The sequence below is a fragment of the Somniosus microcephalus genome, unplaced genomic scaffold, assembly GCF_052327205.1.
Source record: "Somniosus microcephalus isolate GS21.2 unplaced genomic scaffold, FLI_Smic_1.0 unresolved_chr4, whole genome shotgun sequence".
Taxonomy (NCBI): Eukaryota; Metazoa; Chordata; class Chondrichthyes; order Squaliformes; family Somniosidae; genus Somniosus; species Somniosus microcephalus.
Window position 1 is genome coordinate 44127843 of NW_028225182.1, and position 144179 is coordinate 44272021.

Consider the following 144179-nt stretch of genomic DNA (forward strand, 5'->3'; position numbering starts at 1 on the left):
TTACTTGGAAAACAGTGTCAGTCTGAATGACAACCAAAAACTCCCATTCCTACTGGGGGAGGAGAGAAGCTGTGTAACACTGGCGGCGCACTATGTTACAGCTTGCCATGAACAGAGGGACAACCAGTAAACTAAGAAAAGAGTATATATAAACAAGGCGAATGTATATTTATACACTCAGGGATATACCTGTTTATACACTGCATGAATAGAACTGCGTTTATGTGTTCAACCATAAATGTATTTTGATGCTTTGGCAACATAAGATGTACCTTATCATGCCAATAAAGCGATTTGAATTTGAATTTGTCAGCCGTGACTCAGTGGGTAGCACACTTGCCTCTGAGTCAGAAGGTTGTGGGTTCAAGTCCCACTCCAGGGACTTGAGCACATAAAGCTAGGCTGACACTCCAGTGCAGTGCTGAGGGAGTGCCACACTGTCAGAGGTGCCGTCTTTCGGGGGAGATGTTAAACCGAGGCCCCGTCTGCTCTCTCAGGTGGGCGTAAAAGGCACTATTTCGAAGAAGAGCAGGGGAGCTATCCTCGGTGTCCTGGGGCAAATATTTATCCCTCAACCAACAGAAAACAGATTATCTGGTCATTAGCACATTGCTGTTTGTGGGACCTTGCTGTGCGCAAATTGGCTGCCGCGTTTCCCACATTACAACCGTGACTCCTTCAAAAAGTACTTCATTGGCTGTAAAGCGCTTTGAGACGTCCGGTGGTCGTGAAAGGCGCTGTATATAAATGCAAATCTTTTTTTAAGCAGAGGCAGTCAGTTCGCAAGGAGCCTTCTTGGAACTTATCCCTTACACAACTTAATAACCAGCAGGATAACACAGACCTTTGTAGAGCTTCGCAAGGCAATGCTGCGAGTAGCCAGAACTGAACGGAGTAGCCAGAGGCCAGATACTCTGCTGTGGCAATCGCTTCGAGTCAGTCGTCACAGCTCGTGGTTCGGGCGTAATCCCACGTATTCGTTGCCCTCTTGCAAATATCTTGCTTTAATACTTTGGCGACAATAATAACTGAATCAGATTGGTTCATCTGCAAAAACGTCAACATTTCACACAGTCTTGCCGAAACCACCAGGCAACTTTCGACAATTCCTGAACAGAGGTCGTGAAAAAAATCCTTCCCGGACAGTCATCTCCCCGTGCCACAGTCAGACTGCACAGCGATTTGCAATTGCTGTTGCCACAGAAACAGAGCTAGTGCTGACCGAGATCAACTCCCCCCCCCCCCACCCAAAAAATTCATTTCAATCTGCAGTCGTGTACAAAAATAAACCCCATTGCGTCACGTCTGTCTGCCGATAGTTGGAGACCTGCTGTTAGGACAATGAATGCTGCTCTGGATCGAAGGGTCTTCTCACCAGTCAACCCCGAGTGCGGTACTGAGGCAGAGAGTGCTGCGGAGTGGAAATACCTTGGGCCCCCAGCTTAATGATCCTGTACTGTGCAGGTGAAGCATGGACTGGTGAAGACGGTTTGAAAACGAATCGGTACGAGCGCTTTCACAGTAACTGTGTTTATTAATTGCGTATACAAGTCTCAAGTTCATCCGTGTTGACAATTATGCTCAGATTTTATAAAAACACATAGAAAACACAAACACACAAAAAAGGAAGTATTTTGGAGCTTTCCAAACCCTCGGTACCTGTCCACACACATCCGGGCATAGCTCAGTGGTCCGAAATAAAACCGGCCGGACAGCTGACCCTCCCTCTCACCCCCACACACAAAACGGTCATAGTTCTGAAGGAACCGCGGCCAAGTTGCTGTCGCCCCGGGTCCATGTCCAACCATGCGCTGTGCGCCGTGGGCTCCTCAATGACGTGGCTGAAAGAGCTCTTGGCCAAAGAAACTGGCGCCTTTGCCGTCTCCACGACAGGAACGTGGTCAGGCGCTGGCGCCCGGTGCTGCCGGCACCTCCTCCTCGTCTGGGGGACAGTCCACGAAGTCCGCTAACATGGCCGCTGTCTCGTCCTCTTGACCCTGAGGAGTGTGTGCGTGTGGGATGGGGAAGGAGAGAAAATGCAAGTGAATAAATGATACCGCAGGGGGAGCCTCTCGCCACAAGGCTGTGCTTCACGTCCACCGTTTGGGGCAGTGTCCGTTAAGCGGTCTATAGCCGGACTATATCCGACTGAGCAATGCGCAAAGCGGACCTCGAAAATACGGAAAAGCAGCCCTGATTTGCAGGGCCAGGCAGTGCCTCCAATACCAGCGCCAGATGAGGCCATTCGGCCCATCGTGCCGGCTGCAGATCCATACTGGAGCTGTCTTTTATAAAATGCCGCATAGGATGACACATGCCTCATCAGTCAAAATCAAATCGACAAAAGTGCCCTCTTTTTAAGAAACAATAAATGCTCAGATTATAAAAGGAAACTTATCAAATTAAAGCATAACGTTGCTCCCGGTGTTGGCCTGCCCACTTCAAGTCGCTCCGGTGCCCAGCGGCTTCGGAAAGCCTCAAGCGTTACCGGCGGACATCGCGTGCCCCCTCTCCACGGGCACCCGTGCGCAGGCATAGCCGCGGAAGAGAGGCGGGCAGTCGGACCGAACCGTCTACTCTGGTCCCAAATACAGGAAATTTTGGTTTATCCGGAGGTTGTATGTCCGGAATACTCGATCTAACGGCAAAAATCAGGAGCCGTTTTCTATAAGTTTTTGTAGTTCTCGTTCCTTTTTGCTCCCAGTCAGGCACTGCAAGGTCTGTAGCTATAGCAACAGCTTCAGCTAGAGACGCTTGCAGCTGCAGCCGACTCTTTAGTAGCTGTTGCTAAGCAACAGTGTTTGTTGTCAGATACGGAGATGAAAACCTCCGTATGCTTCAACATTAACTTTCACACAGAATCCCCACAGTGCAGATAGAGGCCATTTCGGCCCATCGAGCCTGCACCGACACATATCCCACCCTATCCCCGTAACCCCACGCATTTAATCCCCTAACACTAAGGGTCAATTTATCATAGCCAAATCAACCTAACCCGCACATCTTTGGACTGTGGGAGGAAACCGGAGCACCCGGAGAAAACCCACCCAGACACGGGGAGAATGTGCAAACTCCACACAGACAGTCGCCCGAGGCCAGATTTGAACCCGGGTCCCTGGCACGGTGAGGCAACAGTGCTAACCACTATGCCACCGTGCCCCCCTGTATGCCCGGCAGTTTTGATAGATCGGCAACACGCCGGTCCCGGATATCAGTTTCCTGTAGTTTTCTTCCAAGTGTTTCTCCAATTGCCGCCTTAAAAAAAAAAATCGACTCACTTGCGGTAAATTATTTCTTAAGTCAAATAATCGTCTGCACAAAATGGGTTCCTTCTAACCAGCGCTTACGCCCCCAACACTTCTCAATTTGTAGCCCCTCGTTACTGATTCCACCACCAGTGCAAATCATTTTGCGCTATTTTCCCACTCAAATCCTTTGAGGTTTCAACACTTAAATTGCCTTCCCAAGAGTGGTCGCCCTTCAAGAGTGCTTCACTGCTTGTGAAGTGCCTTGGGACACCTCGAGGATGTGATCAGGTGCTATACAAGAACATAAGAAATAGGAGCAGGAGTCGGCCATTCGGCCCCTCGAGCCTGCTCTGCCATTCAATGAGATCATGGCTGATCATCGACCTCATCTCCACTTTCCTGCACTATCCCCATATCCCTTGATTCCCTTAATATTCAAAAATCTATCGATCTCTATCTTGAATATACTCAACGACTGAGCCTCCACAGCCCTCTGGGGTAGAGAATTCCAAAGATTCATCACCCTCTGAGTGAAGAAATTTCTCCTCACCTCAGTCCTAAATGGCCAACCCCTTATCCTGAGACTGTGACCCCTGGTTCTAGACTCTCCAATCCTCTTGTAATAAAGGCCAACATACCATTTGCTTTCCTAATTGCTTGCTGTACCTGCATGTTAACTTTCAGTGATTTGTGTTCAAGAACACCCAGGTCCCTCTGAACACCAACATTTCCCAATCTCTCACCATTTAAAAAATACTCTGCTTTTCTATTTTTCCTACCAAAATGGATAACTTCACATTTGCCATGTTCTTGCCCACTCACTTAGCCTGTCTATATCCCCTTGAAGCCTCCTTGCATCCTCCTCACAACTTACATTCCCACCCAGCTTTGTATCATCGGCAAACTTGGATGGATATATTACATTTGGTCCCCTCATCCAAATCATTGATGTAGATTGTGAATAGCTGAGGCCCAAGCACTGATCCTTGCGGTACCCCACTAGTTACAGCCTGTCAACCCAATTTTTTTAAATTTTTTTTTTTTAAATTCACTTTTGGGATCTGGGCGTCGCTGGCAAGGCCAGCATTTATTGCCCATTCCTAGTTGCCCTTGAGAATGACCCATTTATTCCTACTCTTTTCTGTCCATTAACCAATCCTCAATCCATGCAGGTATATTACCCCCAATCCCATGAGCCCTAATTTTGTTGAATAACCTCTTGTGTGGCACTTTATCGAATGCCTTCTGAAAATCCAAATGTACCACATCCACTGGTTCCCCCTTATCTATCCTGCTAGTTACAACCTCAAAAAACTAACAGATTTGTCAAACACGATTTCCCTTTCATAAATCCGTGTTGATTCTGCCCAATCCTATTATAATTTTCTAAGTGCCCTGTTACCTCGTCCTTAAAACTGATATCAGGCTAACTGGTCTGTAGTTCCCCGTTTTCCCTCTCCCTCCTTAAATAGCACAGCACAGAAGGAGGCCATTCGGCCAGTCGAGTCTGTGCCGGCTCTTTCGAAGAGTAATCCAGTCAGTCCCACTCCCCCGCTCTTTCCCCATAGCCCTGCAATTTTTTTCTCCTTCAAGTATTTATCCAATTCCTTTTGAAGGCCACTATTGAATCTGTATCCACCACCCGATCAGGCAGGGCATTCCAAATCCTAACCACTCGTTGTGTAAAGAAGTTTTCCCTCCGGTCGCCTCTGGTTCTTTTGCCAATCACCTTAAATCGGTGCCCTCTGGTGGTTATCGACCCTTCAGCCAGTGGAAACAGTTTCTCTTTATTTACTCTATCTAAAGCCTTCATGATTTTAAACACAATCGCTCGCAAGAGTGTCATCTGTTCTTTCTGGACCCCTTTAACCCTCTCTCTTCCAGTGAATACAGCCCCGGTTTTTCCATTTAAAATCGCAACTATATCCTGGCGACCCGGGTATCGTCCTGGGGAAACTGTTGGACCCCTGGTCAATGCCAACACGGTGGCAGAGGAAGGCCATCCTAGATGACCAGGGTTAATCAGACAGAGCTCCACATTACGGTGGGCTGCGAGCGAGGCCCTTCCTTGCCCACGAGACTGGTTGCAGCCAAGGGCTGGAGAACATCTCACAATTGTCCCTTGGTGTTAGCTTCCTTCTGATGCAGTGGGATCAGTCCCAGCATACAATGAAGGGGTGGCTCTCCTAAACATACTGCTTGTAGAATACACCTTCAAACAGGACTCGAGCTTTACTGCAAGACGCAGGCGTCCTACCTTAGTCTCGTCAGGTTTCTCAGCGGTCTCCTCTTTGTCCTGTTGGTCGCTTGCGCTTTCCTCCGCCGTTGCCTCAGAAGTGTCGGCAGCTTTAGCCGCGGTTCCGTCCTCGGCTTTCTTCTCGGGCTCCTCCGCGTTCGACGCGTCCCCTTTATCCGATGCAACAGCTCCTTCGGCCCGGCCTTCTGATACTCCGACATCCGCTTTGTCTCCGTCTGATACCGCATCCGGCGCCTCCTTGCACGCCTCGTCCTGCTCAGGCTCTTCCTGTGACACCACTTCCTTCACGGGCTCCGCCAGCGGCGCAGTGGCCAGCGCCTTGGCTTCGCTGGGCTGATCCGGCGCTTCGGTCTTTTCCACCTCCACTTTCGCCCCGGTGGCTTGCTCCTCCTTGTCCACATCGGGGGGTCTGTCCTGCACCGCCTCATTCTTCTGCAGCACTTTCACCTCATCCGCATTGTCCTGCTGGGAGGCTGCATCTTTCTGTGCGCTGCACACCTGCGAGCTTGCTTCAGGTTGACCCTCACCTGTCACAGGTACAGAAAGAGAGACAATCTCGCCAATCTCTCCCACCTCGCCAATCTCTCCCACCTCGCCAATCTCTCCCACCTCGCCAATCTCTCCCACCTCCACCGTCATTTCCGCAGGAGGCTCTTCGTCCTCCGACATCACCTCTTGGTCATGCTCAAACACCTCGTCTTCCTCATCCTCCTCCAGATCTTCAATCTCTTTGTAATCCATCTCATCTTCATCCTCCTCCTCTTCCTCCTCCTCCTCGTCTTCCTCCTCCATTTCCGCTTCGTCAAAGTCCTCTTCATCGTCGTAGTCCTCCTCTTCATCGTCGTAATAATCATCCTCATCCTCCGGATATTCTTCTCCTTCCTCATCCTCGCTGCTGTTGATATTTATGACAGTCAGATCTTCGTTCGCTTCCTGGGTTTCCAGCTTCTGCTCTTCGACGGCTGGAGGTTGGGGCGAGGGTTGGACTGGAGCTGGAGTTGGAGGTGGTGCTTGAACGGGAGCCGCGGTCTGCACTTGGCTCCGAGAGGGCGAGGTGACCACTACCTTCTCGATCTCCTCTGTCTCTTCTTTCTTGGCTTCTGGGGAGCCCCGCTCGGGCAGGAGGCCCTCCGGGACGATCATGACGCTGTCGTCGGAGTCGCTCTCCAGCGAGATCTCGACATCGGACTCCTCCTCCTTGTCGTACCTCACGAAGACCGGCCGGTGCCCGCCGTTCCCGAACAGAGCGTCGTCGTCGTCTGGCTGGGTCGCCAGCAGACTGTTGGCGTCGGTCTCCGTCTCCCCCTCGGGGGCGTGGTTCTCCGCGGATCTGGCAGCGGCTGGCGCGAGCGGGGAAGAAAACCTCGCCGGCGCGGACAGGCCAGCAAACCGCCCCTGCAGGGGCAGGCCGGCCAGGTTGTCAGGCTGCGGCCGAGCCGGAGGGGTGGGCAGGTGGAATGTGGGCACTTGAGACTGCCTGCCGAGGACCTGCATCTCTGGCGCAGACGGTTTGAAAGCCGTCGTTACGAGGCTCGCGGTGTTGAGAGGCATTTGAAGAGAAGGCACCCGGGGATGGATTAAGCAGTTGCAGATCACCAGCGCTTCCGAGCAGAAAGCCGAGACCTGCAGGTACAGACGATGCTAATTTAGTACGGAAATCTTAAGGTTCCAAGCAAATCCATCTCTTTTCACAGCTTCTAATTCCATTAGTTAATTTTTTTTAGATATACAGATAAATGTGAGGTATTACATTTTGGTAGGAAGAACGGGGAGGGTGCGAGTCTGGGTGGGGTAGAGAAACAAAGGGATCTCGGAGTACAAATACACAAATCACTAAAAGTTGCGACACAGGTTAGCAAGGCAATAAAAAAAGCAAACCATGCACTGGGGTTTATTTCTAGAGGTATAGAAATGAAAAGTAGGGAAGTTATGCTAAACCTGTATCGAACCTTGGTTAGACCCGAGTACTGCGTACAGTTCTGGTCGCCATATTATAAAAAGGATATAGCGGCACCGGAGAGGGTGCAGAGAAGATTTACAAGGATGATACCAGAAATGCGAGGGTATACATATCAGGAAAGGATGAACAGGCTGGGTCTCTTTTCTCTGAGGGGTGACCTAATAGAGGTCTTTAAAATTATGAAAGGTTTTGATAGAGTGGATACAGGGAGAATGTTTCCACTTGTGGGGAAGAGCAAAACTAGAGGCCATCAATATAAGATAAAGTCACCAAGAAATCCAATAGGGAAATCAGAAGAAACTTCTTTACTCAAAGAGTGGCGAGAACGTGGAACTCGCTACCACAGGGAGTGGTTGAAGCGAATAGTATAGATGCATTTAAGGGGAGGCTAGACAAGCATGTGAGGGAGAAGGGAATAGAGGGTTATGCTGATAGAGTTAGACGAGGAAAGACGGGAGGAGGCTCGAGCGGAGCATAACAAGGATGACACCAGAACTGCGAGGTTACACCCATCAGGAAACACCGAACAGGCTGGGGTTCCTTTCTCTAGGAAAGGGAAGGCTGAGGGGTGACCTGATAGGTCTTTAAAATTATAGAAAGTTTTGATAGGGTAGACGTAGAGAAGAGGTTTCCACTTGAGGGGAGAGCAAAACTAGGGGCCATCAGTATAAGATACAGGAAACTGTGGTTTATCCGGAGGTTGTATGTCCGGAATACTCGATCTAACGGCAAAAATCAGGAGCCGTTTTCTATACGTTTTTTTAGTTCTCGTTCTTTTTTTTCCCCCCAGTCAGGCACTGCAAGGTCTGTAGCTATAGCAACAGCTTCAGCTAGAGATGCTTGCAGCTGCAGCCGACTCTTTAGAAGCTGTTGCTAAGCAAGAGTGTTTGTTGTCAGATACGGAGATGAAAACCTCCGTATGCTTCAACATTAACTTTGTATGTCTGGCAGTTTTGATAGATCGGCAACACGCCGGTCCCGTCGGTGCCGGATATCACAAAGTTTCCTGTAGTCACTAATAAATCCAAGAGGGAATCCAGGAGAAACCTCTTTACCCAGAGTGGTGGGAATGTGGAACTCACTACCACAGGGAGTGGTTGAGTCGAATCGAATAGATGCCTTTAAGATAAGCACCTGGAGTTTGCACATTCTCCCCGTGTTTGCGTGGGTTTCCTCCGGGTGCTCCGGTTTCCTCCCACAGTCCAAAGATGTGCGGGTTAGGTTAATTGGCTATAATAAAATTGACCCTTAGTGTTAGGGGGATTAAATACGTGGGGTTACGGGGATAGGGTGGGATATGTGTTGGTGTAGGGGTTACGGGGATCGGGTGGGATATGTGTCGGTGCAGGCTCGATGGGCCGAAATGGCCTCTATCTGCACTGTGGGGTTTCTGTGATGAGGGAGAAAGGAATAGAAGGTTATGCTGATAGGGTTAGCTAAAGGTGGGTGGGACGAGCCTCGTGTGGCGCATTAACACTGGCATGGACCAGTTGGGCCGAATGGCCTATTTGTGTTGTAAGTTATATGCAGCCTTCAGGTGCAAAGGGGCTAGAGGACAGGTGGCGACTGGACCAAGGTATTCAGATGTAATTAGGTACCCTTTTATGGACCACGCATTCTGTGCTTAAATCTACAAAACGCTGACAAACTTGCAGCAATTTGGGAGGCAGAGAATTAGGGTGGGTTGCAGTGTTTGTGCTCCTCTGCAGTACAGGCTGAGGAGCCAGGAGATGTGATACGGAGCTGCTAGAGCGCCACTACTGGCAGGAAGGTGTAATTGCAGCGTGACGTTTACTCAGGCAGTTCCTATTATACGTATGGACATGGATCACTACAACGGGAAAAATCTGGCACAGGAAAATGTGTGGGAATGCAAAATTGTTTAATAGGTTATAATTTTTTTTTTACCTCAGTGTTTCCATCGTTCTGCCCCTGGCTGAACGTTTTAACAGCGCAGTGCAGCGGTGGCGGCCATTTCGAGCTGGGAACCAGCAGCAGGAAGAGCAGGAGGCGGTAGAGTTCCCGCCGGCAGTCCGCACGGAGGTAGGGGCTGGCGGAGCTGGCGCCCTGCTGCAGGCGGATCAGGAGAGGCAGCACCAGCTCATGGAGTTTCTGCAGCAGAAAGAGGAAGACGTCATTACGGGGAAGACGGCTCTCGACACGGACTCGCAGCCGAAGATAATCTGGGAGCATTCACCGGGAAAAGCTGGACTGACTGCTGCAAAGCTAAAACCTCAAAGCCCTGACTTAAGTGTTTCGTACTCTTCCACTCTGGGCCAGAAGGTCGACCTCTCTGTGACGCTCCTCGAAGACGCTCCTTAAAACCTACCTCTTTAACCAAGTGTTTTGTCACCTGTCCTAATAGCTTACGTGGCTCGGTGTCAATTTTTGCCCGACAAGGCTCCTGTGAAGCATCCTGGGACGTTTTACTACGTTAAAGGCGCTATATAAATGCAAGTTGTTGGGGTTTTGCTCAAATCTCACACAAGCACCTGAGCACGTTCACTCAAGATGAACGTACGATATTGATGCAGCAATTAAGGCAATTTCAGCCGGGATTTTTTTGTTGTGAAGTTCATGAAAGGACGAGAACAAAACTGTGCAAAGCAAAGTACGTAGAGCACATTTGACAATTTGCCCCACCCGCGCACACACACACAAAGATTAAAAGAGGGTTCAAAACTAGGAATCAACACAAAAAATTGATTTTCATTTTTGTCCAGACTCAGTAAAAGTAACAAATTCAAGATTAAATTATTTCATAGAATCAGACAGCGCAGGAGGCCATTCAGCCCATCGTGCCTGTGCTGGCTTTGAAAGAATTAACCAATTACAGAAAACTTTGTGGTATCCGGCACCGACGGGACCGAGCTGTTGCCGTCCCATCAAAACTGCCGGACAAACCAGCGCTAATGTTAAAACATACGGGAGCTTTTGAGCTCCGTATCTAGCAACAAACCCCGTTGCTTAGCAACAGCTTCTAAACAGTCGGCCATAGCTTGCAAGCATCTCTGTAGCTAAGCAACAGCTTTAGCTAGACCTTGCAGAGCCTGACTGGTGGAAAAAAAAAAGCAACGAAAAGAAAAAAAACCTAACGAAACGGCTCCTGATTTTTGCCGGTGGCTCGAGCATTCCGGACAGTTAACCTCCGGATAAACCAAAGTTTCCTGTAGTCCCACTCTCCCCTGCTCCTTCCCCATCGTCCGGCTATTTTTCCTTTTCTAGTATATATCCAGTTCCCTTTTGAAAGTTACTATTGAATCTGCTTCCACCGCCCTTTCAGGCAGCGCGTTCTAGATCGTAGCAACTCGTTCGGTAAAATAAAAATTCTGCTCCTCTCCCCTCTGGTTCTATTGCCAATTACCTTAAAGCTGTGCCCTCTGGTTAGCGACCCCCCCGCCAGTAGAAACAGTTTCGCCCCATCTGCTGTATCATGTTTCTAGGATTGAACCGTGCTACAACAAAACTTGACTTGTACAGGAAACTTTCGATTAACCGGCCCCTAAATAACCGGAACGCTCTAGCCACCGGCAAAATTCAGGAGTCGGTTCAGGTAACTTTTTTTTTAACTTTTATTACTCCATTTGTTGCTGTGCAAGGGTGTAGCTGAAGCTGTTGCTAAGCTACAGAGACGCTTGCAACTTGTGGCCGATTGTTCTGAAGCAACAGGGTTTGTTGCTTTATACGGAGCTCTGAGCTCCGTATCTTTTACTATAGCGTTCGGTTATCTGGAATTACTGATGGACCGGCACCACGTCGGTCCCGTCCGTGCCGGATACCAGAAAGTTTCCTGTATCTAATTAATAACAACTGCACTAACTGTTCAGTCTGTAAATGTTACCCCGCATTGAATCATCGATACTTACAGCATAGGAGGAGGCCATACGGCCCGTCGTGCCTCTGCTGGCTCTTTGAAAGAGCAGTGATGCCGAGTCCCACCCGCGCCCCCCCCTTTTTGTCCATAATCCTGTAAATTCCTCATCCTCCTGTACCTGTCCAACTCCCCTTGAAAATTATTGATGGGATCAGCTTCCGGCGTCTTTTCAGGTCGAGCGTTCCAGATCCCGACAGCTCTGAGTGAAAACATTTCTCCTCATCTCCCCTCTAGACCCCATTCCAGTGATTTTCAATCTATGACCTCTGGTTAGTGACCCACTCGCCTGATGGAGTAAATAGGGGGAAAAAAATATTCCATCCAAACCTCTCATCATCTTGAAAACCTCTAGGAGGTCACCTCTTAACCTTCTCTGCTCCAAGGAGAACGGTCCTAACTTTTCCAACCTCTCCTCATAACTGAAGTCTCTCATCCCTGGGAACATCCTGGTAAACCTCCTTTCTAAGGCCTGTCCATCTTTCCTGAAGTGCGGTGCCCAGAATTGTCCACAATACTCCAGCTGAGGCCTAACCAGTGAAGTTCTCGCAAGGTCTCTTTGCTCTTATGGTCTAGTCCCCTATTTCTATTCCCAAGTAACCCATATGCTTTTTTAACCATCTGGAATTTTTTGAGGATGTAACTGGTAGAATAGATAAGGGAGAACCAGTGGATGTGGTATATTTGGACTTTCAGAAGGCTTTCGATAAGGTCCCGCATAAGAGACTAGCGTGCAAAGTTAAAGCACATGGGATCGGGGGTAAGGTACTGACTTGGATAGAGAACTGGTTGGCAGACAGGAAGCAAAGAGTTGGAATAAACGGGACTTTTTCCGAGTGGCAGGCAGTGACTAGTGAGGTACCGCAGGGATCGGTGCTAGGACCCCAGCTATTCACAATATATATAAATGATCTAGATGAGGGAACTAGATGTAGCATCTCCGAGTTTGCAAACGACACAAAGCTGGGTGGGCTTGTGTGCTGTGAGGAGGATGCAGAGAAACTCCAGTACGATTTGGACAGGTTGGGCGATTGGGCAGACGCAGTATAATGTGGATAAATGCGAGGTTATCCACTTTGGTGGAAAAACAGGAAGGCAGATTATTATCTGAATGGCAATAGATTGGGAAAAGGGAAAGTGCAACGAGACCTGGGTGTCCTTGTGCACCAGTCGCTGAAGGTAAGCATGCAGGTGCAGCAGGTGGTAAAGAAGGCAAATGGTATGCTGGCCTTCATAGCGAGAGGATTAGAGTACAGGAACAAGGATGTCTTGCTGCAGTTGTACAGGGTCTTGGTGAGACCGCACCTCGAGTATTGTGTGCAGTTTTGGTCGCCTTACCTGAGGAAGGATGTTCTTGCCATGGAGGGAGTGCAGCAAAGATTCACCAGACTGATACCTGGGATGGCAGGAATGACGTATGAGGAGAGATTGGGTCAATTAGGCTTATATTCGCTAGAGTTTAGAAGAATGAGAGGGGATCTCATTAAAACTTATAAAATTCTAACAGGACGAGGCAGACTAGATGCAGAAAGGATGTTTCCGATAGCGGGGGAGCCCAGAACCAGGGGTCACAGTCTAAAGATAAGGGGTAAGCCATTTAGGACAGAGATGAGGAGGAATTTCTTCACCCAGAGAGAGTGGTGAACCTGTGGAATTCTCTACCACAGAAGGCAGTGGAGGCCAATTCATTAAATATATTCAAGAAGGAGTTGGATATATTTCTTAAGGCTAAAGGGGTCAAGGGATATGGGGAGAAAGCAGGGACAGGGTACTGAGTTTGGATGATCAGCCATGATCTCATTGAATGGCGGAGCAGGCTCGAGGGGCCGAATGGCCGACTCCTGCTCCTACGTTTCATCAATTGCAGAAAGAATAAGTGACTGTTTAAATTCAGCAGCAGTGCCACTCTATTAGTCCCCGGGTTTGTGGAACTCTGAAAGGGCGGGGGGGTGGAAAAGAGATCAGATTTCAATCCGCCCCCACAACAAATTAACTGCTCGTTCATCCCAGTGCTGCGCGTGGGCTCTTGCTGTGCACCAATTTGGCTGTCACGTTGGCCCACGAGACTGTACTTTAAAGGTATTTCATTGGCTGTGAAGCGCTTTGGGACATCCTGAGGTCGTGAAAGCTGCTGTATAAATGGGGGTGCTTAGTATTTTTAAGGTTACGAGGGCCGGATTATGGGCAGATGCTGAAAGGAACCCCGATCGCGTACGACCCCTGGCTGCGCTCATTTGGGGGCGAGGCTGCAGAGAGCTTCACTCACCTTGTGCGTTTCCTCCTTTAGCAAGCTTCCACAGGACAGGATCACAGCGCTGCAAACTGCAGGCAGAGAGGGGTGGAGACACAAAGCAGAGAATTAAGAAACCGCATCACCCATTGACGAAACCAACAGACCAGAGGCGTACAGGGGGAAAGCAGGCAAAGCTCACGGAGTCGGCACCTCCTGGGCTTACCTGAACCCGTCGCCAGAGTCTGCTCAGAGACTGTGTGGAGAGTCGATAGACCTGGGCCGGGGTAGGGTAGGGGGCGCGCTCGGGGCAGGAGGGGTACGGGCAGCCCTCTTTATATACATGACTGATTCAAGAATAGCATCATCGGAAATTCATTTTTAAAATGGCAGTGACCCGGGGACTGAGACACACACACACTGTACAGGAGATGGGAGTGACCCAGGGGACTGAGAGACACACACACTGCACAGGAGATGGGAGTGACCCCGGGGACTGAGACACACACACTGTACAGGAGATGGGAGTGACCCCGGGGACTGACACACACACTGTACAGGAGATGGGAGTGACCCCGGGGACTGAGACACACACACTGTACAGGAGATGGGAGTGACCCAGGGGACTGAGACACACACACACTGTACAGGAGATGGGAGTGACCCCGGGGACTGAGACACACACACTGTACAGGAGATGGGAGTGACCCCGGGGACTGAGACACACACACTGTACAGGAGATGGGAGTGACCCCGGGGACTGAGACACACACTGAACAGGAGATGGGAGTGACCCCGGGGACTGAGACACACACACAGTGTACAGGAGATGGGAGTGACCCCGGGGACTGAGACACACACTGTACAGGAGATGGGAGTGACCCAGGGGACTGAGAGACACACACACAGTACAGGAGATGGGAGTGACCCCGGGGACTGAGACACACACACACACACTGTACAGGAGATGGGAGTGACCCCGGGGACTGAGACACACACACTGTACAGGAGATGGGAGTGACCCCGGGGACTGAGACACACACTGAACAGGAGATGGGAGTGACCCCGGGGACTGAGACACACACACAGTACAGGAGATGGGAGTGACCCCGGGGACTGAGACACACACACACTGTACAGGAGATGGGAGTGACCCCGGGGACTGAGACACACACACTGTACAGGAGATGGGAGTGACCTCGGGGACTGAGACACACACACTGTACAGGAGATGGGAGTGACCCCGGGGACTGAGACACACACACTGTACAGGAGATGGGAGTGACCCCGGGGACTGAGACACACACACTGTACAGGAGATGGGAGTGACCCCGGGGACTGAGACACACACACACAGTGTACAGGAGATGGGAGTGACCCCGGGGACTGAGACACACACACTGTACAGGAGATGGGAGTGACCCCGGGGACTGAGACACACACACACAGTGTACAGGAGATGGGAGTGACCCCGGGGACTGAGACACACACACACTGTACAGGAGATGGGAGTGACCCCGGGGACTGAGACACACACACTGTACAGGAGATGGGAGTGACCCCGGGGACTGAGACACACACACTGTACAGGAGATGGGAGTGACCCCGGGGACTGAGAGACACACACTGTACAGGAGATGGGAGTGACCCCGGGGACTGACACACACACACTGTACAGGAGATGGGAGTGACCCCGGGGACTGAGAGACACACACTGTACAGGAGATGGGAGTGACCCCGGGGACTGAGACACACACACACTGTACAGGAGATGGGAGTGACCCCGGGGACTGAGACACACACACTGTACAGGAGATGGGAGTGACCTCGGGGACTGAGACGCACACACACAGTACAGGAGATGGGAGTGACCCCGGGGACTGAGAGAGACACACACTGTACAGGAGATGGGAGTGACCCCGGGGGGACTGAGACACACACACTGTACAGGAGATGGGAGTGACCCCGGGGACTGAGACACACACACACACCGTACAGGAGATGGGAGTGACCCCGGGGACTGAGACACACACACACTGTACAGGAGATGGGAGTGACCCCGGGGACTGAGACACACACACACTGTACAGGAGATGGGAGTGACCCCGGGGACTGAGACACACACACACACTGTACAGGAGATGGGAGTGACCCCGGGGACTGAGACACACACACTGTACAGGAGATGGGAGTGACCCCGGGGACTGAAAGACACACACACACTGTACAGGAGATGGGAGTGACCCCGGGGGCTGAGACACACACACTGTACAGGAGATGGGAGTGACCCCGGGGACCGAGACACACACACACTGTACAGGAGATGGGAGTGACCCCGGGGACTGAGACACACCCTGTACAGGAGATGGGAGTGAGACAGAAACGAGCCACCGGCTCCAAGGTGACTGAGCATCTCCATTTTCCTCAGTAAGCAAAGGTTAAAACGAACAGCAGAAATACCATAAATCTCGGTGTATAAGATCCACTCCCATTTTACACCCATCTCAATAAAGACCCGGCAGGCGAGACCCTATAGCGGTGGGACTGTATATTGACCGGCGCACCGAGCAGTGACGGAAGCAGCGGGGTGGGGAGTACCGCCGCAAGTACCTTTCAGCGCCGCCAGACAGACATCGCTGTTGGCGTTCAAGTCCCGTTTCTTGTGGCTTTGCATGGCCGCAGCGTCGCTCAGGTCCATCAGCTTTTGCCTCTTGCTGCTGTGCTTGCCGTAGTTCAGTGGCTGGGCCCCGTCCCCGGCCGGCTTCCCCGCCCGCAGCTAAAAGGGTAAAAGGTCAAAGCCCGTCAAGTCAAGTCGGCGCGGGCGGTGGTCCCCAACCCTTGACCCATGACTCTGGACTGCCCCACATGTCCCCGAGCCTCCATTCTGAGTCTGGTGGGGGTGGGGGGAGCAGGAAAATGACAAATCTCCTCCCCTCGCTCCAACAGATTACGAGGTGGAGGGATTATGGCTCAGAAGCTTCAATGCCAGCGAGAGCAAGAAGCTGCGACATGACAGAGTTAACTCCATTGCGACGGGGCACCCAGAGCCCGCCAAGGTTACAACATTTTACGATGCCCTCGTCTCATTTTGTTTTGTGGGCAAAATTATTTCCCCTTCCGTTCTCTTGGCGTCCCTATGGTGACCGACTGACCTCGCGTAAGTAGCCGTTCTCCACTCGTGAGGCGAGCCGGTTCCGTTATGAACTCTCCCCATCTCCCACTGAAGCTCTCGGGAGTTTGCCCACAGAATTTTTTTATTTTCTTTGAAAGCCACCCTCCTTGCCCGCCGTTTCCTTACCTTCAAGGTGTCCACCACTGGAGTGATGTCACTGATCAAATTAGCCAACAAGACATCAGAATGGTGGAACGGCCCCTGCAGAACTCCTGCCGAAGCCCCGCAGATTTTCACCCATGTTCCCAAGACCTCGTAGGCCTTCACTCTCACCGAGCTGTAAACACAATTTTGTCATTTTAGTTATTTATTCCCCCCTCTACCATTCATTCTTGGGACGTGGATGTCGCTGGCAAGGACGGCATTTACTGCCCATGCTTTGTTGCCCTAGAGAAGGTGGTGGTGGGCCTTCTTGAACGTAGTGGCTTGATACAACAGAGTGGCTTGCTAGGCCACCTCAGAGGGGAGTTAAGTGTCAACCATGTCACAAGCAGGTCCAGGCTGAGCAAGGACGGCGGGTTTCCGTCCCTAAAAGGACAATAGTGAACGACAGGAAACTCTTTTTTATCCAGCACCGACGGGACCGGTGTGGTGCCGGTTTATCAAAAAGTCCAGATTACAGAGAGGTACAGGAAACTTTGGTTTATCCGGAGGTTGTATGTCCGGAAACCTCGATCTAACAGCAGAAATCAGCAGCCGTTTGGGTTAGGTTTTTTTTCCTTCTCCTAGCATTTTTTTTTTTTTTTTTTTATAAAAACAGACTCTGGAAAGCGTCTCTGTAGCTTAGCAACAGCTTCAGAGACGCTTCCAAGGTACGGGCCGAGTGTTTACAAGCTGTTGTTAAGCAACAGTGTTTGTTGTCAGATACGGGGATGAAAACCTCCGTATCCTTCAACATTAGCGCTGGTCTATCCGGAAGTTTTGATAGATTAGCAGCAGCTCGGTCCCGTCGGTGCCGGATATCGCGAAGTTTCCTGTATAGTTAAAAGGTACGAGAGCTCCGTACACAGCAACAAATCCAGGCTTCCCTGTTGCTTAGCAACAGGTGCAGGAACTCCGGCCGCAGACCAAGCGTCCCTGTTGCTTAGCAACACGTGCAGGAACCCCGGTTACACAGCCACAGATCCAGGAACGGCCACTAATAGGAAGTAAAACTTACCTGAACCTACTCCTGAATTTTGCCGGTTAACAGAGATTTCCGGTTATTTTAGGTGCTGGTAAATCAAGAGTTTCCTGTAGTTGGGTTTTTACAACAATGCAACGGCTTCATGGTCACTTTAACGGCGATAAATATAAACCGAATTCAAATTCACAAACCGCCATGGTGGGAGTTGATCTCATCTTTCCCTGTATCAGTAGTCCAGGACTCTGGATTACTAGCCACTAGCTGGCACTCCCAACACCTGCCATCGTACACAGCGACAACCAGCCCACCGAGACTCGATGCATCATCTCCAAGCTGGAGGAGCGCGGTCAAAGCAGCCACTCCGGCAGTAACTCCCGTACCCGATTTTGGTAGTAGAAGGGAAAAGCTGGTGCTTGAACTAAATCCGTGGCCAGAGAGACATGAACAAAAATGGTGCAGACCAGATGAAGGGGAATTCCTTCCACAAGACTAGGGCCCGGGCTACACGTACCTCAATTACTTGTAACCAAGTGCCGAGGAGTACCGCCTGCATAGGAACAGGAGGAGGCCATTCAGCCCCTTGAGCCTGCTCCGCCATTCAATGAGATCGTGGCTGATCAGTGACCTAACTCCATGTACCCACCTTTGGCCCATATCCCTTAATACCTTTGATATACAAAAATCTATCAATCGCAGATTTAAAATTAACAATTGATCCAGCACCAATTGCCCTTTGCGGAAGAGAGTTCCAAACTTCTACCACCCTTTGTGTGTAGAAGTGTTTCCTAATTTCACTCCTGAAAGGTCTGGCTCTAATTTTTAGCTATGCCCCCTAGTCCTCGACTCCCCAACTCTATTTGTTCCCCTTAATATCTTGAAAACTTCGATCAGATCACCCCTTAACCTTCTAAATTCCAGGGAATACAACCCTAGTTTGTGTAATCTCTCCTCTTTACCCCCTGGAGTCCAGGTATCATTCTGGTAAACCTTCGCTGCACTCCCTCAGAGGCCAATCTATCCTTCCTAAGGTGTGGTGGCCAGAACTGCTCACAGCACTCCAGGTGTGGTCCACCCAGGGCTTTGTACAGGTGCCCTAGTCTGATAATAGGTGGGGTGCCATTTAATTGGATTCCAACACTGGACCATAGCCCGCTGCCCTAGCAAGTAGACGCGCCTATCTCTTTAGGACAACTTCACGATTAACGTGCTCCTTTTTTCATTGCTAACCGTGTCTGCGCAGATTTAACTGGAATCCTAACCATGACAGCATGTGGATTATGGTTAGACTGCCCAAGCAAATGCTTCAATTCTGATACACGATGGTTATGCTAAACCTTTATAAATCACTGGTTTGACCTCAACTGGAGAATTCTGGGCACCACACTTTAGAAAGATGTCAAGGCATTGGAGAGGGTACAGGGGAGATTTACCAGAATTACACCAGGGGTGAGGGACTTCAGTTACGTGAAGAGATGAGAGAAGCTGGGGTTGTTCTCCTTAGAGCAGAGAAGGTTAACAGAGCATTGAATAGAGGTGTTCACAATTATGAAGGGTTTTGATAAAGTAAATAAGGAGAAACTGTTTCCACTGGCAGGAGGGTCAGTAACCAGAGGACACAGATTTAAGATAATTGGCAAAAGAACCAGGGAAACAGGAGGAGAATTTTCTTACACAGCGAGTTGTTGTGATCTGGAACGCGCTGCCTGAAAGGGCGGTGGAAGCAGATTCAATAGTAACTTTCAAAAGGGAATTGGAGAAATACTTCAAAAGGGCTATGGGGAAAGTGCCCATTCGGGTTGGTCGTCTAGCGTAAAATCTGACCTGTACGCTTTCTCCTGTCCGGGCACGGCTGTGTCCCGGGGTGTGCCCCACGCGGTCAGGACTTGGGGGAAGAGCCGGCAAATGACGTCTGCAAACCGCAGCAAATGCTTCCTGCACCTGTTAAACAAAAAACACACAGCCAGTTCACGTCCTGGGCATGACTTTCAACCGCCGCCAACAATATATGTAGAGTAGACGGGCGGACGAGCTGCAGACAGGCCGCCAACAAGTGCCGATTTGCTCAACTCCAGCTGTATTCCAACTGAAAAAGCAGTCACTAATGTTTGAAACTTTCACGGTTAGCTCAGTTTAATCCTTGATTGCGACCGGACTCAACGATTAATGCGGCAAGGGAAAGTACGACTTGAATTTCCCCTCACGACGCGCTGTGATAAATGGGCCGCTTCAGGGGATTATAAAAATGATTCAAGTGTTGGTCTTCTCGTCATAGTAAGATTGTAAAAATCACCGCTGCAAGTTGGATGAAGAAAGACGAACATCGGCAAATACTAAACAGAACTGAGAATAGCTCCTATTACACAAGGCTGCCAGCACTTTATATACAACGTGCAGCTTTATATACACACACACACACACACGCACAAACTACAGGAAACTCTCGATTTACCAGCACCTAAATAACCGGAAATCTCGGTTAACCGGCAAAATTCAGGAGTAGGTTCAGGTAAGTTTTACTTCATATTGTACTTGCCTTCCTCGATCTGTTACTGTGCAAGGGTGTGGCTGCAGCTGTTGCTAAGCTACAGAGACGCTTGGAACTTGTGGCCATTGTTCTGAAACTGTTGCTAAGCAACAGGGTTTGTTGCTTTATACAGAGCTCTCAGCTCTCCGTATCTTTTACTATAGCTTTCGGTTATCCGGAATTTTTGATGAACTGGCACCACGTCAGTCCCGGATAAAAAAAAAGTTTCCTGTACAGGAAACTCTTTTTTATCCGGCACCGACGGGACCGGCGTGGTGCCGGTTTATCAAAAAGTCCGGATTACAGAGGGTTATAGTTAAAAGGTACGAGAGCTCGTACACAGCAACAAATCCAGGCTTCCTTGTTGCTTAGCAACAGCTGCAAGAAGCCCGACCACAGACCAAGCGTCCCTGTTGCTTAGCAACAAATGCAGGCACCTCCGATTACACAGCCAAGAATCAAGAAACGGCCACTAATATGAAGAAAAACTTAACTGAACCTACTCCTGAATTTTGCCGGTTAACCGAGATTTCCGGTTGTTTGGGTGCCGGTAAATCGAGAGTTTACTGTACACATTTATAATACATACATGCAATGTATAATGCACAAATTATTATATTTAATACAAGCCCCGAACAATGTTCCCTTTAATTTTTTTTTGGGTGCGTGGCTCCTTTAACTGGCTGCGCGGCCCATTCAAGTTCCCGCACATGCGTGGTTGTTCCTGTTGTAAAGCCAGCAAGCGGCCTGCGCGAGAGCGCCAGACAGCCACGCAGCTTATAGGGAACACTGGGCCCCTAAATGTTATATTTAATACAGGCCCCTACAATTGGCCCAGTTAAACTAAATGGGGAATGTTTACATAGCAATTTACAATGGGGGATTTTGAAAGAAAAACGTGACCAAAAAAAAAACATGTCAACATGAAGTGAGGCACGTGGACAGGAAGTGCACGCCCCCCCAGCGGGACTTTTAAACATGGAACGGTGTCAGGCATTAAGATTTAATTTTTTTAAAAAATAAAAAACGTCTTTTCCAATCGAAGATCATGAAAAGGGTCAGTAACCAGAGGACACAGTTTTAAGGTGATTTGGCAAAAGAACCAGAGCGACGTGAGGAAATTTTTTATAAACACGAGTTGGTGATCTGGAATGCACTGCCTGAAAGGGCGGTGGAAGCAGATTGAATAGTGACTTGCAAAAGGAATTGAATAAATACCTGGAAGGGAAAAAAACTTCGCAGGGCGCGGGGGAGTGGGCCAAATTGGAGAGCTCTTTCAGTAGCACAGGCACAATGGGCCGAATAGCCGCCTTCTGTACGCTAAGAGTCTATGGCCTAGAAATTCACTATAGCCCCGTTTGGGGCACCAGCCTTGCCAGGACGCTAAAAGTAGCGCCCCGGAAGCAGTCGCGACCGCCCGCCGGAAATTCAGTTGGCGCACCCTAGAGGGAAGTGCGGCGCTACTGGAGGCGCCCTGCAACCCTCTTGGGGCGCTGCAACTGAATATCGCTGCGCAACGTGCCGCAGCGCCACACGCTGCAGCACGGCGCGCTGCGGTACTGCAGGCCTTCCTCCCCTTCTTAAAGGGGAGGGGCCTTGTGCAGCGCGATCGAGGATCGCGAGTGCCGGCAAAAGAGCCCGGCACCGAGAAGTGCCGGGCTCTTGGAACGCAGCCGGCACTCCGCGCGGGGGGGGGGGGGGGGGGTGGGGGGGCCCCCCTCAGGCGGCCAACAACAAAAATAGCCGCCCCGCACCTCTCCTTTAATTAGTGCCTCTACCGCCGCAGGTAGGCCCCCCTGAACCGGTCGCAAATAGCGCCTGGCGTTAAAGCAGGGGGCGCATCTAAATATCGCGATCAGGGCGTTGCGCACACCAATGGCGTCATCGGTAGTGGTGCAGCGCTAACGGCTAGCGCCGCCATTAGCGTCCCGCTGAATTTAGCGGGAGGCGTGGCCAGTGGCTTCCGACCCACTTAGCGCCCTCTTAAGGCGCTAACGGGTGGCGCAGCCCACTGAATTTCTAGGCCTATGATTCTGAAAGGCTGACCTCCACTCCGGTCCGAAGCCACCGAGTCTACGTTTGCGAGCGATCGAGTGTGCAAGACCCAGGGTAATTCCTGACACACGGAACCTCATCACTGAGCGGAGGGAGGGGGTACAGTCATTAACAGGAGAGCCAACTCTCACAAAGAACTCAAGTAGACTTACACGATAATGAGCGCCGACAGAATGTCCAGGGTGTCGCAGTGGATTGCCGGCAGTACTAACATTTTCAACGGCCCTTCGCCCATCCAGCTCTATAATGAAAGATTTTTTTGTTGTTAGGGAAAAAAAAATAAGCCTTTGAGAGGACAAGTCACGCATTGCAAACTTCAAACAGCGTCAGTGGTGGAGTGAGAAAGAAGCAGGTGAACAGCAAGCGCCAAAATAAATCCACCTACTGCAACATCACTTTGAGTCGAGTGGTCCCTGGGGTGGGGATGGGGGCCAGAGATTCTCCACCTCTGCAGGTTGAGATCTGGGTACTTTCTTCCCTGCTTCCCATCGAGGTCAGAGACTGAGGGTGTGAATGAAATGTAGACCGAGCCCTGCACGTACTGGAGGGTCGGTGAAGGTCCCACTAGTCCAAGAGCAAGGAATCGATGCGTTCCTGGTCAACTCATAGAAACATAGAAGACAGGAGCAGGAGTAGGCCATTCGGCCCCTCGAGCCTGCTCCGCCATTCAATGAGATCATGGCTGATCATCCAAACTCAGTACCCTGTCCCTGCCTTCTCCCCATATCCCTTGATCCCTTTAGCCTTAAGAAATATATCCAACTCCTTCTTGAATATATTTAATGAATTGGCCTCCACTGCCTTCTGTGGTAGAGAATTCCACAGGTTCACCACTCTCTGGGTGAAGAAATTCCTCCTCACCTCTGTCCTAAATGGCTTACCCCTTATCCTTAGACTGTGACCCCTGGGTCTGGGCTCCCCGACCATCAGGAACATCCTTCCTGCATCTAGTCTGTCCAGTCCTGTCAGAATTTTATAAGTTTCAATGAGATCCCCTCTCATTCTTCTAAACTCCAGCAAGTATAAGCCCAATCGACCCAATCTCTCCTCATACGTCATTCCTGCCATCCCAGGTATCAGCCTGGTGAATCCTCGCTGCACTCCCTCCATGGCAAGAACATCCTTCCTCAGATAAGGCGACCAAAACTGCACACAATACTCAAAGGTGTGGTCTCACCAAGGCCCTGTACAGCTGCAGCAAGACATCCTTGTTCCTGTACTCGAACCCTCACTACGAAGGCCAACTCCTTCCCTCATTGGCCGCAAATTTTTTTTTTTTTTTTTTTTAATTCATTCACGGGATGTGGGCGTCGCTGACAAGGCCAGCATTTACTGCCTGTCCCGAATTGCCCCTTGAACCGCTGCAGTCCGTGTGGTGAAGGTGCACATTTCAGAAGGCAGTCAAGAGTCAACAGTCTGGAGTCACATATCGGCCAGACCGAGTAAGGACAGCAGATTTCCTTCCCTAAAAAGGACATGAGTTCATTAGTGAACCAGATGGGTTTTTACAACAATCTGGTAGTTTCATGGTTGATACTAGCTTTTTATTCTCGATTTATTTAAATTTAAATTCTCCGGATGCTGGGATTTTGAACTCTTGCCTCCAGATCATTAGTCCAGACTTTTTTTTTTTTTTACATAGAAACATAGAAGATAGGAGCAGGAGTAGGCCATTCGGCCCTTCGAGCCTGCTCCGCCATTCAACGAGATCATGGCTGATCATCCAAACCCTAGCACCCGGTCCCTACACCGACAGCCATCCCACCCAAGCCCTATCCCCGTAACCCCACGTATTTAATCCCCCCTAACACTAAGGGTCAATTTTTATCATGGCCAATCAACCTAACCCGCACATCTTTGGACTGTGGGAGGAAACCGGAGCACCCGGAGGAAACCCACGCAAACACGGGGAGAATGTGCAAACTCCACACAGACAGTCACCCGAGGCCGGATTTGAACCCGGGTCCCTGGCGCTGTGAGGCAACAGTGCTAACCACTATGCCACCGTTCACTAATCCAGTAACATAACTATTATGCTACCGCACCCCTACATTGGGAAATGGCTGCTGCTTATCCCCATGCAACAGCTAGCACACGTCAGGAATCACTTCAGCACACAAAGGGTAGTGGAAACCTGAAACACTCGCCCCCCAAAAAGCTGCGGAGGCCAATTGAATATTTCAAAACTGAGATTGATAGATTTTTGTTAGGCAAGGGTATTAAGGGTTACGGAACCAAGGCAGGTAAAGAGATCAGGCATGATCTATCTGAACGGCAGAACAGGCTCGAAGGGGCTGACTGGCCTGCTCCTGTTCCTAGGTGATGTAATTCACTGCGTGCAGTGCTGTGCGGTGTTTGAGTTAAGGCACGACACAAGTTTTTCTCTGCTAAAACAGAGAGTTTGTGGGTCTGCTCTTTCAGATTGAACTGAAGGCCGAGGGCAGCTCAGGGGGGGGGGGGGGGGGGGCCAACAGGGCATCGGTTAGTTCGGACATCGGGGGCACGAGAGCGTCTGCTGCCACTGGCACACTGTAAACACGTGCCACAGGAGAGCGTGCGACTTCAAGCTCGTCTCGCAGATATGGTCAGGGAGATACCTCGTCAGCGGCCGCGGCATTGACAGGCAGCCCAGGTCTCACGAGCTCAAAACCTACTGTCGCAAGATGTGAATTGCAGCACAGAAACAGGCCATTGGGCCCAACAGATCTGTGCCGGTGATTATGATCCACATGAGCCGCCCCCCACCCCACTTCATCTCAGCCCATCAACATATCCTTCTATTCCTTTCTCCCTTGTGTGTTTATCCAGCTTCCCCTTGAATGCATTATACTATTCGTCTCAACCACTCCCTGTGGTAGCGAGTTCCACATTCTCCCCTCTCTCTGGGTAAAGAAGTTTCTACTGAATTCCCCATTGGATTTATTAGTGACTATTTTATTTGCTCAATGGGGAAGATTTTCAACTTGCCACCCGGGTGTGAAACTGGGGTCAAGGTTCGGCCACCTGTTCCAGAAACCGCCCGAGCAGGAGACGGTGCAACAAGTCTGCATGGTGAGGATACAGGGAGGGAGAACCAGTCTCACCTTAGGAAAAGTTTTGAGGAGCATAACTGTCAAAATAATTTGCAAGAACGAATACGGTTAAATGCAGCGGACGCGAAGCTGGGAATGGATAGGAGCGTCAGCATTGAGCACTCCCTGGTCAGGCACATCATCATGGTTAGACTGGGGCGGGAGCACCCTCACTGTCAAGAGATTGAGGGCAAGCCTGTAGCATCGGCCGCTTCCTTACCATGTTCTTGGTGGTGACGTTCAAGACTCGACAGACCAAATTTAGGACATCCTGCACCGGGATCTTCACGGGCACCGGGAAATCTGAACTGCACCACAAGGAAAAGGGTCAGTCAGATCTATCTTAGTAGAGGGGGAGGGGGGGGGCAGAAAGCTGAAAATTGTTTATTAAGAGCGAAGTACAAGATTCTCCCTGTTGGCCAATCATAAGAGAAACCGCTCGAGAACAAGAGCGATACCAGGTAGTGAGGATCAGGACCATGCACCACCTTGGGCTCCCGATTATCCACCGTCCCATCAGCCCCATGGCTCCCGATTATCCACCGTCCCATCAGCCCCATGGCTCCCGATCATCCACCGTCCCATCAGCCCCCGGGATCCCAATTATCCATCGCCCCATCACCCCCGGGCTCCCGATTATCCACCGTCCCATCACACCCAGGATCCCCATTATCCACCGCCCCATCACACCCAGGATCCCCATTATCCACCGCCCCATCACCCCCGGGCTTCCCATTACCCACCGCCCCATCACCCCCGGGCTCCCGATTATCCACCGTCCCATCAGCCCCCGGGATCCCAATTATCCATCGCCCCATCACCCCCGGGCTCCCGATTATCCACCGCCCCATCACACCCAGGATCCCGATTATCCACCGCCCCATCACACCCAGGATCCCGATTATCCACCGCCCCATCACCCCCGGGCTTCCCATTATCCACCGCCCCATCACACCCAGGATCCCGATTATCCACCGTCCCATCAGCCCCCAGGCTCCCCATTATCCACCGTCCCATCAGCCCCCGGGATCCCGATTATCCACCGTCCCACCAGCCCCCAGGCTCCCCATTATCCACCGTCCCATCACACCCGGGATCCCCATTATCCATGGGAGAGGACTGTCTGCCCGAGTGTAGAGATGTGCAGCTGGTATTCTTACCATCCCTCAACCCTTCCCTTCATCTGCGCCTACAGTCACTCTATTCCCCCTCCTCCCGTTCCATTCCTCCTTTCCCTGTTCGGTGTCCGCCTGTGCCAGTTGATAGCACTCTCTCGCCCCAGAGTCAGAAGGTTCAAGTCCCATTCCAGAGACTTGAGCACATAATCCAAGCCGACACTCCAGCGCAGTACTGAGGGAGCGCTGCACTGTTGGAGGTGCCGTCTTTCAGATGAGACGTTAAACTAAGACCCCATCTGCTCTCTCGTGGATGTAAAAGACCCCATGGCCACTATTTTGAAGATGTGCAGCAGAATTCTCCCTGGTGTCCTGGCCAATATTTATCCCCGGTGTCCAGCGGCCAATATTTATTCCTCAATCAACATCACTAAAACAGATTATCTGGTCGTCATCAGATTGCTGTTTGTGGGAGCTTAATGTTTCTTACATTACAACAGCGACTACACTTTAAAAAGTACTTCACTGGCTGTAAAGCGCTTTGGGACGTCCTGAGGTCGTGAAAGGCGCTATAGAAATGCCAGTTCTTTATGAAGTGCTCACGAGGGGGCGCTTTTGAAGCACGAGCTGTTGCTCCAACCCCAGCCCACTTAGCCGTGAAGAGGAGCGAACAGCGAGGGCCGCGTCGTACCTGAGAAGCAGCGAGAGGCACTTGCTGAGCGCGAAGAATCGCTGCCTCAGCCGCAGCACGTGGAACGGGTCGCTGTCACTCAGCGCGGGCAGGTGCAAGCCAACACCGGGTCCCTCGTAACGAACGGGGTCTGCAACAAGCAAGGGAGGGAGGGAGGGAAGAGAGGGAGAGACAAAGACATCCGGAGTCAGTATTACTCGGTAGCATTCAGGACTGGTTCTGTACCAAAATACAGAGTAATATTACAAAGACAACCACCTCGAGAGAGAGAGAGAGAGAGAGAGAGAGAGAGAGAGAGAGAGAGAGAGAGAGAAGCTCTTAAATAAATGAAACACAGAATCTTAGTCATTCAGCCCACCATGACTGTAAGGGCTCTTTGAAAGAGCTATCCAATTAGTGCCACTCCCTTGGACTTTCCCCATAGGCCTACAAATTTGTTCCTTTTCAAATATTTATCCAATTCCCTTTTGAAAGTTACTATTGAATCGGCTTGCAGCGCCCTTTCAGGCAGCGCATTCCAGATCATAACTCACTGCGCAAAGAAAATTCTCCTCATCGCCCCCTCTTTTGCCAATTATCTTAAACCTGTGTCCTTTGGTTATCGGCCCCCCCGCCAGTGGAAACAGTTTCTCCATTTCCACCATCAAAATCGCTCGTCATTTTGAACACCTCGATTAAATTTCCCCGTAGCCTTCTCTGCTCCAAGGAGAAAAACCCCAGCTTCTCAAGTCTCTCCACATCACTGAAGTTCCTCAGCCCTGGTACAATTACAAATAAATACATACAAGGTGAAGGTGTCAGCCATTTCTCACTCTTGACTAATTTCCCCCCACCCTCAGAATCTCAAAATGCAAACTCCTTGTCTCCCTCGCTTTCGCTACAATCCTTTCAAATTCAAGGGACAGATTAACAATTTGCCGCCCACCCGATTTACATTTCTGTCGATACGGCTTATTTTCAGGTTTTGCTGCTGGATAATCTTTCTGCCTTCGGCATCACTAGTGACTCCTGCAAGTGGTCCATGCGTCCCTTACAATCCGGAGCGCACCCATCACTGTCGCCTATCTAGATTGAACCCGGGGCTCTTAACAGAGAAATCTTGATGCGTATACCACTACTGAAATGCGGCACATACTGCCACGTACACCTTTTACAGAAAGCAGTCTAAAACCCACTCAAGACAAGACACAGCTTCAGCCCAATTAACTGGCTTATTTACATATAAAATACATAATATATAAAAAATACACTCCAGATACCAGAGCACAAAAATCCAGACTGACACTCCAGTCCAGTGCAGTGCTGAGGGAGCGCTGCACTGTCGGAGGTGCCGTCTTTCGGATGAGATGTTAAACCGAGGCCATGTCTGCCCTCTCAGGTGGACGCAAAAGATCCCACGGGCCACCATTTCAAAGAGGAGATGGGGAGTTCTCCCCGGTGTCCTGGAGCCAATATTTATCCCTCAATCAACATCACTAAAACCAGATTATCTGGTATCACATCACTGTTTGTGGGAACTTGCTGTGCGTAAATTGGCTGCCGCGTTTCCCACATTACAACAGTGACTACACTTCAAAAGTACTTCATTGGCTGTGAAGCGCTTTGGGACGTCCCGAGGTGGTGAAAGGCGCTATATAAACGCGTGTCGGTCTTTTTTTTTTTTTTATGAACTCTTCGCACAGCGAGAACAACCAACTCCCCCCTACACTGAAAAATAAAGGAGTAATGTGCAACCTCTAAACTCAAGCTTACCCGTCCTAATGCTCAGTGTGGCCTTATACAGGAAACTTTGTGATATCCGGCACCGAGCTGTTGCCGTCCCATCAAAACTGCCGGACACTCCAGCGCTAATGTTGAGACATACGGAGATTTTGAGCTCCGTATCTGGCAACAAACCCTGTTGCTTAGCAACAGCTTCTAAACAGTCGGCTGTACCTTGCAAGCGTCTCTGTAGCTTAGCAACAGCTTCAGCGAGACCTTGCAGAGCCTGACTGGCGAAAAAAAAAGCAACGAAAAGAAAAAAAAAAACCCTAACAAACGGCTCCTGATTTTTGCCGGTGGCTCCAGCATTCCGGACAGTTAACCTCCGGATAAACCAAAGTTTCCTGTATGCGGAATGCAACACGACTGAAATGTTATACAAGCTTAAAAAATTCAACTCGGGCAAAATCCAATTTGCCACTCCAAGCTTCGCTTCTGTAACCAGCACTTTCAATTCAAGCTTGGCCTTGCCTAGCCAGCACGTCCCAATCAATCCTCTTTTCTTTCCTATTTATTTCAACCTGCGCGGTGGGTTTCTCAATATTAATAAGAAAGGCCACCGCTGGATGATAGCGTTGCCGCGTGGCAGGGATCAGTGGCCGCTTCAATGCTGGATTCCATCGCCGGTGTCATTTCCAATTCATGGCAAACACCGCCGCACCAAAACCCAATCTGGAGCTGTGCGCCAGCCACAAAGTAGCCAGTGCGTCTTAAGCTTAGCTACATAGGATTTACAGCACAGAAACAGACCATTCGGCCCAACCAGTCCATGCCGGCGTTTATGATCCACTCGAGCCTCCTCCCAACCAACTCTACCAGCATAACCCTTCTCCCTCGTGTGCTTATCTAGCTTCTCCTTAAATGCATTAATACGATTCACCTCAGCCATTCCCTATTTGATTTCTTGGTGACTATCTTGTATTGATGGCCTCTAGTTTTGTTCTTCCCCATAAGTGGAAAACATAGAAACATAGGAGCAGGAGCAGGCCATTCGGCCCTTCGAGCCTGCTCCACCATTCAATATGATCATGGCTGATCCTCTATCTCAATGCCATATTCCCGCTCTCTCCCCATACCCCTTGATGCCTTTTGTGTCTAGAAATCTATCGATCTCCTTCTTAAATATATTCAGTGACTTGGCCTCCACAGCCTTCTGTGGTAGAGAATTCCACAGGTTCACCACCGAGTGAAGACATTTCTCCTCATCTCAGTCCTAAATGTCCCACCCCTTATCCTGAGACTGTGACCCCTCGTTCTAGACCTCCCCAGCCAGGGGAAACATCCTCCCTGCATCCAGTCTGTCTAGCCGTCAGAATTTTTACATTTCAATGAGATTCTGCTCATTCTTCTAAACTCTAGTGAATACAGGTCTAGTCGACCCAATCTCTCCTCATAAGACAGTCCTGCCATCCCAGGAATCAGTCTGGTGAACCTTCGCTGCACTCCCTCTATGGCAAGTATATCCTTTCTTAGGTAAGGAGACCAAAACTGCACACAGTACTCCAGGTGTGGCCTCACCAAGGCCCTGTATAACTGTGGTAAAACATCCTTGCTCCTGTACTCAAATCCTCTTGCAATGAAGGCCAACATACTATTTGCCTTCCTAACTGCTTGCTGCACCTGCATGTTTGCTTTCAGTGACTGGTGTACAAGGACACCCAGGTCCCTCTGTACATCAACATTTCCCGATCGATCACTGTTTAAAAAATACTCTGCCTTTCTGTTTTTCCTACTGAAGTGGATAACTTCACATTTATCCACGTTATACTCCATCTACCATGTATTTGCCCACTCACTCAACTTGTCTAAATCGCCCCGAAGCCTCTTTGCATCCTCCTCACAACTCACAATCCCACCTAGTTTCGTGTCGTCAGCAAACTTGGAAATATTACCTTTGGTTCCCTCATCCAAATCATCATTGATATATATTGTGAATAACGGGGGCCCAAGCACTGATCCCTGCGGTACCCCACTAGTCACCGCCTGCCACCCCGAAAAAGACCCATTTATTCCTACTCTCTGTTTCCTGTCTGTTAACCAATTTTCAATCCATGCCAGTCTATTACCCTCAATCCCATGTGCTTTAATTTTGCACACTAACCTCTTATGTGGGATTTTATCAAAGGCCTTCTGAAAATCCAAATACACCACATCCACTGGTTCTCCCTTATCTATTCTACCAGTTACATCCTCAAAAAACTCCAGTAGGTTTGTCAAACACGATTTCCTTTTCATAAATCCATGCTGACTTTGTCTAATCCCGTTGGTATTTTCTAAGTGTCCTGTTATCACATCCTTTATAATAGACGAGCATTTTCCCTACTACAGGAAACTCTTTTTTCATCCGGCACCGACGGGGCCGGCGTCATACCGGTTGATCAAAAAGTCCGGATTACAGAGAGGTATACTTACCAAGGTACACGGCCACAGGTGCAGGAGCCCCGGTTACACGGTCACAGATCCAGGAGTCCCTGTTGCACGGCCACAGGTGCAGCAACCCCGGTTACACGGCCACAGGTGCAGGAACCCCGGTTACACGGCCACAGATCCAGGAGTCCCGGTTACACGGCCACAGGTGCAAGAACCCCGGTTACACGGCCACAGGTGCAGGAACCCTGGTTACACCGCCACAGGTGCAGGAACCCCGGTTACACGGCCACAGGTGCAGGAACCCCGGTTACAGGCCACAGGTGCAGGAACCCCGGTTACACGGCCACAGGTGCAGGAACCCCGGTTACACCGCCACAGGTGCAGGAACCCCGGTTACACGGCCACAGGTGCAGGAACCCCGGTTACAGGCCACAGGTGCAGGAACCCCGGTTACACCGCCACAGGTGCAGGAACCCCGGTTACACCGCCACAGGTGCAGGAACCCCGGTTACACCGCCACAGGTGCAGGAACCCCGGTTACACGGCCACAGGTGCAGGAACCCCGGTTACACGGCCACAGGTGCAGGAACCCCGGTTACAGGCCACAGGTGCAGGAACCCCGGTTACACGGCCACAGGTCCAGGAGTCCCTGTTGCACGGCCACAGATCCAGGAGTCCCTGTTGCACGGCCACAGGTGCAGGAACCCCGGTTACACGGCCACAGGTGCAGGAACCCCGGTTACAGGCCACAGGTGCAGGAACCCCGGTTACACGGCCACAGGTCCAGGAGTCCCTGTTGCACGGCCACAGATCCAGGAGTCCCTGTTGCACGGCCACAGGTGCAGGAACCCCGGTTACACGGCCACAGGTGCAGGAACCCCGGTTACAGGCCACAGGTGCAGGAACCCCGGTTACACGGCCACAGGTCCAGGAGTCCCTGTTGCACGGCCACAGATCCAGGAGTCCCTGTTGCACGGCCACAGGTGCAGGAACCCCGGTTACACGGCCACAGGTGCAGGAACCCCGGTTACACAGCCACAGATGCAGGAACCCCGGTTACATGGCCACTAATATATAGTAAAACTTACCTGAACCTACTCCTGAATTTTGCCGGTTAAGAGAGATTTCTGGATATTTAGGTGCCGATAAATCGAAAGTTTCCTGTACTGATGTTAGGCTAACCGCTCTGTAGTTCCCTGTTCTCTCCCTCCTTTTTTAAATAGTGGGGTTACATTTTCCACCCTCCAATCTGCAGGAAACACTCTCTGTGTCCACTCTATCAAAGCCAGTCATCATGTTAAAGACCTCTAGCAGGTCACCCCTCAGCCTTCTCTTTTCAAGAGCAGAGACCCAGCCTGTTCATCCTTTCCTGATGGGTATAAACTGTTCTTACTGCTACACGATCGCACGGAACTGCTTTTGCCCTCACCCGTTTCCGACCCTTCGTACATCTGCCCCACCAGGCTGTGCAGTGTTGCTAGGAGGCAATGCAGCTGATGCCCCCAGGACTCGGTGTACTTCGTGCCCTGAGCAAATCCGGTGCCCAGCCCCGGCAGCAACACGTAGCATTGGCAGGCCAGCTAGGGAAGAAAAGACACAGAGGAGGACCAGTCAGTCAAATGTAGAATCAGATTATCGTACAGCACAGGAAGAGGCCATTCAACCCATTCCACCTGTGCTGGCTCTCTGAGAGCTACCCATTCAGTCCCAATCCAGCAAATTCAACATAATTATACCGAGGCTAAAAGGGTTAAATTAGGAGGGCACCTTGCATAGACTAGGCTTGTATTCTCTCAAGTACGGTGTGATCTAATTGAGGTGTTTCAAGATGGTTAAAAAGGAGTTAATATGGTAAATAGAAACGATTTCCTCTGGTGGAGGGGTGGGGGGAGCCTATAACAAGGGGGCATAACCTTAAAGTTAGAGCCAGGCCATTCAGGGATGAGATCAGGAAGCACTTCTTCACACAAAGGGTCGTGGAAATCTGGAACTCTCGCCCCCCAAAAAGCTGTTGAGAATGGGGGTCAAATGAAAACTTAAAAATAGAGATTGAAAGGTTTGTGGTAGCAAGGGTATTAAGGGTTACAAAATCAAGGGGGATAGGTTAAGATGCAGATCAGTCGTGATCTAAAAGAAAGACTTGCATTTATATGGCGCCTTACACGGCCTCAGGACATCCCAAAGCCAATGAAGTGCTTTTGGAGTGTAGTCACTGTTGTAATGTGGGAAACGCAGCAGCTAATTTACACACAGCAAGCTCCCACAAACAGCAATGTGATAATGACCAAATAATCTGTTTCAGTGATGTTGGTTGAGGGATAAATATTGGCCAGGACACTGGGGAGAACTCCCCCTGCTCTTCTTCAAAATAGTGGCCGCGGGATCTTTCACGTCCACCTGAGAGCAGACGCGGCCTCGGTTTAACGCCTAATTGAATGGCAGAACAAGTTCGAGGAGCTGAGTGGCCTGCTCCTGTTGCCCTTCCCTTTCCCCGTACCCTTTCAAATTTTGCTTTCTTATGCAACAGCGGCGATGCTAAAGCTGTGGCATCTCCATTTGTCACACCAGCTACCCTTGTAGCCCAATCGTGTAGCATTAAGAGCAACGCCCTGGTGCGGGCCAGCACCAAACTCCAACTCTTGGCACTGATGGACAGAAGGCCTCCATCTAGGTGTCGGCCGTGGCTCAGTGAGCAGCACTCTCTCGCCTCAGAGTCAGAAGGTCGTGGCTTCAAGTCCCATTCCGGAGACGTGGGCACATAATCCAGGCCGACACTCTCAGTGCCAGTACCGAGGGAGTGCCGCACTGTCAGAGGTGCTGTCTTTTGGATAAGACGTTAAATCGAGGTACCGTCTACTCTCTCGGGAGGATGTAAAAGATCCCGCGGTGCTATTTTGAAGAGCTGGGATGTTCTCCCCGATGTCCTGGGGCCAATATTTATCCCTCAATCAACATCACTAAAAACAGATTGTCTGGTCATTATCACATTGGCCCAGAAATTCGGGTCGGGGGCTTCCCGCGGGTGCAAGCCCCCGACCTGCAGGTACCTTGCGCGCCGGCAGTTGCGCTGTAGGGCCCCGTGGAATTCCGATCCTAGGCCTCCTCCAACTGCCGGCGCGCAGTGCTTGCGTGTCCCAGGGGCGTAGTTAGTGCGATGCGTCCCCTGGGATCACGTGGGCCATGGGCAGCCAATCGGAGCAGGGAATGTTTCATTCATAAGTCTTGACAGGAAGTGCTGTCAAGACTTATAAATACTACGGCCCCAAAATAGCAGTAAACCTTCAAATAAATTTTTAAAAAACATCACATTTTTTAAATAAACTATAAATTACATTAAATAACTATTTTAAACAATAATTTAAATTTTTGAAAAAAATAATTTTATATTCTAACAGGGCTAAAAATAACTTACCTTGCTTTAAATTATTTAAAAATAATAAGCCTGTGGAAAAAATGTTTTAATTTTAATTAATTGACCACTTACCTTGTAAAAAGCAGGCCTTACGCCTGCTTTTTACATTTCTAAATTCTAAAGACTTACCCTCACGGAAAAACCTGTAAAAAAACGTACGTTCGATGCGCACGCGCTGCCTCTCCCGCGCATGCGTTCAACCTCTGAACCCCTGCTTTCAGGGGAACGGAAGTGCCGGTTTCCCGCGCATGCGCAGTGCATGCAGGAAACCGGTACTTCCATCGGGCCTACGGGTGAGTACCCCGTGCGTACTCACCCGGGGGGACCCGAAGTTCTGGGCCAATGTTGTTTGTGAGAACTTGCTGTGTGTAAAATGGCTGCCACATTTCCTACATCACACCAGTGACTACACTTCAAAAAGTACTCCATTGGCTGTGAAGCGCTTTGGCACGTCCTGAAGTTGTGAAAGGCGCGATGGAAGTGCAAGTCTTTTTCTTTTCACAGCACATCTGAACTCAACCAGGCAAACAATCTCCAATACAACTTTCTAACGAAACACACCGAGATCAAACCCCACTCTGAACTGGCATTACCTCCTGAACATGCGGACTCGCAGCATCCAGTTTACAGAGGAAATAAGCAGTCAGCTTCCCCTGTCGGCACAAACAAAGCAAAGTTACAATTAAAATCGCAGAATAGAATCGGTACAGCACGTTAGAAGGCCAGTCGGCCCGCCGAGCTCGTTCCGGCTCTCTGCGCGAGCACTTCAGCTAGTTCCAATCCCCGCCCATTCCCCGTAGCCCTGCAAATTTATATCCTTCAGGTAGAATTCTTCTCCGGCTGCTACTGCTTTCTCACCTCCCAGCATCTGCTCTGCAGTAATGACTCAGCAGAGACCTCTCTGTAACCAAGACATATAAATCAGTGTTATAGTGACAGACCTGTGCCCACCAGTACTGTACCCCAGTGTTAGTGACAGACCTGTACCCACCAGTACTGTACCCGTGTTATACACTGACAGACCTGTACCCACCAGTACTGTACCCGTGTTATACACTGACAGACCTGTCCCCACCAGTACTGTAACCCAGTGTTATACAGTGACAGACCTGTACCCACCAGTACTGTACCCGTGTTATCGTGACAGACATGTCCCCACCAGTACTGTACCCCAGTGTTAGTGACAGACCTGTACCCACCAGTACTGTACCCGTGTTATCGTGACAGACATGTCCCCACCAGTACTGTACCCCAGTGTTAGTGACAGACCTGTACCCACCAGTACTGTACCCCAGTGTTAGTGACAGACCTGTACCCACCAGTACTGTACCCCAGTGTTAGTGACAGACATGTCCCCACCAGTACTGTACCCCAGTGTTAGTGACAGACATGTCCCCACCAGTACTGTACCCCAGTGTTAGTGACAGACCTGTCCCCACCAGTACTGTACCCGTGTTATAGTGACAGACCTGTACCCACCAGTACTGTACCCCAGTGTTATAGTGACAGACATGTACCCACCAGTACTGTACCCCAGTGTTATAGTGACAGACCTGTCCCCACCAGTACTGTACCCGTGTTATAGTGACAGACCTGTCCCCACCAGTACTGTACCCCAGTGTTATAGTGACAGACCTGTACCCACCAGTACTGTACCCCAGTGTTATAGTGACAGACCTGTACCCTCCAGTACTGTACCAGTGTTATACAGTGACTGACCTGTACCCACCAGTACTGTACCCGTGTTACAGGGACAGACCTGTACCCACCAGTACTGTACCCCAGTGTTAGTGACTGACCTGTACCCACCAGTACTGTACCCGTGTTATACAGTGACAGACCTGTACCCACCAATACTGTACCCCAGTGTTAGTGACAGACCTGTACCCACCAGTACTGTACCCCAGTGTTATACAGGGACAGACCTGTACCCACCAGTACTGTACCCCAGTGTTATACAGTGACAGACCTGTACCCACCAGTACTGTACCCCAGTGTTACACAGTGAGAGACCTGTACCCCAGTCTTAGTGACAGACTGTACCCACCAGTACTGTACCCGTGTTATACAGTGACAGACCTGTATCCACCAGTACTGTACCCCAGTGTTATACAGTGACAGACCTGTACCCACCAGTACTGTACCACAGTGTTATACAGTGACAGACCTGTATCCACCAGTACTGTACCCGTGTTATAGTGACAGACCTGTACCCACCAGTACTGTACCCCAGTGTTATAGTGACAGACCTATACCCTCCAGTACTGTACCAGTGTTATACAATGACAGACCTGTACCCACCAGTACTGTACCCCAGCATTATACAGCTTAAATTTCTCCCATCATCGTATTGGGAAGTGCAACTGATAAAAACTCAGATTTCACACCCCATTGCTCGTTTGAAATTTAGACAACTGCACAAGGCTGGTCCGATAGAAATGTAACTGGTGAAATAAACTTGCAAAACTGAATGGGGGCAGAATTTGAATTGTAAACATAAAGCAAGGTGACAGCCGCCTTCAAGGGAGCTGCAGTACCCATGGGACACAGTGAGAGGTTCCTTACCCGAAGAGACCCACAGGCCCGGGGGTAAAAGGCCATACAGGCCTTCATTCCGTCCATGGCTGCTATATGGCACTGAAAGAAAGACACAGCGTTAGACACATCAACATTCTGCTAGTGAAAATATTGTCAAAGTCTCTTGCTGAGGACGGCAGGGTATCAGCCCCAAGGAAGGATTCACTTTTTAAAATCAGCAATGCCCGCAGAGGGTGTTACAGCGCAGTTACTGAGGGTTAACTGGCAGCAACGCAGAGATCCATTGTTGGGAAGAGAAAGGAAGGCCAAGAACTGTTAAAAGTACTGGTGAAAGTGCAGAAACGATTTACAAGGAAGCTGCCAGAATTGAGGGTGCAATTATCAAGAAAGATTGACAAATCCCACTGCCCCGCTCTCCCCATAGCCCTGTATCAATCCCAAACTAATCCCACTGACCTGCTCTCTCCCCATAGCCCTGTATCAATCCCAAACTAATCCCACTGCCCCACTCTCTCCCCATAGCCCAGTATCAATCCCAAACTACTCCCACTGCCCCGCTCTCTCCCCATAGCTCTGTATCAATCCCAAACTAATCCCACTGCACCACTCTCCCCATAGCCCTGTATCAATCCCAAACTAATCCCACTGCCCCACTCTCCCCATAGCCCTGTATTAATCCCAAACTAATCCCAGTACCCCGCTCTCTCCATAGCCCTGTATCAATCCCAAACTAATCCCACTGCCCCGCTCTCTCCCCATAGCCCTGTATCAATCCCAAACTACTCCCACTGCCCCGCTCTCCCCATAGCCCTGTATCAATCCCAAACTACTCCCACTGCCCCGCTCTCTCCCCATAGCCCTGTATCAATCCCAAACTAATCCCACTGCCCCACTCTCCCCATAGCCCTGTGTCAATCCCAAACTAATCCCACTGCCCCACTCTCTCCCCATAGCCCTGTATCAATCCCAAACTAATCCCAGTACCCCGCTCTCTCCATAGCCCTGTATCAATCCCAAACTAATCCCACTGCCCCGCTCTCTCCCCATAGCCCTGTATCAATCCCAAACTAATCCCACTGCCCCGTTCTCTCCCCATAGCCCTGTATCAATCCCAAACTAATCCCACTGCCCCGCTCTCTCCCCATAACCCTGTATCAATCCCAAACTAATCCCACTGCCCCGCTCTATCCCCATAGCCCGGTATCAATCCCAAACTAATCCCACTGCCCCGCTCTCTCCCCATAGCCCTGTATCAATCCCAAACTAATCCACTGCCCCGCTCTCTCCCCATAACCCTGTATCAATCCCAAACTAATCCCACTGCCCCGCTCTCTCCCCATAGCCCTGTATCAATCCCAAACTAATCCCACTGCCCCGCTCTCTCCCCATAACCCTGTATCAATCCCAAACTAATCCCACTGCCCCGCTCTCTCCCCATAGCCCGGTATCAATCCCAAACTAATCCCACTGCCCCGCTCTCTCCCCATAGCCCTGTATCAATCCCAAACTAATCCCACTGCCCCGCTCTCTCCCCATAACCCTGTATCAATCCCAAACTAATCCCACTGCCCCGCTCTCTTCCCATAGCCCTGTATCAATCCCAAACTGATCCCATTGCCCCGCTCTCTCCCCGTAGCCCGGTATCAATCCCAAACTGATCCCACTGCCCCGCTCTCTCCCCGTAGCCCTGAATCATTCCCAAACTAATCCCAATGCCCCGCTTGCTCCGCTGTAATTTCTGTTACTTCAAACGTTCCTCTACTCTTCTAAGATGCGAGGGATCTGTATCTGATCAGCTCCCTGTGGCGAAGCATCCCTTGCGCAAACGTCGCTCTGCATACAGAAAGTCACTATTAGTGCGGATGTTAAATTGATAGCTCATCACCAATTCCAAGTAAAAGAAGATAGGCTATTCCTATTCACCCTACCAAAATTATAAAAATCGTTCCAGTCCAGAGTGACAAAACAACCTCGGTGGCAATTCCCCCATTGCCACCCCTTTAAAATGGCCCCTCAATTCAGAAGTTGTCTCCTTTATCAATCCCAACCTAATCCCACGGCCCAGCTCTCTCCCCGTAGCCCTGCATCGATCTCAAACTAATCCCACCGAGAGCTGTAGCTGACAGGGACCCCACACGTCGAAGTCACAAGCACCGAAAGGGACAGGACGTCAACTCTGTCCAAATATGTAAAATGTATGGAGTAGAATGGGCCTACAGTCTCTTAGAAGAATGAAAGGTGATCTCATTGAAACACACAAGACTCAGAGAGCTTGACAGGGTAGATGCGGAGAGGTTGTTCCCCCTGGCTGAAGAGTCTAGAACTAGGGGGCACAGTCTCAGGATAAGGGGTCGGCCATTTAAGACTGAAATGAGGAGGAATTTCTTCACTCAGAGTTCTGAATTTTTGGAATTTTCTACGCCAAAGTCGTTCGAGTATATCCAAGGCAGAGATCGATGAATTTTTGGACGCTAGGGGAATCAAGGGCTATGGGGATCGGGCGGGAAAGTGGAGTTGAGGTCGAAGATCAGCCATGATCTTACTGAATGGCGGAGCAGGCTCAAGGGGCCGAATGACCCACTCCTGCTCCTATTTCTTATGTGTTACAGAGCCCCAAATCTCAAACGTGCGATACTGTCTGTTGCCCGGGTCTCAGAGATTCCTTTCTGTAGGAGGCCTCTTATGTGGAAAATTGAGATTTTTTTTCCCCCTTGTTATCAGAGACTCACCTCAGGCTTCAGCCCCAGTAGGGAGGTCACAATGCTGGGTATGTGGTTCATGGCCACCTCCCGGGCCAGCTCGGGAAGCTGGGACGAGTACTTCAGCAGGTCGTGTAGCACCCAGATGGACAGCTCCACCGTAGTCTGCGGGTCCTGGCACTGTAACAATGCAGGGAGAGATTAAGTGATAATCCAGTTGGAGTCTGGCTGCAGAGGGATCTGGGTGTCCTAGTGCATGAATCACAAAAGGTTAGTATGCAGGTACAGCAAGTAATTAGGAAAGCTAATAGAATGTTATCGTTTGTTGCGAGGGGAATTGAATACAAAAGTAGGGAGGTTATGCTTCAGTTATACAGGGCATTGGTGAGACCACATCTGGAGTACTGTGCACAGTATTGGTCTCCTTATTTAAGGAAGGATGTAAATGCATTGGAAGCAGTTCAGAGAAGGTTTACTAGACTAATAGCTGGAATGGGCGGGTTGTCTTATGGGGAAAGGTTGGACAGGCTAGGCTTGTATCCGCTGGAGTTTAGAAGAGTAAGAGGTGACTTGATTGAAACATATAAGATCCTGAGGGGTCTGGACAGGGTGGATGTGGAGAGGATGTTTCCTCTTGTGGGAGAATCTAGAACTAGGAGTCACTGTTTAAAAATAAGGGGTCGCCCATTTAAGACAGAGATGAGGAGAAATTTTTTTCTCACAGAGGGTCGTGAGTCTTTGGAACTCTCTTCCTCAGAGGGCGGTGGAAGCAGAGTCTTTGAATATTTTTAAGGCAGAGGTGGATAGATTCTCGGTGAGCAAGGGGGTGAAAGGTTATCGGGGGTAGGCGGGAATGTGGAGAAATCGGATCAGCCATGATTTTACTGAATGGCGGAGCAGGCTCGAGGGGCCGACTCCTGCTCCTAATTCGTACGGGTCAAACCTAGCACAAAGGAAGACAGCGGTGGTTGTTGGAAGCCAATTATCTCAGCCCCAAGACATCGCTGCAGGAGTTCCTCAGGGCCGTGTCCGATGCCCAACCATCGTCAGCTGCTTCATCAATGACCTTCCCTCCATCATAAGATCAGAAATGGGGATGTTCGCTGACGACTGCAGTGTTCAGTTCCATTTGCAACTCCTCAGATAATGAAGCATTCCGTGCTTGTGTGCAGCACGACCTAAACGACATTGAGGCTTGGGCTGATAAGCGGCAAGTAACAATCGCGCAACACAAGTGCCAGGCAATGACTGTCTCCAACAAGAGAGCACCTAACCACCTCCCCTTGACATTCAACGGCATTACCATCACCGAATCCCCCACCATCAACATCCTGGGGGGTCACCATTGACCAGAAACTTAACTGGACCAGCCACATAAATACTGTGGCAACAAGAGCAGGTCAGAGGCTGAGTATTCTGCGGCGAGTGTCTCACCTCCTGACTCCCCAAAGCCTTTCCACCATCTACAAAGCACAAGTCAGGAGTGTGATGGAATACTCCCCACTTGTCTGGATGAGTGCAGCTCAAACAACACTCAAGAAGCTTGACATCATCTAAGACAAAGCAGCCCACTTCATCGGCACCCTATCCACCACCTTAAACATTCACTCCCTCCACCACCGGTGCACCGTGGCTGCAGTGTGTACCATCTACAAGATGCACTGCAGCAACTCACCAAGGCTTGTTCGATAGCACCTCCCAAACCCACGACCTCTACCACCTAGAAGGACAAGGGCAGCAGGCGCATGGGCACATCATCACTTCCAACTTCAAGCACGGTGGCATAGTGGTTAGCACTGTTGCCTCACAGCGCCCGGGACCCGGGTTCGAATCCGGCCTCGGGTGACTGTCTGTGTGGAGTTTGCACGTTCTCCCCGTGTTTGTGTGGGTTTCCTCCGGGTGCTCCGGTTTCCTCCCACAGTCCAAAGATGTGCGGGTTAGGTTGATTGGCTATGATAAAAATTGACCCTTAGTGTTAGGGGGATTAAATACGTGGGGTGGGTGGGATATGTGTTGGTGTAGGGGTTACGGGGATCGGGTGGGATATGTGTCGGTGCAGGCTCGATGGGCCGAAATGGCCTCTATCTGCACTGTGGGGTTTCTGTGATTCTGTGAAGTCACACACCATCCTGACTTGGAAATATATCGTCCATTCCTTCATCGTCACTGGGTCAAAATCCAGGAACTCCCTCCCTAACAGCACTGTGGGAGCACCTTCACCACACGGACTGCAGTGGTTCAAGAAGGCGGCTCTCCACCACCTTCTCGAGGGGCGATTAGAGATGGGCAATAAATGCTGGCCTTGCCGCGAATGGATAAAGAAAAACTCCTCCCCGAGGGCAGAGACTGCGGGGATAGATAGAAGTCTTCAGAGAGTTGGCGTTAAGTCCATTGCTTACCTGGATAATGTGCTGCACTGCCCGGAGCCAAGAGATGCACTGATCCTGGAAGACATCTGTGGGACTGTCAGCTACCAACAGAGCCAGCAGGCAAACTCCTTCAAATCTGTGGGGATGGAACGCACAGTTAAGGACAATCAGCGCTGGCTAAACACGGAACTGGATATAGCAGCGCCCATTTTATCTCTTAACCCGCAGGGGGCACGGGGCATCGCAGGGCACTGTACCCAATTACAGCAACAGTTTGTCCCACCAGGAGAGATTGAGTAGAATGGGCCTATATTCCCTGGAGTCTAGAAGGAGGAGGTGATCGCATTGAAACATATAAAATTCTTAGAGAGCTTGACAGGGTAGATGCTGAGAGGTTGTTTCCCCTGGCTGGAGAGTCTAGAACCAGGGGTCACAGTCTCAGAATAAGGGTTCAGCCATTTTGGACTGAGATGAGGAGAAATATCTTCACTCAGAGGATTGTGAACCTCTGGAATTCTCTACCTCAGAGGGCTGTGAATGCTCAGTCGTTGAGTATATTCAAGACAGAGAGATAGATAGATTTTTGGAGATTAAAGTAATTAAGGGATATGGGGATTGAGCGGAAAGGTGGAATTAAGGTAAAAGATCAGCCGTAATCTCACTGAATGGCGGAGCAGGCTCGAAGGGCCTACTCCTGCTCCTATTTCTTAAGTAAAACAGAAACATCACAGCATCGAACAGCTATTCCCATCAGTGAGAGCAGCTGTGGTTGCATCAGCTTACCCACAAACACACAGAGAACAATGGTTCGTGGCCCTTACCTGGCTTTGGCAGAAGCGAGTCTGGAGTTGCTGATGCCAATCAATGCTCCAAGATCTGACAAATTCTAAAAAAAAAGTGAACGCAAAAGAATCAGAGGGCTCCAAGTGACTCCTTGACTGACCCGGTTACAACCATCACTTCAAGTACTTCTCGACTTCAATCATGGGTTTCTGTGCCTGTGTGTTGAGCCCCCTTTACCGTCAGTGCAGCCACTAGGATTCTTCCATTGTACTGGTCCCAGTCTGTTACAGTTTAACAAATATCAAACCCCACTCACTGCGCTATTCAATGCAATTCGGAAATGTTTTTGACAACAAAGCTTTGACTGTGGCGAGGGTATTTGTGCCAAGGATGTCAGCATCCATCAATATCTCCACCCACATACACACCTCCGATGCCTCACCCCTCCAATCCAATTCACCAACTCGCTCGAATACCCCACCACCCTACCCTAACCACCGATACTCCTCAGGTGAGTGGGACTGGGTTGGGTGGGGGAGGGACTGGTTCCAGATGGCAGGGGGTGGGGAGGGTTCGAGATGGGGGGGGAGGGAGGGTTCGAGATGGGGGGGGGGAGGGGGGGTTCGAGATGGGGGGGGGAGGGGGGGTTCGAGATGGGGGGGGGGAGGGGGGGTTCGAGATGGGGGGGGAGGGGGGGTTCGAGAGGGAGGGGGGGTTCGAGAGGGGGGGGGGTGGAGAGGGGGAGGGGGGGTTCGAGAGGGGGGTGGAGAGGGGGGGGGGAGGGGAGGGGGTTATGATGGGGGGAGGGGGGTCGAGAGGGGGGATTTAAGATGGCGGCTCTCCTGTCTCTCGCTCCTCTCCTCCCCCCAACCTCACCTCTCCGTGCAGCAGCCGCCGGCTCCTCAAGTGTTGGACGATGTCGGCGAGCTGCTGGCGGTCGGGTCCAGGCCCGGTGCCGACCTCAGCCTCTCCCAGCCTCAGCAGCCGGCAAACGCCATCCAGCAGCCGCGCCGAGCCCGCCATTGCCGCGCGTCATCAACAGCGCGACAAAGCGGCCCACCCCCCTCCCCACTTCGCGTCATCAACAACGCGACCACCACAAGAGGAAGATGAAGAAATCACCCCTGGCAACGCGGCCTACCTACCATCCCCATCCCAAATCCCCATCCCTGCCCAGCTCTGCAGCACTGTTGTCACCAACAGCAGAAAATTGCTGGAAAAACTCAGCAGGTCAGGCAACATCCGTGGAGAGAAATTTGAGTTGACGTATCGGGTCGAACCCTTCTTCAAAACTGGAAAGAAAAGATAGATCGGAGGCAGGGCTGCGATCGGACAAAAGAATAAAAGAAACAAAAGAAGTAAAAAAGAGACAATAAAAGGTAACCGGAGACAGTTGCTGAGGAAAATGATGTGGCTGTGAAACCGAGTCTTGGCAGATACCTGATCAAACACGAGAAGGGAGACTGAAAGTAATGAAGATGAACAAGGTTGAAGAGCCAAACGGAGATCCCGTCGAAGAGAAGAGCAGAACTTCTTCAAGGCAGGCATTCCTAGAAGAGGTGTGGCAGTGAACCAAACACTAGTACGATAGCAAAATACTGTGGATGTTGGAAATCCGAAATAACAACAGAAAATGCTGGCAACATAGAAACCAAAGATAGGAGCAGGAGCTGATCTTATTGAAACATGTAAGATTCTGAGGGGGCTTGACAGGGTAGATGCTGAGAGGAAATAACAACAGAAAATGCTGGAAAAACTCAGCAGGTCAGGCAACATCCATGGAGAGAAATTTGAGTTGACTTTTCGGGTCGAACCCTTCTTCAAAACTGGAAAGAAAAGATAGATCGGAGGCAGGGTTGTTAGCGCCAGCAGATGGAGCTAATGGGGCACTAGAGCATTATTGCCGGGGTGAGGCGAATCTAATGGCACGCGCCAAATCCCGCACCCCCCCCCCCCGCAGCACCGCTGCTAACAGTTATCACCGGGAGCCTCAACACCAGGTGGATCGTGACCTGTGAGTGTGCAACGCTCACTGAGCGCCTGATCAGCGAAATTGATTGTCGCCACCTACCTTAGCGCCTGGAGTAAACATTGGCAGGGCGAACTGGTGTGAAGCACTGGGAAGCTGGCTCCAGGGATGTTATTTAAAGGGATCATGAGTAATGACTTGCAGCTGTCAGGTTAGTGGAGTTTCAGTGGTTTCTTGTCAGTTTCACATAGTGCAACAGTTTAATTCAGTAATTTCAAGATTATTTTGTATGAGGAGTCTTGTGGCAACTAAAAAGTAGCTACATTTATTTTAAAAAGTCAAACTACTACACTTGGTTACATTAATGGGGTCCTGGCTGTCGACCTTTCCCTCCAGGATCTACGGCAGAGGCAGCGAGAAAGACTGGAGCATGTGCCCAGAGGGAGGAGAAGGGCCATCAGGGCTCTCAACAAGAGGCCTTACCCTCTGAGGGTATTCCGAGAGCACTTCTCCTACCTCCAATTAAGTGAGAAGCAGTGTGTTAGCAGGCTCGCTTCAGCAAGGAGGTGGTCACAGAACTCTGCCACCTCCTGCAACCAGACCTCGAGCCTCAGACAAGGGCAACCACGGCTCTCACAGTAGCAGTCAAGGTCACCGTTGCCCTCAATTTCTTCGCCAGGGATCCTTCCAGTCTGCAACAGTAGACATAGCTAACATCTCGCAGTTCGCCGTCCATCGCTGCATCCGGGAGGTCACAGAGGCTCTCTACAGTAAGAGAAGGGACTACATTCCCTTCCCCATCGCCAGAGAGAAGCAGGACGAGCGTGCATGTGGCTTTGCTAGGATAGCGGCATTCTCCATGGTGCAGGGCGCCATTGACTGCACCCATGTCGCTTTACGGGCACCGCATAACAATCCTGAGGTCTTCTATAACCGCAAATGCTACCACTCACTTAATGCGCAGTTGGTGTGCGACCACAGACAGCGAATCCTCAATGTGGATGCCCGTTATCCTGGCAGCAGCCACAAAGCCATCATCCTGCACCAGATCGGTGAGCCAGCACCCGTCCAGCCACCACGTCAAGCTCGCGGCTGGCTGCTCGGAGACGAGGGCTGTCCGCTCTCCATCTGGCTCATGACTCCCCTCCGCAACCCCAGCACTCCTGCCCAGCACTCATATCATGAGAGCCATCCTGCCACCAGGAACATCATCGGCCTGATGAAGCAACGGTTCTACTGCCTTGACCGCTTGGGAAGATCCCTCCAGTACTCGGCTGAGCGGGTGTCCCATTTCGTGGTGGTCTGCTGCATGCGCCACAACTTGGCCATCATGAGGGCCCAGCCCTTGCCAGCAGGGATTGCGGGACCACCTCAGGAGGAGGAAGAGGGAGAGGAGGAGGATGAGGTGGAAGAGGAAGATGAGGAGGACGAGGAACAGGAGTAAGGGAGGAGGCAGCCACTCAATCGGCCTTCCGGAAGGGCGGTCCATGACTGCCTCATCAGACTGCGGTCCCCAGATCTCCGTTGCTCAACACATCCCCATCATTCCATCCCTGTCGTAGGCCATATCACAGCGCAAAGCCGAAATGAGACACACCACAAAAGAATCCAAACTGAATTAATACATTTATCAACGATCAGTGAAAACATATTTACAACAAAAATATTAACTATTCACCCTTATGCAATCCCTTAGTGCCTCTCGTTAAAGTGCCTTTGCCTACTCTAGTCCTCCTATGAAGTGTTGGGCCTGTGGCTGCAGCAGGGCTGGTGGAAGGCTGCTGAGTGTCTGTGCGGGAGACTTCAGATGGCCTTGCAAGACGCCCTCGATGAGCTGTGGGCCTGGAAGGCCTGGCTGTAGACTGCACCACCTCAGCATGAGCGGCAGCAGTTTGGGTTGGCTGGATGTCATGCAGTGACAAGGGCAATGGCGGAGTGGCAGTGGTGGGAGCAGGAATGCTGTCATCCTGGGAGAGGACAGCAGCTTCTTGCTCCACTGACCTACTGCTACTCTCCCGGGGCAGCGCCTCAGCATCACTAGCAATCTGTTGGAGCACAGATTGCTGGGCTCCTGCGACACCGTGAAAGCCCCGGCCAACAGTGGTAGACCCAGCCACGATGGCAGCAGTCAGAGCTTGCGTGGCATCAAACTGAGACTGCTTGAGAGCAGTCTGAGATTGGATGCCACCGAGCATTGACTGCATTATAATACTAAGACGTTGCATCGCTTCCAACAAGAAAGAAAAATTCCAAGGGGAGGACCCACCATCTGTGGTTAACTAAAAGCGGGTGTAAGCCCCCGACCTGCACTTACCTTGCGCGCCGGCAGTTGAGCTGTAGGGCCCCGTGGAATTCCGCTCCGGGGCTTGGCCCAGCTGCCGGCGCACTGTGCTTGCGTGTCCCAGGGGCGTAGTTAGTGCGATGCATCCCCTGGGATCACGTGAGCCATGGGCAGCCAATCGGAGGAGGGAAAAGCCCATTCATAAGATTGACAGGAAGACCTGTGAAAACTTATAAATACTACGGCCCCAAAATAGCAGTAAACCTTCAAATACATTTTTTAAAAATCACACTTTTTAAATAAACTATAAATTACATTAAATAACTATTTTAAACAATAATTTAAATTTTTGAAAAAAATAATTTTATATTCTAACGGGGCTAAAAATAAACTTACCTTGCTTTAAAGTATTTAAAAATAATAAACCTGTGGAAAAATGTTTTAATTTTAATTAATTGACCACTTACCTTGTAAAAAGCAGGCTTACGATCCCGGGAAAACCTGCAAAAAAAAACTAAGTTCAAAGCGCACGCGCAGCCTCTCCTGCGCGGTGCGTTCGACCTCTGAACCCCTTCGTTCAGAGGATCGGAAGCGCCGGTTTCCCGCGCATGCGCAGTGCAGGCAGAAAACCCGCACTTCCATTCGGCCTACGGGTGAGTACCCCGTGCGTACTCACCCGGGGAGAGCCGAATTTCTGGGCCAGTATCAAACTTAAAGAAAAAGTATATAATTGCGCAAAGATGGGTGACAGGTCAGAAGATTGGACAGAATATAAAAAACAGCAAAGAATGACTAAAAGATTAATAAGGAGAGAAAAATTAGAGTGCGAGAGAAAGCTAGCTAGAAATATAAAAACAGTTAGTAAGGGTTTCTATAGATATTTTAAAAAGAAAAGAGTTAACAAAGTGAGCGTTGGTCCTATAAAAAGTGAGTCTGGGGAATTAATAATGGAAAATAAGGAGATGGCAGTTGAATTGAACAGCTATTTTTCATCGGTCTTCACTATAGAGGATACAAGTAACATCCCAGAAATAGCTGTAAATCAGGAAATGGAAGGGAGGGAGGAACTCATGAAAATTATAATCACCAGGGAAGTGGTACTGAGCAAATTGTTGGAGCTGCGGGCTGACAAGTCCCCAGGTCCTGATGGACTTCATCCTAGGGCCTTAAAAGAAGTGGCTAGTGAGATAGTTGATGCGTTGGTTTTAATTATCCAAAATTCCCTAGATTCGGGGAAGGTTCCATTAGATTGGAAAATAGCGAATGTAACTCCTTTATTCAAAAAGGGAGGGTGACAGAAAGCAGGAAACTACAGGCCAGTTAGCTTAATATCGGTCATAGGGAAGATGTTAGAAGCTATTATTAAAGATGTTATAGCAGGGCACTTGGAAAAGTTCAAAGTAATCAGGCAGAGTCAACATGGCTTTGTGCAAGGGAAATCATGTTTAACCAATTTATTGGAGTTCTTTGAGGAAGTAACATGTGCTGTGGATAAAGGGGAACCAGTGGATGTACTGTACTTAGATTTCCAGAAGGCATTTGATAAGGTGCCACATCAAAGGTTATTGCGGAAACTAAAAGCTCATGGTGTAGGGGGTAACATATTGGCATGGATAGAAGATTGGCTAGCTAACAGGAAACAGAGAGTAGGCATAAATGGATCATTTTCTGATTGGCAAGATGTAACGAGTGGTGTGCCACAGGGATCAGTGCTGGGGCCTCAACTTTTTACCATTTATATAAATGACTTGGATGAAGGGACCGAAGGTACGGTTGATAAATTTGCTGATGACACAAAGATAGGTAGGAAAATAAATTGTGAAGAGGACATAAGGAGGCTACAAAGGGATATAGATAGGTTAAGTGAGTGGGCAAAGATCTGGCAAATGGAGTATAATGTGGGAAAATGTGAAGTTGTCCATTTAGGCAGGAAGAATAAAAAAGAAGCATATTATCTAAATGGTGAGAGATTGCAGAGCTCTGAGATGCAGAGGGATCTGGGTGTCCTAGTGCGTGAATCGCAAAAGGTTAGTATGCAGGTACAGCAAGTAATTAGGAAAGCTAATAGAATGTTATTGTTTATTGCGAGGGGAATTGAATACAAAAGTAGGGAGGTTATGCTTCAGTTGTACAGGGCATTGGTGCGACCACATCGGGAGTACTGTGCACAGTCTGTGTATTGGTCTCCTTATTTAAGGAAGGATGTAAATGCGTTGGAAGCAGTTCAGAGAAGGTTTACTGGACTAATACCTGGAATGGGCGGGTTGTCTTATGAGGAAAGGTTGGACAGGCTAGGCTTGTATCCGCTGGAGTTTAGAAGAGTAAGAGGTGACTTGATTGAAACATATACGACCCTGAGGGGTCTGGACAGGGTGGATGTGGAGAGGATGTTTCCTCTTGTGGGAGAATCTAGAACTAGGGGTCACTGTTTAAAAATAAGGGGTCGCCCATTTAAGACAGAGATGAGGAGAAATTTTTTTCTCACAGAGGGTCGTGAGTCTTTGGAACTCTCTTCCTCAGAGGGCGGTGGAAGCAGAGTCTTTGAATAGTTTTAAGGCAGAGGTAGATAGATTCTTGGTGAGCAAGGGGGTGAAAGGTTATCGGGGGTAGGCGGGAATGTGGAGTAATCAGATCAGCCATGATCTTATTGAATGGCGGAGCAGGCTCGAAGGGCCGAGTGGCCTACTCCTGCTCCTAATTCATATGTTCCGCTTGTGCTGCAATGGAAGCTGCCAGATTGCCCATCACACGCGGCATCAGGTCGCCGCGGTCTCTTTGGGAGTCGACCATCCTTTGCAGACTGGAAATGATGGGCTCCATGGTGTGCGCAGAGCCCTGTGCAATGTTGGAGGTGGACTCCTCCACGCTCCCTATCATTTCCGAGAGGCTCTCGGGCACCCTTGCCATTGCAGCTATCATCTCCGTGTGCATGCCCATCACCCTTCTTCTAAATGCCTCCCCATTCAGGTCCTCATCTGAGTCCTGCGCAGCAGAACGCACACGCGAACTCGCCCTCCGGGGAGCTGACCCCGAGCTACCCTTTCCCCCATGCCTTTCTGCAGCCCACTTGTCCCTGGTGCCTCACCCTGTGCAGATCCTGCTACTATACTCGCCTCTAAAGAACACGTAGTGCCAGTATCTGAGCTGGTGCCTGCAGGTGAGACATGAAGTGACGCGGTGTGTTCTTCCTCCTCCTCCTTTTCCCGCCTCGCACTCAACGGTGCCCTCAGGGACAGGCTGCTGATTATCTGAAATCATAAAGGCACAAGAGTCAGGTTAAGGTGAGGGGAGGGGGGCAAGAAGGGAGAAATGCATGCATACAACACGATTAGTTGGAAAGTGTGAAAGGCTTGTGGGGTGAGGGGGAAGTGGGATGTGAGAAGAAGGAGTAGGGATGAACATACCGTTGCTGCCCCAAGGGGGTCAACGTCGCCGGTGGCCACGTCGCCCACCACCTGGTGCCCAATAATCTGCAGCACTCTATTCTCCAGCGAAGACAGTGGTTGGGTGTCAGCTTGTCCCCCGCCTGTGCGCTCCTGCTCCCTCCTGTTATGAGCCATCTGGCCTGCAAGAGAAAGGAAAGTGTGTGAGTGAATGTGGAGCAATGTGTTTGGGTCATGTGCCTGCCATAGTTGAATAGCTGCCATTGTGTGCAAGGTGTGAGGTGTGGGTGTGAGTGTTGGTAGGTAGAGATTGTTGGTGGGTGAGTGCTGGGGGTGTGGTGCTTTGGGCAGTGTGTGAAGATTGTGGTTCAGATGGTGGTATGTAGCATTTGTTGAAGCATTCATTCACCCTGACCACCCGAGTAAGGGCATTAAATTTCTTCCTGCACTATTTGTGTGTCCTGAGGACTACAGTGCTGCCCAAGACCTGCTGCGCTACCTCCCTCCACATGGTTCGGAAGACTTGCGGCGAGGGCCTCCTGCCACTTACCGGGTAGAGCACCGCCCTCCATCTCGCCACAGTGAACACCAAAGCCTCCAATGCTTGATCGCTGAATCTGTGGGCTCTCTCCCTGCATGGATCTGCCATGAGTACAGCTGCTTCAGTCCTCCGGCTACATCTCCTTGTGCTTCTCCTTGCTGAGGCAGCTGCACAGCCAGCAATGCTGAGAATGAGGCTCTGCAGCATCAATGAACCTCCCCTTTAAGAACTAGCAAAAAGCCTGTGGCAATCATGGCTTGCGATTAGACTGCACCTGATATTGGTCCACCCTTTGAGTGTAACGCCAATGAGCTTGGGCTTAAAGACTTGAATTAGTGCGCCAATCATTTCTTTGAGCAGTGAGAATGAATTTTACGTGCAGTCTAAAGCATTAGCGCCTGGCACTAATTCTCCAACTTTTCTAATGATACTGCCCATTCCTGGGCTAGAATGAATTTCTAGCCCTATAGGAACAGGTGCAGGCCATTCAGCCCCCCGCGCCCCCCACCCCCCCCCCCGACCCCGAGCCTGTTCCATCATTCAATTAGATCCTGGATGATCCGTACCTCAACCCTCTACCTGCCTTAGCTTGGCTCCCGTAACCAACACAAATCTTATCAATCTCAGTCTTGAAAGCTTCAATTATCCCAGCATCCACAGCCTTTCGGGGGAGAAAATTCCAGGTTCCCACTATCCTATGTGTGAAAAAATGCTTCCTGACTTTGTTCCTAAATGACCTCGCTGTAATTTTAAGATTATGTCCCCATGTTCTTGCTTCCCCCACCAGAGGAATTAGTCTCTCTGTATCTACCCTATCGAATCCTTTTAACATCTTAAACACCTCGAACAGATCACCCCTCAATCTTCTATACTCAAGGCAATACAAGCCAAGTTTATGCAATAGCAAAATACTGCAGATGCTGGAAATCCGAAAAAACAACAGAAAATGCTGGAAAAACTCAGCAGGCCAGGCAACATCCGTGGAGAGAAATTAGAGTCGACGTTTCGGGTCAAAACCCTTTATCAAGACTAAAGAGGCACAGGGAATGAAATAGATTAAGAGGCCAGGCTGGGAGAGAACAAAAGAGAAGAAGAGACATTAAGAGGTATTCAAAACGAGACGAGATGGTGATAGGACTAGTGGAGACAAAAGACAGCTCTAGATTAGGTGTGAAATTTAAAAAGAGCGAGAGCCGGAGAGGAGAACAGTTTAAAAAGAGCGAGAGCCGGAGAGGAGAACAGTTTAAAAAGAGCGAGAGCCGGAGAGGGAACCCGGTTACCAGGGCGTCAAGTGGGACAGCCAGGGGTAATGTGCAGGCCAGGTGTGTGGAGGAGACACGCAAGCTACTAGAGTCACCAGCGCCATGGAGAGGACATTAAAGAGTAGCTGTCGGCCCAGTAGATGATGTCCGTACCACGGCGTCTGAAGATTGTCGGACAGGAGTGCGGGAAAGGCGGAGCGAGGCGAGAGCAGACCCTATTGTGTTGGCGCCGATGAAAATGGCTGCCGTCCTTGTGGGCTCCGTGCGTACCAGGCAGCTAAGTGTCCTTTGCTGCTTGGTGCGCTCGGCTCGTTAAGAAAAAAGCATTTCACTGACTGGATTTCACTTGTTGTATTTGGTTATGTGACAAATAAAATTGAAATTGAAATTGAAATGCGCTGGCTGAATGGGAGACAGCTGCCATGTGGGAGAGGGGATAAAAAGGAAAGGGGGGGGGGGGGAGGGAAAAACCAAAACAAAGGTGTGGATAAAACATATAAGTAAAAATGTAATAGGGGCCGAGGTTATGATCTGAAATTGTTGAACTCGATATTGAGTCCGGAAGGCTGTAAAGTGCCTAATCGGAAGATGAGGTGCTGTTCCTCGAGTTTACGTTGAGCTTCCGTGGAACAATACAAGAGGCCAAGGATGGTGAGGTCCGAGTGGGAATGAATCAATGAATTTCAAGCTCGGCACGATGTTGAGCTCTTTTTCCGCCGCCTTCATCTCCGTGCCCACTTCTCTGGCCAGGAGTCTTCCCCCCGCACGACTGACCCTTTTCAGAATTCCTGTTCTACCTGGACCCCTCCCCCTGGCCTCTTACCCTCTCTAGATCTTTTCATCGCTAACTGCTGCCGTGACATCGGCCGTCTCCATTTCTCTGCTCCCCTCACTCACTCCAACCTACCTCCCTCTGAACTTGCAGCACTCCATTCTCTTAGATCCAACCCTGACATTGTCATTAAACCCGCTGACAAGGGTGGTGCCGTTGTTGTTTGGCGAACTGACCTCTGCCTAGCGAAAGCTGAACGCCAACTCTCGGACACATCCTCCTACCTCCACCTGGACCATGACCCCACTGCCGAACATCAAACTACCGTTTCCAAGACTGTCACTGACCTCATCTCCTCTGGAGATCTTTCCTCCACGGCCACCAAACTCATAGTTCCCCAACCCCGCACAGCCCGCTTCTACCTCCTTCCCAAGATCCACAAACAGGACTGCCCTGCTAGACCCATCGTTTCAGCCTGTTCTTGCCCCACGGAACTTATCTCTTCCTATCTCGACTCTATTTTTTCTCCCCTTGTCCAGTCTCTTCCCACCGACATCCGCGACTCTTCGGACGCCCTCCGCCACTTTAACAGTTTCCAGTTTCCTGGCCCCAACCGCCTCCTTTTCACCATGGACGTACAATCCCTCTACACCTCCATCCCCCACCCGGATGGCCTGAGGGCACTCCGCTTCTTCCTTGAACAGAGGCCCGACCAGTCCCCATCCACCACCACCCTCCTCCGCCTGGCTGAACTTGTTCTCACATTGAACAACTTCTCCTTTAACTCCACTCATTTCCTCCAAATCAAAGGTGTTGCCATGGGTACCCACATGGGTCCTAGCTATGCCTGCCTTTTCGTGGGATATGTGGAACATTCTTTGTTCCAGTCCTACTCAGGTCCCCTCCCTCACCTCTTTTTCCAATACATTGATGATTGTATCGGTGCCGTTTCCTGTTCTCGCCCTGAACTAGACAATTTCATTCACTTTGCCTCCAATTTCCACCCTTCCCTCAACTTCGCATGGTCCATCTCTGACTCTTCCCTTCCCTTCCTCGACTTCTCCGTCTCCATCTCTGGGGATAGGTTATTAACCAATATTCACTACAAGCCCACTGACTCCCACAGCTACCTGGACTACACTTCCTCCCACCCCGCCTCCTGTAAGGACTCTATTCCATTCTCCCAGTTTCTCCGTCTCCGCCGCATCTGCTCCGACGATGCCACCTTCCACACCAGTGCTTCAGACATGTCTTCCTTTTTCCTCAACTGAGGATTCCCCTCTACCGTGGTTGACATGGCCCTCGACCGTGTCCGTTCTATCTCCCGCACTTCTGCCCTCACCCCTGCCCCTCCCTCCCGGAACCACGATAGGGTTCCCCTTGTCCTCACCTTTCACCCCACCAGCCTCCACATTCAACGGATCATCCTCCGCCATTTCCGCCACCTCCAAAGTGATCCCACCACCAAATGCATCTTCCCCTCCCCTTTCAGCATTCCGTAGGGACCGCTCCCTCCGAGACACCCGAGTCCACTCCTCTATTACGCCCAGCACCCCTTCCCCTTCGCCCGGCACCTTCCCGTGCAAGCGCAGGAGATGTAACACCTGCCCTTATACCTCCCCCCTTCCCACTGTCCAGGGCCCCAAACACCCCTTCCAGGTGAAACAGCGATTTACTTGTACTTCTTGCAATCTAGTATTCGCTGCTCACGATGTGGTCTCCTCTACATTGGGGAGACCAAACGCAGATTGGGTGACCGCTTTGCGGAACACCTCCGTTCAGTCCGTAAGGGTGACCCCGAGCTTCCGGTCGCCTGTCATTTTAATTCACCGCTCCATTCCCACTCGGACCTCACTGTCTTTGGCCTCTTGTATTGTTCCACGGAAGCTCAACATAAACTCGAGGAACAGCATCTCATCTTCCGATTAGGCACTTTACAGCCTTCCGGACTCAATATCGAGTTCAACAATTTCAGATCATAACCTCGGCCCCTATTACATTTTTACTTATATGTTTTATCCACCCCTTTGTTTTAGTTTCCCCCTCCCCCGCCCTTTCCTTTTTTTCTCTCTCCCACATGGCAGCTGTCTCCCATCCTGCCAGTACACTTCACACCTAATCTGAGCTGTCTTTTGTCTCCACTAGTCCGATCACCATCTCGTCTCATTTTGAATACCTCTTAATGTCTCTTTCACTTCTCTTTTGTTCTCTCCCAGCCTGGCCTCTTAATCTATTTCATTCTCTGTGCCTCTTTAGTCTTGATAAAGGGTTTTGACCCGAAACGTCGACTCTAATTTCTCTCCACGGATGTTGCCTGGCCTGCTGAGTTTTTCCGGCATTTTCTGTTGTTATTTCCAAGTTTATGCAACCTGTCCTCACAATTTAACCCTGTAAGCCGCGGTGTTATTCTGGTGAATCTGCGCTGCACCCCCTCCAAGGCCAGTGTATCCTTCCTGAGGTGGGGTGCCCAGGACTGAACGCAGTTAATCCGGACGGGGGTCTGACCAAGGCTCTGTCCAACTGAAGCATCACTTCATCATCTTTGTATTCCTGCCCCCTTGAGGTAAAGGCCGACATCAAAACACAGCTTTTTTGATTGCTTTTTGGGACCTTGAAACGATTTGTGCACTTGAGCTCCCGAATCTCTTTGCTCCTCCGCCGTGATTCACCATTTAGAAAGTACTCCGATTTATCTTCCTTGGGTCCAAAGTGGATGGCCTCACACTTGCCCACATTGAGCGCCATCTGCCATCGTTTTGCCCACTCACTTAATCTGTCAATGTCCCTTTGCAAGCTTCCTGCTCCCATCCGCGCTACTTACCGTGGCTCCTCATCTCGTTACTTCACCAAACTGCAGAGTTGCACATGCACTTCAGTCACAACTGTGATAAGGCATCATAAAACACATTTTTAAGATAACAAAGCAAATCTACGTGCAGGTTTATTACCATAGAAGCACTTTATTTGCATCGAAATACAGTTCTCTATCTGTTCTGGAGCTGCCGTCAGAGAATTTATTTTTACCCGGGACCATTTCCTGATCTGATATGGCCGTTTGAGTTGTTAGTGACTATCTTATATTTACGTCCCCTAGTTTGGACTCCCTCCCAAGTGGAAACATCTTCTCTACGTCTACCCTATCGAACCCCTTCATAATCTTAAAGACCTCTATTAGGTCATGCCCTCAGCCTTCTCTTCTAGAGAAAAGAGCCCCAGCCTGTTCAGTCTTTTTCCTGATAGTTCTAACCTCTCAGTTCTGGTATCATCCTTGTAAATCTTTTTTGCACCTTCTCCAGTGCCTCTATATCCTTTTCGTAATATGGAGACCAGAACTGTGCACCGTGCTCCAAGTGTTGTCTAACCACAGTTCGATACAAGTTGAACATAACTTCTCTGCTTTTCAATTCTATCCCTCTAGAAATGAACCCCAGTGCTTTGTTTGCTTTTTTTTATGTTCTTATTACCCTGCATCACTACTTTTAGTGATCTGTGTATCAGTACCCCCAGATCCCTCTGCTCCTTGACCCCATTTAGATATTGGCTCCCTGTTAAGCAACGCCTCGATTTCAAAATTCTCATCCTTGTGGTCAAATCACTTCATAAGAACATAAGAAGTAGGAGCAGGAGTAGGCCATACGGCCCCTCGGGCCTGCTCCGCCATTCAATAGGATCATGGCTGATCCGAATCTAGACTCACGTCCACTTCCCTGCCCGCTCCCCGTAACCCCTAATTCCCTTATCTGCTAGGAAACTGTCTATCTCTGTTTTAAATTTATTTAATGTCGCAGCTTCCACAGCTCTCTGGGGTAGCAAATTCCATAGATTTACTACCCTCTGAGTGAAGAAGTTTCTCCTCATCTCAGTTTCATGGCCTCGCCCCCTCCCTATCTCTGTAACCTCCTCCACCACCCCCTCCCCCCACCAGATATCTGCGCTCCTCTAATTCTGCCCTCTTGAGCATCCCTGATTATAATCGCTCCACCATTGGTGGCCGTGCCTTCTGTTGCCTGGGCCCTAAGCTCTGGAATTCCCTGTCTAAACCTCTCCGCCTCGCTACCTCTCTCTCCTCCTTCAAGACGCTCCTTAAAACCTACCTCTTTGACCAAGCTTTTGGTCACCTGCCCTAATTTCTCCTTGCGTGGCTCGGTGTCAACATTTTTTTTGTCTTATAATACTCCTGTGCAGCGCCTTGGGATGTCTTACTACGCTATATAAATACAAGTTGTTGTTGTTGTAATTTTCCAAGGGGTTGGATGGGTCAACCACACATGCGTTATGTGTCCTTTTGACTCTTCAGCCGGGAGCCAGTTTTCTTTTCTATCTCCACTCCATGGTTATCTCTTTGGGTTGGTATTTCGCGTTGTTTGTACGATGAAGCAATTAGGCTCCCTTATCAGAGAGTAAACACAGACGACTGCGCAGAACCAAGCGGTACCAGCCCCCTGAAGCCTGGTCAGAGTCTGTTCCGATATCAAGGAAGGCACGGTGCTTTCCAGTTCTGGTGGAGATCTTGGTCGGCCCAAACTGACGGACGATGTGCACGGGGAGCTGTGCCCGGGGCATCGGCCTCTTGCTGATACCGCTGGCATTTATATGTATTTCGGCCAACCTCCTCCTTATTTTCCCAAACGCAGAGACGGAATGGACCGATCATATTACTCTACAAGTTTGGTTGATGGGAGGAATTGTCGGGGGAGGACTTTTTGTAAGTGAACTTTCTCCTTCCTTTTCATTCCCTGATCTCCTCCGCCCCACGCTCCCGTTTATTGAAAGTGTGGGGTACGCTTCAGCGGGCGTTGGCCGCCCTCCAGGACCTGAGTGGCCATTGTCGGCTGGTGAGTGTCGGCAGGTCATTCATCTGTAGGCTGTTCGGAGCTGCGTCCATCCCTGCCCCCCCCCCCCCCACCCCCCCCACGCTCGCTCTCAAATGGGTATCACTGAGTCGGGATCAGGAGCAGGAATATTGTGTGTGTGTCCCCCACTCCCTAACCCAGGGGTGCTGAGGATAATCATGGCACCGCCCCCCCCCCCAACTGCTCCCTGGGCTGAGGCCAGCTAACTCAGCAGAGACCAGGCTTCAAGCCAGAAACCTTCTAAGTGTCAGCCATGGCTCAGTTGGTAGCACCCTCGCCTCTGAGTCGGACAGTTGTGGGTTCAAGTCCCACTCCCGAGACTCGAGCACAAAATCTAGGCTGACACTCCCAGTGCAGTGCTGAGGGAGTGCCGCACTGTCTGAGGTTCTGTCTTTCGGATGAGATGTTAAACTGAGGCCCCGTCTGCTCTCTCAGGTGGACATAAAGGATCCCATTGTACTATTTCAAAGAAGAGCAGGGAAGGTCTCCCTGCGGCTAATATTTATCCCTCAATCAACATCACTAGAACAGATTATCTGGTCATTATCACATTGCTGTTTGTGGGAGCGTGCTGTGCGCAAATTGGCTGCTGCGTTTCCTACATTACAAACCTTCAAAAAGTACTTTGTTGGCTGTAAAGCGCATTGGGACATCCGGTGGTCGTGAAAGGCGCTGTATAAATGCAGGATCTTTCTTTCTAGACTGTGCAGCTTAATGCAACACCGGGCAGCATCTTAACCCATCAGAGGAGGTTTTTAAAAAAATGTTAAACGAAATGACATTATCGCTTCCCTTTTGTTTGGCTGGATTGACAAGGCAACGTTGGCCCCTTTGGTATTTTGCCATTCCGTGCATTGCCCAAAAGAATGAGGGTGCGGCCTACAAGGGGGTGTGAATGTGGAGCCATTGTCCACTCAATCCCACCTACGCTGCCCTTGTGGGAAAGAGAGGCAGCTACGCCATTTGAAATGGCTTTTTATCGAAATAACAAACTTTTCTTACTTCGCCATCCTAATTTGTATGAGTTTGAAGAAGTGACTCCTGGTGATTTTAACTCTACTCGCCCAGCAGAAACCTGGCGGGCGGGCAGTTAAAATCGCCCTGGCTCTTAACCTGTCCGAAAGCTGCCACGATCGCAACATCTGCGATTTTAACCCGCTCGCCTGAGCAGGCAGCGAGGACAGGCGCCCGGAGCCAACAGAGTCCTTCTTTAATAACAACAGAAAAAGCTGGAACTACTCAGCAGGCCCAGGCAGCATCCGTGGAGAGAGAAACAGAGTTAACGTCTCAGGTCTGGGACCCTTCATCAGAACTGGAAAAAGCTGGAGATGTAACAGATATTGAGCAGGTGCAGAGACAGGGGGGTGGGGTTAGGAGGGGAGGAAGGAATTGAAAGAACATACTGTACTTTAGTAAGAGGCAGGAAAGATAAAATGTTGCAAATGGGGAGTGGCAAAAATCATACTGCATGAAAAATGGGGGCAGAGTTAGTGTTTGGTTATCCCTGCCCCCATTTTTCATGCAGTATGAATTTTGCCATTCCCATTTGCAACATTTTATCTTTCCTGCCTCTTACAAAAGTACAGGATGTTCTTTCAATTCCTTCCTCCCCCCCGCCCCCCCTGTCTCTGCACCCGCTTAATATCTGTTACATCTCCAGCTTTTTCCAGTTCTGATGAAGGGTCCCAGACCTGAAACGTTAACTCTGTTTCTCTCTCCACGGATGCTGCCTGGGCCTGCTGAGTATTTCCAGCGTTTCCTGTTGTTATTTCAGATTTCCAGCGTCTGCAGTATTTTGCTATTAGATTAGGGTCCTTCTTTACATGTGCATGTTGCGGCCCGATGACATCATTGAGACCCGACTGAGCGGGGAATCCGCCTGGAGTTAAAATTGGGGCCAATTTAAGTATAATGGGGAAGCTCTGGTTGAATCTTAGTTTCCTGCCATATCGCCCATGTATGTTACCTAATAATATTCCTCTGCATCTTAGTTTAGAATATTAAGAGTACATCTTGAAGACCTGTGGGTGGGACTCGCTGAATAGTTCTGGAACATTAACATAAGAACGTGAGAACTAGGAACAGGAGTTGGCCATTCGGCCCCTCGAGCCTGCTCCGCCATTCAATAAGATTGTGGCTGGTCTACCTCAACTCCACTTTCCTGCCTGATCCCCATATCCCTTGATTCCCTTAGTGACCAAAAATCTATCGATCACAGCCTTGAATCTACTCAACGACTGAGCCTCCACAGCCCTCTGGGGGAGAGAATTCCAAAGATTCACCACCCTCTGAGTGAAGAAATTTCTCCTCATCTCAGTCCCAACTGGCCGTCCTCTTATCCTGAGACTATGACCCCTGATTCTAGACTCTCCAGCCGGGGAAACAGCCTCTCAGCATCTACCCTCTAAGAATTTTATATGTTACAATGAGATCACCTCTCATTCTTCTGAACTGCAGAGACTATAGGCAAGGAGTCAGGAGTCTATTCATAAGTTATAGCCATTGGGGGGAAAAATTCGGTTGATTAGCGCCTCCTGTTATTGCCCTAAGCCCCTCTTTCCCTGGGCCTCTCCCTTGTTCTTTCCAGCAGATTTGATGTACAGGTCTCTCCAGGCCGAGATTCAAGGCTGCAATGAGCAGGGTGTGGATGGAGAGCAAGATCGACCCTCCCCTTTAAGAACTGGCCAGCGCCAGTGTGTCTGTGCTCCATTGCTGACTGACATCACATGAGCTTCGCCAGCGCTCTGAGGTAGCGCCTCGCTCCTCGGTGTTAGCGCCTTAAGAGAGGTGTGCAGCGCCTGATTTAGCGCTCCAATCACCTCCAGGGGCGAGAGAAGCCAAGTTTGCAGTCGGAGGCGATAATTAACACCAGGCGCTAAACCTTGCGCCCGGCCGATAATTGCGCCCCAAACGGGGCGATCCCGAATTTCTCCCCCATTGAGTTTTTGTAATGAATTCTGCTCATCCCATAATTTGCTCTAGGGAATAGAAATGAGCAACTTTAATTTGGTGAAAGGGTGTGATTCAGTGGTACATATTAGAGGGAAAGAAAGTGGGAAAGAAAGAGGGAAAGAGGGAAAGAAAGAGGGAAAGAAGGAAAGAGGGAAAGAAAGAGGGAAAGAAAGAAAGAAAGAAAGAAAGAAAGAAAGGGAAAGAAAGTGGGAAAGAACGAACGAAGGAATGAACGAACGATCGAAGTTTTGGAGTGCAGTCACTGTTGTGATGTTATGCACTGTACCTGGCATGGTGGGGGTGCTGATAACTCTATTTCTGTGTGGTGTGGGCTCTAAGTCACGTGAATGTTCTCTCACTCTGTTGCTGAGTGATGTGGGTTCAGAAAGTTTATAATGTGTACAACCCCATATCGCCATTTGATGGGGTGGCTTTAGGGGTGATAGACTGTGACCATTGCCTCATTCTAGTGTGGATTTAGAACGTTTAGATTGCAAAGAAAGAAAAGAGCTTGAATTGTTTTGGCGACTTTCACAACCTCAGGATGTCCCAGAAGCGTTTCGCAGCCAACTAATTACCTATGAATTGTAATCGCTGCTGTAACATAGGGAAATGTGGCAGCCAATTGGTGCACAGCAAGCTACCACAAACGGCAAGGAGATAAACAACCAGATAATTAGTTTTTAGTGATGGTGGTTGCGGGATAAATATCGGCCCAGGACACCGGGGCGAACTCCCCCGCTCGTCTTCGGGTTGTGCCGTGGGCGTCTTTTGCTTCCACTCGAGAGGGCAGATGGGGGGGGGGGGTTTAACGTCTCATCCAAAAGACGTGGGCTGTGTGAGTTTAGAATGTTTAAACTGGGAATAATCTCTTACTGTATCGCTGCGTGGGGCGGTTTGAGAGCGCTGCGGTTGTAAACATTCTCTTATTTAATTCAAAAGCAAAATACTGCGGATGCTGGAAATCTGAAATAAAAACAGAAACTGCTGGGAACGCTCAGCGGGTCGGGCAGCATCTGTGGAGAGAGAAACAGTTAACGTTTCAGGTCGACGACCCTTCGTCAGAACTGGAAAAAAGCTGGAGATGGAACAGGTTTTTAAGCAAGTGTAGGGGCAGGGAAAGGGGGGGAGGGGAGGAAAGAACAAAGGGGAAGGTCTGTGATAGGCTGGAAGGCGGGAGAGATTGAGAGACCAAAGGGAGATGGTGATGGGACAAGTTAAGAAACAAAAGATGGCTCTAAATGAAGTGTAAATGGCGATGGCAGGATGATCGACAGCTGCCCTGTGAGAGAGAGAAAAAAAATGGACAAAAAAGGTAGGGGCAGAGGTTATGGTCTGGAATTGTTGAACTCGATGTTGAGTCTTTAATTATTGTGGTTAATGGATTTAGAATGGGTACACTGGATATTCTGTTGTACGCTGGGAGTTTAGAATGTTTCAATTGAACATTCTCATGAAGAGAATTTTCTCCTGGGAAAATTAATTTCCGAAACTCTACAATTAATGTTACCCAATCTGCTATTGTAATTCCAAGTGTTAGAACTTAATGTGGAAATAGTGAAAACTTAACATCCGAGTGAATGCAGAAACACTTTGGCCTAGACAGATGTCAAGTGGCGCATAAAAAAACAAATACTCGCATTTCTATAGCGCCTTTCACGACCACTGGACGTCTCAAAGTGCTTTACAGCCAATAAAGTACTTTTTGAAGTGTAGTCACTGCTGTAATGTGGGAAATGCAGCAGCCAATTTGCGCACAGCAAGGTCCCACAAACAGCAATGTGATGATGACCAGATAATCTGTTTTTGTTATGTTGATTGAGGGATAAATATTGGCCCCAGGACACCGGGGATAACTCCCCTTACTCTTCTTCGAAATAGTGCCGTGGGATCTTTTACGTCCACCCGAGAGAGCAGACGGGGCCTCAGTTTAACATCTCATCCGAAAGACGACACCTCCGACGGTGCGGCACTCCCTCAGCACTGCACTGGGAGTGTCAGCCTAGCTTTATGTGCTCAAGTCCCTGGAGTGGGGACTCGAACCCACAACCTTCTGACTCAGAGGCGAGTGTGCTACCCACTGAGTCACAGCTGACACGGGCGGTATCGGATTGGACGCCCATTATACACAGCGCCCGATATTCCGTTTCATTGCAGCCATCTCCCGAGATGAATTCCTAGGCCTTTACATTTTATGTAGAGTAAAGGATCCCAGGAGTGAGCTAGAGGCTGGAGTCTATTCAACGGGCTCTGGTGGTTTATATATAGAATAATAACAGATATTCGGATATGAATTGCAGGCTGGAAGCTAATTGAGGGGGATACAAACAGCGAGAGCAATTTGTGAGTCACCTCAACTTCAAAAGGGCATGACAGACTGTAAATCAATCCAACATACCCATTTAAAAAAATTATAACTTAATTTTGAGTGGTAGTTTTATTTTGATTTCATTCTGCGTGTCCTTTTTTGTTGTCCGAGAGCAGGTATCATGGCAAATGTTAACTTTTTTGTTCAAAATGAGGTTTATTGCTTAACTGGAACGATTGAGCAGGTGCTACCTAGCACGGAATGCAACGACGTTGCGCCATAGCTGCCTTAGTAACTAGGAAAGACGGGTTAGTGATTAACCACAGTGAAATCCTACCCAGTCATTAAAGAGGGCAAAGTGCAGAGGACAGTATCACAGTGGAAACATGCATTAGTCAGTATCAATCATAGCGCAAAGCTCAGCATTCAAGAATCATGTGTTCTGTTTCATAGGAGATAGCGGCAGGAGTAGGCCATTCGGCCCCTCGAGCCTGCTCCGCCATTCAATGCGATCATGGCTGATCATCCAAATTCAGTACCCTGTCCCTGCCTTCTCCCCATATCCCTTGATCCCTTTAGCCATAAGAAATATATCCAACTCCTTCTTGAATATATTTAATGAATTGGCCTCAACTGCCTTCTGTGGTAGAGAATTCCACAGGTTCACCACTCTCTGGGTGAAGAAATTCCTCCTCATCTCTGTCCTAAATGGCTTACCCCTTATCCTTAGACTGTGACCCCTGGTTCTGGACTCCCCCGCCATCGGGAACATCCTTCCTGCATCCAGTCTGTCTAGTCCTGTTAGAATTTTATAAGTTTCAATGAGATCCCTTCTCATTCTTCTAAACTCCAGCGAATACAAGCCCAATCGACCCAATCTCTCCTCATACGTCATTCCTGCCATCCCAGGTATTAGTCTGGTGAATCTTCGCTGCACTCCCTCCATGGCAAAAACGTCCTTCCTCAGATAAGGCGACCAAAACTGCACACAATACTCAAGGTGTGGTCTCACCAAGGCCCTGTACAACTGCAGCAAGACATCCTTGCTCCTGTACTCGAATCCTCTCGCTACGAAGGCCAACATACCATTTGCCTTCTTAACCGCCTGCTGCACCTGCATGCTTACCTTCAGCGAATGGTGCACAAGGACGCCCAGGTCTCGTTGCACTTCCCCTTCTCCCAAACTATTGCCATTCAGATAATAATCTGCCTTCCTGTTTCACACTTCCCAACCTCAGTCCGCAGGGACTGATGGAATTTATCTGATATTTCCTGATCTAATTGCCCAGAGATTAACGCCTGTTCACAACCTTCCCTGCCTCTGCTCCTGCTTAAAACATAGAAACATAGAAAAATAGGAGCAGGAGTCGGCCATTCGGCCCTTCGAGCCTGCTCCGCCATTCAATATGATCATGGCCGATCCTCTATCTCAATACCATATTCCCGCTCTCTCCCCGTACCCATTGATGCCTTTTGTGTCTAGAAATCGATCTATCTCCTTCTTAAATATATTCAGTGACTTGGCCTGAACAGCCCTCTGGGGTAGAGAATTCCACAGGTTCACCTCCCTCTGAGTGAAGAAATTTCTCCTCATCTCAGTCCTAAATGTCCTACCCCGTATCCTGAGACTGTGACCACTCGTTCTAGACCCCCCCAGAGCCAGGGGAAACATCCTCCCTGCATCCAGTCTGTCTAGCCCTGTCAGAATTTTATACGTTTCCATGAGATCCCTTCTCATTCTTATAAACTCTAGTGAATACAGGCCTAGTCGACCCAATCTCTCCTCATACGACAGTCCTGCCATCCCAGGAATCAGTCTGGTGAACCTTCGCTGCACTCCCTCTATGGCAAGTATATCCTTTCTTAGGTAAGGAGACCAAAACTACACACAGTACTCCAGGTGTGGTCTCACCAAGGCCCTGTATAACTGTAGTAAGAAAACCTGTTACATCTCTAACTTTTTCCAGTTCTGATGGAAAGGTCGTCGACCTGAAACGCTAACTCTGTTTCTCTCTCCGCAGACGCTGCCTGACCTGCTGAGTATTTCCGGCATTTTCTGGTTTTGGTTCAGATTTCCCAGTATCCGCAGTGTTTCACTTTTTGGATCAACACATGTTTTGTTCCCCTCCCAAATTTCTGTCCTCGCCTCCTAAGGGTGCTATCTCCCATCCCAGAGGCAGAGGCAGCCCTCTGGTGCCATTGCAAGAGGATTTGAGTCCAGGGGCAAGGATGTCTTACCACAGTTATACAGGGCCTTGGTGAGACCACCCCTGGAGTACTGGGTGCAGTTTTGGTCTCCTTACCTAAGAAAGGATATACTTGCCATAGAGGGAGTGCAGCGAAGGTTCACCAGACTGATTCCTGGGATGGCAGGACTGTCGTATGAGGAGAGATTGGGTCGACTAGGCCTGTATTCACCAGAGTTTAGAAGAATGAGAGGGGATCTCATTGAAACGTATAAAATTCTGACAGGGCTAGACAGACTGGATGCAGGGTGGATGTTTCCCCTGGCTGGGGGGTCTAGAACCAGGGGTCACAGTCTCAGGATACGGGGTAGGACATTTAGGACTGAGATGAGGAGAAATTTCTTCACTCAGAGGATGGTGAACCTGTGGAATTCTCTACCACAGAAAGCTGTGGAGGCCAAGTCCCTGAATATATTTAAGAAGGATAGATAGATTTCTAGACACAAAAGGCATCAAGGGGTATGGGGAGAGAGCGGGAATATGGGATTGAGATCGAGGATCAGCCATGATCATATTGAATGGCGGAGTAGGCTCGAAGGGCCGAATGGCCGACTCCTGCTCCTATTTTTTAATGTTTCTTTGCCTCGTGGAAGACAGCACACCGGAGCCCGATCCTGCCCTCAATGGGTGGTGAATCAGGAGTAGGGCCCTGGTTGTTGTTTCTCTTCCCCAGCCTCGGGGCGCTGAGACCAATTGTAATGCCCCTAATGCTATGCTGGCATAGATCAGCCAACCCAGCAGAAAGTGGGGATCCACTCTGGGGGCCTCCCCTCCTCAGGACAGCTCATTACCACACTTGGCAGCGCAAGTCGCTGCCTGACCCATGGAGGAGTCAGAAGGTGTCCATGCTTTCTGAAAGAAAAAAGACTTGCATTTATTTAGCGCCTTTCACAACCTCAGGACATCCCGAAGCGCTTTACAGCCAATGAAGTACTTTTGAAGTGTAGTCACTGTTGTAATGTAGGAAACCTGGCAACCAATTTGCGCACAGCAAGCTCCCACAAACAGCAATGTGACAATGGCCAGATAATCTATTTCAGCGATGTTGATTGAGGGATAAATATTGGCCCCAGGACACCAGGGAGAACTCCCCTGCTCTTCTTCGAAATAGTGGCCGTGGGATCTTTTACGTCCACCTGAGAGAGCAGACGGGGCCCTCGGTTTAACGTCTCATCTGAAAGACGGCGCCTCTGACACCGCAGCGCACCCTCAGTACTGCGCTGGAGCGTCAGCCTAGATTTTTGTGCTCAGGTCTCTGGAGGGGAACTTTGAACCCACAACCTTCTGACTCAGAGGTGAGACCCCAGCTATTCACAATATATATTAATGATCTAGACAAGGGAACTAGATGTAATATCTCCAAATTTGCAGACGACACAAAGCTGGGTGGGCGTGTGTGCTGTGAGGAGGATGCCGAGAAACTCCAGGATGATTTGGACAGGTTGGGTGATTGGGCAGAAGCATGGCAGATGCAATATAACGTGGATAAATGTGAGGTTATCCACTTTGGTGGCAAAAACAGGAAGGCAGATTATTATCTGAATGGCAATAGATTGGGAGAAGGGGAAGTGCAATGAGACCTGGGTGTCCTTGTGCACCAGTCACTGAAGGTAAGCATGTAGGTGCAGCAGGCGGTTAAGAAGGCAAATGGTATGTTGGCCTTCGTAGCGAGAGGGTTTGAGTACAAGAACAAGGATGTCTTGCTGCAGTTGTACAGGGCCTTGGTGAGACCACATCTTGAGCATTGTGTGCAGTTTTGGTCGCCTTATCTGAGGAAGGATGTTCTTGCCATGGAAGGAGTTCAGCGAAGATTCACCAGGCTGATACCTGGGATGGCAGGAATGACGTATGAGGAGAGATTGGGTCGATTGGGCTTATACTCGCTGGAGTTTAGAAGAATGAGAGGGGATCTCATCGAAACTTATAAAATTCTAACAGGACTGGACAGACTAGATGCAGGAAGGATGTTCCCGATGGTCAGGGAGTCCAGAACCAGGGGTCATAGTCTAAGGGTAAGGGGTAAGCCATTTAGGACAGAAATGAGGAATTTCTTCACCCAGAGAGTGGTGAACCTGTGGAATTCTCTACCACAGAAGGCAGTAGAGGCCAATTCATTAAATATATTCAAGAAGGAGTTGGATACATTTCTTAAGGCTAAAGGGATCAAGGGATATGGGGAGAAGGCAGGGACAGGGTACTGAATTTGGATGATCAGCCATGATCGCATTGAATGGCGGAGCAGGCTCGAGGGGCCGAATGGCCTACTCCTGCTCCTATTTTCTGTCTATGCTATGCTTCTTTGAGAGTGCGACCCACTGAGCCACAACTGACACTCAGGTCAGGAAGCGTACTTATTCAAACAAAAACTGGAACATTCACGGTGGAGATACTGAAGTCTTTGCAGCGGAATTGAGGGATGCATGCCTTGTGTACATATATCGCTGTATGTACGAAAGGCATGGGCCCCCCTATAACTTGAATAGTATTTGGAGCCAAACTTCTGCATCCTAGTTCACCCACTGATCAAAAAAACCTACTTGCTTTCTTGCTACAGTTTCCATATTGCAGCTTGGTCGTGAGAGGCCAGCTCTCAAAATGATATCTAATCCAGGGACTTTGCCCTTTGTGGTGTCGGTCAAACCTCTGCTTTTCATTCACACCTTCATCCTTCAACTTAAATATTTTTATCCACAGGTCCTCTGCCCCGGATGTGCTGCCGTGCGGGCAGGTGGGAAAGGATGCTGTGGAGCCGGATGTTGTGGGAATAGATGCCGGGTAAGATGCCCAATGCCTTTCGAACTGACCTGTTGAACCTGACCACTTACTGAATGCCTTGTCAACGCCCTACTTTGAAGATAATAGTTAGTGGCGAATGTCTTCTAGCCAAGGAAGAAACCAAAAAGAAGATTAATGGCACTTGAGTTTCTTTGTTCATAATTTGATCTTTGGAATTGAATGCTCTTCCACTTTGGGTAATGAACCTTAAGCTTTGGTCCCAGGGCAGATACCATGTATGCAGAGTAAAGCTCTCTCTATGGGGCTCCAACCACCTTGGGGCATCTTCACCATACAAAATTGATGCTTTGTGCAGTTTTTGTTTGGTGCAACCAGAGGGCAGAACATTTCATTTGGCCGGGGGGGGGGGGTGGGGGGAGAGGAGCTAAAAGGATCTTTGGGAACCTGGCAAAAGGGAGAAGAGCATCAACTTTCCACCCGTCTATTCCTCATGTGCGCAAGGGTGAAGAAGACTACTTCCAAAGGGCTGGTGTGCCCTGTAGGGTGTAAACACTCGCACAATTGAACAGTGTGCAGGGAATATGTTGCACGCCTGTGTCAGGGCATTCATTCCACTAGAAATAGGAAAACCAGCAAGAGGAGGAGCCTGGAGTTGACCAGTTAAAGTGTGACTTATCAATCACATGGTAACAGTGCAATGTTCCTCGGCTGTTGCTACTCTGGGCGGGTGTGAGTTTTACTCTTATTCTTGGACCCTGATACTCTTTGCCATGCTGGTGTTACACTTGATCCTTTACTGATGTTACTGTTAATTATTTGCGAATGTTACTCTTGATCGTCACTGATGTTACTCTTGATCAATGTTCCTGTTGAGCTGCGCGGCCACTCAGCGACCTGGAGGTCCCGCGCAGGCCACTCATCGGCTTCATAATGAAACAAAAACGCCCATACGCGATAATTTGAATGGGCCGCGCAGTCCCTTAAAGGGGCCGCGCACCCAAAAATAATTAGCGGGAACATTGCTCTTGATCCTTTAATGTTGTTACTCTTGATTCTGCCCTGGTGTTGCCCTTGAGCCTCACTGATGTTACTCTTGATCCAGCACAGATTCTACTCTTGACCCCACACCCATCTTACTCTTGACCCCACACCCATCTTACTCTTGACCCCACACCCATCTTACTCTTGACCCCACACCATCTTACTTTTGACCCCACACCCATCTTACTCTTGATCCCACACCCATCTTACTCTTGACCCCACACCCATCTTAACCTTGACCCCACACCCATCTTATTCTTGGTCCCACACCCATCTTACTCTTGACCCCACACCCATCTTACTCTTGATCCCACACCCATCTTACTCTTGATCCCACACCCATCTTAATCTTGACCCCACACCCATCTTACTCTTGATCCCACACCCATCTTACTCTTGATCCCACACCCACCTTACTCTTGACCCCACACCCATCTTACTCTTGACCCCACACCCATCTTACTCTTGACCCCACACCCATCTTACTCTTGACCCCACACCCATCTTACTCTTGACCCCACGCCCATCTTACTCTTGACCCCACGCCCATCTTACTCTTGATCCCACACCCATCTTACTCTTGATCCCACACACATCTTACTCTTGACCCCACACCCATCTTACTCTTGATCCCACACCCATCTTACTCTTGATCCCACACCCATCTTACTCTTGACCCCACACCCATCTTACTCTTGATCCCACACCCATCTTACTCTTGATTCCACACCCAAGTTACTCTTGATCCCACACCCATCTTACTCTTGACCCCACACCCATCTTACTCTTGATCCCACACCCAAGTTTCTCTTGACCCCACACCCATCTTTCTCTTGACCCCACACCCATCTTACTCTTGATCCCACGCCCATCTTACTCTTGACCCCACACCTATCTTACTCTTGATCCCACACCCAAGTTACTCTTGATCCTACACCCATCTTACTCTTGATCCCACACCCATCTTACTCTTGACCCCACACCCATCTTACTCTTGATCCCACACCCAAGTTACTCTTGACCCCACACCCATCTTACTCTTGATCCCACACCCATCTTACTCTTGACCCCACACCTATCTTACTCTTGATCCCACACCCAAGTTACTCTTGATCCTACACCCATCTTACTCTTGATCCCACACCCATGTTACTCTTGACCCCACACCCATCTTACTCTTGATCCCACACCCATCTTACTCTTGACCCCACACCCATCTTACTCTTGATCCCACACCCAAGTTACTCTTGATCCTACACCCATCTTACTCTTGACCCCACACCTATCTTACTCTTGATCCCACACCCAAGTTACTCTTGATCCTACACCCATCTTACTCTTGATCCCACACCCATCTTACTCTTGACCCCACACCCATCTTACTCTTGATCCCACACCCAAGTTACTCTTGACCCCACACCCATCTTACTCTTGATCCCACACCCATCTTACTCTTGACCCCACACCTATCTTACTCTTGATCCCACACCCAAGTTACTCTTGATCCTACACCCATCTTACTCTTGATCCCACACCCATGTTACTCTTGACCCCACACCCATCTTACTGTTGACCCCACACCCATCTTACTCTTGATCCCACACCCAAGTTACTCTTGATCCTACACCCATCTTACTCTTGATCCCACACCCATCTTACTCTTGATCCCACACCCAAGTTACTCTTGATCCCACACCCATCTTACTCTTGATCCCATACCCAAGTTACTCTTGATCCTACACCCATCTTACTCTTGATCCCACACCCATCTTACTCTTGACCCCACACCCATCTTACTCTTGATCCTACACCCATCTTACTCTTGATCCCACACCCATCTTACTCTTGACCCCACACCCATCTTACTCTTGATCCCACACCCATCTTACTCTTGACCCCACACCTATCTTACTCTTGATCCCACACCCAAGTTACTCTTGATCCCACACCCAAGTTACTCTTGATCCCACACCCATCTTACTCTTGATCTCTTGCTGTTGTTACTCTTAACTCGTTACTGATGTTACTCTTGATCCTTAACTGGAATTCCCTTCCTGAACCTCCCCACCTCTCTTCTCTTTTAAGACCCTCTTTAAAACCTACACACCTGTCCTAATCACCTTAGGAGTCTCGGTGTCAATTTTTGTTTGATAACGCTCCTGTGAAGCGCCTTGGGACGTTTTCCGACGTTCAAGGCGCCATATAAATGCAAGCTGTTGTTGTTGGTGCTACTCTTGATAGTACCCTTGCTAGTGCTCCTGAGCTTTTACTGCTGTTACTCTTGATTCTGCCTTGCTGTTATTCTTTAATGATCCCAGTATAGCCCAAATCGACTGCACCGAACTATTGTCAAGTGATATATAGTAGCTTGTGGACTCTAGCCTGCCTGCCAGTTAAACCTCTTGCTGCCAACACAGCTGACAATGTTTGTATTCTTGCAGATGCTGCGTTCTGTGTTCTCTTCCCTCTTTGGAATCCTGGGCTCTGCGTACTGTCTGATTGTGTCAGCTACCGGCTTAGCCAACGGCCCCTTGTGTGACACTGGGTCTGGGGTCTGGCAATATCCTTTCCAGGACTATGTGAACGGGTAGGTCACGAATTCTGCCGTTTTGACGTTGCCCTGATTAGCTCAAAAATCAAACGGTCAAGAAAGGGGCGGAATGGCTGCTGGGAAAGGCCTGAGACAAAACTGATAGTATCACTCGCAAAAGGTCACAAGGGGACTCTCACAATGGCTCAGTCATTGTGCAACAGTGCCATACATAGGAGTAGGCCATTCAGCCCCTCCAGCCTGTTCCACCCACCATTCAATTATATCATGGCTGATCTGTACCTCAATTCTATTTACCTGCCTATGCGTCATCTGCCCTTGATACATAGAAACATAGAAGATAGGAGCAGGAGTAGGCCATTCAGCCCCTCGAGCCTGCTCCGCCATTCAATGAGATCATGGCTGATCCTCCAAACTCAGTACCCTGTCGCTGCCTTCTCCACATATCCCTTGATCCCTTTAGCCTTAAGAATTATATCCAACTCCTTCTTGAATATATTTAATGAACTGGCCTCCACCGCCCTCTGTGGCAGAGAATTCCACAGGTTCACCACTCTCTGGGTGAAGAAATTCCTCCTCATCTCAGTCCTAAATGGCTTACCCCTTATCCTTAGACTGTGACCCCTGGTTCTGGACTCCCCGGCCATCGGGAACATCCTTCCTGCATCTAGTCTGTCCAGGCCTGACAGAATTTTATAGGTTTCGATGAGATCCCCTCTCAATCTTCTAAACTCCAGTGAGTATAAGCCCAATCGACACAATCTCTCCTCATACGTCATTCCTGCCATCCCAGGTATCAGCCTGGTGAATCTTCGCTGCACTCCTTCCATGGCAAGAACATCCTTCCTCAGGTAAGGCGACCAAAACTGCACACAATACTCAAGGTGCGGTCTCACCAAGGCCCTTGTCTTGTCTTGTTTCGGTTGAGTCGGCATATCCAGTCCAGCTGTACTCTGCCAACGTTATAAGGGGTGAGGTGACTGGGCGAGTGCAACGGTGAAATTATTTTTGTTCAGATTCTGGCCGGAGTGAAACGGGAGAAGCTGGAAACCAGCGGATAGTCGGGAGTGGATAACGTTCGCTGTGTTATATCTGGACCTGGGGCCGCACTCGGTATACCCTTATCTAACAAAAATCTATTGATCTTAGCCGTGAAAGCTTGAATTGTCCCCCCAGCATCCATGGCACTTTTGGGGAAAGTATTCCAGATAGGTGGGAAAGCAAGTTGTGAGGAGGACAGAAAGAGCTGGATTTTCATTGGGCTGTGGAGTCGGGATTGGAGGCGTGGGGGGGGGGGGTTTAAAATCCCGAAATCGGGGGGCCTTGACCACATCCCGCCCCCAACCCGCCTCCATAGTTTCAGAATAATGGGTCGCCCATTTAAAACAGAGATGAGGAGGAATTTCTTCTCTCAGAGGGTGGTGAATCTTTGGAATTCTCTTCCCTAGAGAGCTGTGGAGGCGGAGTCAGTGAATATATTCAAGGCGGAGATAGACAGATACTTGAAACATAGGGGAGAAAAGATATACTTGCTCTCGAGGCGGTTCAGAGAAGGTTCACTCGGTTGATTCCAGAGATGAGGGGGTTGACGTATGAGGAGAGGTTGAGTAGGTTGGGACTCTACTTATTGGAGTTCAGAAGCATATAAGATTGTGAGGGGGCTTGATCGGGTGGATGCGGGGAGGATGTTTCCACTGATGGGTGAGACTAGAACTAGGGGGCATAATCTTAGAATAAGGGGCTGCCCTTTCAAAACTGAGATGAGGAGAAACTTCTTCAGTCAGAGGGTAGTAAATCTATGGAATTTGCTACCCCAGAGAGCTGTGGAAGCTGCGACATTAAATAAATTTAAAACGGAGATAGACAGTTTCCTAGCAGATAAGGGAATTAGGGGTTACGGGGAGCGGGCAGGGAAGTGGACGTGAGTCTAGGTTCGGATCAGCCATGATCCTATTGAATGGCGGAGCAGGCCCGAGGGGCCGTATGGCCTACTCCTGCTCCTATTTCTTATCTTCTAGCTCTCCACTACCCTTTGTTTGAAAAAAGCACTTCCTGATTTCACTGCTTAAAGGCTTGGCTCTAATTTTAAATTTACGCTCACTTATTGTTGGGTTCCCCATCAGAGGAAATAGTTTCTCTGCATCTACCTTATCGAACCGCTGTATCAGTTTTAAGACCTCGGTCAGATCACCCTTCCACCTTCTGAACTCAAGGGAATCCAGAACAAGTTATATGCAACCCATCCTCATAATTTAACCCTTTAAGCCCTGGGTATCATGCAGTGCCCGAAACTCCACAAGGGGCCCGACCAAGGCTCTGTACAACCAAGGCGTACAGACTCAGACACTTGTACGTTTGATCCCTGCTCTATGTGGAGTTTGCTGCTCTCGGCAGTCAGTTTGTTACAATTGGCATGAGCCCACCATTCCACACCCGCTCCCCCCCCCCCCCCCGACCCAGGGGCAAATCCAGCCCTGCTTCCCTTTCCAACGACCCCTGCTTGAAAGTGGCCCTGTGCACTGTCAGGCCGCAACAGGACCGGTTACGGCAGTATCGGTAAAATAGCCTGAGGAGTTTCACTTACATGCGTGAGAAACTAAACAAAAAAAAATAGGTTGCAATGATGACTGGAGGAGGGAGAAGTGGGTGCACGGCACCGTAATGGTGGTTATTGCACTAATAATCCAAAGGGCTGGACTAATATTCCAAAGAACGTGAGTTAAAATCCCGCCATGGCAGTTTGTTGACTTGAATTCAGTTTAACTAAAAATGTTGGTCTCAGTAAAAGTGACCATGAAGCTATCGGATTGTCGCAAAAACGCTCCTGGTTCACTGATGTCCTGTAGGGAAGGAAACCTTCCGTCCTCACCCGGTCTGGTCTATATGTGACTCCAGTCCCTCGCCAGCGTGGTTGAGTCTTAACTACCCTCTGCCGTGGTCCCACAAGCCAATCAGTTGTATAAAAACCGCTACGAAGAATCACCACAATGGATTGCAGCAGTTCGAGAAGGCAGGTCCTCCGCCATCTTCTCTGAGCAACTAGAGATGGGCAATAAATGCCAGCTTTGCCAGTGACCTCAACATCCCGAGAATGGATATTAAAAAAAAATATATATATATGGCACTGTGCAGCAGGAAGCTTCCTCTGAGGATGGCTGGACTTTCCTGATGGTAATGACGGATTGCATTAACAGTACAACTATTCCCAGTATTTTTTTTTTATGTTCCTCCACTCTCTGGTGCGATGCATGGAGTTTGAGTCGAGGCCCAGGAAAGGACAGCTGACCAGTCTGAAAGGGGGGAATGTGTTGGTGGGACTTGTTGTCCAGTGAGCGCTGTTGCTTTTCTGCAGGTGGGGTGAACAGTGTGAATAAAACCTTGGTCTAAAACCCCACCGTGGTGTAACCGGTTTCTGCGGTGGCCAATTTCCTACGGCCCCTGCCGCAATCGCCAATTATTGTAAGTGGTTTCGCCCCGCCTGTAGCGAGCACGCAAACCCCCTTACTACAAGTTCTGGACGATAGGGATTACTGAGGACAGATTTGAACACGGACTGCGTTTTCGGGCTCACCCGTACAGTGTTTATTAAGGTTAACAAAAACCACTCCACTCGCATACAGTACGAGCAGTGTGAACACAACAGTGATGCGCTATCAATCACTCAAAAGACTGAGGTTAAGCGAGTAACTAACAGGCTTTTATTAACAAGAGAATGAAGGTGTGCCTCGAGTGGTCGACCAGTCCAGAATACAGAGGGACTGTGGAGCAGTCACCTTTATACCTGGACTCGTGGGAGGAGTCAGCCGAGGCATGTACAGACATGTACACAGTGGAATACAAACAGTGGTTTACCACAAACAGTACAGTTTAAAACAGTACAACCCTGACTTGTCCAACAAGCCCCTGCCGTGCTGACTTACCACGGCCAAAAAAACACCCTCCCGTGAACGAAACTATCACAGGACCCTTCCAACGCTAAACCCCCTCTGGTTTGGTAGGAACATACAGGCACCCCCTCACACAGCTAATTGATCTTGTGGGTGTGTAGGCTTGGCAATGCTCACCTAGATTGCCCCTTTTATCTTGCTTGCAGCTTCCTCCCGTACGTCTTGGCTACCTGGTTCCATACCGGCCTTGCGGCATGCGAGTCCCAGCCTGAGTCGACGTTCGTCTCGGTTGGAAGAGCAAGGCTCAGCTCTTCTTGATGTTGCGTTGTGTGGAGGGCAGGAGCGAGCGAGCTATCCAAACTCCTCTTTTTATACCCCTCCAATACACAAACCGTTGTCTGTGGTTTTAATGGACACATGGCCTGGGGGAATGGGTTTTCGATCTCTTGAATGGTTTGAAATGGTTTTTGATCTCTTTTCGATCTTCCTGCTGATTAACTTAATGAGTTCATCTTGACCAGAACAATGAGTCGTCAGCCTTGTTAATCAAGTGTGAGAAGTCACACAACACCAGGTTATAGTCCCAACAGCTTTATTTGAAACATCACAAGCTTTCGGAGCACTGCTCCTTCGTCAGCTGAAGAAGGAGCAGCGCTCCGAAAGCTTGTGATTTCAAATAAAGCTGTTGGACTATAACCTGGTGTTGTGTGACTTCTCACACTTGTCCACCCCAGTCCAACACCGGCATCTCCCCATCATTGTTAATCAAGACTTGGGAGTGGGCCCCTCGGACCATTGTTCCCAAGGACAGTTGGTTTCCATACGAATGAGTCAACTCCAGCTTGAGTGGGTTTTACACTGCTCCCCCCCCCCCAAACAGTCTGTCCAGTTTTTAATAGGGTTTAAAAATCCAAAAATCCATGAAGTCTGCGTCGACTGCTACAGGGGTCAGGGTTGTCAAACGTATTTAGCAGGACACCCCATCAGACATGGGTGGAGTCCTCCACTCACCGGGGCACGGACAGTGGGCTGCAAATTCACGGTTGTCCAAGAGATAAATTGCCAACTTGCCTGTGCTGTCCAAGACAGTTGCCCCTCTCCCATCCCCCAAAGGGCCATTCACCTGTACAATCACCTGACTTGGCAAAGCGATTCTTCTGAGACAAGCGTCAAGAGATACAGTGAATGCCAACTCCATCAATCATTGGTGCATCCCTCTATAAGGAGTTCACTAGGCTACCCCCATCTGACCACAGTGACATAGGCCAGTCCTTCTTTCTGTCATAGGACGGGCAGCAGAATCTTCCACACAAGAGGGTGGTTGAGCTCGGGTCATGTGGGATTGTATCTCTGCCACCTCTCAGAGGGAACGCACTGCCAAAGTCTACAAGGATCCAATCGCCCTGAGGTGGCTGCCATCCTTCACCCCACTATAACTGTTCTGCCTTCCTACTTCTTTCAACTTCGGTGTCCTGCTCTGTGTTCCTTGGACTTTCACCTCGCTTTCTTGGTTTTAAAAAGGTCACTCCTGGAACGGTCAGCTTCGTGTGGCGGTGTCACTCTTTTTCTGCCTCTCACACAAATCTCCACCTAATGGTGCACAGAGCATCATTGGCAAGGCGTGGGACTAGTTATCCTTCCTGCCTTATTGACTCGTGAATGGCAAAGAATGGTGGGAGGGAGACGGGCGCTAAATGGATTAGGTAGGGAGGACGGACAAAATGAGTGTTGGGGAATAAAGTTATCATTTTCTCCCAGTGTTGTAATGCCCGATTAAAATGCATTTATGTTCTCAACAGGACTAATTACCTAACGAACCAGACTTCATGGACAATTTGCAAACAACCGAAGAATATCGTCATGTGGAACGTGGTCCTGTTCTCCATTTTACTTGGGTCCAGTGCGATCGAGCTGGCCCTCTGCACGTTACAGGTTGTTAACGGATGCATCGGAGTCTTCTGCGGAGACTGCAGGAAGGACAGTAGGAAGGAAGTAAGCATTAGCTTCACATTATCAAACTTGCTCAATCATTCTCTTCAACTTCATCTTTACTTGGCACTTTGAGAATCAATGTTGTTGTAATGATCAGTAACATGTCATTCTAGAATGGTACACTAGGTGGAGCTGTATGTTTAAATACTGGGCTACCCACAAGGCAGTAGCCAAGATGGATGCTGTACAGAAATCCACATGGCTGAATAAAGTGACTAGCTCAAGCTAGCTGTTCATAATAAGAATGTCTATTTATTTATGAACATAACAGTTGTGTCTCCAGCTGTTCCAGCTCTGGGCCTAAGCCCCTGGCTCCCCTCTTTAAAGAGTATGTGATTGGGACAAATCTTTTCTCCAGGCTCCTCTTCTCCACCACCAACCGTCTTCTTAAACCCCTCTCCCACCTGCTCCCTCCACCCTCACCTCCCAGCAACAAGTGCGAGGAGCTCGTGGACCAAAACAGCCCCAATCTTCCACGATTTTCTTCGTAGTCCTATTTCCTTGAATGCAAGCTCTCGAGGGACCCCTGTCAGATTTCCCTCTACGGGCTGCACCCGGGCGATCCAATCAGCCCAGGCACAGGAAGAGGCAAGTCTGCCCACACTACCTGGGGCAGAGTAGCCAGCGTATTAGAATGACAGGAAGAAAAAGAGTTGACGTCAGCTTAATTTAATTGTGTAGTTTTTTTAAATAGTAAAATGCACTGACAAGGGAGCTCCTGTAGATCTCAGTTACTCAAACGTTGGCCCTTACTTTGAATCCCGAGGGGAGTCTGGGTGTGAGATGCTTCCTATGGGAATGTTTGATAAAAGCTCTGTCCCGCTCCTTGTGTACCCAGTGCCAATGCTTCAGCTTGTGCGACTCTGAATGTTTCCTTTTAAATCTTGCTCATTGTAACCTCACACTGTGCTTTGTTACAGGATGATGGTTTGTAAACATTCGGACCTGACGTGGTGAAAGTGCAGCTCCCGACGCCGTCCTGTAGATTTTAGCAATTTGTAATGTCACCATGAACCTAGTCGGTTACTTTAGGTTTGCCGTCTCTCCTGTTTTGCCTCTCCGTTTCACACCTACAACAGTGACTACACTTCAAAAAAACACTTCATTGGTTGTAAAGCGCTTTGCAACGTCCCGAGGACGTGACAGGTGCCGGATAAATGCAAGTCTTCCTTTTATTAAAAAGACCAAAAATAAGTCCTGGTCTTTATCTGGATTCCAATTAGAGCCCTGCTGATTCACTCACTGCTCCCCAGTCCCCCGACAGTGGCTCGGGCTACACACACTAGTGGATGTCCAGTGGCATTGCTCACCGAGGAATCCAATCTCTCTCTGTCTCTCTCAGCTTCGTCTGGCTGCCTCTCTCCTCTTCTGCTCCTCTCCCCATTTCTTTTCTCCTTTGGCTGATTCTCTTCTGTTTCGCTTTCTCTTGTTTTCTCTCCTCTTAGTCTGGTTCTCTCTCGCTCTCTGTTCTGCCCTTTGGGTAATGGGAGTCGCAGGCTGACGTGGTGAGGATGGCGGCAATTCCCCGATGGGCGAGGGATCTGGCTAAGTGGTCTAGGTCAGTGGGCAGCGGCCTTTGAGCTACAGATGGTGGGAGGGGAGGGTTCAAGGCCGCAGGAGGAATAGGGAAAGAGTGAGGAATGGGAGGGTGTGGTACAAAGGATAACAGGGATAGGGAGAGGGGTAGAAATTATGGGTACACAGGGTAAGAGGAATAGGGAGAGGGAGAGGGGCAGGAATTCATGGGTACACGGGGTAAGGGGGAGAGGGAGAGAGGCAGGAATTCATGGGTACACAGGGTAAGAGGAATAGGGAGAGGGAGAGGGGCAGGAATTCATGGGTACACGGGGTAAGGGGGAGAGGGAGAGAGGCAGGAATTCATGGGTACACAGGGTAAGGGGGAGAGGGAGAGAGGCAGGAATTCATGGGTACACAGGGTAAGGGAGAGGGAGAGGGGCAGGAATTCACGGGTACACGGGGTAAGGGGGAGAGGGAGAGAGGCAGGAATTCACGGGTACACGGGGTAAGGGGGAGAGGGAGAGGGGCAGGAATTCATGGGTACACGGGGTAAGGGGGAGAGGGAGAGAGGCAGGAATTCACGGGTACACGGGGTAAGGGGGAGAGGGAGAGGAGCAGGAATTCATGGGTACACGGGGTAAGGGGGAGAGGGAGAGGGGCAGGAATTCATGGGTACATGGGGTAAGGGGGAGAGGGAGAGGAGCAGGAATTCATGGGTACACAGGGTAAGGGGGAGAGGGAGAGGGGCAGGAATTCATGGGTACACAGGGTAAGGGGGAGAGGGATAGGGAGGGGGCAGGAATTCATGGGTACACAGGGTAAGGGGGAGAGGGATAGGGAGGGGGCAGGAATTCATGGGTACACAGGGTAAGGGGGAGAGGGAGAGGGGCAGGAATTCATGGGTACACAGGGTAAGGGGGAGAGGGAGGGGGGCAGGAATTCATGGGTACACAGGGTAAGGGGGAGAGGGAGAGGGGCAGGAATTCATGGGTACACAGGGTAAGGGATAGGGAGAGGGAGAGGGGCAGGAATTCATGGGTACACAGGGTAAGGGGGAGAGGGGCAGGAATTCACGGGTACACAGGGTAAGGGGGAGAGGGATAGGGAGAGGGGCAGGAATTCATGGGTACACAGGGTAGAGGGAGAGGGAGAGGGGCAGGAATTCATGGGTACACGGTAAGAGGGAGACGGAGAGGGGCAGGAATTCATGGGTACACGGTAAGGGGGAGAGGGGCAGGAATTCATGGGTACACAGGGTAAGGGGGAGGGAGAGGGGCAGGAATTCATGGGTACACAGGGTAAGGGGAGAGGGAGAGGCTTGCAGCCATTTTAATAAAAGTGAAGGCTATTCTCGGGGTAGAATGCGTTTTGGCAGCTGCTCTCTGAATATAAAAGTTGGATCGTTATGAGCTCTGCGGGCAGCAGAGCGCGTGAGGGGAGAGTGAGACAGTGACAGAGAGAGAGAGAGAGGCCACGGCACCACTTATCATAGGAACAGGGGTCCATTGAGCCCCTTGATCACGGCCGATCTGTACCTCAACTCCACTTGGCTGCCTTTCTTCCACATCCCTTGATACCCTTACCTAACAAAATTCTATCGATCTCAGTCTCAAAAATTTCAATTGAGGGGGGCACGGTGGCATAGTGGTTAGCACTGTTGCCTCACAGCGCCAGGGACCCGGGTTCAAATCTGGCCTCGGGTGACTGTCTGTGTGGAGTTTGCACATTCTCCCCGTGTCTGCGTGGGTTTCCTCCGGGTGCTCCGGTTTCCTCCCACAGTCCAAAGATGTGCAGGTTAGGTTGATTTGGCTATGATAAATTGACCCTTAGTGTTAGGGTATTAAATACGTGGGGTTACGGGGATAGGGTGGGATATGTGTCGGTGCAGGCTCGATGGGCCGAAATGGCCTCTATCTGCACTGTAGATTCTGTGATTCTGTGATTGACCCCCAGCACCCACAGCTGTGGGGGCGGGTTCCAGATTTCTTAGGCCTTAAGTGTGTGCATGTCCGTGTATATGTGTGTATTGTGTGCACACGTGCTTATGTGTGCGTGTACATTTGTGTGTGTGTGTGTGTGCGCATGTGCGGTGTGTTTGAATGTGTGTAATTGTGCATGTGTCTATGTATTAGTATGTGCATGTTGCTGTGTTTATGTGTGTGGCATGTGTTCGTGTCCATGCGCCGTGCATGTTAGTGTGCGTGCGTGTGTAAGTGAAATTGTTCAGCCCATGCTCAAGATGGCCCTGTACTTGGAGTCACTAATGAAGCTAGTTGCTTCAGTTCAGCCATTCACCCACATCTCCCATGAGTTTGCTCATGTCCCTGTGACTCCCTTGAGATAGAGAGTGGGAAAGTTTAAGTAATGGGCTTGACTGCCAATAACTGGGGGAAGAGGAGAATTACATAGAATTGTACAGCACAGAAACAGGCCATTCGGCCCAACTGGTCTATGACTGTTTTTATGCTGCACACGAGCCTCCTCCCACCCTACTTCATCTAACAATATATCCTTCTATTCCTTTCTCCCTCCTGTACGTATCTAGCTTCATTACAACAGTGACTCCACTTCAAAAAGTACATCATTGGCTGTAAAGCGCTTTGAGACGTCCGGTGGTCATGAAAGGCGCTATGGAAATGCAAGTCCTTCTTTCTTTTCTTTTCCCCTTAAATGCATCTATGCTGTTCAACTTAAACACTCCCTGTGGCAGCGAGTTCCACCTTCTCACCACTCTCTGTGAAGACGTTTCTCCTGAATTCCCTGTTGGATTTATTGGTGACTATCTTCTATTTATGGCCCCTAGTTTGGCCTCCCCCACAAGTGCAAACATCTTATCAACGTTTACCCTATCGAATGTTTTCATAATCTTAAAGACCTCTATCAGGTCTCCTCTCAGTCTTCTCTATTCTGGCTCCACTCTCAGCCAGAGAGAACTGGCTGAGGTCCAATTCCCCCGCTCCCCTTCTCCCCCCGTGCACCAATCCACGACAGCAACAAGCCCCAGCAGGTGGTGGCTCTACATAGAAACATAGAAGATAGGAGCAGGAGTAGGCCATTCGGCCCTTCGAGCCTGCTCCGCCATTCAACGAGATCATGGCTGATCATCCAAACCCTAGCACCCGGTCCCTACACCGACAGCCATCCCACCCAAGCCCTGTCCCCCTAACACTAAGGGCCAATTTTTATCATAGCCAATCAATCTAACCCGCACATCTTTGGACTGCCATCTGGCCAATCTCTGCCATGTTTGTAAATGGGGCTCCTGGTGGGAAGCAGCTCTGCGGCTGAAACCCACATTGAGGAAGTGGAGGGAGCAGCGCCGTGAGCATTGGGATTCTTGGAACTTATAGCTTGCAAGCCAGAGATTTCTGATGTAAACTTTGAACCCATACTTGCTATCCAAATAAATGCACATTTTTAATGACTTGTAGCCTATCCATTTCCAATCAGGGGCGGGGAGGAGACTCACGTCAATTGTGCCAGTCTTGCTTTGTTGTTGAGGTATGTAATTTGTATTAGGAAACCAGAGAGGCATTCTTTTCCTCTTTGGAAGAAAACTTGAATCGTCCGACAGATTTTTGCTTCAGAGCGAAGCAGACTTGACTATTTGTGTACGATACCTGTTTATGCTGCATTAAGCCAGCCTGGATGTGAAAAGCAAGAATGAGGTGTGAGTAGAGTGGTGTCCGTGCCCTTCCGTTTCCCTGCTGCATCGATAGTCAAGTTGAAGGCAATTGAAGGATTCCTTGGGGGTCATCTCTCATGTAAAGCTTTTCAACACAAATGCATTGTACAAAGTTATTGAAAAGTACTGCTAAGACTTTAGAATGATTATTGCTTAGAACCAAAGGTATAAAGTCAAGTGAAATACTATGTTTTTTATCTAATCTTTTGCTTTTTTCTTGCTTCTGTATAATCTTACTTCTCAATAAATACGAGTTAGCCTGTACTGCTGGTCAGTCAGTGCGGGGTTTGTGTCAGTCAGAGATAACAGGAGTATGCAGAGGTATCCTATATTATTTCCAGTTTATACCAAAACAGTAAAAGGGTCCATTCTTCACATGTAGGCCTACTCTCCTGCAAGTGCCAGGCTTGTCTACGGAAGCTGACCGTTTGGTTAAGCACGAGCTAAATGTATCGCGAGAGGGCCCAATTCGTAACAATTCATGGACCTTGTTGCATCAGCCTTTTGCTTCTCTCTCTGTCTGCCATAAGGATGTCAAGAGGGTAGTTTCGATTCTCCAGGAGCCTCCACCCAGTCTGTGTTCACCTTCAGATAAGCCTGGGACAGGTAGTAACATAGTTAAGTTTCAGGCATGAGAAGACTTCAGTCCATCCAGCCCACCTATCCTCAGTATTTCCATTTATTATCATAGAATCATAAGAGCACAGAAGGAGGCTAATCGGCCTGTGCCGGCTTTTTGAAACAGCTATCCAAATAGACCCACACCCCTGCTCTTTCCCCATAATCCTGTAATTTTTTTTCTTTTTAAGTTATATATATCCAATTTACTTTTGAAAGTTACTGTTGAATCTGTTTCCACCACCCTGTCAGGCAGCGCATTCCAGATCGTAACAGCTCACTGCATAAACAATGGCCCAGAACTTGGTGTCGGGGGCTTGCCGCGCGTGCACTCGCCCTGCGCGCCGACATCTGAAGCCCGGGCCTGCTTGCATTTCCTGTCACAGGCCCGGTTCAGATGTCAGTGCGCAGTGCTTACCTGACCCAGCGGCGTAGTTAGTGCGATGTGCCGGCTGGGATCGGGTGAGCACTGTACAACCAATCAGGGGAGGGGAAGGTTCATTCATGAGTTTGAGAGTAAGAACTGTCAAACTCATGAAAACTACGGGGGCCCAAAACACTATTTAAACTTTAAATAAAAATTTAAAAAACATCCCAATCATTAAATTAAGTATAAATAAAAATAATTTAAACAATAATTTTTTTTTTGAAAAAAATAAATTTTTAATAAAAGGGGTCTAAAACTGAACTTACCGTATTGTAGATTCTTTAAAATAATAAACCTGTGGGGAAAAAAATTCTAAATTACACTAAAACACTACTTACCTGTAAAAATAAATACTTACGTGTGCTTTTTACAAGCGTAAAGACCGGAGGCCTTTACACATGCGCAAATCCCCCAAAACAGAGGAAATCCAAGACGCACGCGCTGCCCCCTACAGCGCACGCGCTAGCCTCTTCACCTCTTGGGTTAGAGGAGAGGAAATGCCGGTTTTCAGCGCATGCGCTGTGCATGCTGAAAACCGGCATTTCCTCCGGCCAGACGCGTGAGTACCCCTTCCGTACTCACGCGTTTGGGGAGGAATTACTGCCCCAATATTTCTCCTCATCTCTCCCTCTGGTCCCTTTGCCATTTGTTGGCACGACCTTGTCCAATTCCTTCTTGAGAACCCGATGATTGGAAGCGGGCATTGCCTGAGTGACATGGACCAGCTGCACGCTGATTGAGTGGGCGTCCTGTTCATGTAGACCATGGCATTGCACCCAGGGACCCGGAGGGCAACGTGGGCGCCAACCGATGATGCCCCCCGGGAAATCCTTCAATGCAGGGAAATTGGGCAGCTCTGTCACGCTACCGGTACTACTCAGGGGAGAGAGATGACAGTCTTGCTTCTGGCTGAACAATGCATCAGGAACTTGCTCAATGCATGAGCCAGCAACCTGGCTGATACTTCACATGTCCACAGAGCAGGCCAAGGAAAGAGGCAGAGACTGAAGAGTTTAGAGCCATGATGACCACTGGCAGGACCCCTCCTATGGTGGAGATTGGGTTAGGATTAGCTTGAAGCAGATGACAAAGCTCTGCAATGGTGATGCCACTGAAAGTTAGGAGGAGAGGGCTCAGCATTGTCTTGTTCGAGATGGTCATCATCTGGTATTTGGATAGTTAGCAGTAGAAACGCACAGTAGTTACAACAGGGAAACCGGTCATTCGGCTTTCAGTCCGTGTCGGTGTTTACTCTCGACACCAGCACATTTACCCGCCCTCTTGCCATATCCCTTCATCCCCTTTTTCTTCAACCATCTATCCAATATGTGACACGAATGCTGCCGGTCATTCGACAGCCTGTTGTCCAGGTTCTGCTTCATTATCAGAGGAGTTGTGAACGGAGCTGAACATTGGAATTGTCAGCAAACAGCCCCACTCATAAGAACATAAGAAATAGGAGCAGGATTAGGCCATTTGGTCCTTCGAGCCTGCTCCGCCATTCAATAAGATCATGGCTGATCTTCGACCTCAACTCCACTTTCCCACCCGATCCCCAAATCCCTTGATTCCCCTAGAGTCCAAAAATCTATCGATCTCGGCCTTGAATATACTCAACTGAGCGTTCCCAGCCCTCTGGTGTAGAGAATTCCAAAGCTTCACATATACACACACACACACACAGAGTTCGATTGTCCTGGATTTCATCTCCATATTTCACTCCTGACCTTAGGACAGAGCGAAGGTCGCTGATGAAGCAGCTGAAGATGGTTGTGCCGAGGACGCTTACCCGAGGATCTTCTGCAGTGACATCCTTGGGCTGTGTTGACTGGCCTCCGACAACCACAGCCATCTTCAGCCAGTGGAGAGTTTTACCTTCAATTCCACCCTCCCCGCCACCACTGACCTCAGTTTTACCAGGGCTCCTTGGTGCCGCACTCAGTCGAATGCTGCCTTGGTCTGGAGGGCGGTTACTCTCACCTCTCCTCCGGCATTTAGCTCTTTCGTCCATGTTTGGATCACGGCTGTGATGAGTTCTGGAGCCGAGTGGTCCTGGCGGAACTGGAACTGACGAGCACATGAATAGCTGCTGTTTAACCACACGACCGACGACTCCTTCCGTCACTTTACGGATGATTGGGAGGAGGCCAATAGAGCGTTAATTGGCCGGGTTAGATCTTTGTCGATAGGGCATAGCTGGACAATATTCCACAGTTTGGGTTAGATGCCAGTGATGTGGCTGAACTGGAACAGCTGTGGCTAGGTGGGCAGCTAGCTCTGGTACCCGGGTCTTCAGCACCACAGCCGTGTGCGTGACAGGCGTTCCATGGGAAGGAAGCTTGTGCGTGTGATGAGGAGTCGTGGCCAGGAATAAGGTGTGGAGATGTCACTGCTGTACCAGGGGAGGGAGCTGGGGTAATCAAGCAAAGGGTGGAGGGAGCCCACTGTTGATATGCCTGTGCAAGCACAGTGCACAAACCTGATCAATATACACGGTGTAGCTCTTGCTAGTAAACTGCTCCCATTAATCAGAAAGTGCTAAAGGTGCAGAACCTGCACACCTCTGGGTTGGCTCAACTGACAAACCTTTCAGTCAACAGCTGAATACACAGTCTGGACAGAAGCCCATAGCCCGTGGCTCCACAGCACCTTCCCTTCACTCTGCTGAGCGTCTTGTGTAAAACATTCACTCAAATGAAGTCATATTAAACCGAGTTGTAAATATGGAGATGAAATCAAGGACAGTCAAACTGTGTGTGTACATGTGTGAGTGTTTGTACATGAGTGTGTGTGTAAAAACGCGTGTGTACGTGAGTGAACATGTGTGCACGTGTGTGAGAACGTGTGTACATGTGAGTGAACGTGAGTGTACATGTATGTGAACGTGTGTACATGCATGTGTACACGAGTGTGTACATGTGAATGTGTACGTGTGTGTGTGAACATGAGTATGTACGTGAGTGTACGTGAGTGAACATGAGTGTGTGAACGAGTGTGAACATGAGTGCGTACATGTGAATGTGTGTGAACATGTGTGTGTACGTGTGTACATGAACAAGTGTGAGTACAAGTGTGAGTACAAGTGTGAGTACATGTGTGAGTACATGTGTGAGTACATGTGTGAGTACATGTGTGAGTCAGTGTGCGTTGTGTCCAGCATAATATTATTAATATTAAGGCGGACGAATCAACCAGTAAAATTGCCACAGGGCGGTATCGCAGCAGGAAAGAAACCACTCGATTTTAAGAGGAAGTAAGCTGCAGAAGATTTGAACATTTGCGACAGGCAACTGGTTTAGAAGTTCATCACCAGATCTGGCGAGACCACATCAGGCACTATCGGATCCTGTTCTCCTCTGCCAAAACTGCTCACCACTCCAGGATCAACCTGGAGTACAATAATAACCCCAGCTCCTTTCCTCCAGTACCAACCGTCTCCTTAAACCCCTTTCCCCTCACCTCCATCAACAAGTGCTAGCACCTCGTGGACCTCTTTGTCACTAAGATTGAGACCATCTGCCCGGCTGCCTCTTATCACAGCCACAAATGACATCCTATGTGACTACGACCATGGTGCACAATCCCCCCCTCATCCATCTCGACATGTCTGCAGCCTTTGACACGGTTGACCACACCATCCTCCTCCAACGCCTCTCCTCCATCATCCAGCTAAGTGGGACGGCTGTCACTTGATTCCACTCTTACTGAACCAGTTGTAGCCAGAGAATTACCTGAAATGGCTTCTCTTCCCATTCCTGCTCCGTTACCTCTGGAGTCCCTCAAGGATCTATCCTTGGCCCTCTCCTATTTCCCATCTGTATGCTGCCTCTCGGTGACATCATTCCGACACCCAGGTCTACCTCACCACCACCTATCTTGACCCCTCAACTGCCTGTGTTATGCTGCTTGTCTGAGATACAGAAAATTAATCCAATTAAACACTGGAAAGACTGAAGCCACTGTCTTTGGCCCCCACCACAAAATCTATTCTCTAGCCATGACTCCACTCGCCTCCCTGGCCACTCTCTCAGGCTGAATCAGACTGTTTGCAACCTCTGAGGGAATACACCATATTTCAGAAAGATACACCATAATATGAACAGAATACGGATATTATTAATACATGATATACTGGGTTTAAAAATCTAAAGCCTTGGAGACACAGGCTGCAAACAGAATACAGGCTCCTGAGATAAAGATCAGTTGATAACAAAGTTGTAAACAAGCTTTGAAATGGGAATTAATTAAAAATACTGAAACAATGAAAGATTGAAGCAAACCATTGGTAAGAAATCACACAACACCAGGTTATAGTCCAACAGCTTTATTTGAAATCACAAGCTTTCGGAGCGCTGCTCCTTCTTCAGGTGAAGTGGAGAAATGCATAAAGACACAGCTTATATAGTCAGAGAAACTTGATGTCTGTGTCGATATGCGCGATCTTCTTGGAGATCCTCTCCACTTTGCTTACATTTGTCCACCCCAGTCCAACTCCGGCATCTCCACACCATGGCTACTATCGACACCACAAACTGCCGGCTCAAAGTGGAGAGGATCTCCAAGAAGATCGCGCATATCGACACAGACATCAAGTTTCTCTGACTATATAAGCTGTGTCTTTATGCATTTCTCCACTTCACCTGAAGAAGGAGCAGCGCTCCGAAAGCTTGTGATTTCAAATAAAGCTGTTGGACTATAACCTGGTGTTGTGTGATTTCTTACATTTGTCCACCCCAGTCCAACTCCGGCATCTCCACACCAAACCATTGGTGCTTCCGAAAGGTCTAGAGTTTGGAGGGAACACAATGAGAAGGCCCAGTTAAAAGTGTCAAGAACTAACACGTAGAACAGAAACACAAACATTAAAAGAACCATGTGCCTTTGAAAAGATGACATCAAGTAAAGAAACACCTGCTGGTCAAATAGTTTTTGTGTTAAACTTGGAAGACAGGAAACACGATTAAATATGCAACCAATTGAGATAGCTAGAAATGCATGAACCACCCTAGTCAAAGTGTCTTTAATTTATACATATAGTAAAATCCATACCAACAAGGACACTTTAAAGATATGACTTCAATAGATGACACCAAGCAATTACATTGCATTTGTATTGAACTTGGAGCAGTAAGGAAAGTCACAATGTCTGCTAAAAACAAGTAAAGCCAATATTAAGAATTGAATGAAAGCATTTTGTAAGAATGACATCAAATAAAGACTACTGTCATTGTTTTTAATGATTACTTTTAGGTGTTCCAAAAACGGAGACATAATTATGCATTGCAATAGTTGAATTGACAGTAAGAATAGAAAGCATTCGAAAGAATCAATAAAGACAATTAGCTGACATCGGCAGAGAACTTCGGTCAGGAGAACATCGGCACAGTTGAGTCTGGAGTTAACAAAAGCATGGTTGAGGATCGTGCTTTTAATGTTGTACAATGTCCCAAGGCGCTTCACAGCAAAAAGAGTGTAAAACATAGACCTTTTCAACAGAAAGGCAGAACTCGCTGAACGGGCAAAGCGTTTCTCAACTCTTTAGAGGCATCTCTGTAAGTCTTTAACCATGAGTCTCGGGAAGTCAAAGTAATTGATTTTGGTGGATATTCTGGATTTAGAAATAAGTAAGAAATAAGAAATGTAATGAAGTAAAGATTTGAGAATAAGGATCTCTGAGAAATAAGAAATGTAAGCTCATTGTATTTTGAATTGTTACTGTTGCGACTGATTCAACAGCTGTTAACTGAATGTTGGCTCTTAAATAAAACTATATATTTTTAGATTTGTCTCAAAGAGTAAATCTGTATAAACTCGTGAACCCAAATTCTGTACACTCTTTTGTAAGGAGTTGCAGAATTCTGGGGGAGTATTCTGGATCCTCATAATATCTGGAAGGTTACAGTCTAGTTCAACTTATTAAAAGTACTATCTGGAAGATGGTAACATCTTCAGTCGTTCCTTTCCTTTAAGGAGAGATAGCCTGAACCTTTAGACCCATTTAAGCATCTTATGAAATTTGGCTATCTTTAACTTAAGTTGAGGGTGAACGTCTGGGGAATATGCCTGATTTGGGATAGCCCAAAAGGGCCAGGACTTGTAATTATCCCTTCACCTCGGCGTCCTATTTGACCCTGAGCTGAGCTTCCGATACACCCACTCCATCACCACCAAGTCCGCCTGCTTCCACCTGAGTAATATCGCCTGTCTCCGCCCCTGCCTCTCTCTCCTCCTTTAAGATGCTGCTTAAAACCTACCTGTTCAACCAAGCTTTTGGTCACCTGCACTAATGCCTCCGTCTTTGCCTCTGTGTTAATTTTTATCTGTTAAGGTTCCTGTGAAGCTCCTTGGGACATTGTACAACATTAAAAGCACGATCCTCAACCATGCTTTTGTTAACTCCAGACTCAACTATGCCGATGTTCTCCTGACCAAATGTTGATGCAAGTTGTTTTTGAAATTACTTTGGGCTTCTTTTCACGAATTATCCAACATTGACAAGTCATTTATTAAATGCCAAAACAGGAAATTTTCCCTGAAGGTGCTGAATAGTCTCACCTTACATTTAAAAGTGAATCGCCAACTCCGACATATTTTGAACCGATTTAACTGAGCGAGTATAAGGGTGTGTTAGGGTGGGTCTGCGTGTGTGACACTGCACCTGCGAATGTGTCTGATGTGCAGATGTGAAGTGTGAGTATGTGTCTGTTTATGTATCTGTGTGAGTGCAAGTGTGTGTAAGTGTGAGTGTGTGTGTTTGTGTGAGTGTGTGTGTCTGAGTATGTGGGTGTGAGTGCATGCACGTGTGTTTATATGAGTGCATGTGTGAGTGTGTGCAAGTGAGTGTGTGAGTGCATGTGTGTGTGTGAGTGTGACTGCCTGTGTTTAAGTGTGAGTGCGTGTGTGAGTACGAGCATGTGTACTTGAGTGTGTATATATGGGTGAGTGTGTGTGAGTGCGTGCGCGTGTGCGTGCGCGTGTATATATGGGTGTGTGTGTGAGTACGTGTGTGTGTGTGTGTGTGTGTGTGTGTGTGTGTGAGTGTGTATATATGGGTGTGAGGTTGTGTGAGTGAGTGCACGTGTGTATATGTGAGTGTGTATATATGGGTGTGAGTATGTGCGAGTATATGTATGACTGAATGCGTGTGTGAGTACGTGAATGAGCGTTTTCATACAGCATAATATTAGTACTAAGGCGGACAAATCAACTGTTAAAATCGCCGTGGGATGGTATCGGATCAGGAAAAGAGCCACTCGATTTCAACTCTCATTCAATCTCCCCATAAAAAACATTTCTGCTTTCAAGGAATCTGTCTATTCTCACATTGTTTTTTTTAATGAGAATCGAGGGTGAAATATAAATCCCACAGTGAAAGGCATCATCAAGAAATAATAAAAAGGGAAGTGTAAATCCTGCAGGTGCGATTAGTGTCACCAATTTGGGTTTTAAAATCAGACGATTGAAGGAGGACAGAATGACTGAGGGAGATAAGGCGTCTCTGAGCTTTGAGATCATGGGGTAGAATCAGAGGAACAGACTGCATTGTATTGGGGATGGAGGGAGAGTCAGGGTCTATGCTTTGTCTGATTATATTCTTGAAATAACTGTGGACATATCACCCTCTATGAGATACTCGTCCTTCCAGTATTGTTTCCCTTTCTGCAGCCCCACTTCTTTGGAACAGAATTCCTGCATCTGGTGGGTCAGCGACGGATTCACGGCCAACAGGCAGATGACATTGCCCTGTAAAAGAGGCAGGCTTTGCAGCTGAGAGAGGAAGACACTTTTCACAGCCGTCAAATCTTCTCCAAACATGTCTATTCTGAAAATATAGCTTCCCATTGGGCCTGTGTAGGGAGCTGTGCCCAAACTCACAGCGCGTGTGTTCTCCTTTCTATCTGCGATCCAGACTATATCTCGCTTCAGTAAAATGTCCAGGTTACTCGCCAGTGGTTTGAATGCTCCAGTTCTTTGAATGATTCTCCTGCCCGGCAACACTGTGTCAATCACGGTTCTGTTCAGGAATATCGACCTCACATCGTCAGGTTGGAGGGAAATCGGTTCCCAATATTCAGCCTCACTTTTCTTCATGTTACTGAGTGCCTCGTTCGCCAAAGTGGGGACATTTATTGATGGAATGTGAAGGGAAATCAAGAACTGCAAACAAAAGATATCAGGGAAAGGGTTGGTGATGAAACGTGGAATGATGATTAAATATTTGTTCTTCACTGGTAAAATGTTTAATGGGAAAGATACTGACAGCATCTCTCACTGCCACCTGTGAAATACATATTTCTGATGGGATTTGAAACTTTTCCAGTGTCAGAGATTGTTTAGCACTGGGGTTTGTTAATAATTAATATAGTCCAGGTGAAATCATTATGCTAAACAATGCTGATGTAAGCGAGAGAGTAACAGCACCTGTTTGTTTATCACATGGTATCCCCTGAAGAACTCATGCACTGTGTGAAGCCTCTGCTTCTTCACCTCCGGGTACCTCGCTCTTACACGCTCGAGAAGGTGCTTGTGAGTCAGCCGTGCAACTCCTTTGCCCCTTTCTGAAGGGTCCAATTTTAACCCTTGCAGGAGGGCTGTCTGTCCGTCATCCACGATGTGGGCAGAAGCCAGACTGACCTGGAAAGAGAGAAGAATACAGGGAGATTTCTCGCTGGTGTCGGTGTGCCAGAAGCCCACGCATATCATGTGCAGTGACTGACCTGTTCTATCTGGCTGGTGCTGTGGCTTTAAATTGGCGTTTCACTTGTCTCTCCGACATTTTTGGTTTTTGGTGAGAAAATGCCACTCATAGGGGGAGAAATTGGGTGAGTAGCGCCACCTGTTAGCGCCTAAAGAGGCAGGCAGTGGCTGTAGCGCCACTGGCTGCGCCTCCCGCGATATTCAGGAGGGGCGCTAATGGTGGCGTTAGCCTGTTGCGCTGCGCCGCCACCGATGACGTCATCGGTGTGCGCAGCGCCCCATTCGTGCCCCGTTCGCGATATTTGGTAGCGAAACGCTGCAGTTGCGCCGTTCGCTACCCGTGCCCGGTTCACGGGGGCCTTACTGTGCCGGCAGCGGCGCAAGTTAAGGTGGAGGTGCGGGGCGGCCGCCTGCCAGCACCTCCGTCCCCAGCCTCCAAACCACCCCCCCCCGCCACGGCATTGCCGGCTGTTTCCCGAGAGCCCGGCACTTCTCCTTGGTGCCGGGCTCATTTGCCGGCACTCGCGAGCGTGGATCGCGCTGTTGCAGGCACCTCCCCCTTAACAGTGGGAGGAAGGCCTGCAGTACCGCAGCGTGCCGTGCCGCAGCGTGTGGCGCTGCAGCACGTTGCGCTGCGGCGTGTGGCGCTGCAGCACGTTGCGCTGCGATAATCAGTTTCAGCGCCCTAAGAGGGGCGCGGAGCGCCTCGAGCCTCGCCCCGTGTCCCTCGAGGGGCACTGAAACTGAATTTCTGGCGATCGGTATTACTCCGATCGCTGCGCTAAATCCTGCGCTCAGGCGACTTTTGCGCCACAACCCAATTTCTAGGCCATAGAATCATACAGCACAGAAGGAGGCCATTCGGCCCATTGTGCCAATGGTGGCTCTTGGTAAGAGCTATTGGCCCAGAAATTCGGGTCGGGGGGTCTCGCGGGCGCAAGCCTCTGACCTGCACTTACCTACCGCGCCGGCCGTTGAGCTGTGGGCCCGCGTGGGATTCCGATCCGGGGCCTGCTCCAACTGCCGGCGCGCAGTGCTTGCGTATCCCAGGGGCGCAGTTAGTTCGATGTGTCCCCTGGGATCACGTGGGCCATGGGGAGCCAATCGGAGCAGGGAATGTTTCATTCATAAGTCTGACAGGAAGACCTGTCAAAACTTATAAATACTACGGCCCCAAAACATCACTAAATCTTCAAATAATTTTTTTTCAAAAATCACATTTTTTAAATAAACTATAAATTACATGAAATAACTATTTTAAACAATAATTTAAATTTTTGAAAAAAATAATTTTATTTTCTAACGGGGCTAAAAATAAACTTACCTTTCTTTAAAGTATTTAAAAATAATAAACCTGTGGAAAAAATGTTTTAATTTTAATTAATTCACCGCTTACCTTGTAAAAAGCAGGCCTTGCGACTGCTTTTTAAATGTCTAACTTCTGGAGACTTACCCTCCCGGAGAAACCTGAAAAAAAAAACAACGTTCGATGCGCACGCGTAGCCTCTCCCGCGCACACGTTCGACCTCTGAACCCCTGCTTTCAGGGGAACGGAAGTGCCGGTTTCCCACGCATGCGCAGTGCATGCAGGAAACCGGCACTTCCATTGGGCCTACGGGTGAGTACCCCATGCGTACTCGCCCATGGAGACCCGAATTTCTGGGCCATTCGGTTAGTTCCACTACCTTGCTGGTTCCTCAAAGCCCTGCAATGTTTTTCCCTTCAAGTATTTACCCAATTCCCCTCTGAAAGTTACTATTCAATCTGCTTCCACCACCCTTTCAGGCAGTGCATTCCAGATCACAACAACCTGCTGCGTAAACTTTCCTCATCTCACCTCTGGTTCATTTGCCAATGACCTTAAGTCTGTATGCTCTGGTTATTGAGACTTCTGCCATCGGAAACAGTTTCTTCCAATTTACTCTAGCAGCGGCAGCGGGGAGAGGATAGAGAGCGGCCCGAGAGCGGACCTGAATTAAAGCAGCGGCGACGAGAGGATAAAGAGCGGCCCGAGAGTGGACCTGAATTAAAGCAGCGGCGACGAGAGGATAAAGAGCGGCCCGAGAGCGGACCTGAATTAAAGCAGCGGCGAGAGGATAAAGAGCGGCCCGAGAGTGGACCTGAATTAAAGCAGCGGCGAGAGGATAAAGAGCAGCCCTAGAGCGGACCTGAATTAAAGCAGCGGCAGCGGCGAGAGGATAAAGAGCGGCCCGAGAGTGGACCTGAATTAAAGCAGCGGCGAGAGGATAAAGAGCGGCCCGAGAGCAGACCTGAATTAAAGCAGCGGCGAGAGCATAAAGAGCGGCCCGAGAGCGGACCTGAATTAAAGCAGCGGCGACGAAAGGATAAAGAGCGGCCCGAGAGCGGAGCTGAATTAAAGCAGCGGCAGCGGCGAGAGGATAAAGAGCGGCCCGAGAGCGGAGCTGAATTAAAGCAGCGGCAGCAGCGAGAGGATAAAGAGCGGCCCGAGAGCGGAGCTGAATTAAAGCAGCGGCAGCGACGAGAGGGTAAAGACCGGCCCGAGAGCGGACCTGAATTAAAGCAGCGGCAGTGGCGAGAGGATAAAGAGCGGCCCGAGAGCGGAGCTGAATTAAAGCAGCGGCAACGGCGAGAGGATAAAGAGTGGCCCGAGAGCGGACCTGAATTAAAGCAGCGGCAGCGGCGAGAGGATAAAGAGCGGCCCGAGAGTGGACCTGAATTAAAGCAGCGGCAGCGGCGAGAGGATAAAGACCGGCCCGAGAGCGGACCTGAATTAAAGCAGCGGCGAGAGGATAAAGACCGGCCCGAGAGCGGACCTGAATTAAAGCAGCGACGGGAGGATAAAGAGCGGCCCGAGAGCGGAGCTGAATTAAAGCAGCGACGAGAGGATAAAGAGCGGCCCGAGAGCGGCCATGAATTAAAGCAGCGGCAGCGGCGAGAGGATAAAGAGCGGCCCGAGAGCGGACCTGAATTAAAGCAGCGGCGAGAGGATAAAGAGCGGCCCGAGAGCGGACCTGAATTAAAGCAGCGGCGAGGCTCCGATTCACAAACAACAACAAAAAGTCAATGAGTGATGTCACAGTAGAGCAGGTAGGTGATTGGTTGGGGAGCATTACAGCTTTTTATTGCTCTCTAAGTTAGGGAACTGGGTTAAATTAGGAGCTGAGAAACTGTAACTTGCTAGTACTTATTAAATTATTAACATTAATTAGATAAAATAATCAAGCAATAAAACTCAAATATCGATTGAATAAAAGATTTCACTAATTAATTAATAAATAAAACAAGGTTAGAGCTGGCAGGGCAGGTGGTGTGTCGTAACTGCAGCATGTGGGAGTCTGTGGAGAGCATCGCAATCCTGAGCAACCACATCTGAAGGAAGTGTCTGCAACTCGAGGATCTTCGGCTCAGAGTTGTTGAGCTGGAGTACGAGCTGCAGACATTGCGATGCATCAGGGAGGGCGAGAGTTACCTGGTCACTTTGTCCCAGGAGGCTGTCACACCCTTTAGGTTAAGTAGTGCTTTAGAGTTCATCAGTGGTCAGGGACAGGAGGGTGTGACCGGGAGTCAGGAAGGTATGGGGAACCCGGGACGTAGTGATGGAGGAGCCTCAGCCCTTGACCTTGTCCAACAGGTACAAGGTACTTGCTGCCTGTATGGATGAGGAAAAGGACTGAAGGGAGGATGGGCAAACTGACCATGGCATCGTGGTACAGGAGACCATCCAAGTGAGGGGAGAAGGAAGGAATGTGGTAGTGGTAGGGGACAGTATAGTCCGGGGGATAGATACCGTTCTCTGTAGCCGCGAAAGAGAGACCCGAAGGCTGTGTTGCCTGCCCGGTGCCGGGGTTAAGGATCTCTCCTCGCAGCTGGAGAAGAACTTGGAGTGGGAGGGGGAGGATCCAGTAGTCGTGGTTCCTGTAGGAACCAACGACATAGGTAAAACTAAGAATGAGATTCTGCTGAGGGAGTTTGAGGAGTTAGGGTCTAAATTAATAAGCAGGACATCAAGGGTAATAATCTCTGGTTTACTACCTGAACCATGCGCAAATTGGCTGAAGGTCAAGCAGATCAGAGAGTTAAATGCATGGCTCAAAGAGTGGTGTGGTAAAAAGGGGTTTCAATTCATGGGGCACTGGCACCAGTACTGGGGAAAGAGGGAGCTGTTCCGTCGGGACGGGCTCCACTTAAACCAGGCTGGGACCAGCGTCCCGGTGAATCGAATAACTAGGGCTGTAGATAGGGCTTTAAACTAAAAAAGTGGGGGGGGAGGGGTCAGGTAAGGGGAAATTTAGAAATCTAAAGAGAAAGGTCAAGGCAATAGAGCAGTGTAGCGATTTGGGTAAAAAAAAGCAGAGTGTGACAGGAAGGGACAGAGAGTTTAACAGTAGCAGTACAGCAGAGAATAAGGTCAAAGCAGGGAATAATGGTAAAAAATTTAAATGAAAGGCTCCTTATCTGAATGTACGAAGCATTCATAACGTGGTTGCAAGGTGACCAAGGTTGGGAACTAAATGTTCCAAGGTACTTGATGTTTCAAATAGACAGGTAGAATGGACAAGGAGGGATGGGTGGGTTAGCCCTGATAATAAAGGATGACATAAGGACAGTAGAGAGAAAGGATCTCAGCTCGGAAGATCAGGAAGTAAGAATCAGTATGGGTGGAGATAAGGAATAACAAGGGGCAGAAAACACTGGTGGGAGTAGTATATAGGCCCCCGAAGAGTAGCTATACTGTTGGACAGAATATTAATCAAGAAACAGTAGGAGCTTGTAACAAAGGTAATGCAATAATCGTGGGGGACTTTAATCTTCATATAGACTGGACAAATCAAATTGGCAAAGGTGGTCTGGGGGATGATTTCATGGAATGCATTCGGGACAGTTTCCTAGAACAAAATGTCATGGAACCAACCAGGGAACAGGCTATTTTAGATCTTGTATTGTGTAATGAGACAGGGTTAATTAGCAATCTCATACTAAAGAATCCTTTGGGGCAGAGTGATCATAATATGATAGAATTTCACGTTAAGTTTGAGAGTGACTTGCCTAAGTCTGAAACTAGAGTCTTAAACTGAAATAAAGCCAATTACATAGGTATGAGGGGCGAGTTGGCTAAGGTAGATTGGAAAAATAGATTAAAAGGTATGGTGGTAGATAAGCAGTGGCTAGCATTTAAAGAAATAATTCATAATTCTCAACAAAAATACATTCCATTGAAAAACAAAAATTCCACGGGAAAAGTAATCCATCCGTGGCTAACTAAAGAAGTTAAGGATAGCATTAGATTGAAAGAAGAAGCTTATAATGTTGCGAAGAATAGTAGGAAGCCTGAGGATTGGGAGAGTTTCAGAAACCAGTAAAGGTTGACCAAAAAAATTGATAAAAAGGGAAAAAGTAGAATAAGAGATAACTAGCAAGAAATATAAAAGTAGATTGTAAGAGCTTCTACAAGTATGTAAAAAGGAAAAGAGTAGCAAAAGTAAACGTTGGTCCCTTAGAGGCTGAGGCAGGAGAAATTATTATGGGGAATAAGGAAATGGCAGAAACGTTAAACAAATATTTTGTATCTGTCTTCACAGTTGAAGACACAAACAGCATACCAAAAACGTTGGGGAACCAAGGGTCTAATGAGGGTGAGGAACTTAACGTCATTAATTTAAGTAGAGAAAAAGTACTAGAGAAACTAATGGGACTAAAAGCTGACAAATCCCCTGGACCTGACGGCCTACACCCTAGGGTTCTTAAAGAGGTGGCTGAAGAGATAGTGGATGCATTGGTTTTGATCTTCCAAAATTCCCTAGATTCTAGAACAGTCCCAGTGGATTGGAAGGTAGCAAATGTAACACCGCTATACAAGAAAGGAGGGAGCGAGAAAACAGGGAATTGCAGGCCAGTTAGCCTGACATCATTCATTGGGAAAATGCTGGAATCCATTGTTCAGGAAGTGGTATCAGGGCACTCGATTAGGCAGGGTCAACATGGTTTTATGAAAGGGAAATCGTGTTTGACAAATTTATTAGAGTTTTTTGAGGATGTACCTAGCAGGGTAGATAAAGGGGAACCAGTAGATGTAGTATATTTGGATTTCCAAAAGGCATTCGATAAGTTGCCACATAAAAGGTTATTACACAAGATAAGGACTCATGGGGTTGGATGTAATATAGTAGCATGGATAGAGGATTGGTTAATGGACAGAAAACAGAGAGTAAGGATAAATGGGTCTTTTTCAGGTTGGCAGGCTGTAACTAGTGGGGTGCCGTAAGGATCGGTGCTGGGGCCTCAGCTATTTACAATCTATATTAATGACCTAGATGAAACGACTTAGTGCAATGTATCCAAGTTTGCTGACGATACAAAGCTAGGTATGACAGTAAGCTGTGAGGAGAACAGAGGGCTGGATTTTGTCAATGGGGACGTGATGGAGGCGGGACTCCCACTTTTTGGGTTGTAGTCCCGCCTCCATCGACTTGTAGCCAACCCACGCTATTTTCCCTTGATTGACCTTGTTAAGCTCGCCCAGCGGGCCGATTAAGGGACACCTGGTTACTGGTGACGTCAGTGATGGACATTTCATCTGTCAAGAGCTTTTGACAGCTGAAAAATCAGCGTTTGACAGCTCTGTGAAGCTATCAAACACTGACAATCTGTCTTCTAACTTGAGTCCTTCTACTCAGACTCAGTTAGAGATCTCTCCAGACAAGAAAGCAGAAAGCTGCAGCTTTTGACATTTCAGCGGCCATTCTGCTTTCTGTGCCGGTGAGCTGAGGGACTCCTGAGAACTGAAGGAAGGAAGCCTGCAGGAGAAAGTCAAGGTAAATAAAACTTATTAAAACACTTTACACTTACCTCTGCACACATGCACCCATCACTCACCTGCACAACGGACATCTTGACCCCTCCAACCCCTTCAGACCGACGGTCCGCCTCGCTAACTTGGCGTGGGTCGGAGCCGTCGGGAAGCCCACACTTCAGGGCTAAAAATAGGGATTAGGCAAAAAACTGCCTGTTAACTACCTATTAACAGGCAGTTAATCCCAGCACAGGTGGGATACCCGCTTCCTGGGACATTGGCACGGAGGCGGGTTGGGGGCGGGATGGGTTTCTGCCCCCCGATTCTGCAATTTTCCCAAGACTCCCGCCTCCACGGGGCTTGGAAATTCGAGCCCAGGGAATCTGCAAAGGGATATAGATAGACTGTGTGAGTGGGCAGTAAGGTGGCAGATGGTGTATAATGTAGGGAAATGTGAGGTTATTCACTTTGGTAGGAAGAATAGAAAAACAGAATATTTTTTAAATGGCGAGAACCTTTTAAATGTTGGTGTTCAGAGAGATTTGGGTGTCCTTGTGCAAGAAACACAGAAAGCTAGCATGCAGGTACCGCAAGCAATAAGGAAGGCAAATGGCATGTTGGCCTTTATCGCAAGGGGGTTGGAGTATAAGAGTGAGGAAGTCTTGCTACAATTGTACAGGGCCTTGGTCAGACCACACCTGGAGTACTGGGCACAGTTTTGGTCTCCTTATCTAAGGAAGGATATACTTGCCTTGGAGGCGGTGCAACAAAGGTTCACCAGATTGATTCCTGGGATGAGAGGGCTGTCCTATGAGGAGAGATTGTGTAGAATGGGCCGATACTCTCTGGAGTTTAGAAGAATGAGAGGTGATCTCATTGAAACATACAAGATTCTGAAGGGGATTGACAGGGTAGATGCCGAGAGGTTGTTTCCCCTGGCTGGGGAGTCTAGAACTAGGGAGCATAGTCTCAGGATAAGGAGTCGGCCATTTAAAACTGAGATGAGGAGGAATTTCTTCACTCAGAGGGTTGTCAATCTTTGGAATTCTCTACCCCAGAGGGCTGTGGATACTGAGTCTTTGAGTATATTCAAGGCTGAGATCAATAGATTTTTGGACTCTAGGGGAATCAAGGGATATGGAGATCGGGCGGGAAAGTGGAGTTGAGGTCGATGATCAGCCATGTTCTTCTAGAATGGCGGAGCAGGCTCGAGGGGCCGTACGGCCTACTACTGCTACCATTTCTTATGTTCTTATGTTCTATCAAAACTCTTCATAATTTTCAACACCTCCATTAAATTCTCTGCTCTAAGGAGAATAATCCCAGTTTTTCTAGTCTCTCCAAATAACTGTCCCTCATTACTGGCGCCAGTCTAGTAAATCACCTTTGCAACTTTTCCACAGCCTTGACATCCTTCCTAAAATGTCCACAATAGTCCAGCTGAGGCCTAACCAGTGAATTATAAATGTTTAATATAATATCCTTGCTATGCTTCTATTTATAAAGCCAATGGCCGGAATTTTCTGGGGTCTGTGCGGGTGCGATCAGAGGTGGGTCAGGTGCTAAATATGAAATAAATTAGGACAGGTCAGGAATCCGCCGTCATCCTGCCCCCACGCGCCTTTCCCTCGGGCACGTTTGCCGGCGTTTGCAGCAAAGTCGCCATCCAGTCTCACCTCATTGGTACAACCTATCACACCATTGACAGATTGCTGCTCTCATCTCTACTTGGCCTGCCATCTATTCCATCAGCATGGGTGCCATCTATACTGTCCCACCTTGGTCCTCAGAATCAGACCATGATGACCCCAACACCAACAACACCACCACCACCAACCTTCCCCTCAACCACATGATGCTGCACAGGATAGAGGGCATCAGCGCAGGACTGCACCGTGCCGGAGGCGGTACCCCCAACACAGGATATACAGGCAGAACCTCCTCAGCATGACTGAGCAGGAGTGCCAAGGAAGGCTCAGGCTATTGCGTCAGATCGTCGTAGACATTTGCACATTGCTCGAGCAAGACCTGCAGCCCAGAGGAACGGGTGGACATGCCTTACCAGTGGCTGTCAAAGTCACCAGCACCCTCAACGTCTTCGCCTCAGGCTCCTTCCAGGGATCTGCAGTAGATATTTGCAGCATCTCGCAGTCGGCCGGCCACAGATGCATCATACAGGTCACCAATGCCCTCTTTGACAAGTCAGCCAACTATATCAACTTTGCCACTGATAAAGCCAGGGTTACTGAGCATGCACTCGGCTTTGCAGCTCTGGCTGGTTTCCCACGTGTGCAGGGCATCATCGACTGCACACACATGGCCATCAGTGCACCCCATCATAACCCAGCAGTCTTTGTCAACCGCAAGGGCTTCCACTCCCTCAATGTGCAGCTGGTCTGCAACCATAGGAAGATCATGCACGTGTGCGCCAAATTTTCTGGCCGCTGCCATGACTCTTTCGTCCTTCGCCAGTCCAGCCTCCCTCAGCTCTTCACTCCTCCAAACAGACTTTCTGGCTGGCTGCTTGGAGACGAGGGCTAGCCACTGAAGACGTGGCTCATGACACCATTGAGGAGGCCAAGTACTGAGGCCCAGGAGAGATATAATGAAAGCCACATTTCCACCAGACGTGTCATAGAGCAGACAATAGGCATGCTCAAAATGCGCTTCAGATGCCTTGACAGATCTGGAGGAGCCCTTCCGTGCGCACCAGCTAGGGTTTCCAGAATTGTCGCGGTCTGCTGCGCCCTGCACAACACAGCGCAGCAGCGAGGATTAGCGCTGCATGAGGAGCAAGGCTCTGATCGCACAGCCTCTTCAGAGGAGGAGGAGCAGGAGGAGGAGGAGCATCAGCTGGAAGAGGAGGAGGAGGAGCAGGAGCTGGAGGAACCTGTGGCCCAGATCCCACCAGCTGCTGCCCGGGAGGCCAGGGATGTCATCGCACCTGCACCATTTAATAGGGCTGGCTAACGTGCAGGGCGGGCTTGATAGGCCCCATTAGCACAAAGTCGATTTCTGCAGCGAAATGGAAGCAAGAATAGGGTCGCGACCTGCTATGCTGACCGTCCGCACACAACCCGCCCAGGTAAAGAAAATTCCGGCCAATGATTCTTTTTTTTACAGCCTTACCAACATGTCCTGCCACCTTCAAGAATTTCTCTACACAAATTTCCCCATTGTTCATGATATTTCAGCTTCTACACTATCCCCAATCCTTGTTTAGCTCTCTGCAACATTTTTAAAAAGTCCGGATAAAAGATGCTTTTCATTTCCTGGTTTGCTGTCTGAGAGAACTCTTCAACGCGATTGGCTGTTTAGACAGCTTGTTGACGTCACTGCAGCTCTTCGCTGGGAATTCCCAATGTTATAAATCTCATCATCAAGAAACTACTCGTGAAATAACGCTGGACGGCCAGCTGGTGGCGCCGTCCAAGGAGTATAAATACTCGGGTGTGGGCCCAGCTATGCAGGGACATTTTGTAAGAAAAGGAACTAATGAAGTACAACCAGTGAAGTACCTAGCACAAAGGAAGTTGGCTGTGGTTGTTGGAGGTCATTCATCTCAATCACATGACATCACTGCAGGAGTTCCTCAGGGCAGTGTCCTAGGCCCAACCATCTTCAGCTGCTTCGTCAATGACCTTCCCTCCATCATAACGTCAGAAGTGGGGATGTTCGCTGATGATTGCACACTGTTCAGCACTATTCGAGACTCGTCAGATCCTGACGCAGTCCGTGTCCATATGCAGCAAGACCTGGACAACATTCAGACTTGGGCTGACAAGTGGCAAGTAACATTCGCACCACACAAGTGCCAGGCAATGACCATCTCCAACAAGCGAGACTCTAACCATCTCCCCTTGACATTCAATGGCATGACCATCGCTGAATCCCCCACTATCAACATCCTGGGGGTTACCATTGATCAGAAACTGAACTGGACCAGCCATATAAATACTGTGGCTACAAGAGCAGGCCAGAGGCTGGGAATTCTGCAGCGAGTGTCTCACCTCCTGACTCCCCAAAGTCTTTCCACCATCTACAAGGCACAAGTCAGGAGTGTGATGGAATACTCTCCACTTGCCTGAATGAGAGCAGCTCCAACAACACTCAAGAAGCTCGACACCATTCAGGATAAAGCAGCCCGCTTGATTGGCACTCCATCCACCTTCAACATTCACTCCCTCCACCACCGGCGCAGTGTGTACCATCTACAAGATGCACTGCAGCAACTCGCCAAAGCTCCTTCAACAGCACCTTCCAAACCCACGACCTCTACCACTTAGAAGGACAAGGGCAGCAGACGCATGGGAACATCACCACCTACAAGTTCCCCTCCAAGCCACACACCATCCTGACTTGGACCTGTATCGCCGTTCCTTCACTGTCGCTGGGCCAAAATCCTGGAACTCCCTTCCTAACAGCATTGTGGGTGTACCTACACCATATGGACTGCAGCGGTTCAAGAAGGCGGCTCACCACCATCTTCTCAAGAGCAATTAGGGATGGGCACTAAATGCAGGCCTAGCCAGCGACGCCCACCTCCCATCAATGAATTAAAAAAAACTAGACCTCCATGTTCTGAAACAAGTTGATTAAAGCCTTGCTTGATGCTCAAACCAAGTGCGGTGAGTTTTATTACGTCACCCATTACAAAGTTTTACAATCAACTGCACATCGTGAAAGGCAAACTTCTCACCAGAGCGCGAGAATCATTAAAAGCTAACGGCCAGGTACAGGTCCATGTTTTTATAAATAGACGCCTCCGTCTCTGCTGTACCCTTCTATGATTCTACACCTCGCGAGATCTCTGTGGGCAGCTTTCTTCGGGGCATAAGAACATAAGAAATAGGAGCAGGAGTAGGCCAATCGGCCCCTCGAGCCTGCTCCGCCATTCAATAAGATCATGGCTGATCTGATCCTAACCTCAAATCTTCTATCACTCTGCATCCACCCGAACCCATGTGATCTCCCGGGAGAGGCGAAAAACCAGATAAAGACCCAATGGCCAATTTGGGAGAAAAAAATCTGGGAAATTCCTCTCCGACCCATCTAGGCGATCGAAATTCTTCCAGGAGATCACTCTGTCCCTATATTTTCTACAGTACTTACCTTCTGTAAAGGCGATCTCCACCCCAGCCAGGAGCAGGAATAAAACCATCTCCTGAAATCTAACACAGAATTAGAACACAGTAGGAGCAGAACCAGGCTACACGGCCCCTGGGCCCGCTCCACTACCCACAGGGCCATGACCATTCCGAACCTAGACTCATGTCCAATTTCCTGCCCGCTCCCCGTAACCCTTAATTCCCTTTACTTCTAGGAAACTATCTATTTCTGTTTTAAATTTATTTAATGATGTAGCTTCCACCGCTTTCTGGGGCAGCAAATTCCACAAACTTACCACCCTCTGAGTGAAGAAGTTTCTCCTCATCTCAGTTTTGAAAGAGCAGCCCCTTATTTTAAGATTATGCCCCCTAGTTCTAGTTTCACCCATCATTGGGAACATCCTCACCGCATCCACCCGATCCAACCCCTTCACAATCTTATACATTTGAATAAGATCGCCTCTCATTCTTCTGAACTCCAATGAGTAGAGTCCCAATCTACTCAACCTCTCCTCATATGACCACCCCCTCATCCCTGGGATTTACCGAGTGAACAGTGGTGAGCACCTTTGCTTCGCCGCTGACCGCAAATTACGAGCCGTAGTGTTTATTATTAATATCACAGAGATTTCACCCTCACACAGTTTGATTTCAGTTTCATTGTTCTGGGTTGTAAATTATTTTAAGTGGAGATAAGTGAAAATGTGAATTAAGCTGGATTGATGCAAAATGTAATCTAATAATTTATAACGGGAGTATTTTGACAATTCTAATAGTTAATCAGCGTCTGATATGAATGGAACTCACCAGTTGACTGTTCCGTTTTGCTAAAACGACAATCCGGTTTTTCTCTTGGAGCCAGTAATGGTAAGTGCTTGCCATGTAATCTGTCTCATCGACATAAATTGACCGAACCTGTTCAAAATCCTCTTCTGTAGCCAGGCAAAAGTCCAGCTTGGACTCTGAGTACTTGACACACAAATAAAACACAAAGATTAGTAGCATAGCTGAATATGCCATGAGGTTTGGGTTTTGATTTACAGACGGAATGTGATGATCCTTGTGGTACAGGAAACTTTGTGCTATCCGGCACCGACGGGACCGCGCTGTTGCCGTTCCCTCAAGACTGCCGGACAAACCAGCGCTAATGTTGAAACATACGGAGATTTTGATCTCCGTATCTGGCAAAAAACCCTGTTGCTTAGCAACAGCTTCTGAACAGTCGGCCCGTACTCTCTGTAGCGTCTCTGTAGCTTAGCAACAGCTTCTGCGAGACCTTGCAGAGCTTGACTGTTGAGAAAAAAGCAACAAAAAGAAAAAAACCTAACGAAACGGCTCCTGATTTTTGCCGGTGGCTCGAGCTTGCCGGACATTTAGCCTCCGGATAACACAAAGTTTCCCGTACCTTTGTTTAAAAAGAGAGAAAGGGATTAGACCGAGTAATTACAGGCCAGTCAGCCTAACCTCGGTGGTGGGAAAACTATTGGAAAGAATTCTGAAGGACAGGATAAATCTTCATTTAGATGGATTAATCAAGGCGAGTCAGCACGGATTTGTTAAGGGAAGGTCGTGTCTGACAAACTTGATTGAATTTTTTGAGGAGGTAACAAGGAGGGTAGATGAGGGTAATGCGTTTGATGTAGTGTATATGGACTTTAGCAAGGCTTTTGATAAGGTTCCACATGGCAGACTGGTCACAAAGTTAAAAGCCCATGGGGTCCAGGGCAAAGTGTCAAGTTGGATTCAAAACTGGCTCGGAGACAGGAAGCAGAGGGTAATGGTTGATGGGTGTTTTTGTGACTGGAAGGCCGTTTCCAGTGGGGTTCCGCAGGGCTCAGTACTAGGTCCCTTGCATTTTGTGGTATATATCAATGATCTAGACTTGAATATAGGGGGTATGATTAAGAAGTTTGCAGATGATACTAAAATCGGCTGTGTGGTTGATACTGAAGAAGGAAGCTGTAGATATCAATAAATTGGTCAGGTGGGCAGAACAGTGGCAAATGGAATTCAATCCAGAGAAGTGTGAGGTAATGTATTTGGGGAGGGCTAACAAGGAAACACATGAGATGGTAGGATACTGAGTAGTGTAGAGGAACAAAGGGACCTTGGAGTGCATGTCCACAGATCCCTGAAGGTAGCAGGCCAGGTAGATAAGGTGATTAAGAAGGCATACGGAATGCTTGCCTTTATTAGCCGTGGCATAGAATACAAGAGCAGGGGGGTGGTTATGTTTCAACTGTATAAAACACTAGTTAGGCCTCAAGCTAGAGTACTGCGTGCAGTTCTGGTCACCACATTACAGGAAGGCTGTGAGTGCACTGGAGAGGGTACAGAGGAGATTTACAAGGATGTTACCGGGAGTAGAGAATCTTAGCTATGAGGACAGACTGGATAGGCTGGGTCTGTTTTCCTTGGAACAGAGGAGGCTGAGCGGAGAACTTATTGAGGTGTATAAAATTATGAGGGGCATAGATAAAGTGGATAGAAAGGACCTATTTCCCTTAGCAGAGGGGTCAAAAACCAGGGGCCACAGATTTAAAGTACAGGAAACTTTGGTTTATCCGGAGGTTGTATGTCCGGAAACCTCGATCTAACGGCAGAAATCAGCAGCCGTTTTGGTTAGGTTTTTTTTCCTTCTCCTAGCATTTTTTTTTAACAATCAGGCTCTGGAAAGCGTCTCTGTAGCTTAGCAACAGCTTCAGAGACGCTTCCAAGGTACGGGCTGAGTGTTTACAAGCTGTTGCTAAGCAACAGTGTTTGTTGTCAGATACGGGGATGAAAACCTCCGTATCCTTCAACATTAGCGCTGGTCTATCCGGAAGTTTTGATCGATCGGCAGCAGCTCGGTCCCGGATATCGCGAAGTTTCCTGTAATTGGTGGAAGGTTTAGAGGGGATTTGAGGGGAAATTTCTTCACCCAGAGGGTTGTGGGGGTCTGGAACCCACTGCCTGAAAGGGTGGTAGAGGCAGGAACCCTAACCACATTTAAAAAGTACTTGGATGCGCCCTTGGGATGCTCTAACCTGCAGGGCTACGGACCGAGAGCTGGGAAGTGGGATTGGACTGGATAGCTTTGTGCTGGCCGGCGCGGACACGATGGGCCGAAATGGCCTCCTTCCATGCTGTAACTTTCTATGATGCTATGATCCTGGGCCTCAGGGGCTGCCTGCCACTCAGGCACAAAGTGCAGAGATTATTCAGGATTGCTAGTTCACGTCTGTGCCACTATACGGTAGTTGAGGCAACAAGCATCAGCAACAACCACCTGCATTGATAAAGCACCTTCAACACAGAAAAACAGTCCAAATCACTTCACGGTTAGCGTAACTGGGTAAGAGTTGACACCGCGCCAAAGAAGGATATATTAGGAGGGATGACTAAAAGCTTGGTCAAAGAGGTAGGTTTTAAGCAGGGTTCTAAAGAGAAAAGAGGGATGGGGAGTTTAGGCGGCGGGGGGGTGGGGGGGGGGGAAATTGTAGAACTCAGGGTCTAGACGGCTGAAGTCGCGGCAACCAGTGGTGACACAAAGGGAGTGGCGGATGCACAAGAGGCCAGAGTTGGAGGAGGGCAGAGTTCTCAGAGGGTTGTAGGAAATGTTCGCTCTTTTTTTTTTTTTGGCCAGGGTCCCTTTAAATTTGCTGTGCGGTCTGTTTTTCAGTGGTAACAGCTGGTGAGCGGGACCTCCCGATTGACGCCTGGCTGCGCGCCCGCGTAACTTAGGGGAAACGTTGGTTGTACGGCTGGAGGAGGTTACAAGATAGGTACGGGCAAGGCCGTGAAGAGATGCCTCTGTTTATAATGCCAAGGATCCCGTATGCTTGTTTAGCAGTCTTCCCAACTTGTCCAGCCTGATCTCAAGTGCTGCTCTCACACAATGAACGGACACTATTCAAAATGAAACCAAGCTTTAAAGGGAGCAAGTGACCTTGTCCTACAGCCATGGTATCCACGTTCGCAGAGTGTTCACAAGTTTTATTCCTACATTACAGATAAAGGGGGAGAAATTGGACACGTTAGCGCCTCCCATTAGCACCTCCGGGGGCGCTAATGGGGCACTACCGGCTTTGAAACCGGGCGCGGCGATAGCACCGAAACCAAGGTCTAATATGGTGATAAAGGACATACCGCCACCGACAAGCATTATGAAGGGAGCCTGATGCAACTTACCCCTCTGGTTTGGCACCTCCTCACTCCCGGCCAGTCCATGAATCGTGTGCCTAGTGCTCTCAGGTAAGTCTGGATCCTAAGCATACAACGTCCTGGATACAGGAGGGTTGGAGGTGAGACGTGTGGATGGGCAACGCATGGAGGCAAACAAAATGGATCTTCAATGTATTAAAATGTACTTACACCTGCAGTGTACTGGACATCACTGAACTGATGCATTTTCAATGTTTTAATTGTACTGTATTCATCAAAGGACAACTAACGTTAACAGAACAATATAATGCGTGAAAATATAACGGCCCAGAAATTCGGGTCGGGGGCTTCCCGCGGGTGCAAGCCCCCGACCTGCACTTACCTTGCGCGCCGGCCGTTGAGCTGTGGGCCCGCGTGGGATTCCGATCCTAGGCCTCCTCCAACTGCCGGCGCGCAGTGCTTGCGTATCCAAGGGGCGCAGTTAGTTTGATGCGTCCCCTGGGATCACATGGGCCATGGAGAGCCAATGGTAGCAGGGAATGCTTCATTCATAAGTTTGACAGGAAGGGCTGTCAAAACTTATAAATACTACGGGCCCCAAAACATCACTAAATCTTCAAATAAATTTGTTTAAAAATCACATTTTTTAAATAAACTATAAATTACATGAAATAACTATTTTAAACAATAATTTAAACTTTTGAAAAAAATAATTTTATTTTCCAACGGGGCTAAAAATAAACTTACCTTTCTTTAAAGTATTTAAAAATAATAAACCTGTGGAAAAATGTTTTAATTTTAATTAATTCACCACTTACCTTGTAAAAAGCAGGCCTTGCGACTGCTTTTTAAATGTGTAAATTCTGGAGACTTACCCTCCCGGGAAAACCTGCAAAAAAAAGTTCGATGCGCACGCGCTGCCTCTCCTGCGCACGCGTTCGAACTCTGAACCCCTTTTTTCAGGGGAATGGAAGTTCCGGTTTCCCGCGCAATGCGTGCAGGAAACCGGCACCTCCATTGGGCCTACGGGTGAGTACCCCCCGTGCGTACTCACCCGAAGTTCTAATATTTATAACACAGAAACATAACATACAAGAATATAATATACCAGAATAGAGTTCTTCAAAATTGTAGCAGACAATTGAATCCAGTGAGTTACAATGGGGTTAAAGCTCATTTAAACCCAATGTTGCAGCCATTTCCAGAGTAAATAATTCACAAGCCTTTGTACTGATACCACCCACAGTGCTGTAATCAGGAGTTTCAATCTGCAGGAACTGAGCTCTTTTTCCGTCGCCTTTGTCTCCGTGCCCACTTCTTTGACCAGGAGTCTTCCCCCCGCACAGCTGACCCTTTCTCCTGTTTACAGAATTCCCGCTCTAACTGGGCCCCCCCCCCCCGACCTCTTACCCTCTCTCGATCTTTACATTGCGAACTGACGGCATGACATCGGCCGTCTCAATTTCTCTGCTTCGCTCACTCACTCCAACCTACCTCCCTCTGAACTTGCAGCACTCCGTTCCCTCAGATCCAACCCCAACATTGCCATTAAACCTGCTGACAAGGGTGGTGATGTTGTTGTTTGGCGAACTGACCTCGTCATTTAGCCTCGGCAAGGTAAACTATCTGACACCTCCTACCTCCCCCTGGGATATGACCCCCACTACCGAACATCAAGTTATGGTTTCCAAGACTGTCACTGACTTCATCTCCTCTGGAGATCTTTCCTCCACGGCCACCAAACTCATAGTTCCCCAACCCCGCACAGCCCGCTTCTACCTCCTTCTCAAGATCCACAAACAAGGCTGCCCAGGTAGACCCATCGTTTCAGCCTGTTCTTGCCCCACGGAATTGATTTCTTCCTATCTCGACTCTATTTTCTCTCCCCTTGTCCACCTACATCCGTGACTCTTCTGACGCCCTCTGCCACTTTAACAGTTTCCAGTTTCCTAGCCCCAACTGTCTCCTTTTCACTATGGACACCCAATCCCTCTACGCCTCCATCCCCCACCAGGATGGCCTGAGGGCGCTCTGCTTCTTCCTTGAACAGAGGCCCAACCAGTTCTCATCCACCACCACCCTCCTCCAGCTGGTTGAACTTGTTTTCACATTTAACAACTTCTCCTTTAACTCTACTCACTTCCTCCAAATCAAAGGTGTTGCTATGGGAACCCGCATGGGCCCTAGCTATGCCTGCCTTTTCATGGAATATGTGGAACATTCTTTGTACCAGTCCGACTCAGGTCCCCTCCCTCACCTCTTTTTCCGGTACCGATACTGCAAAGGCTATGGGCCCTGACAACATTCCGGCAATAGTACTGAAGACTTGTGATCCAGAACTAGCTGCGCCCCTAGCCAAGCTGTTCCAGTACAGCTACAACACTGGCATCTACCCGGCAATGTGGAAAATTGCCCAAGTATGTCCTGTCTACAAAAAGCAGGACAAATCCGACCCGGCCAATTACAGTCCCATCAGTCTACTCTCAATCATCAGCAAAGTGATGGAAGGTGTCGTCGACAGTGCAATCAAGCGGCACTTACTCAGCAATAACCTGCTAACTGACGCCCAGTTTGGGTTTCGCCAGGGCCACTCAGCTCCTGACCTCATTACAGCCTTGGTCCAAACATGGACAAAAGAGCTGAACTCAAGAGGTGAGGTGAGAGTGACTGCCCTTGACATCAAGGCAGCATTTGATCGAGTGTGGCATCAAGGAGCCCGAGCAAAACTGAAGTCAATGGGAATCAAGGGGAAAACTCTCCATTGGTTGGAATCATACCTAGCACAAAGGAAGTTGGCTGTGGTTGTTGGAGGTCATTCATCTCAATCACATGACATCACTGCAGGAGTTCCTCGGGGCAGTGTCCTAGGCCCAACCATCTTCAGCTGCTTCATCAATGACCTTCCCTCCATCATAAGGTCAGAAGTGGGGATGTTCGCTGATGATTGCACACTGTTCAGCACCATTCGAGACTCGTCAGATCCTGACGCAGTCCGTGTCCATATGCAGCAAGACCTGGACAACATTCAGACTTGGGCTGACAAGTGGCAAGTAACATTCGCACCACACAAGTGCCAGGCAATGACCATCTCCAACAAGCGAGACTCTAACCATCTCCCCTTAACATTCAATGGCATTACCATCGCTGAATCCCCCCACTATCAACATCCTGGGGGTTACCATTGATCAGAAACTGAACTGGACCAGCCATATAAATACTGTGGCTACAAGAGCAGGCCAGAGGCTGGGAATTCTGCGGCGAGTGTCTCACTTCCTGACTCCCCAAAGCCTTTCCACCATCTACAAGGCACAAGTCAGGAGTGTGATGGAATACTCTCCACTTGCCTGGATGAGTGCAGCTCCAACAACACTAAAGAAGCTCGACACCATTCAGGATAAAGCAGCCCGCTTGATTGGCACTCCATCCACCACCTTCAACATTCACTCCCTCCACCACCGGCGCACTGTGGCTGCAGTGTGTACCATCTACAAGATGCACTGCAGCAACTCGCCAAAGCTCCTTCAACAGCACCTTCCAAACCCGCGACCTCTACCACTTAGAAGGACAAGGGCAGCAGACGCATGGGAACATCACCACCTACAAGTTCCCCTCCAAGCCACACACCATCCTGACTTGGACCTGTATCGCCGTTCCTTCACTGTCGCTGGGCCAAAATCCTGGAACTCCCTTCCTAACAGCATTGTGGGTGTACCTACACCATATGGACTGCAGCGGTTCAAGAAGGCAGCTCACCACCATCTTCTCAAGGGCAATTAGGGATGGGCACTAAATGCAGGCCTAGCCAGCGACGCCCACATCCCATCAATGAATAAAAAAAAATATTGGTGACTCTATTGGTGCCATTTCCTGCTCTCGCCCTGAACTAGAAAGTTTTATTCACTTTGCTTCCAATTTCAACCCTTCCCTCTCCTCCACATGGTCCATCTCCGACTCTTCCCTTCCCTTCCTCAACTTCTCTGTCTCCATTTCTGGGAATAGGCTAGTGACAAACATTCACGATAAGCTCACTGACTCCCACCCCGCTACCTGTAAGGACTCTATTCCATTCTCCCAGTTTCTCCATCTCCGTCGCATCTGCTCTGACGATGCCACCTTCCATACTTCCAATGTCTTCCTTTTTCCTCAACCGAGGATTCCCCTCTACCGTGGTTGACATGGCTCTCGACCCTGTCTGTTCTATTTCCTGCGCTTCTGCTCTCACCCCTTTCCCTTCCTCCCAAACGACGATAGGGTTCCCCTTGTCATCACCTTCCACCCCACCAGCCTCCACATTCAACTGATCATCCTCCATTTCCGCCACCTCCAGCCTGATCCCACTACCAAACACATCTTGCCCGTCTCCTCCCTTTCAGCATTACGAAGGGACCGCTCCCTCCGCAACACCCTGGTCCACTCCGCAATCACCCCCAACATTCCTTCTCCCGGCACCTTCCCGTGCAAGCGCAGGAGATGCAACACCTGCCCTTTTACCTCCTCCCTTCCCACTGTCCAGGGCCCCAAGCACCCCTTCCAGGTGAAACAGCGATTTACTTGTACTTCTTGCAATCTAGTATACTGTATTCGCTGCTCACGATACAGTCTCCTCTACACTGGGCAGACCAAATGCAAATTGGGTGACTGCTTAGCGGAACACCTCCGTTCAGTCCGAAAGCGTGACCCCGAGCTTCTGGTCGCCTGTCACTTTAATTCTCCGCTCCACTCCCACTTTGACCTCACCATCCTCGGCCTCTTGCATTGTTCCAACGAAGCTCATCATAAGCTCAAGGAACAGCACCTCATCTTTCGATTAGGCACTTTACAGCCTTCTGGACCCAACATCAAGTTCAACAATTTCAGACTATAACCTCAGTTCTTATTTCTTTTTACATGGCAGCGGTTGATGATTCTGCCATTCCCATTTACACCTCATCTATCTCATTGTTTGTTTCTTAACTCGTACCATCACCACCTCCTTTTGCCTTGCATCATCATCCCTTTTGTCTGTTAATAAGAACATAAGACGTAGGAGCAGGAGTCGGTCATTTGGCCCCTCGAGCCTGCTCCGCCATTCAATAAGATCATGGCTGATCTGATCTTGGCCTCAACTCCACTTCCCTGCCCGCTCCCCATAACCCTCGACTCCCTTATCATTCAAAAATCTGTATCTCCACCTTAAATATATTCACTGACTCTGCCTCCACAGCTCTCTGGGGAAGAGAATTCCAAAGATTCACGACCCTCAGAGAGGAAATTCCTCCTCATTTCCGATTTAAAAGGGTGCCCCCTTATTCTGAAATTATGTCCCTTAGTTCTAGATTCCCCACGAGGGGAAACATCCTCTCTGCATCTACCCTGTCGAGCCCCCTCAGAATCTTATATATGTTTCAATAAGATCACCTCTCATTCTTCTAAACTCCAATGAGTATCGGCCCAACCTGCTCAACCTTTCCTCATAAGACAACCCCTTCATCTCAGGAATCAACCTCGTGAACCTTCTCTGAACTGCCTCCGATGCAAGTATATCCTTCCTTAAATAAGGAGACCAAAACTGTACGCAGTACTCCAGGTGTGGTCTCACCAACGCCCTGTACAGTTGTAACAGGACTTCCCTACTTTTATACTCCATTCCCTTTGCAATAAAGGCCAACACTCCATTTACCTTCCTAATTACTTGCTGTACCTGCATGCTAACCTTTTGTGATTCATGTACAAGGACCCCCAGATCCCTCTGTACCTCAGCATTTTGTAATCTCTCCCCATTTAAATAATCATTTGCTTTTTTATTTTTCCTACCAAAGTGGATAACCTCGCATTTTCCCACATTATACTCCATCTGGCAGATTTTTGCCCACTCACTTAGCCTATCTATATCTCTTTGGAGATTCTTTGCATCCTCCACACAACTTACTTTCCCACCTATCTTTGTATCATCAGCAAATTTGCCCACATTACACTTGGTCCCTTCATCCAAGTCATTAATATAGATTGTAAATAGTTGAGGCCCCAGCACCGATCCCTGTGGCACCCCACTAGTTACAGTTTGCCAACTTGAAAATGACCCATTTATGCAGATTCTCTGTTTTCTGTTAGTTAGCCAATCCTCTATCCATGCTAATATATTACCCCCAACCCAGTGAGCTCTTATCTTGCGTAGTAACCTTTTATGTGGCACCTTATCGAATGTCTTCTGGAAATCCAAATACACGACATCTGCTGGTTCCCCTTCATCCACCCTGCTCGTTACATCCTCAAAGAACTCTGGCAAATTTGTCAAACATGATTTCCCTTTCATAAAACCATGCTGACTCTGCTTGACTATATTATGACTTTCTAAATGTCCTGCTATCACTTCCTTAATGATGGACTCCAGCACTTTCCCAACGACAGATGTTAGACCAACTGCTCGATAGTTGCCTGCTTTCTGTCTCCCTCCTTTCTTAAATAGGGGCGTTACATTTGCGGTTTTCCAATCTTTCCTACCTCCTACAGACCTTCCCTTTTGTTCTTTCCTCCTCTCCCCCCTTTCCCGGCCCGTGCACTTGCTTAAAAACCCGTTCCATCTCCAACTTTTTCCAGTTCTGATGAAGGGTCATCGACCTGAAACGTTAACTCTGTTTCTCTCTGCACAGATGCTGCCTGACCTGCTGAGTATTTCCAGCATTTTCTGTTTTTATTGCACCTGACTACCTGCTTTATCCTAATATAATTGTAAAAAAAAGTGTTGATTTTGATATCCCGTGCAAGTTTGTTTTTATTCTCCCTGTTTGTAGCTCCTACTACCTGTTTTGCAACCCTTTGCTGCTCTTTGTATCTTTCCCATTCGCTAGGATCTGTGCTATTTTTTGCATTTTTGTATGCTTTTTTCTTTTAGTTTTATGCTGTCCCTTATCTCTTTAATCATCCACGGCATTTTTTTTGGCAAATAGATCTCTTGTCCCTCAGGGGTATGAACTCGTTCACACTGGCAATGGTAAAATTCTGCTGGTTTCACTCAAAGCCCAGTGTTTCTGCACTGCTGCCAAGTCTGACGTGCCCTTACCTGTTCCCTGTGATATTGTTCCCAGTCTTTCCTACTGTTTCAAAAGCTGCTCTGAGACCTAACTTGCTATAGAGTTACAGGATGCATAGCTAGCGTGATCCAATATGAAATGAAGACCACCATGGTCTCCTTGGTTAGGCCGCACCTAAACTACTGGGTCCTATTTGGCTCCTTTCATGAGGGGAGATATAGAGGCCCTGGGGAAATTCCAGAGGAGAGCCACTAGATCAGGGTGGGCAATTATTTGGGCTGGAGGGCCACTTAACAAGCTTTGGTAAGCTGTTGAGGGTGGCACGCCAATATTCCCCTAAGGTGCGCGGCCGCACGGTTACGCACGAATCGTGAGTTCCCGCGCAGGCCGCTCACCAGCCGCTGCCACTGGAAGAGATATCACGCCGCAAATTTAAAGGGACCACGCACATTGGCGAGAGCAAAGTGCTAAACTGCTAAATTTGATACAGGCCAACGCGTAGTGTTGATCATCCCTCTCACTTCTACTCTTGCCAATAATTTATAAACATAAATTCAGATAGTTGTCAGATACTATCTTAAATACACAAAATGTCGTGTTAAATTGTAAAAATCTTATACTACTAAATGAATGAAATGATTGATCAATTATATGTTGTACTGAAAGTCTACATGGCTGTTTGTTTTGGCAGAGCGGCTCCAGTGGACAGGGGCCTCCGACGCGAGACGTGTTCTCTTTTCAGTGTCTCTCAGTCTGCCAGCGCATTTCACACTTCATCTTTTGTCTCTTTACCTGTCCTATTACCATCTCGTCTCGCCTTGAATATCTCTTAATGTCTCTTCACCTCTCAGACCTTCCCTTTTGTTCTTTCATCCCCTCCCCCATTTCCCAGCACCCCGCCCCCCCTCCCCCCAAACTGGCCTTTTAATCTGTTTCATTTCCTGCTTTTTTTTCCCCTCAGTTCTGAAGAAGGGTCACAGACCTGAAACGTTAACTCTTTTGTTTCTCTCTCCACGGATGTTGCATTGACCGGCTGAGTTTTTCCCAGCGTTTTCTGTTGCTATTTCTTCTTTTCAGGTGTGCCGAGTACGGGAGCCCGAGGCTACGCAAGGCCTGAACTACAATCGCATGCTATTGCCCGGAGTCCTTGTGCTGCGGGGGAGCCAGTCCTGTGTCTAAGTGGACACAGGGCAGTTGAGGCCAATTCATTACATATATTCAAGAAGGAGTTGGATATGTTTCTTGAAGCTAAAGGGGATCAAGGGATATGGGGAGAAAGCAGGGGGACAGGGTACTGAATTTGGATGATCAGCCATGATCTCCTTAAATGGCGGAGCGGGCTCGATGGGCCGAATGGCCTACTCCTGCTCCCATGGTATGTTGGCCTTCGTAGCGAGAGGGTTCGAGTACAGGAACAAGGGTGTCTTGCTGCAGTTGTACAGGGCCTTGGTGAGACCACACCTTGAGTATTGTGTGCAGTTTTGGTCATCCTATCGGAGGAAGGATGTTCTTGCCATGGAGGGAGTGCAGCGAAGATTCACCAGACTGATACCTGGGATGGCAGGAATGATGTATGAGGAGAGATTAGGTCGATTGGGCTTATACTCGCTGGAGTTTAGAAGAATGAGAGAGGATCTCATTGGAACTTATAAAATTCTAACAGGACTAGACAGACTAGATGCAGGAAGGATGTTCCCGATGGCGGGGGAGTCCAGAACCAGGGGTCACAGTCTAAGGATAAGGGGTAAGCCATTTAGGACTGAGATGAGGAGGAATTTCTTCACCCAGAGAGTGGTGAACCTGTGGAATTCTCTACCACAGAAGGCAGTTGAGGCCAATTCATTAAATATATTCAAGAAGGAGTTAGATATATTTCTTAAGGCTAAAGGGATCAAGGGATATGGGGAGAAAGCAGGGACAGGGTACTGAGTTTGGATGATCAGCCATGATCTCATTAAATGGCGGAGCAGGCTCGAGGGGCCGAATGGCCTACTCCTGCTCCTATCTTCTATGTTTCTATGAATATAAAACTCACTGACTCTGCCTCCACAGCTCTCTGGGGTAGAGAATTCCAAAGATTCACGATCCTCGGAGAAGAAATTCCTACTTATCTCCATCTTAAATGGGCAACCCCTTATCCCGAAACTATGCCCCCTAGTTCTAGATTGCCCCACGAGGGGGAACATCCTCTCAGCATTCAGCACTCTGCAGCCTTCCGGACTCAATATCGAGTTCAACAATTTCAGATCATAACCTCGGCCCCTATTTCATTTTTTCTTGTAATTTTTCCACTCCTTTCCTCCTCCCCCCCCTTTCCTTTTGTTTCTCTCTCACACCTGGCAGCTATCTCTTGCCCTGCCAGTACACTTTACACCTAATCTCAGCCTATTACCATCTCGCCTAGCTTCTAATACCTTTTATTGTCTCTTTTACTTCTTTTGTTTCTTTTATTCTTTTGTCCAATCGCAGCTCTGCCTCCGATCTATCTTCTTTTCTTTCCAGTTTTGAAGAAGGGTTCGACCCGAAACGTCAACTCAAATTTCTCTCCACGGATGTTGCCTGACCTGTTGAGTTTTTCCAGCATTTTCTGTTGTTATTTCCTCTCAGCGTCTACCCTGTCAAGCCCCCTCAGAATCTTACATGTTTCAATAAGATCAGCTCCTGCTCCTATCTTTGGTTTCTATGCTTCTAAGACAGCGATGAGAAGCCCCCCACCCCACTGCCATCCTACTCTGGGTAACCAGGAGAAGAAAAGGTGCAGCTCCTGTCTCTTTCTTTGGGTAAGAGAGGCATGGAGATGAGCAGGCCAGGACTCAACTCAAGACTGGTGTGGACAGGATGATTATTTTTTTAGCCCCCCCCACCCTGGGCTCTACACTGAGGAAACTCCCAGACAGAAACGGCAGAGACCTGACGCAACAGGGGCGGAGGGGGTCTGCGCCAGAGTTACGCCTTTCACGCAATCGCACTCAATAAACCCCCCCCAAAAAAACCACCAGCATTCTCGTAACCTCACTAGAATGAAACCAAGCCCGGAGTTCAATTTCCTTCCGGGACCAAGTTGAGACTTAAAAAAAAAGTTTTTTAAAACAATGTCTAAAGTAAACAAACTATTCGATCGCGTCAGTTCCCACTCATTGCCGCCGAACGGCGTTATTTTATGTAGATTTAAAGTCTTTATGTTGTCGTGCATTTATCTGGGAAAGTTTGCAGATTTGTGGAAACTGAACTGGCAAAAACCAGGAGTCACTCACCTTCCATGTTACAGTGAATCAGCAGAAACTCAGGCCATGATTGTTTTGGGCGGGTCAGTTGTTAAAGTCAACATGATTGATTGGCGAACCCGCCTCCATGTGAGTTTCCAAAAGTGTGGGGTGGGGCGCTGTGATTTCAGCACAGACTCCACACCAAGGGCTGGATTTTTGATCCTGGAGGTGGGACTACAACTTTCGGGGTTGTTGTCTCGCCTCCATCGAGTTGTGGCCAACCCAGGCGACTAGACGGGACTGGACAGACTAGACGCAGGAAGGATGTTCCCCGATGGAGGGGGATGGGGGATGAGGGGGGGATGGATGAGGGAGGGGGATGAGGGAGGTGGATGAGGGTGGGAGGGATGATGGGAGGAGGGATGGGATGAGGGATTGGGGGGATGAGGGGGGGAGGATGGGGATGAGGGGAGGATGGGGGGGATGAGGGGGGGGGGAGGATGGGGGGGATGAGGGGGAGGATGGTGGGGAGGATGGGGCGGGGGGAGGATGGGGGGGATTGGGGGGGGATGGGGGGGAGGAGGAGGGGGATGAGGGATGGGGGATTGAGAGGGATAAGGGGGGTGAGGGGGATGGGGATAAGGGGGGTGAGGGGGATGGGGATAAGGGGGGTGAGGGGGATAAGGGGGGTGAGGGGGATGGGGATAAGGGGGGTGATGGGGATAAGGGGGGTGAGGGGGATGGGGATGGGGGGGATGGGGATGTGAGGGGGATGGGGATGGGGGGGTGAGGGGGATGGGGATGGGGGGTGATGGGGGTGGGGATGGGGGTTGGGGATGAGGGGGATTGAGGGGGAGGGGGATGGGGATGTGGGGGATGATGGGGAATGGGGGGATGAGGATATGGGGATGAGGGGGACGGGGGATGGGGGGGATGAGGGGGACGGGGGATTGAGGGGGAGGGGGATTGAGGGGGATGGGGATGGGGGGTGGGGATGAGGAGGATGGGGATGGGGATGGATGGGGGGGATGGGGATGAGGGGGATGGGGATGTGGGGGATGATGGGGAATGGGGGGATGAGGATGTGGGGGATGAGGGGGACGGGGGATGGGGATGAGGGGGACGGGGGATGGGGATATGGGGGGACGGGGGGGACGGGGGATGAGGGGGATGGGGATGAGGGGGACGGGGGATGAGGGGGATGGGGATGAGGGGGACGGGGGATGAGGGGGATGGGGATGAGGGGGACGGGGGATGAGGGGGATGGGGATGAGGGGGACGGGGGATGAGGGGGATGGGGATGAGGGGGACAGAGGGGGATGAGGGGGCGGAGGGGGATGGGGATGAGGGGTGGAGGGGGTGTGGGGATGGAGGGGGTGTGGGGATGGAGGGGGATGAGGGGGATGGGGATGAGGGGGACAGAGGGGGATGGGGATGAGGGGGGCGGAGGGGGATGGGGATGAGGGGTGGAGGGGGTGTGGGGATGGAGGGGGTGTGGGGATGGAGGGGGTGTGGGGATGGAGGGGGGATAGGGATGGAGGGGGAGGGGGGGATGGGGGGATAGCGATGGGGGGTGGTGGGGATGATGGGAGGGGATGGGGTGGATGGGGAAGGGGGGGGATGGGATGGGGGGATAGGATGGGATGGGGATGGGATGGGGGTAGGGGGGGATGGGATGGGAAGGGGGGGGAGAGTCCAGAACCAGGGGTCACAGTCTAACGATAAGGGGTAAGCCATTTAGGACTGAGATGAGGAGGAATTTCTTCACCCAGAGAGTGGTGAACCTGTGGAATTCGCTACCACAGAAGGCAGTTGAGGCCAATTCATTCTTAAATATATTCAAGAAAGAGTTAGATATATTTCTTAAGGCTAAAGGGATATGGGGAGAAAGCAGGGACAGGGTATTGAGTTTGGATGATCAGCCATGATCTCATTGAATGGCAGAGCAGTCTCGAAGGGCCGAATGGCCTACTCCTGCCCCTATCTTCTTTGTTTCCATGAGTTCCACTCAGGAGAATGTCTGCTCATAGAAGCTGGCTGCATGGAAACCCTTTCCCTGAGATCTGCGGAACAGGAAGAATGGTTTATACCAATTTGAGGTTCACCACTGTATCCAACTGGAAGCTACACTGAGTGCAGTGCCCTTTGGCAAAGGGTACAGCAGCGTAATGGTTATGTGACTGGACAAGTAATCCAGAGGCCTGGACTAATAAGCCAGCGATTGTATTCCACCACAATCTGAAACCTATTTGAATCTCCCCAATCAGGTTTCCGTCTCTGCCACCGCACCGAAACAGACCGAACCAAAGTCACGAACGACATTCTGTGTGACTGTGACCGTGGTGCATTAGCTCTCCTTGTCATCCTTGAACTCTCATTAGCCTTTGACATGGTTGTCCACACCATCCTCCTCCGTTGTCCAGGTCGGAGGGATTGCCCTCACTTGGTTCCATTCTTATCCCTCCCCTTGTAGCCAGAGCGTCCCAAACAATAGCTTCTCATCCCGCACCCGAAACTTTACATTCAGAGTCCCTCCTGCCCCCAGGGATCGCTTTCCCACCTCCGATCCCACACGTTGGCCAACACCCGATCCCATCTCCCTGCCTAACACCTGTTCCCAACCTCATACAACAGCCAATCCAACCTTCTTCCAGCTGTTCATCCCATTTCATGTTTGTTACAACATCCAACCCACTCACATACCTCAGATAATGGGAATGTCTAACTCACAACCGATGCTGTGACAACCAAGCATTTCAAGGTTGCGCAAGAGCTGAATTAAACTCAGCGAACCAGTCTTTTAGAGCAGTGTTGCATATGCCAAACAAATTCCAGTCGGGTGTTTCCAATCCTATGTTGGTAATGATGGGTTGAGTGCGCCTGTATAGCACCAACAAATCGACCTGATTTGATATTTTTGAGAAACAGTTTGCTATGGTCGATCAGCATTTCCTGCACAGTTATTGATGGATAGAGATCTTCCCAAAGCTAACTGGCCTTGGGTTTCTGTTACAAGCTTTTTGGGCTCAATCACTCGTTCTGTGTTTGAAAGAGAGGGAACCAGTCCCATTAACACTGTGAGGTCAGATTGCTAGGCTAGCAATCAACTGAGGGCTCCAAATTGGTCCCAGCCCTAGAACTGTGCCAAATGACATCTCTTTCATTGTTCAATTGAGCCAGAATAGCTGCCCATCAACATTGATTGGTGAAAAACTTTGCTGATAGCCTAAGCCGCTTGTCATAGACTGGCCAATTTAATATATTTTATTCATTCTTGGGATATGTGCGACATTTACAAGGCTGGAATTTATGGCCCATCCCTAATTGCCCTTGAGAAGGTGGTGGTTAGCCACCTTCTTGAACCGCTGCAGTCCGTGTGGTGAAGGTACTCCCACAGTGCTGTTAGGTAGCGAGTTCCAGGATTTTGACCCAGCGACGATGATTTCAACTGATCCTGGGATGTTCCCATCAGTTCAAAGCTAAGGGCATTTATTGCCCATCCCTACTTGCCCTTGAGGTAGAGAGCTTCAGAACTTTTGATCCAGTGACGATGATTTCAACTGACCGACACGGAGCTACAGAAACTTGCAAAAACAAAGATTTTGATGTCAAGAAATTGCATGTCACCCAGGCAGGGCCAACATTTATTGCCCATCCCTCGTTGCCCTGGAGGAAGGGAGGTCCAGAGCTTTGACGCAGTGACGATGATTTCAACTGTCTGACACGGAGCTACAGAAACAAGCATTTTGATGCTCGGAACTTGCATGTCACCTAGGCGCCATTCCATGAAAATGGCATGAAATGCTTGACATTGTACACAATGATCCCCCCTCTTTGCCCTTGGTTCGGCAAGAGGGGCGGTAGCGGTGCAGCGCAGGCTCGCAGGCTCGATGGGCCGAAATGGTCTCTATCTGCATTGTGGGGTTTCTGTGATTCTGTGATAACACCCCAAATTACCATGGTAACTAGCCAGGATATTATGAAGGCTGGCTTAATATGAAGACAACTGAAATATTTTAAAAGAAGAAAGTTCAGTTCAGGCAATACATTAAAGACCAAGAGGGAGAAATTGGCCTCCTTTGCGCCTCCTGTTAGCGCCCCCTGGTGGGGCGGTAACGGGGCGCTACCAGCTTTGTGACCGGGCGCGGCGGTAATACTGACGCCCGTGAATTGACGTGGAGGTTTGCGGCGGCGGTAACCACTAGCGCCACGCTCTCCTGCGGCCGGGGATCCAGGCGTCATCCGGCAGCGCCCCGGATCCGGACTTCGGTTCTGCCCCCTGCAGCTTCGGCGGGCGATAACACCGACAGCTGCAGGAGGTGTTGTCAGGGAGGCCGGGCCGCTTGGGGAGCGGTATTTAACGGTAAGGCCGCTTGTGCCAATGAAAAATTTCTTTTCACCCCTTCGGTTGCTGTTTTCAACTTTTTCCTGGGCCGCCATCGATCAGCCCTGCGCTCTGTTCGAGTGCTTGGGGCTGATCGTGGCGGATTGCGGCTGCTGTCGGCGCTGAGGAACCTCGGTTTAATGCAGAGCCTGCAGCGACGGCCCTTCCCTTTAAGGGAGTGAAGGAGCCTCCGTTCCAGGCAGCGCTGCCCTCGACATTGGGCAGCGCTGCACCGCTACCGCCCCTCTTGCCGAACCAAGGGAAGTAGTGGCGACTGATTTATCACTCCACTTCCTTCCTGGAGCGCTAAACCCCAAGCCCTAGCTTGCGTCGGATTCACTCGCGTAGCGCCCGGCGCTACTTTATCATTACCGCTAACGATACTCAATTTCTCCCCCCCGAAAATGCTACAAGAGGGCTTGAAAAATTGGGTGATCCGGCCTCCGTCATTCTTTGTGCCCACAACTTTGCCGCTGCCTACGTTTTATGTGCACCTCGTGGGTTAAATTTTGCTAATTAACGTTCCCAGCGCATAGTTTTGTGCAACAGGAACCTGGGGAGTTCAGCTCAACGTACCCGGGGCCTATTTCCCAACATTACGTGCAGTGCTCTGGCCCCCTGCATCCCAAGACCCGATGCACACTCCCGAATTGGAATTCCCTGTGTGTGGAGCGCCGATTTGTAAAACCCACCTCTTTGCACCATAGTCTGATTAAGCCCGAGACTGCCTGGAGGAATAGTGAAACGAGCACTTGCCTTTTGCTGGGATGGTGCCTTTTGCCTTCAAAGCCCATTTTGAATGGACACCAAGCAAGCTCCATGCTCAATGGAACCCTAAAAGGGAAATAGGCCTTCAGTGTTTATTGTTTTGTATTTATTACAGCTCTTTTCCAATATTTGAACTTTTAATGAAAAATATTCGTGTGTTTTTTGGTGAGTGCAGGGAAGGGACACCTGAGTCGAAGAACCTCCTATCTTGTCTCTTCCATTTCTTCCCTCCTCCACATAATGTCAAAATAAAGGTATTCCTCTGTCGAGACACCAAAGCAGAGCTGAGAAGTAGCAGCAGCGGTCCTCACGCAACCCCCAAAGTACTACAAAGACGGCTGTGCAGGAAAAGAAACCCCAACCTTCAGAAAGGATATATTGGCCTTGAAAGGAGTGCAGTGCAGATTCACCTGAACATTACCAGGGCACCAAGGGTTAAATTACGAGGAGAGATTGCATAAACTAGGCTTGTATGCCCTGGAATGTAAATGGTTAAGGTGTAGGAACGGAGGTTCCTATCTAAAAGACTGAGTTCGACTCAGGTAATTAAATTAATGAACCTTAATGAAAACAAACGAGTTTAAACTGGAAACTGCTAGAACACATCAATAACAGGTCTACTCTCCTTGTGGGCTCCATGAGGACTGATCCCCTGGTCAGCAGAGTGATGTCATGATGTCATCACGTTCTTCCCGCCATTGGGGCATCACGTGACTCACGGCATGACGTCATCACGTTGAAACCGTGCTGTAAAGGTAACTAGGCATTGTACAGTCAAACAGTGTAATTAAAGGTACAGGCACAGACAGTAACTACATTGCTGTTAAAGGAATTATGTACAACCGCTCTGAGTCCTTTGGTGGCTCTGCCACATGTGCCCCCCCAGAATTGTCTTTAACAGAAAAGGTGAGGCGAGGAGGAGGCCTGATGAGCCTGTCCGATCGACTTTGATACCCTGGTAGAGGAAGTTGATGACCGGTGGATGAGTTGGCAGTCGGTGGCGGCTGAGCAGGCGCGGCGAGCGCAGACGGGTTGCCAGGCGGCTTTGGTTGATCAGGTGCGGCGGCAACGGGCGGTCGGCCACGTTTGGGTGGTTGAGCGACTACGACAGGGTGGTCCAAGTCCAGGTGAGCCGGCTTCAAGCGATCCACTGAGATGTGATCCGGATTCCCTCCGACGTCGACCAAAAAGGATTTGTCTCTCGGTTCGATGACGCGGAAAGGACCAGTGTAAGGGGGCTTGAGTGGATCCCAGTGCGCGTCGTGTCGGATGAAGACATACTCCGCATTCTTCAGTTCCGGTGGCACGTAGGAGGTCTGCAAACCGTGATTGGACGTAGGTATCGGGGCCAAGCATCTGGCCGCTTCTTGGTGGCGAACGAGTTGCCGGGAGGCGGACCATGGCTCTGTGGGAGAAGGGAGGAAATCTCCTGGTACACGGAGCGGCTGGCCATAGACGAGCTCAGCCGAAGACGATTGTAGATCATCTATGGGTGCCGTACGGAGACCCAACAGGACCCATGGGAGTCTGTCCACCCATCCTGCGCCTTGAAGACTGGCCCGAAGAGAGGCTTTAAGCGACCTGTGGAATCGCTCGCAAAGGCCGTTTGCCTGCGGATGATAGGCGGTAGTGCGATGAAGTTTGGTACCGAGCCCCTGAGCCACAGCTTTCCAAAGATCCGAGGAAAATTGTGGCCCACGGTCAGAGGAGATGTCCGCCGGTACCCCGAACCGGCGACCCAACAGGAGATGAAAGCTCTAGCGACGTCTACTGACGTGGTGGAAACCAAAGGAATCGCCTCTGGCCACCTAGTGGTGCGGTCCACTATGGTGAGGAGATGAGTATTGATGTGCCTCAATAATCCCGAGACTCGATGTTAGCGAAACAAAACAAGGCTTTTATTAACTTAGAAGATAACACGCAGTGGAGAGAGGTATCTTCCATCTGGAGCTCTGCAGTACTGGATATGAGGCCAGACTGAGCTGGCTTACATAGAGGCCAGGTATGGGCGGAGCCCTACACACAACACATTCCATACATTCCAATATACAATACAATGGTGAGGAGAAACCTGAAACCAACCACAGTCACAGGCAATACAATGGTGAGGGGAAACCTGAAACCAACCACAGTCACAGGCAGTGATGAATGGAATATTTCATCACAAGTATAACCCTGAGAAGGCGGAAGCGGCCCCACGAGGTCCACATGCACGTGGTCGAAACGACGCTCCGGAACAGTGAACACAGCCACAGGAGCCTTGACATGATGCTGGACTTTGGCCTTCTGGCATACGACGCAGGTATTAGCCCAGTCACGGACATCGATGTGCATACCTTTCCAGACGAACTTGGCTGACATAAGCCGTTGCGAAGCCTTCATCCCTGGGTGCGACAACCCGTGTATGGCATCAAAAACCCTCCGGCGCCATGCGACTGACACTATGGGACGAGGAACTCCCATGGAAACGTCGCAAAGAAGCGTGGCACCTGCGGCCTGGAAGACGACGTCGGTCGCTTGGAAGCTAGAGGGAACGGTTCGATATGATTGGATCTCCGAATCCGAAACCTGATCTGCCGCCATGAGGGCATAGTCTCTTCCCAGGTGCACCGTGTGGACCGTCGCAAGGGAGAGGCAATCTGCCACCAGGTTGTCCTTACCAGACACATGTTGAATGTCTGTGGTAAATTTGGAAATGAACGTCAAATAACGTTGTTGACGAGCGGACCACGGTTCGGTGGTCTTGGCCATGGCGAGCGTAATGGCGAGGAAAAGGGCCAGTAGTTCCCTGTCGAAGGTGCTGTACTTTTTTTCATTTGTTCGCAATTGACGGCTGAAAAACGCCAGCGGTTGCCACGTGCCGTTGACCCATTGTTCTTGCACCGCACCGATGGTGTAGTCTGACGCGTCGGTGGTAAGGGCAATAGTAGTACCTGGAAGTGGGTGCGCCAGCATGGTTGCGTTGGCCAAAGCATTCTTGGTGTCGCCGAACGCCTGGACCATCTCAGCTGCCCAGCTGATTGGGTCTTTACCGGACTTGCCCTTGAGGGCCCCGAACAAGGGTTGCATGAGTTGAGCCGCCTTGGGGACGAAACGGTGGAAGAAGTTGACCATCCCCAGGAACTCCTGCAAGGCCTTGACTGTCGACGGCCGCGGGAAAGAAGTAACCGCCTCAACCTTCGTCGCCAAAGGGACGGCGCCGTCCGATGTTATGCGATGTCCCAGGAAGTCAATTTGTTGCAGGCCGAACTGGCACTTGGCCGGGTTGATGATTAAACCGTGTTGGCTGAGGCGCGTAAAGAGGGAACGCAAAGGGGAGATGTGCTCCTCCTTGCTGGCACTGGCGATGAGTATGTCGTCAAGGTAGACGAAAAGGAAATGCAGGTCTTGGAGAACGGAGTCCATTAAACGCTGGAACGCCTGTGCTGCGTTCTTTAAGCCAAACGGCATCCGCAGGAACTCAAAGAGGCCAAAAGGGGTGATGACTGCGGTTTTCGGGACGTCTTGTGGGTGCACTGGAACCTGGTGATATCCACGGACGAGGTCGACTTTAGAGAAGATAGTATTTCCTGCCAAGTGGGCCGAGAAGTCCTGGCTATGCGGGATCGGGTACCGATCCAGAGTGGTGGCGTCATTGAGGCGTCGGTAGTCACCGCATGGCCGCCAGCCGCCGCCTGGTTTTGGCACGACGTGGAGAGGCGAAGACCAGGGACTCTTCGATCGCCTAATGATGCCGAGCCGCTCCATTGTGGCGAACTCCGCCTTCGCAGCTGCAAGCTTGTCGGGTTCGAGCCTTCTAGCCCGCGCATAAACCGGGGAGCCAGTAGTGGTGATGTGATGTTCAACACCATGTTTCGTCGCCGAAGAGGAGAAGGTGGGCCTTGTCAGCTCCGGAAACTCCCCGAGGAGCCGCGTGAAGTCATTTGGAGGAGGGAAAGCACAGGCAATGGAGCGCGCCACGGAGGTACCGTGGAAGCACGGGATCGAGTGGAAGGTGGCCGCGTTGATCAGCCGGCGGTGTCGGACATCGACTAGTAGGCTGTTGGCACACAGAAAATCTGCCCCTAGGATAGCCTGTGAGACTGTAGCTGTGACGAAATCCCAAAAGAAGCGCTGACCGCTGAAACAGACTTCGACCCGCCGCTTTCGGAACGTTTGAATAGCTGCGCCATTAGCCGCTACGAGGGAAAAACCGAGGTTCCCAGTCTGCGTGTCGAGCTTCGACGCAGGTAGAATGCTACACTGCGCCCCGGTGTCACAAAGGAAATGGCGGCCCGAGAGGGAATCGGTGATATAAAGGAGTTTCCCCGTAGAACCAACGGCCATCGCCACCACGGAACGCCCGTTAGACTTGGTCATCCGTCGCCAGGGACACCGCCTGCGCCTTCTTGGCTTTTTTTGGCGAAAAACTGCAGGGTGAACGGCAGCATCGTGCTTTCGTGCCAAAACGGGTGTGGTAGGAGCACCAGCCCGCTGTAGGAGAAACCGGGACCGCATCTGTGGGGGGTGGGCGCCAGGTGGCCGCGCAGCACTGCTGGGTAACCGTGAAAATCTTATCGGCTTCGGCCGCAAGCTTGGCGCAGTCAGTAATGTCGGATCTGGCTAGGGCAGCCTGAACCTGTTCAGGCAGTTGATAGAGGAAAAGCTCCCGGAAGATGAAACATTCCGGTTCAGCACCCAAGAGCGTGAGCATTTGGCTCATGAGCTCGGACGGTTTGGAGTCCCCGAGGTTGGGCAGCGTGATGAGCCGGCGAGCACGCTCCGACTTTGATAGCCCGAAAACCTGAAGCAACCGCGCCTTAATTGCATCATACTTGCTGTCAGTAGGAGGACTACCGATGAGGCTGATGATCCGTGATGCAGTTGTGCTGTCGAGGGCGGAGACCACGTAATAATAACGGGTCTGATCCGCGTTGATGTTCCGAATGGCGAACTGGGCTTCAGCCTGGATGAACCAGGCGTCTGGTTGTTGCTCCCAGAACTGTGGCAGTTTCAGCGTGACGGCGTTCGTGTCCATGTCGAATCTTCCACGAAAATCGTTCGTAGAAGTCGGGGTCACCAATGTAGGAAAGGAGGTTCCTATCAAAAAGACTGAGTTCGACTCGGGTAATTAAATTAATGAACCTTAATGAAAACAAACGAGTTTAAACTGGAAACTGCTAGAACACATCAATAACAGGTCTACTCTCCTTGAGGGCTCCACGAGGACAGATCCCCTGATCAGGAGAGTGACGTCATGACGTCATCACGTTCTTCCCGCCATTGGGGCATCACGTGACTCACGGCATGACGTCATCACGTTGAAACCGTGCTGTAAAGGTAACTAGGCATTGTACAGTCAAACAGTGTAATTAAAGGTACAGGCACAGACAGTAACTACATTGCTGTTAAAGGAATTATGTACAGCCGCTCTGAGTCCTTTGCTGGCCCCGCCACAAAGGGGTGATTTGATTGAGGTTTTTAGGTATTTGAAAGGAATTGATAGGGTGGATAGAGGGAAACTTATTCTGCTGGTGGGGGAGTCCAGGACAAAGTGACACTATAGGAATCGACCGATCCCCCACTAAAGTACTGAGGTCGAGTCAGTTCGATAAATAAACGAAGTTTAATTAAAACTCGAGAACAAAACAAAGGCATGCAGGAGCGACAGTAAACAGGTCTTTTCAGGTGCTGGTTTCACGAGGTCTGGTTTGGGAACCTCCCACTCTCTGACGTCATCACGTCATCACGTTTCCCGCCGTTCGGGGCATCACGTGACCAACGTGATGACGTCATCGCGTTGATTCTGGGACTTATCCAGAAAGGCTATTTACATGCAGTAAACAAACATAGGTGCTGCAGCACTCTGTTAAAGACATTTGTATATTTGTACAGGAGTCCGTTGCTGGCTTTGCCACAACACAACCTTAAAATCAGAGCCAGGCCATTCAGGAGAGAAACACTTCTTCACACAAATGGTGGGAGAAGTGTGGATAACTCCCACAAAACTGAGTGCAACGCCAACACTCAAGAAGCTCGACACCATCCAGGACAAAGCAGCCCGCTTGATTGGCACCCCATCCACCACCTTAAACATTCACTCCCTCCACCACCGGCGCACCGTGTCTGCAGTGTGCACCATCTACAAGATGCACTGCAGCAACTCGCCAAGGCTTCTTCGGCAGCACCTCCCAAACTCGTGACCTCTACCACCGAGAAGGACAAGGGCAGCAGACGCATGGGAACACGATCACCTCCAAGTTCCCCTCCACATCACACACCATCCTGACTTGGAAATATATCGGCCGTTCCTTCATCGTCGCTGGGTCAAAATCCTGGAACTCCCTCCCTGTGGGAGCACCTTCACCACACGGACTGCAGCGGTTCAAGAAGGCAGCTCACCACCACCTTCTCAACGGCAATTAGGGATGGGCAATAAATGCTGGCCTTGCCAGCGACGCCCACATCCCATAAAAATGAATTTAAAAAAAGCAGTAGATGCTAGCTCAAGCAATAATGTTAAACCGGAGATCGATTGATTTTTGCTAGACAAGGGTATAATAGGAGGTGGAGCCAAAGTGGACAATTGGAGTTGAGATACAGATCAGTCATGATCTCATTGAATGGCGGAACAGGCTCGAGGGGCTGAATGGCCTACTCCTGCTCCTATGACCAAGTGCTGAGAGCGAGATTTCATTGGCTCCTACACTTGCCCGAGTGCCACAGCCTGTGACGATGACGTCCGTGATGACCCAGAAGAGGAGAAAGCGCCCGGCCCCACACCTGTGGGAAATTTCCACATTCCAAGAAGCCTTTTCCACGATGTGCAAGATCCAGATATTTGCCTCCCACAAATGCTGCAGCGTAATTGTTTCCCCGCATTAGCGCAGCTGAATCTGATGCAACTGACTGCGACATGGAGTCAAAAGCCCCTATAGTGCAGGGATCAATCACTGACTCTCTCGTTAAAGGACCGGAATAATGAACTATGAATGTACAGTGGTTATAAATCTCATCATTCAAGAAACTACTTGTGAAATAACGCTGGACGGCCAGCTGGTGACGCCGTCCAAGGAGTATAAATGCTGCCAGGGACATTTTGTAAGACAAGGAACTAGTGAAGTACAACTAGACTTCCATGTTCTGAAACAAGTTGATTAAAGCCTTGCTTTATACTCAAACCAAGTGCGTAGTGAGTTTTATTACGTCAGACAGTATGGCTAAAAATTGAGTCACGCCCCCTTTGGGGCGCTAATTTCACCAGGGCACTACTTTTAGCGCCCCAGAAAAATTAGCGCCCCCGCGACTGAGATTGAGTTGTAGCACCCCAAGAGGGAAGTGGGGCTCTACTGGAAGCACCCCACCTCCCTCTTGGAGCGCTGCGAGGAAATATCGCGGCGCTATGTGCCGCAGCGCCATGCACTGCAGCAAGTCGTGATGCGGTATTGCAGGCCTTCCTCCCCTTCTGAAAGGGGAGGGGCCTTGCGCAGCATGACCCGGGGCCCAGCTGGGCCCCCGGGGATCGGGAGTGCCGGCAAAAAATCATGGAGCGCATCCGGCACTCCGCGGGGGGGGGAGGCAGGTAAGGAGGCCGGAGACGGCAGCGGAGGCAGGTGCTGGCAGGTGGCCAGCAACAAAAATGGCCGCCCGGCACCTCGCCTTTAAATAGCGCCGCCCCGCCCGCAGGTAGGTGCCCCTGACCTGGTCAGACATAGCGTCCGGCGGTAAGTCAGAGGGCGCTACCAAAGATCGTGGCCGGGTCGCGAGCGGAGCGCTGTGCACGGCGATGATGTCATTGCCGGCGGCGCAGTGCCGCGGGGCGCTAACGGTTAGCACCGCCGCTAACCTCCTGCTGAATTTCACGGGAGGCGTTGGCGGTGCCACGTTCAGGCGTGAGTTGCTTTGCGCCCCTAATGGGAGGCGTTGGCGGCGCTGCACCCGGGCGTGAGTTTGCTTGGCGCCCCTAACGGGAGGCGCAAAGCAACCCAATTTTTCACCCTATGTCTTTTATTTGTGTGAAAATAAAAATGCCATTTAATAAGAAATTTGGTTTTAAAAGCATGAATTTATTAATATTTAATTCTTCAATCAGCTATGTACCATATGAATAAGCCTATCAGCCGTGGCTCAGTGGGTAGCCCACTTGCCTCTGAGTCAGAAGGTTGTGGGTTCATAGTCCCACTCCAGGGACTTGAGCACGTCAAGCTAGGCTGACACTCCAGTGCAGTGCTGAGGGAGTGCTGCGCTGTCAGAGGTGCCATCTTTCAGATGAGACGTTAAACCGAAGCCCCGTCTGCTCTCTCGGGTGGACGTAAAAGATCCCATGGCACTATTTCGAAGATTAGGGGAGTTATTCCTGGTGTCCTGTCCAATATTTATCCCTCAACCAACATGACAAAAACAGATTTTCTGGTCATTATCACATCGCTGTTTGTGGGACCCTGCTCCACTTAAAAAAAAGTTCTTCATTTGCTGTAAAGCGCTTTGAGACGTCTGGCGGTCGTGAAAGGCACTATAGAAATGCAAGTCTTTCTTTCTTTATCTGGCCAAGTGATGATAATCTTCGCACCACCTGACTACAATCACTGTACCATACAATGACCATTTTGAAAATAAGGATGCCAGTCCCATAGGTGTCGGTAATTTACAAGTTTCGCTGTACGTCCTCTTGTTCTGCGTTCCCCCACCAGCAGGAATAGATTCTCTTTATCTGCCCCTGCCTGTTCATTTTGTCTTGGAATGCGGAAATTTTGTGCGAGAGAGCCAGCAGAGGCCAGACAGCACAGCTGGCCTGAGAGGGTTTTTTTCTGTCATTGACTGGGGGGTGGGAGAGGGAGCAGGCTGTACAATGCAAGGTGGAGCTCCTTCCCTGAACCTTTTTCCACGTTGAGATGTCTCTCTGGCTGGTTGCTCAGGCCCAGTCTGTTGCAATGTCAGCACAAGCTGACAACGCCCAGAGCTGCTCAACTGGTTTCTCCAGGGCTCCAGGCTGTTGGCTGGAAAGGGTTGACTCCCATTCTCTAAAACTAGAACATAAGAACATAAGAAATAGGAGCAGGAGTAGGCCATACAGCCCCTCGGGCCTGCTCCGCCATTCAATAGGATCATGGCTGATCTGAACCTAGACTCACGTCCACTTCCCTGCCCTCTCCCCGTAACCCCTAATTCCCTTATCTGCTAGGAAAATGTCTATCTCCATTTTAAATTTATTTAATGTTGCAGCTTCCACAGCTCTCTGGGGTAGCAAATTCCATAGATTTACTACCCTCTGAGTGAAGAAGTTTCTCCTCATCTCAGTTTTGAAAGGGCAGCCCCTTATTCTAAGATTATGCCCCCTAGTTCTAATCTCACCCATCAGTGGAAACATCCTCACCGCATCCACCCGATCAAGCCCCCTCACAATCTTGTATGTTTCGATAAGATCGCCTCTCATTCTTCTGAACTCCAATGAGTAGAGTCCCAACCTACTCAACCTTTCCTCATACGTCAACCCCCTCATCTCTGGAATCAACCGAGTGAACCTTCTCTGAACCGCCTCGAGAGCAAGTATATCTTTTCTTAAATATGGAAACCAAAACTGCACGCAGTATTCCAGGTGTGGCCTCACCAACACCCTGTATAACTGCAGCAAGACTTCCCTGTTTTTATACTCAATGTTATGTTCATTAATAAATAGACATTCTTATTATGAACACAGCTAGCTTTTGCTAGTTATTTTATTGAGCACATGTGGACTTGTACAGCATCTTGTAGAGGCTTCCATCTTGACTGCTGCCTTGTGGTTAGCCTAGCCTCATGGTTAATGTAGTCTTAATATAATATATAGCTGGGTAGTGTAGTCTTATACATACAGCTATATACAGCTCTACTGCTCCACCTAGTGTCCACCACAGAATGACATGTTATTGATCACTACATCCTCGTTTCTTTGAGGTTTAACAAAATCAATATCAATCAACTTTCAAGAAAACAATAAAGATAATATCAGTAACACTTTTGTTAGTGCTCTATAAACATAAACATTTTCAAAACAGTCAACACATTTTCAAAGCTTTACATTGTACTCAAAGATTAAGTCTATCAGGCTCTTTTACTTCACGTGTGGATCTTCTCAACACGGGTAAGTCTGAAGTGTCTTCATGAGATTGTTCTGGCGGTGAATGACAAGATGCAGTTGCGGCATTGTCATCAATCTGCTCTTGTATAGATCAGGGTCTCCTTGCGATCTTTGCTTGGAGAGGGTTTCAGTGTTTCCTTCACTCTTCATGCCATAACTCTCAATGTAGTCAATGCACTCTCGAAAAACTGCTGGCAGCTGGATCCCATCATACAGCATAGTCCTCTCAGCAGCCTCGGCTAATGGAACACCAAAGATTGGCCTGAGGGAAGAAGGAGTATCCACCGGAACTGCTTCCTGCTCTGGTGCAGGCTTCTTCTTTTTCTTTTTCTCTTTCCACTGCTTAACAACATCTGCTGCGGTTATATCTTTGGACTTTTTCTCCTTGTGTCTTTCCTCTTTGTGCTTTTCTTTGACATTAAAGTCTTTTTCTTTCTTCTTGGAGAAACTAGGCTTTCTGAAGACATGGATACCCTTTGGCCTTTTCATCCTTGATGGGCTCTCTGCTTCATCACCTGAGTCATCTGGTCTGCTTATGGCACAGTTTATACGGTAGACTCTCTTGACCAGTTCTAAGTCTTCACAAGCTTTGTCACCTAGTATCGAATCAAGTCTTTCAGCCACAACAGAAAACATGAGATGATGCACTTTGTCTTTGACTGTCACTTTGAGTCTGCATACACCTAAGCTATCTATTTTCTGTCCATTATAGTCCTTCAGTAGTACTGACTTTTTCTGTATTTTGGGCTTTTCTTTCATATTGTTAATGTCACTCATACTGATTAAGTTTGCTTTTGTCCCAGTGTCCAGTTTCAATGTAACTAATGCTCCATTTATCTGCAGTGGGATCATCCATTTGTCCTCTTTTACTGCATTAACTTTATGTTCAGCATTGTCTATTTCTGAGGGCTGCACATTTTCTGTATCTTTTTTGATATCGTCACATGACACCATTCCTACAAAAAATATCCCACTTAAATCAGTGTCCTCAATCACATTAACTTGTTGCCCTTTCATTGTTTTTACTTTTGAAAAGCATTGTTTGGCAAAGTGATTCTTTCCAGTACACTTTGTGCACATTTTTCCAAATGCTGGGCATTGTCTTAACTGGTGTTTGTACCCACAGTGTTTACAATTAAAAATGTCATCCTCCGATTGCTTTTCATTTCTGTTCTGCCCACGTTTCTTCCCCTTGTAGGACACAGCACCGACAGCAGCATTATCACTCATTACATTCGCATCATTATTGATTTCACTGAAAGTCTTCGCGTGATTTCGAGCTAGCTCGCTGGCTTGGCATATTTTCACCGCATTTTCCAAATTTAGTTCGGTTTCTCTCAACAGACGTTCCCTGACTTTTTTATCATGAATACCAAACACAATCTGGTCACGAATCATGGATGCTTTGAGCTCAGAGAAATTACATGTCTGTGCTTTCAGTTTCAGATCAGTTATAAAGCTATCAAAAGTCTCATTTTGTTGCTGTGTCCAAGAACGGAAGATGTATCTTTCATACGTCTCATTCTTTTTGGGAGAACAATGTGCATCAAATTTCTGTAGCACATCGTCTAATTTGTCTCTGTTCTCCGCTGGATTAAATACTAATGTATTAAATACCTCTATCGCCTGTGGGCCTGCAACCGTAAGCAGCAACGCCATCTTCCTTGCGTCTGGCTTCGTACTGAATCCGATGGCTGCAATGTAGAGTTCGAATTGCTGTTTAAAAGTCTGCCAATTGTAGTCGATTTTTTCTGTGAGTTTCAAACGCTCTGGTGTCTTCAAATTCTCCATGTTGCTTTTCACAATTTTCAGCAGATCTTCACCACCCTGGTACCATGTTATGTTCATTAATAAATAGACATTCTTATTATGAACACAGCTAGCTTTTGCTAGTTATTTTATTGAGCACATGTGGACTTGTACAGCATCTTGTAGAGGCTTCCATCTTGACTGCTGCCTTGTGGGTAGCCTAGCCTCATGGGTAATGTAGTCTTAATATAATATATAGCTGGGTAGTGTAGTCTTATACATACAGCTATATACAGCTCTGCTGCTCCACCTAGTGTCCACCACAGAATGACATGTTATTGATCACTACACTCCATCCCCCTTGCAATAAAAGCCAAGATTCCATTGGCCTTCCTGATCACCTGCTGCACCTGCATACTAACTTTTTGTGTTTTATGCACCAGGACCCCCAGATCCCTTTGTGCTGTAGCACTTTGCAGTTTCTCTCCATTTAGATAATAACTTGCTCTTTGATTTTTTCTGCCAAAGTGCATAACCTCACACTTTCCAACATTATATTGCATCTGCCAAATCTCTGCCCACTCACTTAGCCTGTCTATGTCCTTTTGCAGGTTTTTTATGTCCTCCTCACTCACTGCTTTCCCTCCCATCTTTGTATCGTCGGCAAACTTGGATATTTTGCACTCGGTCCCTTCCTCCAAATCGTTAATATAGATTGTAAAGAGTTGGGGTCCCAGCACTGACCCCTGCGGAACACCACTAGTTACTGATTGCCAGCCCGAGAACGAACCATTTATCCCAACTCTTTGTTTTCTGTTAGATAGCCAATCTTCCACCCATGCCAGTATATTACCGCCAATCCTGTGATTTTTTGTCTTGATCAGTAATCTTTTGTGTGGAACCTTGTCAAATGCCTTTTGGAAGTCCAAATACATTACATCCACTGGTTCCCCTTTATCCACCCTGTATGTTACATCCTCAAAGAATTCGAGCAAATTTGTCAAACATGATTTCCCCTTCGTAAAACCATGCTGACTCTGTCCTATTAAATTATGTTTATCCAAATGCTCTGTTGCTGTATCCTTAATAATGGACTCCAACATTTTGCCAACCACAGATGTTAGGCTAACTGGTCTATAGTTTCCAGCTTTTTGTCTACTTCCCTTCTTAAATAAGGATGTTACATTAGCAGTTTTCCAATCTGCCGGGACCTTTCCTGAGTCCAGGGAGTTCTGGAAAATGATCACCAATGCATCCACAATCCCTACCGCCACTTCTCTCAAGACCCTAGGATGTAGGCCATCAGGTCCAGGGGATTTATCCGCCTTAAGTCCCATTATTTTACTGAGTACCATCTCCTTAGTGATTTTAATCATGTTTAGCTCCTCCCCCCCCCCATTGCCCCCTGTTTGTCCAGTGTTGGGATATTTTTAGTGTCCTCTACTGTAAAGACTGATACAAAATATTTGTTCAGCATCTTTGCCATCTCCATGTTCCCCACCACTAGTTTCCCAGTCCCATCCTCTAAGGGACCAACGTTCACTTTAGCCACCCTTTTTCTTTTTATATAGCTGTAGAAACTCTTGCTATCTGTTTTTATATTTTTTGCTCGTTTACTTTCATAATCTATCTTCCCTTTCTTAATTAATCTTTTCGTTATTGTTTGCTGGCTTTTAAATGTTTCCCAATCTTCTATCCACCCACTAGATTTGGCTAATTTATATGCCCTTGTTTTCAGTCGAATACTATCCTTTATTACTTTACTAAGCCACGGATGGCTGTCTTTTCTTTTACTCCCCTTTTTCCTCAGTGGAATATATTTATCTTGAAAGATGTGAAATATCTCCTTGAATGTACACCACTGCTCTTGTACCGTCTTACACTTTAATCTGTTTTCCCAGTCCACTTTAGTCAATTCTACTCTCATACCTTCATAGTCTCCTTTATTTAAACTTAGTACGCTGGTTTGAGATCCAACTCACTCACCCTCAAACTGAATTTGGAATTCAACCATATTATGGTCACTCATTCCAAGGGGATCCTTTACTAGGACATTTTTTATTAATCCTGTCTCATTACACAGGACCAGATCTAAGATTGCCTGCCCCCTGGTTGGTTCAGTTACATACTGCTCAAGGAATCTGTCCCTAATGCACTCTATGAACTCTTCCTCAAGGCTGCCCTGCCCAATTTGATTAGTCCAGTCAATATGAAAGTTAAAATCCCCCATGATTATAGCTGTTCCCTTATTACAAGCCCCAACTATTTCCTGATTTATACTCCGACCAACAGAGTTGCAACTGTTAGGAGGCCTATAGACTACACCCACTAGTGACTTTTTCCCCTTATTATTCCTTATCTCCACCCAATCTGTTTCACTATCCTGATCCTTTGACCCAATATCATTTCTGACTATTGCAGTGATTCCATCCTTGATTAACATAGCAACCCCACCTCCCTTTCCTTCCTGTCTGTCCTTCCTAATTGTCAAATACCCTTGTATGTTTAGTTCCCATTCATGATTATCTTGCAGCCATGTTTCCGTAATGGCCACCAGATCATACCCATGTGTAGTTATTTGCACCGTCAACTCGTCTATTTTGTTACGAATGCTGCGTGCATTCAGATAAAGAACTTTCAAATATGTTTTCTGACAATTTATTCCTGCTTTTACCCCTTTTACTACTTTACCTTTATCATTATATACATTCTGTCCCTTCCTGACACACTCTGGTTTTTAATTCCCCCACTGCTACCTTGCTCTATTGCCTTCTCCGCTGTCATTTTTATTTTTCGCTCTCTTAAAACATCCCCCCCACTAATTAGTTTAAAGCCCTCTCTACAGCCCTAGTTATTCGATTCTCCAGGATTCTCGTCCCAGCACTGGCCAAGTGAAGCCCGTCCCAACGGAACAGCTCTCACCTGTCCCAGTACTGATGCCAGTGTCCCAGGAAGCAAAACCCATTTCTCCCACACCAGTCTTTGAGCCATGCATTTAACTCTCTAATTTTATTTACCCTAACCAAATTTGCACGTGGCTCAGGTAGTAATCCAGAGATTATTACCCTTGTGGTTCTGCTTTTTAATTTGACCCCTAGCTGCTCAAACTCCCTCAGCAGAACCTCCCTCCTTGTCCTACCTATGTCGTTGGTACCAACATGGACCACGACAACTGGATCCTCCCCCTCCCACTCCAAGTTTCTCTCCAGCCCAGAGGAGATGTCCTTAACCCTGGCACCGGGCAGGCAACACAGCTTTCGGGACTCTCGCTCTCGGCTGCAAAGAACTCTATCTATCCCCCTAACGATACTATCCCCTACCACTACAATATTTCTTTTAACTCCCCCCACTTGAATGCCCCCCGTTCCACGGTGCTGTGGCCAGGTTGCTCATCCTCCCCGCAGTCCCTGTTCCCACCCTCACAGGGAGTAAGAGCCTCAAACCTGTTGGACAAGAGCAAGGGCTGCGGCTCCTCCAACACTACCTCCTGGATCCCCGTACCTGCCTCACTTCTAGTCACACCATCCTGACCCTGGCCACGGACTACTTCTGAATTAATTAATCTAATTGGTGTGACTACCTCCTGATACACAGAGTCCAGGTAACTCTCCCCCTCCCTGATGTGTCTCAGTGTTTGAAGCTCGGACTCCAGCTCTTCAACACGGAGCCGGAATTCCTCGAGCAGCCAACACTTACTGCAAATGTGATCACCGTGAGCATCAATGGTGTCCACCAGCTCCCACATATTGCAGCAGCAACACATCACCTGATCTCCCATTCTATGTAATTAATTACATTTATTAATATTATTTTTAAATACCCTCTGCCCCGATTCTAGATGATGAATATCGCACCTTAGAAACTATAAACCACAGAGTTTAAGCTTAAAAAGAGAGAAATACTTACCAACCAATCACTTACCCACTTTCTGGTGACGTCACACTTGGATTACTTTTTACCTCTCTCCTTCCCTCTGACTTCGGAGACTGGAGATTGGTAAGCTTTACCTGGGTCTCTGAAGCCTTTTCAAGCTTCCCGCTCGCGCCTCCCGCCGACACCCGCGGTCTGAGGCTTTATCTGGGTCTCTGAAGCCTTTTCAAGCTTCCCGCTTGCGCCTCCCGCCGACACCTGCGGTCTGAGGCTTTACCTGGGTCTCTGAAGCCTTTTTAAGCTTCCCGCTCGCGCCTCCCGCCGACACCCACGGTCTGAGGCCTTACCTGGGTCTCTGAAGCATAATTTGGACAGAAGCAGCATGTTAAAGTGGGCATTTGTTACGTGCTAGGATTGGAGTGGGACGGGACAACATTTAGGACAAGCTAGCCATACGCATCAGCAACTTTGCATAGATTACTGAGAGCTACTTTACAATTGGCTAGTTTACAATTATGTCACATGCTATCAAATAAACTCGTCTTATGGAGTGTAAAAATGTAGAGAAAGGGACCTTTGTTCATACACAACTCTGGCACCTTAAATAAAAACAGAAAATGCTGGAGACACTCAGCAGGCCAGGCAGCATCTGTGAAGAGAGAAACAGAGTTAACGTTTCAGGTCGATGACCCTTCGTCAGAACTGGGAAAAAGCAGGAAATGGAACAGATTTTTAAGCAAGGGTGGGAGCTGGGAAAGGGGGGAGGGGAGGAAAGAACAAAAGGGAAGGTCTGTGATAGGATAGAAGGCAGGAGAGGTTAAGAGACATTGAGAGATATTCAAGGCAAAAGGAGATGGTAATGGGGCAGGTTAAGATACAAAGGATGGCTCTAGATGAAGTGTGAATTGCGCTGGCAGAATGAAAGACAGCTGCCACGTGGGAGAAAAGAAAAAAAAAGTGTGGAAAAAAATATATTTATATATGATAAGGGCCGAGGTTATGATCTGAAATTGCTGAACTCTATGTTGAGTCCTGAAGGCTGTAAAGTGCCTAATTGAAAGATGAGGTGCTGTTCCTCGAGCTTACGCTGAGCTTCCGTGGAACAATGTAAGAGGCCAAGGACGGTGAGGTCCGAGTGGGAATGGGGCGGTGAATTAAAGTGACAGGCCACCGGAAGCTCAGGGTCCCCCCTTACGGACTGAACAGAGGTGTTCCGCAAAGCGGTCCCCCAATCTGCGTTTGGTCTCCCCAATGTAGAGGCACCTTAATCCAGGCTCAGCAAATGGATCTATGAGGAGCTGCACCATTTGGAACGCTCTCTCCAGTTAGGGCAACTCTACGGAGATACTTCTGTTTGCCTCAGAACCAGTTTCTTTCTTTTACATTCTGATCGTGGGCAGAGCAGAAAGCACACAGCACCAGGTGGACATTTAAAACTGACTCCACATTGGACCCTGGCACGTAACGTACTTCACAGGTGCATTTGCCAGACACAGGAGGCAATTTGGAGCACAGGGTTTTTGGTGCATACACCAACAGTCAGATCAGATTGTGTAGAAAAAGGCCACCTCTCTCACAATTTTACATTCAGAATAATAATTTTGTTACCAGTTGCAGAATGCACCCAGTCGATCGATTGAAGTTCTGACTAATTTCAGCCTGGAATTTCCAGGTGACTGGTCCTTCTCCGTCCTCCGCTGTAACTGCCGGAGCCTTACCTAAGGAAGGATATACTTGCCATAGAGGGAGTGCAGCGAAGGTTCACCAGACTGATTCCTGGGATGGCAGGACTGTTGTATGAGGAGAGATTGGGTCGATTAGGCCTGTATTCACTAGAGTTTAGAAGAATGAGAGGGGATCTCATTGAAATGTATAAAATTCTGACAGGGCTAGACAGACTGGATGCAGGGAGGATGTTTCCCCTGGCTGGGGGGTCTAGAACGAGGGGTCACAGTCTCAGGATACGGGGTAGGACATTTAGGACTGAGATGAGGAGAAATGTCTTCACTCAGAGGGTGGTGAACCTGTGGAATTCTCTACCACAGAAGGCTGTGGAGGCCCAGTCACTGAATATATTTAACAAGGAGATAGATAGATTTCTGGACACAAAAGGCATCAAGGGGTATGGGGAGAGAGCGGGAATATGGTATTGAGATAGAGGATCAGCCATGATCATATTGAATGGCGGAACAGGCTCAAAGGGCCGAATGGCCTACTCCTCCTATTTTTCGATGTTTTTTTTCTATGTTTCTATGCGAAGCAGAACCGCACGTCCAAGTAAGTTGCGGTGCTGGAGCGGGACTCGCTGTGAGGAAGTTCCAGGCCGTTTCTTGAAATGGGAGGCAGGCAGGGAACAGCTGAGAACCTGTCAACAGAAGACAGACAGCGGTAACTGCAGAGCCTCAAGTGCCAGGGAGGTAGGTATGATGTTGGGGCAGGATCGGGGAAGGGTTTGGTGTCAGCAGCTGCTGGCGAGAAGAAAAAGTTCCTTTTACAATAACTGGAACTCTCTCACTTTACCTTCTCTCTGCTCTTTCACTGTTTTGCTCCCTGTATCTTTCTTTTTCTCTGTCTCTCATTCATTGTCAAGCTCTGTCTCACTCTTTGGGGGAAAAATTCAGTTGGTAGCACCACCCATTAGCGCCTTAAGAGGGCGCTAAGTGGGGCGCAAACCAACTAGCGCCCGGGCGCGGCACTGCCCACGCCTCCCGCAAAATTCAGCAGGAGGTTAGTGGTGGCGCTAACCGGTAGCGCCCTGCGGCGCTGCACCACTGGCGATGACGTCATTGGTGTGCGCAGCGCCCCGCTCATGCCCCAGCCACGATCTTTGGGAGCGCCCCCTGACTTACCGCCGGACGCTATGTCCGACAGGGTCAGCGGGGCCTACCTGCGGCCGGGGAGGCGCAATTTATAGGCGAGGTGCGGGGCGGCCATTTTTGTTGCTGGCCGCCTGCCAGCACCTGGCTGTGCTCCCGTCCCCGGCCTCCTGATCCCGCCCCCCCCCGCGGAGTGTCGGCTGCGCTCCAAGAGCCCGGTACTTCTCTTGGGTGCCGGGCTCTTTTGCCTGCACTCCCGATCCCCGGGGGCCCAGCTGGGCCCCAGGTCGCGCTGCACAAGGCCCCTCCCCTTTAAGAAGGGGAGGAAGGCCTGTAATACTGCGGCATGTAGCACCACGATATTCACTCGCAGTGCCCCAAGAGGGAGGCGGGGTGCTTCCAGTAGCGCCCCGCTTCCCTCTTGGGGTGCAACCACTCAATTTCTGGCGCGGGGGCGGTAATTTTTCCGGGGTGCTACTTTTAGCGCCGCGGCAAAGTTAGCGCCTCAATTTTTAGCCTTTTGTCTTTTGCTCTTTTCTCTCCCTGTCTCTTTCTCTCTCTCTGTGTTTTGTCTGTCTCTCTATAACTCATGTCTCTGTCTCCCTGTTTGTCTGTCTTTCTCCTTCTGTCTATCTCTTTTGTATTTGTCTGTTTACCCATACCTCACTGTATCTCAATATCTGTGTCTCTCTTCCACTGTCTGTCTCTCTCTATTTCTCTGCTCCGTTCCCTCTCTCTCTCGGCCTGTCTGTTTCTTTATCTCTCTCTGTCATTTTCTCTGTCTCCCTGACTGCCTGTTTCTTTCTGCCTCTCTGTATCTGCCCACTGTTAGCTACGTCTCAGTGGCTTAGCATTCTCGCCCCTGAGTCACGCAGTTATGGGTTCAAGTCCCACTCCAAGCTCGGCACTTCTGTGCAGTACTGAGAAAGTGCTGCACTGTCGGAGGTTGGTCCATCTTTTAGATGAGATGTTAAACCGAGACCCCATCTGCCCTCTCAGTGGGATGTGATGTCCTGGCTGTAAGGTAGAACATACCTTAGGATTTTGTAAACATTATTCAGATTTTAAACCATTGGCCTTCATAGCAAGAGGGTTCGAGTACAGGAACAAGGATGTCTTGCTGCAGTTGTACAGGGCCTGGGTGAGACCACATCTTGAGTATTGTGTGCAGTTTTGGTTGCCTTAACTGAGGAAGGATGTTCTTGCCATGGAAGGAGTGCAGCGAAGATTCACCAGGCTGATACCTGGGATGGCAGGAATGACGTATGAGGAGAGATTGTGTCAAT

The 144179-nt window shown here is 49.2% G+C and overlaps 3 protein-coding genes across 5 annotated transcripts; 1 reads left to right on the forward strand and 2 right to left on the reverse strand.

The window, feature by feature from the left end:
* Positions 1 to 1514: 1514 nt before the first annotated feature.
* On the reverse strand, positions 1515 to 44314 carry pelp1 (proline, glutamate and leucine rich protein 1). Its single transcript, XM_085977420.1, has 17 exons — positions 44129 to 44314; positions 43291 to 43355; positions 42500 to 42605; positions 40131 to 40280; positions 37429 to 37500; positions 35457 to 35516; positions 32881 to 33031; positions 27321 to 27450; positions 25735 to 25822; positions 22596 to 22684; positions 19686 to 19802; positions 16865 to 17015; positions 16177 to 16342; positions 13603 to 13658; positions 9374 to 9577; positions 5506 to 7128; positions 1515 to 1997 (listed from the first exon to the last, which is right to left on the reverse strand). Exons 1-17 carry the CDS (start codon positions 44273 to 44275, stop codon positions 1902 to 1904), a joined length of 3471 nt encoding a protein of 1156 aa, XP_085833546.1. The 5' UTR covers positions 44276 to 44314; the 3' UTR covers positions 1515 to 1901.
* Positions 44300 to 83493, forward strand: tm4sf5 (transmembrane 4 L six family member 5). 2 transcript variants are annotated; one of them, XM_085977423.1, is made up of 5 exons: positions 57848 to 58165; positions 68514 to 68594; positions 72038 to 72183; positions 77834 to 78026; positions 78947 to 83493. In XM_085977423.1, the coding sequence occupies exons 1-5, from the start codon at positions 57995 to 57997 to the stop codon at positions 78959 to 78961; spliced, it is 606 nt and encodes a 201-aa protein (XP_085833549.1). In that variant the 5' UTR covers positions 57848 to 57994; the 3' UTR covers positions 78962 to 83493. The 2 variants fall into 2 exon arrangements, with proteins under 2 accessions (XP_085833550.1, XP_085833549.1); XM_085977424.1 differs by lacking the exons at positions 57848 to 58165; positions 72038 to 72183 and adding an exon at positions 44300 to 44792.
* Positions 83494 to 89275: 5782 nt separating this feature from the next.
* On the reverse strand, positions 89276 to 119402 carry LOC147090654 (histidine N-acetyltransferase-like). Of its 2 annotated transcripts, XM_085977421.1 has the most exons (5): positions 119259 to 119402; positions 109022 to 109113; positions 105659 to 105820; positions 92696 to 92908; positions 89276 to 92431 (listed from the first exon to the last, which is right to left on the reverse strand). In XM_085977421.1, exons 1-5 carry the CDS (start codon positions 119263 to 119265, stop codon positions 91862 to 91864), a joined length of 1044 nt encoding a protein of 347 aa, XP_085833547.1. In that variant the 5' UTR covers positions 119266 to 119402; the 3' UTR covers positions 89276 to 91861. The 2 variants fall into 2 exon arrangements, with proteins under 2 accessions (XP_085833547.1, XP_085833548.1); XM_085977422.1 differs by lacking the exon at positions 105659 to 105820.
* Between the last annotated feature and the right edge of the window lie 24777 nt (positions 119403 to 144179).

Coding starts and splice junctions, on each gene's coding strand:
- pelp1 (XM_085977420.1), bottom strand. CDS start 44,275: ATGGCGGGCTCGGCGCGGCTGCTGGATGGCGTTTGCCGGCTGCTGAGG. Junction 27,451..32,880: donor GTACGAAGGGTCGGAAACGG/GTGAGGGCAAAA, acceptor TGCTTGTTGCAG/ACCCCGTTCGTTACGAGGGA. Junction 16,343..16,864: donor CAGTGGTGGACACCTTGAAG/GTAAGGAAACGG, acceptor TTACCCTTTTAG/CTGCGGGCGGGGAAGCCGGC.
- tm4sf5 (XM_085977423.1), top strand. CDS start 57,995: ATGTGCACGGGGAGCTGTGCCCGGGGCATCGGCCTCTTGCTGATACCG. Junction 58,166..68,513: donor TTGTCGGGGGAGGACTTTTT/GTAAGTGAACTT, acceptor TTTTATCCACAG/GTCCTCTGCCCCGGATGTGC. Junction 68,595..72,037: donor GTTGTGGGAATAGATGCCGG/GTAAGATGCCCA, acceptor GTATTCTTGCAG/ATGCTGCGTTCTGTGTTCTC.
- LOC147090654 (XM_085977421.1), bottom strand. Junction 92,909..105,658: donor CAAAACGGAACAGTCAACTG/GTGAGTTCCATT, acceptor CTCTCTTTCCAG/GTCAGTCTGGCTTCTGCCCA. Junction 92,432..92,695: donor ACCATGTGATAAACAAACAG/GTGCTGTTACTC, acceptor TTTTGTTTGCAG/TTCTTGATTTCCCTTCACAT.